Source organism: Asterias rubens, chromosome 14 (assembly GCF_902459465.1).
Source record: "Asterias rubens chromosome 14, eAstRub1.3, whole genome shotgun sequence".
Classification (NCBI taxonomy): Eukaryota; Metazoa; Echinodermata; class Asteroidea; order Forcipulatida; family Asteriidae; genus Asterias; species Asterias rubens.
The window spans coordinates 2,684,930-2,809,578 of NC_047075.1; the positions used below are offsets into that span (position 1 = coordinate 2,684,930).

The 124,649-nt window shown below is 39.4% G+C and overlaps 4 protein-coding genes, 1 long non-coding RNA gene and 1 other non-coding gene across 14 annotated transcripts; 4 read left to right on the top strand and 2 right to left on the bottom strand.

The window, feature by feature from the left end:
- Positions 1–3,968: 3,968 nt before the first annotated feature.
- On the bottom strand, positions 3,969–6,552 carry LOC117299337 (60S ribosomal protein L12-like). The gene is made up of 5 exons (XM_033782857.1): positions 6,391–6,552; positions 5,867–5,940; positions 5,343–5,523; positions 4,746–4,945; positions 3,969–4,153 (listed from the first exon to the last, which is right to left on the bottom strand). Exons 1-5 carry the CDS (start codon positions 6,425–6,427, stop codon positions 4,148–4,150), a joined length of 498 nt encoding a protein of 165 aa, XP_033638748.1. The 5' UTR covers positions 6,428–6,552; the 3' UTR covers positions 3,969–4,147.
- Positions 6,553–6,654: 102 nt separating this feature from the next.
- LOC117299336 (NSFL1 cofactor p47-like) lies at positions 6,655–15,627 on the top strand. The gene is made up of 9 exons (XM_033782856.1): positions 6,655–6,835; positions 7,684–7,985; positions 8,451–8,531; positions 9,026–9,188; positions 9,953–10,062; positions 12,039–12,176; positions 12,470–12,595; positions 13,074–13,133; positions 14,193–15,627. Exons 1-9 carry the CDS (start codon positions 6,722–6,724, stop codon positions 14,323–14,325), a joined length of 1,227 nt encoding a protein of 408 aa, XP_033638747.1. The 5' UTR covers positions 6,655–6,721; the 3' UTR covers positions 14,326–15,627.
- A 724-nt stretch (positions 15,628–16,351) lies between these two features.
- Positions 16,352–29,105, bottom strand: LOC117299476 (ankyrin repeat, PH and SEC7 domain containing protein secG-like). Its single transcript, XM_033783018.1, has 10 exons — positions 28,850–29,105; positions 22,893–24,102; positions 22,440–22,612; positions 21,832–22,033; positions 20,619–20,783; positions 20,077–20,258; positions 19,422–19,494; positions 18,869–19,033; positions 18,018–18,159; positions 16,352–17,390 (listed from the first exon to the last, which is right to left on the bottom strand). The coding sequence occupies exons 2-10, from the start codon at positions 23,236–23,238 to the stop codon at positions 17,279–17,281; spliced, it is 1,560 nt and encodes a 519-aa protein (XP_033638909.1). The 5' UTR covers positions 23,239–24,102; positions 28,850–29,105; the 3' UTR covers positions 16,352–17,278.
- Positions 29,106–36,957: 7,852 nt separating this feature from the next.
- On the top strand, positions 36,958–79,950 carry LOC117299097. 3 transcript variants are annotated; one of them, XR_004520037.1, is made up of 5 exons: positions 36,958–37,036; positions 56,311–56,417; positions 74,417–74,612; positions 76,002–76,041; positions 79,863–79,950. It is a non-coding gene; the product is annotated as an uncharacterized LOC117299097 (long non-coding RNA). The 3 variants fall into 3 exon arrangements; XR_004520039.1 differs by lacking the exon at positions 36,958–37,036 and adding an exon at positions 43,375–43,412; XR_004520038.1 differs by lacking the exons at positions 36,958–37,036; positions 56,311–56,417; positions 74,417–74,612 and adding an exon at positions 74,940–75,026.
- A 1,501-nt stretch (positions 79,951–81,451) lies between these two features.
- LOC117299096 (catenin delta-2-like) lies at positions 81,452–115,781 on the top strand. Of its 7 annotated transcripts, XM_033782529.1 has the most exons (26): positions 81,452–81,534; positions 82,168–82,253; positions 85,091–85,167; positions 86,510–86,942; positions 88,340–88,432; positions 90,644–90,787; positions 91,890–91,982; positions 93,559–93,697; positions 94,579–94,768; positions 95,228–95,275; positions 95,669–95,823; positions 97,118–97,235; positions 98,169–98,310; positions 99,001–99,015; positions 103,310–103,400; positions 104,840–105,026; positions 105,793–105,943; positions 106,131–106,272; positions 106,617–106,710; positions 107,665–107,854; positions 108,252–108,398; positions 110,070–110,165; positions 111,238–111,336; positions 112,492–112,602; positions 114,297–114,427; positions 115,463–115,781. In XM_033782529.1, exons 2-26 carry the CDS (start codon positions 82,190–82,192, stop codon positions 115,577–115,579), a joined length of 3,267 nt encoding a protein of 1,088 aa, XP_033638420.1. In that variant the 5' UTR covers positions 81,452–81,534; positions 82,168–82,189; the 3' UTR covers positions 115,580–115,781. The 7 variants fall into 7 exon arrangements, with proteins under 7 accessions (XP_033638420.1, XP_033638425.1, XP_033638421.1 ...); XM_033782534.1 differs by lacking the exons at positions 99,001–99,015; positions 111,238–111,336 and adding an exon at positions 101,304–101,330; XM_033782530.1 differs by lacking the exon at positions 99,001–99,015.
- Trnaf-aaa lies at positions 89,117–89,189 on the top strand. Its single transcript has one exon. It is a non-coding gene; the product is annotated as a tRNA-Phe (tRNA).
- Positions 115,782–124,649: the final 8,868 nt, after the last annotated feature.

Here is a 124,649-nt window from a genome sequence, read left to right on the forward strand (position 1 = left end):
GGTCATAATGGGTTAATGCGGCTGGCTGCCAAAGGGGTCCTTGCATGCCTGCTTCTCGAACTTGTTGTAGCTGCGTCCTTCGCAATTCAGCTCTTAGCTGCGAGTATTAGGATGATTAGCAAATCAGTTGTTTTTTGTAAGAGTTCACTTCAAATAACACTTTGGTAAGAGAGACTGGAAGTGTCTTTGATTGTGGGTTTAAAACCTAGTCATGGTCTCGTGCCACTCACTAAACTTTTTCTCAAACAATCTCTCTCAATAACAAACATTGGTTTGACGTCTAGAATTGCACAAATCAAGAAATTGTCATTTAGTAACTAGGCGACACTTCTTATTCTAGTCATTGTTAAAGGCAGTGGACACTATTGGTAATTACTCAAAATAATTATTAGCATAAAATCTTACTTGGTAACGAGTAATGGGGAGGGGTTGATAGCATAAAACATTGTTAAAAACGGCTCCCTCTGAAGTAATGTAGTTTTTTTAAAGAAATAAGTTTCCGCGAATTTGATTTCGAGACCTCGGATTTAGAATTTGAGGTCTCGAAATCAAGCATCTGAAAGCACACAACTTCGTGTGACAAGGTGGTTTTTCTTTCATTATTATCTCGCAACTTCGACGACCAATTGAGCTAATTTCCACGAATTTTCACAGGTTTTGTTATTTTTATGCATAAGTTGATATACACCAAGTGAGATTGACTCCTTTGACAATTACCAATAGTGTCCAGTGTATTTAAATCCTTAGTAGGATTTGAACCCACAACCTTGTGAAAGCAAGTCCTACAGTCTGTAATTTAATTCTATAGTCGTCTTATAGAAATATACTTGTTTTTATATATGTTTAAAGTTTTGAAATATTTTGAATATTTCTTTTTGTCTTCCAATTTTTTGAGTCCGTTCAGTAAACATTTTGTCCCGATTGTTTAAATTTTTATATTCATCACTTTCTTTGGTTCCATTTTCGAATGGATTTCACCATTGTATTTGATATTACATGTATATGGTTTAATCATATCATGTTTTATTCCTGAGATATATTTGCATATTTAATCCGATTAAATAGTTGTTCGAAATCGTGCAGGGTTCGTTTGAGAAAAATCGAGTTGAAAAATCTTATCATTATCGGCAATTATTGGAAATAAAATTGTTTAAAATCGTTGCAATTGGCATGTCATTTGTAATGTCTTCTACTGTCTACCATTGAAGATCGGCCACTGATTATGCAAGCCTGTCAACTATAAAGTCAAGCCGATCCTACTATAGGACCTTTCGATAGCACATGAGTAACTATGCAAACCTCATGCAATGTAATATCATGATGATTGTCAACCCTCCTACTATATGACCATTCATGATATCATGATGTGAACGCATGTAAGCAGTTGTCATCCCTCCTACTCTATGACCATGCAAGCCTGCATTGTGATACCATGATGTGAAAGCATTGTCAACCCTCCTACTGTATGATCATTCAATAGCACATTCAAGCCTGCAATCATGATAACATGATGTGAAAGCATGTAAGCAGTTGTCAACCCTCCTACTATATGATCATTCAATAGTACATTCAAGCCTGCAATCATGATATCATGATGTGAAAGCATGTAAGCAGTTGTCAACCCTCCTACTATATGATCATTCAATAGTACATTCAAGCCTGCAATCATGATATCATGATGTGAAAGCATGTAAGCAGTTGTCAACCCTTCTACTATATGATCATTCAATAGTACATTCAAGCCTGCAATCATGATATCATGATGTGAAAGCATGTAAGCAGTTGTCAACCCTCCTACTATATGACCATTCAATAGTACATTCAAGCCTGCAATCATGATATCATGATGTGAAAGCATGTAAGCAGTTGTCAACCCTCCTACTATATGACCATTCAATAGTACATTCAAGCCTGCAATCATGATATCATGATGTGAAAGCATGTAAGCAGTTGTCAACCCTCCTACTATATGACCATTCAATAGTACATTCAAGCCTGCAATCATGATATCATGATGTGAAAGCATGTAAGCAGTTGTTAACCCTCCTATATAGCCCTCCTACTATATGACCATTCAATAGTACATTCAAGCCTGCAATCATGATATCATGATGTGAAAGCATGTAAGCAGTTGTCAACCCTCCTACTATATGACCATTCAATAGTACATTCAAGCCTGCAATCATGATATCATGATGTGAAAGCATGTAAGCAGTTGTCAACCCTCCTATATAGCCCTCCTACTATATGATCATTCAATAGTACATTCAAGCCTGCAATCATGATATCATGATGTGAAAGCATGTAAGCAGTTGTCAACCCTCCTACTATATGACCATTCAATTGTACATGATTAACTATGCAAGCCTGCAATGCGATATCATGATGTGAAAGCATGTAAGCAGTCGTCAACCCTCCTATCTGTGTGACAATTCAATATCATCCACTGTGGTTTTGACTGATAATTATCTTTGCCAGCCTTCAATATGGTACCATGAAGTACACAGTCAACCCCCCCTACTTTGTGACCAATCAATTTCATCTTATGTGGATTTGAACCAATATATTATCTGCCAGAAATATGGTACCATGAAGTACAAGTCACCCTCCTACTGTGTGACCATTCAATTTAATTTTATGTGGTTTTGACTGGTATTTGTCTATGCCAGCCTTCAATATGGTACCGTAAAGTACAGTCAACCCCCTACTGTGTGACCGATCAATATCATCTTATGAAGTTTTGACTGATATCTATGCCAGCCTTCAATATGGTACCATGAAGTACACAATCAACCCTCCTACTGTGTGACCAATCAATATCATCTTCTGAAGTTTTGACTGATATTATTATTATCTATGCCAGCCTTCAATATGGTACCATGAAGTACACAGTGAACCCTCCTACTGTGTGACCAATCAATATCACCTTATGAAGTTTTGCCTGATATATTATCTATGCCAGCCTTCAATGTGGTACCATGAAGTACACAGTCAACCCTCCTATTGTGTGACCAATCAATATCATCTTCTGAAGTTTTGACTGATATTATTATCTATGCCAGCCTTCAATATGGTACCATGAAGTACACAGTGAACCCTCCTACTGTGTGACCAATCAATATCACCTTATGAAGTTTTGACCGATATATTATCTATGCCAGCCTTCAATATGGTACCATGAAGTACACAGTCAGTCCTCCTATTGTGACCATTCTATTTCATCCACTGTGGTTTTGACTGGTATATTGGGTGCATTCGATTAGCTTCCCTGGGTCGACCCGGTCTGCATTTTACCAATAGTTAACACCCCCCCCCCCCAAATCACTCTGTAAGTTTAGACACTATTGGTAATTTTTACTCAAAATAATTACTAGCATAAAACTTTACCTGGTAATGCGAGGTTGATGGTATAAAACATTGTGAGAAACGGCTCCCTCTATAAAGTGACGTAATTTTTGCACAAATTTGATTTCAAGGCCTCAAATTTAGAATTTGAGGTCTCGAAATCAAGCATCTGAAAGCACACAGCTTCGTGTGACAAGGGTGTTTTTTTTTCATTATCTTGCAACTTTGGCGACTAATTGAGCTCAAGTTTTCACAGGTTTGTTATTTTATGCATATGTTGATATACACCAAGTGAGAAGACTGGTCTTTGACAATTACCAATAGTGTCCAGTGTATTTAATAATGAACTTAAACACAATCACTCAAAATGATTCGACTTTTTATCCTTGTTTTTAGTTATTACATGTATTTGGTCACAAGTGTGAAGTTCTCCTCCCTGTAACTTCGTTGATGCCCCTTCCACCCCGCTTTGATTTTTGAACTCGCATTTTTCATACATTTTTGTTGAGTGCTTATTGTTTTCAAGTTGATCTTTAAAAAAGGATGTCATAAAAGTTATTTACCAGACGATCCTACTGTCATCCTTAATTTTACAACATTACAAATTGGACACAAAAACACACTTTCTGTTCTCTTTTTTTTGTATTGTATGTTATTTTATTCTTCACATTTTTGTTTCAATACATGTTCGTCTAGCCTGGTTTAACCCTTGTTATGATCCAATCCAATGAGATCTAGTTGTTAGGTCGTTGTGTCAGGGCTAGGCCCAAGCTACCAATCCAGTACTGTTGTTGCAAACAAGTTATTCCTGCAAGCAGAAGGGAGAACAGAGAGAGAGGAGAAGCAAGTTATTTTTTGCTCAACAAAGAAATTTGCAAAGTAAAAGTTGTTGGCTTGAGACGAGGTCGTGGCAATTGTATCCTTGAGGAAGATACTCGACCATGATTGCTTCATTCTTTGTACAGAACATTTAGCCGCGTAAAAGAACCCAAAACACTAATCAAGAGTAGGGGTTTACCCCGGTGTTTCTGGTTCACATCAAGCACCCTTCTTTTACAGGTTTCCTCGGGCTTGCAAGCAACAGTGATTACGTCCACTTGCGAGGCATCCTTGGTTTTGTTACCAGAAAGTCATGTCACAAAAAGTTACAGTTCAAAGTTAGATTCAAAACCTCTTTGGATTAATTAGGTGAGGTGTAAATCTCTTTCGTGTAGCTTTGGTTCTGAAAAGACCCTGTGGTTGACAACTGAACGTTTTGATCAGTATGCTCTGATCATCTTCAGACGAATATAAAGCTTTACAAATGGTGTTACCACAAACCTCACCAAATTATACTCCCACCATGCAAAGTTTCAAATCCTACTTTTTGGATGAAGATGTTCTTTTAGTTGAACTCTTACCTCTGGCACTTCGATCTCTTCAGCATTGATCTTGTCGATGACGTCATGGGGGTGCATGCTGTCAACGGTGCAGCCAACGGACTGGGCTGTGCCTAGGATTTCCTTGACTGTGCCCACGAACTCACGGGCCATGGAGCGCTCCCTCATGATGCGAGCGATCTTCAAGATCTCGTCGAAGGAGATGTTGCCGTCATGTTTGACTACAAGGGGGGAAAATAACAGCAGTGGTGAGGATGGATATTTTTAACGACGTGTAGGGAAGAGTCAGCAGAATGTTGGTCAAATCATGGTGATTTTCCACAATCTGGAGTAGGAGTGTGACTGCATGTAATAAATGGACCAGTGACCGGGGGCAATAGTATTTGAGCACCATGAGTGTTTCTGCAGAGTATGGGTTCGACTCCCGGTCGTGATACTTGTGTCATGAAGCAAGACACTTTACCATTATACAGTGTTGGTCCTGTGTGTTTATGTCTCATTTTGGTTCTGATCTTATAATAAATTCTTTGCTCCATTTAAGTTTTAAACTACAAGCCCTGCCTGCAGTCTGGAATGAATTTTTTGTTGATGATTTGGGATGGTCGGGGCAATACTTACTGTTCTTGACCTTCTTGCGGTCACGTGGCGGCTCCTTCAAGGCCTTGATGACCAGAGAGGAGGCGGAGGGCACCACGGATACCTTAGCCTGACGGTTCTGGATCGTCAGCTGAACGGTGATCTTCAGACCCTTCCAGTCCTGCGTGGCCTTGGCGATGTCATCACCGACTTTCTTCGGGGACTGTACAAAGGAGGAAAAATATGAACTCCTGATTTTCAGATTTTTGAGAGGGCAAGACTATTTTCATTTTGCAAAGGGTACAATTCCACTTGAGAATCTTGATCTGGATGTCTTTGGGAACATTTTGAAGGGGCACCAAGGTCAAGACCAGGGCAACAGAGTTCATGCTTCTGTATAATACAAGGCCTGGACAACCATGCGTCAAGAGGGTTGGCGTCCATTTGGAATGCTGCAGCCAGTGATGTGGTTAGTAGTACTTGATGTGGACGTCACCTTGCTAATCGTGGATTGATTCAACATTTAGAGTGAAAACTGAAAATACCGGCAAGGGGAATTCACTTACCAGGCCGAGAGGACCGACTTTGGGGGCAAGGGACGATGTGGCTCCTACCTCACCTCCGACAGCTCTGAGGCACACTGAAGATATAAAAACAATAAGTATGATTTCATATTTTGCATATTTTTGTGCCCATGTCAACCATCGGGCAGATGCGAGTTTTGAGTTATCGCAGTTAAACTTTTTTAATAAAGAACGAGCCACCATTTAATGTTAAAGTTAACCCAAGCTTAATAATTTTTCCATATTTTACTTTTTAGCTTTTTTCAATTTTGTAAGTTTTCCTTTTCCTTTTTAAACTTTTGTTAAAATGAGTGGAAAAGTGGTGGTGCCATACGGAAAGTTATCGGACTTGATTTTTAATTAATTTTACTAATTAATCAATAAAACAATGCCATTTTTCTTCCATACACACACAGTGAGTTTTGTAACTATATTACGCAATGTGTTAATGATGCGTGTGAAATTAAGTATGGGGCACAAAATTGGTCAGCGGATCATTTAATTTTTGACATAAAATAACAACGTACCGACTTTAATTTCATTGGGATCGAACTTGGGAGGCATCTTGCTTGATGTTTAGCTTCTGAAAAAGAAGAAAATTTACAGTGAAAGTGTCGGATGAGCCCGATTCTGGACACGACCGAAAAGTTGCACTCGCACCGCAAAAATGATGGAGTAAAGAGACTGAAAATAGCGCCCTCAATCGGTGACATTTTTATATTTAAACTCGTCCCCAGGGTCTTAACTGTGTTAACTTCAATAAAGCGGGGTCGAGGAATTATGTAGTATTTGAGGAAGAAGTTGTTACTCGTCAGAAAATATTTTAACAACACGAATCTCGTCCAAAAGTGAAACTTCATGATGGCGGACGAAGCACAGAAAGCGACTTCTATCGCCGATTTTGCCGGTGTGACTGGAGTAGACGCTGCAAGAGCTAAGTTTTACCTCGAATCATCCGGATGGCAACTCCAGGTAGGATTTCTCATTTGAGTTATTCGGTATACGTGCGGCAATTTCGGGCCGTAACTATTACTATTATTATTCAATGTCAGTCAGTGGAGGCCGGCTATACAGTGTATAGTGTATGGTACGTATGTACAAAACTAAAAAGTGATATTGCAAATTTCAATGAATAAGGACTTCTTTCCGACATCATGTTGGGAATCCCCATGTTGACACTACAGCTAGTCACTGCTGTCCACTGAGCGCCTGGGAGAGTGAGTGACAGGCATCTGTTTTGTCACTCATTTTTATTTTACGAAAAAGTGGTAGGCCTACTCATTATTATTGAGTTAATTCGAATTAGAAACCTTTTTTTTGTCACAACAAATAAAAAAAGTAATGTGACTGGGGACTGTAGAGTGTAGTTCAGTGTAGTGTCAGGATACAGAAATGTTTTCCTTTTATTTCATCCCATATTTTATAAACATTAGAAAATTATATTAATGAAATACTAACAAATAGGCCCTAAATGAGTATACTATAGGATAGGGCCTAACTAACTATAAATGTTTTTTAATGGATTATTTGTTTGTTGTGGTGTCTGTTTATATAATAATGTAAATCTGTATTTTAATTCAGTCTCAGGACTGCGACAAGCAGATGTTTTTACAATAAACCAGTAATAATAATTTGTACTTTTGTGTAGACTAGAGTCTTAGTTAGACTTTTAGAGATATTAATAATATGTTCTTCTCTGATTTGTATCTCCTGAGGATTGAAAAACAAAAACCTCCACTGCAATACAAAATTATGCATGCACTTGTTTTTGAATGAATTTTGTTTCAACCCCAAATCGCTGGTTTGTTTTTCCCTTCCAGGTTGCATTGGGCAGTTTCTACGACAATGACAGCGGGGACGACGTCACCTTCCAAGACGCCTCAGACGAGCCGCGGCCAGCCGATAGAGGGCCACAAGAGGTCGTCGACCTCTCAGGCGAAGACGCAGTGGAGGGGTTGGGGAGAATTGAGGGTAGAGGAGTCGGAAGTCGAAAGCCAAAGACGTCAAGTTCGTCGTCTGCAAGGCTCCACACAATAAATGATTTTGGGAAGGAGGCGGAGGCGGAGAGTGACAGTGGGGAGGAGGGGGAGACGTTCTATGCTGGGGGCTCAGACCATGGAAGGTACATTGTAACCTATGATTTGATCTCCGACTCGACCTCTGACCTCTGACACAATTTGTATCAACTTTTTACTTTTATGCTGAGCTAGGTTATTATTTGGATTTATTTGTAGTTACTGTACAGCGCTTTGTAACTTTTGTAAAAGGCGCTCTATAAATGTTATTTATTGTTATTATTTATTGTTTAATAATTGGGGCATATCCCAAAATCTTGTTCAACTGTTAACTTTACAACTAGAAATTGTGTGTGTCAATCACCCATTTGGTCACTGTAATGTCTTGCCTGCCACCCTCACCCATTTGGTCACTGTAATGTCTTGCCTGCCACAAAGGCCCTGGAATGTAAAGTGTCTCTCTGTAAAGAAAGGTTACAAGGTTGATACTGTTTGAAGTCTTTTTGTCATGAATAATTTAATGTTGATTAAGCTTGAATTAATCTTCTTCTTTTTGTCTTCTTTTTTTTCAGTGGGCAGCAAGTTGTCGGACCACGAAGGAAGAAAGCTAATACAAACAGCATCGTCAATAACATCTTCAAGAGTGCAAGAGAGTGAGTTTGATTATGGTTAGGCAGGTGCCAGATCGGTGAGGGTTACATGTAAACGAAGCACAGTAGGTGCTTGCCTGGAAAGTCCAGAATGAAAGAAAAGTCAACCAAACGACTATCAATGACAAAATAAGGAAAGTCTGTCCAGTTGTTCCGGGTCTTAAAAAACGTCCATCTAAAAAAACGTCAAAAATAACCCACAGCAACTGCTTTGGTGCCCTTTGCAAAATTCTTATACAAATTTAAATTGTCCTCATATTACTAGAGGAAAATTGCTGTGCCCCGTCAAGAAGGAAATTCAAGGTACAGAAGTGGTCAAATAGGATCTGACCCATGATAAAACACAAAATGCAAAAAATGTGTAAAAGAAAATCATAAAGGCATGTGGATTGCGCCAAAGAGTCCATTATTCTCAAATTTTTTTTAGAAGAGCAATCTTTTTCCTCTGACGCAACTACAAATTAATCATTTTGCTGGCATGATTGTTCTTTCCCTAGGCATGGAGCAGAGGAAGTTGGCGCAGCCGGCCCGTCGAGAACGGACGGTCAGACCTCCAACTTCATCTTCAAAGGAGCAGGGTACCGACTAGGGGACAGTGAGACGGGCCCCATTAGGCCAGTCCCGGGAACCGAGGGAACTCTGCCCGAGAAAGAAGAAGAGGTGAGATGGGGTCAAAGGTCAGGGGGGAGGTGGAGATTTATTCAATAAGCAAGAATCACTACTCAGATTTCTGAGGGTTGGTGTGTGTTTTCGCAAAAAGTCCGGTAGTAAATTTCACTAGTTGCCCAGGGGTCGATTTCACAAAGAGTTTGGGCTAGTCCTAACTTACGACTAATTCTAGGAGATATTAAAAACTTAAGGCAAGTCCTAAGTTTGGACTAGTTACTTGAGATAAGACTAGTCTTAATTCTTTGTGAAATCCACCCCCGGCCTACTATGAACCAACCTTTAGGGGGAACGCCTACCTTTGTTTTCTGGAACCATTCGATTGTTTTAATCCTCTTAAAGCCATTGGACTTTTCCGGTTAACAGTATTGTTCAAAGGCCCACACTTCATGTATCACAACTTATATATGAAAAAAGAAAACTGTCAAAATTTAGGCTCAATTGGTCATCGAAGTCGGGAGAAAATAACGGGAAAACCCACCCTTGTTTCCGCATGTTTCGCTGTGTCATGACATGCGTTTACTATAATCCGTAATTCTCGATTTCGAGAATTGATAATTGTTTTAAGTTTTCTCAAAAAGTAAAGCATTTCGTGGAACAATATTTCAAGGGAAGTCTTTCACCATCACCTTCTGTAAACCCTGTAAGTTATTTGTAAATCTGTGAACTTTTTTTTGTTTCTGTTCCGAAAGTGTCCAATGTCTTTAAGTATACGATCCCTTTAAATTTTAATAATTGTCTTCTCTGTTCACACACAGAGCCATGTCGTCCTCAAGTTATGGAAGAATGGATTCAGTGTTGACGGCAATGAGCTGAGAGACTACAAGGACCCACAGAATGCTGCCTTCCTTAATTCAATCTCAAAGGGGTAAGTGACTGTTTCATGCGCTCAATTATTAAAACATGCAATAGTTATGAACATTGATGTTATAGTGGTTTTCCTCAGATTAACTCTGTTACTTTTACAAAATGCAGATTGAAAATCTTTTACTTCTTATTTTGATTATTCTTTGATTTTATATTTTGTTTTCTTGACAATTTTGTTTTTTGCTTTTATAACTGTGCCTGTTTAATATATGTTTAATTGTATCAACTAAATGTGTATCGCATCCTAATACTTCAATTGTATTGTAACAACATCTTCTTTCAAAACTGTCCTCAAAACCCACCTCTTTGCAGTTAAACAATGACCTCATCTCTCTACAAACTGTTTCTGTTCCTTTCTTTTGAACTGTTTATTTTGTATCTTGAGCGAGCGCCATGAGCGCCTTTTTGTGGCGGATACCGGCGCTATATAAGACTCCATTATTATATTATTATTATTGTTCAAAATTACTTCTTTTTTTTAGCCTAAAACATATTTAAGTTAAAATTTGCTGGATTTGTTGAATATTGTATAAATTTAAGAAGAAACTATGATCCACATATTGACTGGCAATGAGGTAACTAGTATACGTCTATTCCCACGAGGGACTTTGAGTGACCAGAAGAGTGACCTATTTCCTGAGGCCGAAGGCCGAGGGAAATAGGCCCCTCTTTTGGTCACTCACAGGCCCGAGGGGAAATAGACGTACACTAGTTATCGAATTATGCCAGTCAATAAGTGTTTTATAACACAGCTTGGCCAATTTTACATGTCAAATAAGAACAGAAAAAGGAGTTTTGTAGTTGTTGTTCACGGTTCAAGTCAAGAGAGGGCGCTGTTACTGCGGGCACTATTTGCAAAGACTAGTGCCCGCTCAGGTACTATTCCCGCAAAACACGCGCGCGCGCGTTCACTAGCCTATATTAGTTCATCCCATGTGACCGTGTTTCAGCCAAACAGAATACAGAACAAGCAAGAGGTGTGTTATAAAAATAAATAGTAAACTTGCGAGTACAACCATGTGTAAATCTCTTTTGAGTGAGTGTTGGCTCAAAGAGATTTACTCAAGTTTACTATTTATTTATAGTTTCTTCTTATTTCTCTACACCATGCAAAGCTGCAAACAACACTTTGTATATATTTGTTGAATATTGGATATATTTGTCGAATATTGTATTATTTGTTGAATATTGTGGAATTTAGGCACTAAAGAATAACGTTACTGCTAATTTGAGTTGTTGTTTTATTCATAAAATTTTGAAATACCCTGATTACCCTTGGGGAAGGTTTCTACAATGTTTTAAATTTTACAATTAGCATTTACATTACATACATTTAAAATGTTCTTCCCTCAAAGAGGACTCAGCAAACTCCCACAACCCACAAGGGAATATAAACATCAAGCTGGGACCAGCCAATCTCTCTCATTGGTTGAACATCTCTGATTACAAATTGCACAAATCCAGAAAGTGTGATTCATGTTACAATAGTTTAGTTAAGAATGGTTAAACTTGTACAAATCGAGAAATTGTGCTCATATCTAGTTATTTAACCTCTTCTTATCATCATTAGTAAATAATTGAGTTTAGTTAACATTTGGTTGAACATCTATGATTACAAATTGTACAAATTACGAAATTTTGCTTTAAGTTACTAATTTCAGGCATACACAATGCCTAGAAGTGTGGGTACTTATTATTAGTAGGCCTAAGCAATTAAGCTTGGTTAACATTTGTTGAACATCTATGATTATGAATTGCACAAATGAAAAAATTGTATTTCATTTTACTAATATTAAACACACACAATGTCTAGTTATTTTCATTCTTCCTCTAATCATTAGTAAGTAGTTAAGTTTAAATTGTAAACATTTCTTGAGGTCAGGTCAACCTTGAGCTCAAGGACACAATGTCTAGTTATTGTTATTACTCTTCTCATCGGAAGCCACTAAGTTTGATTTGAACTCATTTTTCTCAAAGGGAGATTCCGATGGAGCTTGTCAGACAATCAAAAGGAGGTCAGGTTAACCTTGACCTCGAGGACAAGCGAGAAGAAGAATTCGTCAGGCCAAAGGTCAAGGTCAAGGCATTTAGCGGCGAGGGCAACATGCTCGGCAGGTACGTTATTAATAAACACGCTTGACCTCTCGGGAGAAGACACGTTTGGTAATTGTCAAAGACCAGTATTCACTCTTGGTGTATCCCAACATATGCATAAAATAACAACTCTTCGAAAATTTTGACTGAATTTGATATCGAACAGTTTGCCAGGGAATGTAGAAGCTTTTCATCATTTCAGAAGTAATTTTTGAGGGAAAAACACCTTATTTACCACAAAGAAATAATCAATTTTGCACAAGAAAACTAACAATGTTGTTTTTGCCTTTTATTTTCTTTTGTTTTTCCTTTAGCCCAGTACCCAACATTGTTTCCACCCCATCTTCAGCTGTTAATGAGTCCTCGGCCCAGCAGGCTCTTAGCGTTGACGCGTCACAACCTGTCACTAGTATCCAAATCAGACTTGCCGACGGAAAAAGGTACGTAAAGCCCGCCCTCTATCGTGCATTTCCATGTTTTGGTTCCATTTCAACGATCTAGACAGAGATCTAGACGATCTAGAGAAGTTTGAATCAAAGCCTCAATATCGTGCATGAATCTTTATTCAGATTCATATGGGTTTTTGTTGTTAAAAATTATCGAACTAGACCACTGAGCTAACCCCAGTGGCCAGAGTGAGGGTTCGAATGTGGGTTCGAATCCCTCCCGAGAAATATGACAACTACCATGCTTGAATTGTTCTCAGGTTCAAATGTTTTTCGGGTGTAGAATTATCCAAACCAAACTTTGAAGAGAATCCTTTCTCAGAAATAGTGTATACTATCAACAGCTGCGGTGCTACTTAAGTTTATATGATCATTACTTTGTGGATTATTTACCAATAAATATGACCCCACCTAACTGGATTGCAAAGTCCAAACATTGAGTTGATGTCCGTTCCATTTTGTCACATTACAGGTTGGTGAGCAAGTTCAACCACACTCACACGGTAGCTGATGTCAGACGCTACATCATAATGTATCCTTAATGTTTAGCAGTTTAATAATAATAATAATACTTAGTTCTTATATGCGTCTTACTGTTAGTTACAATAACAGTATCAATGCGCTTTACATTAGTTTCCTGGTCATTGTGCCAATAGACTGTGCAAGTCTCGCGCTCACCGGAGCGAGAAAACACCACAAACGAAGAACTTATTTTTCATGAAATCAAATCTTTGCTTTAAATTATTCTTTATGCCGAATCTGAACAACACCAAAAATCATTACAGCTTGTTTAAATTGGTTTTAGCTTTTAAAATAAATATACAGTTAATAGGGTTTTAGTTTATGTATAGACAAAAGTAAAGCTCTGGGACTAGGATGTTTATTTGATCCTAAATTTTTTGAAACCCCCGTTGTGAATCTACGCCTGAATTTGAAACTACTAAAAGCTGGTTTCTACGCGGACGCACGATGTTCGCGAGGGCATTAGATTAATGCGTGACGCAGTTTAAAGAGGAAACTGACGCCTAAGGGACCAATGGCTTTAAACCTATGTAATGGGTGCACAAATTCTGCCTTATTGGCATTTGCAATTTATTTTAAAAAGTTTTAGCAGTTCAGCCTGGTTCATACTTCCTGCGAATGCGAATGCGATAGGAATGTTGACGTCACAAATTCGCAACGAAATTCGCACTGAGTTGAGTTGTGCTCAACTCTCTTGCGAATATCGCAGCGAAAGAGGAGTTGTGACGTCAAGTTCGCATTCGCAGGAAGTATGAACAGGGCTTTAGAGTGTTGAACCAGTCTTCACTGTGTGTTAATGACCAACCTGAGACAAGCACTTGCCTTTCACTACTGTTGCCCTGGTTGGATACCCCGCTAAAGCCATATAAGAGTAGAGTGGTCTGTTGGTTCTCTCCGTTGCCACGAGGACTTTTCTTCAAGCCCTCCGAACTGATATCCTGCTTATTTCTGCCTAGCAATATTTTTCTGCTTAAAAGCAGAGAGCTCTTTCTTAAATTGCCCCCAGGTCTCTGGTATGCTCAGTCTCTCTTTTGGGTCTCCGACCTTTTCCTTAACCTACCTCCCTCAGCGCTCACGCTCAGTTCGCCAACCAAGCATTCGCTCTACTGACCACGTTTCCCAACAAAGAACTCACGGATGACTCACAGACACTCGCTGATGCCAAGTTACTCAACGCCGTCATCGTACAACGACTCAAATGAACACAATTTGAAGAGTCAACTGGGTAAACATTTCTTAAAATTTTCTTCAATTCCCCATATTATTTTAACCTGTTTTCCTGAAGATGGTTAAATATACATGTAGAACTTTGCTAAGCAGAGAAAGGTCTTGCTTAGCAGAAACAGGTTACCAGCCAAATAACATGTTATGATTATTTATTGTGCCTGGTATCCTGCCAGGTTACTCAACACCGTCAGCGTACAAGGACTCTAGTGAATAAAATCGAAAGTACGGCCGGGTGAAAATTTCTTAAGTTGTTACTCTTCCTCTTTTTTTTCAGCTGTTGAGCGCAACCCATTTTCCTGAATTTTGTCAAAATACAACTCTGCTTAGCAGAGAAAAGTTTTACTTAGCAGAAACAGGTTACTGGCCAAATAACCTGTTATGACTGTTAATTGTTGTATTATACCGGTGCCCTGCTTACTTATACTCAGCAAGATAACTCGTTGAAGACATTTATCTGCCTAAACAGCTTTATGAACTTTCTGACTGGCCGCAGTACATAAACACTATTACTGCAAAAGGCCTCAAATTTTATTTATTTCTCTTGTGTATTGGTCAGAAATGAAAGTGTTCTGATGAACACATTTAAAAATCTTTCACGCTGATTTTTGAAAGCATTTCCCCTGTTCTGTTGAATGTAATATTGTTAATGTGAATATCTCCTCTATTGTTAAAGACAGTGGACACTATTGGTTATTGTCAAAGACCAGTCTTCTCACTTGTTGTATCTCAACATATGCATAAAATAACAAACCTGTGAAAAATTGTTTGTTTGTTTGGTTATTTTTTTCAATCAAAACCCACAAACATTGCTTACAAAACACACAGGTGTTTATTTACGAGCGCGAACAACAATTTTTAAAGAGGACAAGGAGCAGTTCCAAAGAGCTGGCCCAATTTTCATAGCTCTGCTTACCGCCCAATTTTGCACAAGCTGTGTAAGCGTAGAATGCCGAGTAACATGGAGTACACACGCCAACAAACCAAATATCCCTGCTAACCGGTAAAATACGCTTGACGTAAGCGCATAATTCCCTGCTTCCACAAAGACCGATTCTTTGCTTACGGTAAGCAGAGCCATGAAATTGGGCTCAGATTTGAAAGATTTTGAGACATTTGAAAGCAGTGTGCCCTTTAAAAATGTTACCCCAAATGTTCATTCAATAGAGGTTTCGGAGGCAGTATCTTGTTACATAATACATGTAAAACTATGGACACAAAGTGTCCAATTTGTTTTAATTAAGAGAAAATTATAATAAAATTGTCTTTGAAAAAATTAACATAACTGCAGTCGGTGTTTCCATTGTTGTTTTTATATTTTTATAATATTTCTTTTATTTCATACAAAAAGTTGCACACACTTTATAAAATATTAATTTAAATCTTTCTTTTTGAAAACATTTATACAGTGTAACTAAATCCATATGTGTAGGTTATATTTTTAACAATGTCTGGTAAAATAAGTTTGTGGTCGCAAGTTACCGTTAAAGCCATTGGACCCTTTCGGTAAACAGTGTTGTCCAAGGCCCACACTTTGTGTACCACAACTTCTATATCAAATAACAAACCTGTGAAAATTTAGGCTCAATCGGTCAACGGAGTCGGGAGAAAACAACGGAAAAACCCACCCTTGTTTCCGCGCGTTTCGCCGTGTCATGACATGTGTTTAAAATAAATCCGTAATTCTCGTTAACGAGAATTTATATTGTTTTGCTGTTTTCTCAAAAAGTAAAGCATTTCATGGAATAATGTTTCAGGAGAAGTCTTTCACCATTGCCTTCTGTAAACCCTGTAAGTTATTTGTAAATCTGTGAACTTTTATTTTTTGTTCTGAACCGAAAGGGTCCAATGGCTTTAAAGGTATGGTCATAGATTAGTAACTCCTTGCCTGGTGCATGTTTCCCTCCATCCTAAAATCTAGACTGTTTTAAGAGGAATATCAATTCCTACCTTCAGCTCCTTTGAGTTAGTTTCATCTTTAATATTTTATTATTGTAACCCCTTACCAAGAGTGGCTTTAAGCCTCGTTTGGGGCAAACTTGCATAATTATAACAAAAAATAAAAACTCCAAAACCTAATTACCATAACACCTTTGGAGAAGCACTGCAGCCTAGTCCTAGGAGTTGTTAAAAACTTAAGGTTAGTCCTAAGTTTCAGGACGAGTAACTCCAGATATGACTAGTCTTAACTCTTTGTGAAATCCACCGCAGAGTTTGCTAATCTGGAGGTAGCTACACAAAAGCTTGTCCCAAACAATGTGACATTATTATAGCAACTGTCTCTAGTCTGAGGTATTCAAACTTAAGCTGGTAACTTGTAACTAAGCAAGTTTTTACACCAACCATTCTTCAAATCTGACTCACAAATGGCTTTATTACAGTTCTTAAAACTCAACTTTCAAATATTTCTACATCTCAAAAGTGTTTATGATACAAAAGGCACACATCTTCCTTCTCTAAACCAAGGAGGTTCAGGGGGCTTCATCCTCTAATAACAATAATGACGTCTTCTATAGCGCCGGTATCCACAAAAAGTGCTCATGGCGCTTGCTCCAATAAAAATATTCCCCCTTGGTTGTTCTCCAGCAGTGCAAAGAACAAGAACAAATTCCAATGTCTAGTGAGTGTTACTGAAATGTCTTTGAAAAAGATGGGTCGTCAGGGTTGATTTGAAGGTTTCTATTGTCTGGACGGCTCTGATAGAATGTGGTAGACCGTTCCACACCTTCACTGCAGCTACTTGGAAAGAGCGGGATCCCCATGAATTATTTCCAGCATGTTCAACAAGACCAAGACCTCCGCCTACAGCCAATTTGTCGATCTTGTTCTATATCCATTGAAGTTCAGTGTTGTCATGGTTGTGAATTAGTCCCAATTCTCAAAACTTGAACATGTACTGATTAAATTCTATCCTTGAAGCAGTATGTTCATTCAATTTGTCTCTTGTCCAAAATATCTAACAGCTAAGTCTCTCTTTGGCAGTAACTCTTGACCTACGACCTTTGGCTTTGTTTCTTTGGGTTTCTGCACTTCTTGAGCTTTTCTGTAGGAATGAGAAACATAACTTTAAATGTAAGATAATCATATTACTGAAAATTTAGAGTAGAGTACATTATCAAGGACAAGATACTTTAACTATAAAGTACAAGGATACAGCTGGAAAAAAAACCAGGAAACAACTTTCAGCAAATCCTTCACTAAAAAGAGAAGTTTCCGAGGTTTTGCTTAAATTTGACAAAAGAAACAAATGTTTTAACATGAGGTTGACCCCACTGTTTCTGGTTAACGTTGCAAGCATCCTTGTTTGCAGGTTTCCTCAGGCTTGCGAGCTACAGTTATGACACTGATTAAGTTCACTTGTGAGGCATCCTTGGTCTCACACTTACAAATATTGGGTGCGTGCGATAAGCCTCCCTGGGTCGACCCCGCAGTGCTCACTCGGGTGAGCCCCTGACAAGAGCTAATCGAACGATCACACTCGCACTCTCGTGGTGACGTTATGCACCTCAGGTCATCCCCAAGTGATCCACTCCACAAGCAGGGCACTGGGGGCTGACCCGGGTGAGCCCCGTCAAAGCTATCCGGGTCGACCCAGGAAGCTAAATGAACGCACCCATTGATAATCCTTAGAACTTATAAAATATGTGAGTATAGGACTTTTATAACTTACGGTTTTCTTGGTAGAGGTGAATTAAAGATCCCTCCCTTCTTGTTGTTCATTGCTTTCTGGACTTGAGACGGTTGGTGCATTCTCTCCCACTCGACCAGCTCATAGTTATTGGCGCAATGGATGCATTTCACTTCATTGTTTCCTATATGCAAATTAAGAACAGGTCACAACCGGTTACATCTGGTCTAAACTTGATTAAAGCAGCTGTTTGCAACAATATCATGGACCAGTTAGAACCGCTTGAGCCAACTCTTGTTGCAGCATGCAGCTACTGGAAACATAATGTGGTTTTGAGACTAGCTAGTTATAGATCCGGTTAAAACATGAATGTCAGGAACAGGTTACAACCGGTTTCATCTAGTCTTAACTTGACTATAGCAGCCGATTGCAACATTTAATGAAATTGGTGGACTAGTTTATAACCGGTTTAAGCCCAGTTAACTCGCAGAAGCAGCAGCTACTCGTATGTGATTTTGAGACCAGTTGGATCAGTTATATTTGGACACTGCAGCAAATTAGATATTGTTAACTTTATACAACCAGTTCCACTCAACATTTTAAACTTGGCTAGGAGCAGTTGATCCAGTTGGATCCAGTTGGATCCAGTTACAACTTGACACTGCTGCAACTTGGAATCTTTTTAAATTAACAAGTTTCATTAATCATTTTAAACCGTATTAGGACCAGTTGGGTTCAGTTGGCCAGTCCCAGCAATCGTGCTATATAACGAGAGTCGACTGTATCGTGATAAGTTCGATTTCTGAGAGTCCTTGGCTTCATAACTGGAATTAATCAATGACAAAAATGAAAAAAGTTTACTTCTAAAACAATTCTTTAAAAAAAATCCTTACCTGCTTTGCTCATCCGCTGTGGGTGGCCGGAGCGTCTAGCACAGGCCATAGGAGTCTCCTCTCTGTCATTGACTACATCAAGCCGACCGTTGTGCTGGAGGCAGCAGTTGAAGCATTCAGCATGGCCACCAGTAGCAGCTAGGTGAGCTGGTGTGTTGCCATGATCTATAGGGGGAACAATCCGTGTAGAAATGAAATCTTTTGAAATCTTAAAGTCTAGAATCAACAAGAGCAGTCTTTTTATGTGAACCACTCATTAAAAGCAGACCCTAGATTGCCTATTTATGACACACTTGTACTTTAATGATTTTGGATACTGGATATCATATCCAAAAATTCAGTTCGAAATTATGATTCTTTTATCTTTCGTTCCATCACCAACCGAAAACCCCGTCGTCGTTTTTACAAGATGTTGGTTTTTCTTATAAAGCTTAATGTCTAGTTTGTACTATCAATATTACACAATCTTTTCCTGTATCACTACTCATGCAAACTGACATGATATTTGACAAATATGGAAATAAATATGCTATGAAAATCAATTAGTCCTTACTGTCTGTAGCCATGGCATCCACTCCTTTCTCCAATAACCAATGCAGGCAGGTCATCGCTCCAAAATATGCCGCCTGGAAAAAAGAAATGTCAAGACAAAAAGTCACTATTAGTGGCTTCTTTAAAATTGCACTCAAATCCATCACCCAGTGACGCTCATGGTGCCATTTGTTTCATTCCCAAACTTTGTCTTGTGGCAAGTTAACTTTTTCTTCTGGTTAGTTAACTTGTTTTTTTGAGGGGAAGTTAACTTTGTCTTGTACAATACCTTTTACTTGATGTTGAAGTTAGCTTTGCTTGAAAGCAAGTTAATTTTGTTTACTGGTAAGGCATCTTTGTCTCAAGCTAAGTAAACTTGTCTCGTGGTAAGTTAACTTTGTCTTGTAACTTTACTTTGTCTTGTGGAAAGTTCACTGTGTTCTTTGGGAAGCTAACTTAGTCTCATGATACATTAACTTTATCTTGCGTGGCTGGTTCACTATGTTTTTTGGGGGAAGTTAACTTTGTAAAATAACTTAGTTAACTTTGTCTTATGGTTAGTTAATTTTTATCTAGTGGTAAGTTAACTTTGTCTCATGCTAACTAACTGCATTCAAACACAATCCTGTCTTTAAGACTCTGTACTTGATCGCTTGTAAACATTCCATCAAACGTACCATGTGAGCAGGCGTCTTTCCCGATCCATCCTTGGTCATCAGCTCTGTGCCATTCTTGACAAGGAATCTAAGGCAGTCTAAGTGGTCTTTCTTAGCAGCGAAGTGAGCGGGAATACACCCAGCTTGATCAGTGGCCAAGATGTCACAGTTCCCTTGGACAAAAAGGATCAGGCTCTCCAGGCCTGGGAAATAACCAGAAAATGTTGAAACAAATAAGGGAATCAATGTGTGGTAAAGAGGTTTTCAACTAGTGGTTTAAACCCAACGAGGCCTGGGGTGGGTTTCACAAAGAGTTAGGACTAGTCTTATCTCGAGTTGCTAATTTTGGCACATTTGATTTGTGACTCTGTCTCCTTCTCACTCGTGTGGCCAAGTCCAGCAACATGTCATCATTGCAAATGTGGTATCATTTTAAAGAAGAACACTTCAGCTTTGCATTGATATTTATCTAAGTACAAAGAGAGTCATAAATATACAAATATACTTGATAGAAAAAAATTTTCCTAACTTCTTGTGAGCAGTTTATTAATATATGACGGTACCTCCATGGATTGCACCCATATGGGCGGGTCTCCTTCTTTGGTGGTCAGACGTCTCAATGTCGACGCCCTTACTCAGGAGGTAGCTGAGTATCTTTGGGTGGTTCCTCTGGGCGGCCAGGTGGGCGGGGCTTCGTCCATTCTTATCCTCCAGCGACGTATCAGCTCCTACAATTGAAGTGTTTTTATGTCAATACTTTGCAAAAACCACAAGGGACACCGAGTTGGTAAAGATTTTAAACAACTTTTGCTTAGAAACATTGACTAGAGCAGGACTTGATTATGTGACCCATGGATTAAAGACATTGGACACTATTGGTAATTGTCAAAGACCAGTCTTCTCACTTGGTGTATCTCAACATATGCATCAAATAACAAACCTGTGAAAATTTGAGCTCGATTGGTCATCGGAGTTGTGAGATAACTATGAAGGAAGAGAAAAAAAACCTTGTCACACGAAGTTGTGTGCTTTCAGATGCTTGATTTAGAGACCTCAAATTCTAAACTTGAGGTCTCGAAATCAAGTTCGTGGAAAATAACTTCTTTCTCGAAAACTACGTCACTTCAGAGGGAGCCGTTTCTCACAATATTTTATACTATCAACTTCTCCCCATTACTCGTCACCAGGTAAGGTTTTATGCTTAAATTTTGTTTGAGTAATTACCAATAGTGTCCACTGCCTTTAACAGGCCAGTGCTCTACCAACTGAGCTAAATCTAGCCATTCTATGTTTTGGATCTCCCTTCTTGCCGTTATCCTTGCTCGGTTGCCAGTAAGAAGCCACTCGATCAACTGTTAACTGATTTGTATAGCCAGGGATCACACCCAAGTTTATGATAAAAATTTCTTCCATGGTAAAAACAGTATTACCAACCAAATTTCAATTTGTTGCATATTCCTTGTTCCTTGTGTTCAGCTGTTGTTTGCTCATCCTGAAAATCACGTTGAAAGTTGGTTGGTAATCCTGTTTTTATCAAGGAAGCAATTTCATGCTGAGCAAATTTTTGTGCTTAGCTGGCTCTATGAAATTGGGTCCTGGAATGTGGCAGCATAGAGATCTCAACTGCTAAGTATCAAGTTATGCCAAAGTACAAATCACTATGGCAACATTGACAACTAATCTTAACATGATTCTTATTAGTACTTTATGACATCGAGCCATGACGCTCACTCTAGCTAAAAAATTGAACAAGTTTCAAACAGAAAGTTGTTTTACCTTTTTCCGCTAAAACCTGCAGGCATTCCAACTCTCCCTGGAATGCGGCGATGTGACATGAACTCTGACCTTCGACATCGACCGCATCGATGTCATCTGCAAGGTCAAGGAGTAATGTCAGGACATTGGGGTGACCTCCGACACAGGCCTCATGCAGTAGAGTCCGATTCTTGATGGTGCGAATACTGGTATCTGCACCAGCCTATAATTCAAAGACAACAATTTTTTTCCCATGGGTCAAAAATATAATTAGGCTTAAATGAAATCATCATTAGGTGTTTTGGCAAGTGCTCGGATTGTTTAAGATCAGCAGAGTGGTTGGTTTGAGTAAGTCCTGACCCTTGTGTCTTTATAAGCAATACACTTACAACCATTATTGCTCCTTCTTGAAACAGGATAACTGTTCTTATCATCAAGTACGTGCTAATCCTCCAATCAGATTTGCAGAATGGAGTGGCTTTTTATAGACCAACTTGTCGGATCTGCCCTGAAGTCTTGAAATGGTATTATACCCCGTGTTTGAGCTTCGCTACAATTGTTGTTAAGAGAAAGGGTGCACTTGGGGTGCCAAAACACACCAAGCTTAAAAGTGTTCATCATTACAATACCTGTAGAAGTTGTCTTGCAACATCAACCTGCCCATACTGGCATGCCCTGAGGAGGGCAGTTCGGTAGTCTCCAGTCCGACCGAAATTAGGATCAGCTGAGCTCTCTCTGAGAACCCTACGTACAGCGGAGGAATCCCCCTTCTCTGCTGCTTCCATCAACTCATGGGTAGAATCTAAAAAAATGAAGAAAACAAAAATAGAGTACAATTGTTAAAGACAGATCATTTTTATGATTTTGGGTTGAAAACAAGTTTTGACTAGAGTGGAACTCTATATCAAGGACCTCCTGATTAACGTGCCAGCGCTCTACCAACTGAGGTATCTACATGTAGCCCTATGTTGGCGGTCTCCCTATTTTGTCAACATCTTTGCTCGGGGTAACAAATAATTTGACTTCACCCTCGCTAAAACTCTGCAAAAAAATCAAACATGAAATGGCGTCCAATTATATACCTGTAACTGACACACAGACTGCCATACTCATAGTGCTTGACGTTCCCCTACCAGCGGGGGAGACTCTCCTCTCGCCTATTGTTGGCATCCTCCCCCTGTTTCTGTTCTTTGTCCTGCCATCAACGAGACCTTCTTCGTCAGTTCCCTCCGTCAAAAATGCTCCAGCTTGCCCTCCGCTGCGGTTAGCACGATTCCTCAATGCCGCGATGCGACTATCGTCAGAGTCGTCAGCGTTCTGGTGGAAGTACGAGATCTTCTCGCCGAGTGTCATTGTTCTTTCTCGCAGGACGATGTTCGGATGTGGCCGGCTTTGCCGAAGATTGTTATGAAGTTCTTTTCTTGCCATTGTATAACTCTCTGGGACGGCAAGAAGAATCTTCAAGAGTCTACTTTATCCGTCCAGTTGATTCACGCCACAAAAATATTGATAATCAAGGACAATCGACTTCAACATTTCATAGCCATTCAGATGCATCTATGTCAACTTTAAAAGTTCCTGAGTCCACCAGGCATTTCTCTTATAGTCTCCACCAGTTCGAACTTCGCACCTGCCTCTAACTTACATGGAGTATAATTAGTGAGGTGTGCAGTAGCCTCATGTGTATTTCTCTTTTGAGTAGTATTGCTTCTGAACAGAACTGGTGGTTGACAACTCAACGTTTCGATCAGATTGTCTTCAGGAGAATGAATTACCAGCTCGAGTATAATATAACTCTTTCAGCAAATTGCCACAAATCCACACCAAGGTACCAAGTAAACAGGTGCAGACTTCTCTGCCATTAAACCACACAGTTTATAAGTCGTCACCTCAAACAAAGAAAACCTCAGACTAAAAACTGAGACAATGTTAATTCTCACAAGCCTTGAACTTCCCTCTTGAAGGGGCACAGCAATTTTCCTCTGGTATGGGGCACTCTATTCCTCTTAGAGGAAAATATAAACTTGTATTGGAAATTTGCAAAAGGGCACTACAGCAAAAGCACCACGGCAAGCGCTGTAGGTGCCGTGGGATATTACCAGACCTGCTCTCAACTGATGATAAAGAACAGACTCTGAAAAGACTTCTTCAAACATTGATGATGAGCTCCTGTCAGTGAAGTTGTCCAAACTGGTTTCCGTTTTGGCAGGTAAAAACACCTGGATTTCTCACATCAGAGGGAAGAGATTTGACGCCAGCTCTGTGATTAATTCGCGGAAGTTTTAAAATGAACTATAGGAGATAAGAGCAAATGCAATAAAGATATTTTTTCTGTGATTGATCAGTATCAATGGGTCGTTTCATGACTGTATTGTGAAAGGCAGAAATCCTTGAGGGTTTGGCACTCCAATAATTTTGATAAAGAACTGCGAACAATAGATCAACATTTAGCTTGCAGCCTGTGGAAGAAACACCCTGTGATGCACCTGGCTGAATTTTCAAAACAAAATTTAGACTCCTTTTAGAGCGCTATTATGTATGGCTTAGTGTCCTATCCTAAGGACAAGACAACTATGGTAGAGTGTCTTGCTCAAGGACACAAGTGCCACGACCACGGAATCAAGCCCACACTCTGCTGATTAAGAATTACCAGCAATAATAGTTACTTCTTACAACAACAAAACGTTTATACCTCAACAATTTGTTAAACTTAAAGTTCAAAAGTTGAAGAAAAAAAGTTGATGATGAGGCATTCCAAAACAAAACTACACCATGGTCCTGCAAAAACACAACATTTGTGTTGGTCAGCTCAGCATCAACTTCCTCAAGACAGAAGAGAGCTGAGTGGCAGAGTTAACCGTAAACTTTCCTACCAGAAAGCTTGTTGAAAAATTTTTACCAAGAAAGTCTAAACATCATTCAACAATGAAGGAAAGGAATGCTGCGCATCAAGCAGAACGCTTCAAGGTTTCCTTTTACAAATACTTGTACTTCTCTCTGGAAATACAATCCAGCAGGCAACCCATGTATGGCTGGCAATTGTCTAGACATCAACATCCTTCGATTGCGGAGCAGGTGTCTACAAGTTTCTCCGAGGCATCAAAAAAATAAAAAACATGACACCCACAGCAAGTGCCTTGGTGCCCTGTGCTATTGCTGTAGTGCCCTCTGCAAAGTTCAAATACAAATGTAAATTTCCTCATATATGAGCGCCCATTTTTTCTCTTCAAACATGAACTGAAAAGGAGTCTATCAACTATGAACGGCAGTGCCTCTCACAAAGTAAGTTTTTATGGTCATTAACTTTTGGAGTGCTTGCCAATCTCTGACCCTACCGTGTAAGTTTACAGCCGATGTAAATATTTATTTTAAAAGTTCAAGAGGGCATGGAAGCAAAGACCAGTGGCATACAAATAATTTTCTAAAGGTCAAACATGTACCTAACACTCAAACACTGAGCAACAAGTATCCTATAAACTGGCATGATTTAAAAGCAAGAATAAAACCCAAAACTCAAAACTAAGGACATTTTGAAGCCACCACAATTTGGACACAGAGAAAAAACCTGTAAAGCTAAGTGCATTAACAGAAGTAGAAATAGTTCTCTCTATCTCAAAGACAAAATGTTGGCTACAACTATAAACATTCCATTAAATATGCCCTAATAGCTGATTTTTCTCTCCTGTATAAACCAACAAAACATCTAAATTATTGTTGCGGTACCTGGTGCCAAAAACATAGTATTCAAACCGCCTCTAGCTACCAGGCAATCTCGGTAGTCTAGTTGGTAAGACACTGCTCTAGCATTGCAAGGGTCGTGGGTTCGAATCCCACTCAAGTTTTTCACAGGACTCAGGGAAGTACCGAGTATAGTGCTAACATACATCAGTGTATGGGTAAAAAAACAAAATTAATGTTCCAACAAAACATGTTGATGGTCGAGCCTAAGACAAGGTAACAAATAAATTCCTGTCACAAAATCACTTTATCCATAGAAATCCATTAAACAAATTCTCCACATACTTGCCAAGAATTGTAAGTTCCTAGACGAGTTAACAAATAATTTGCTTCTTTCACAAAAATTACTTCTGATAATACATCAATCCAAATAAATCCAAAGAAAAATTATCCACAAAGCCATCCAAAAACTGTATATTCTGTTATTACAGAAGCTTCTTGCATTTCAAACTCCTTCACAAAATCACTTCTAATACCCATCCATCCAAATAAATCTAAAGACAATTTCTCCAGAATTCCCTTAGAGAAATGTGAAATTCCAATAACTGAGGCTGTACTTGCATTTCAAACAAAATCAATTCTGATATCCAATTCATCTAAAGAAGTCCAAAGAAAACTTGTCCAAACAGCCATCTATGAATTGTAAATTCTGTAAATAAACTAAGTAACTTGCATTTTAAACTATTTCCACAAAATAATTTCTGATCCAAAGAAACCACAGAAAACTTCTACACACAGCTACAGTCCAACAAATGTAATATTCCGTTACTGAAGCTACTTGTATTTCAAACTCCTTTCACAAAATCATTTCTTAAAATTTTCCCATCCATCTAAAGAAATCAAAGAAAACTTCTCCACAAGAGCTTTCAAAGAAATGTAAAATTCTGTTAACTGAAGCTACTTGCATTTCAAACTCCCTTTCACAAAATCACTTCTGACACATATAAATCCATCCAATCTGTCTAAAGAAAAACAAAGAAAATTTCTCCACTCCGTCAAAGAATCATACATTCCGTTAACTGAAACTACTTGCATCTCATACTCCTTTCAACAAATCATTTCTGATCCAAAGAAAACTTCTCCACACAGCTGTCCAAAAAATGTAAACTTCCGTTACTGAAGCTACTTGCATTTCAAACTCCTTTCAACAAAACACTCCTGATATCCTATCAGTCCAAAGAAACCCACAGAAAATTTCTCCACACAGCCGTCCAAGAACTGTTAATTCCGTTAACTGAATCTACTTTCATTTTAGCAGTCAGGCTTTTTACTCCCATAGAAACAGTGACGTTAACAGGTACATGTAGATCACAGAAGCTTTAAATGTACTACTATGTTTTCTTGTTCTTTTGTGTCTTGAATAAGCAGCAGTTTATAACAGGATTTGTGAGCCTGTGTCAATCTTTATCTCATCACCCACCAATCTCCGCTAATCTGTTTTTAACATACCTGCCCAATATTTGCAAAAGGTCTAAGACCAAACATGTATTTGGATTATAGCTGTACTTATAATCATGCAGTAATACAAGTCATCAAATTGTGCAAAGGTGAAGTCAAACATGGAACTTCGAAACTATAACTCTAGAAGAGTGTTGAGTCACTCTTTCAGCAGATTGGGTTCATCTTTTCCTAAGTAATTCTCCCAAAGTGTACTCAAGATATTTTTCTTATAGATTCAGATTGCATAGGATGTTACTTCTGGGGTCCTTCAAGGTTCAGTGCTTGGTCCTTTTAATGATCTCTCATCCAACATGGTTGTTGAAAACAAGGAATTTGCTGTGAAATTGGCTGTGAATACTACTTTGGCTTATTAACTTCACTGTCACAGAGTGAGTTATTTTGGTCTCAACTTTTCAATTGTGCGACTAGTCTGCTCTAGTCATCGTCAGGAGACGGTCAGAGCTAATGGAGCCCTATCTAGAAAAACACCATTATAACAAACAAGTTTGCTCTTTGTAATAGAGGGTTTTAAATCCCCACTTAGCGCGCCGCCCTGTAAGAAACTTATCCACCAGCAGTGTATAATTGCTTCCGAAGTCGGTAATTGCCTTCCACCGCTCACTAATCTTCTCCCAACAATGGCGACAGATACTCTAACAACAACAGAATGCTTTAGGAGAACTGGTTAAAACAAATCCTAGGCTTAGATGATTATTTTAGGAGCAGGTTGTTTGTAAGTACAGTGTATAGCTGATCCAAGTTATTTCACAGATTGCACATTTTATTTTAGTTTTTAAAAGATGCTAGGTCAATTGTTTTGCCGAATTGGACCTCACAATTAAGTTCTAAGTTAAAAGTTTGTTTATATAACATGTATTTAAGGCCAAGTACAAAAGAAATTCCAGCAAAATACTGCATTTTTTTTAGTCGGAGTACATCAAATAATAAACCTAAAACCAACCACGATCTTCGCTCAAAAACAAATGCTCTTCAGTTTGAACAAAGAGTAAAAGAACACGGCCAGTCGAAATAGAAACTTCTCCAAGAGTCTTTCGGCGTAGCTGTATTTCTCAAATTGAAACGACTGTTGACTTATTTTCTCAACTCAAGAGCCACTCAGTCCAACATTATGTCCTCTGAAAATGCTTTGTACTTCTTGAGGATGTATTCCAAGAAGCAAGGAAAAGCTTCCCCTCTTTGGCTGATCTGATTGGAAGTTTGTACAGGTGCCAGGTGGATCTTGACTTTTAAATAGACTTTCCTCAAGGCGTTACAATTCTATCCTACTTTATTATTGCATTGGGACATTTAGACTGCCAGTGTAAGCAGACAACACATGAGGCTTGAGTAGAATTAAAGGCTATCTGTTGATTCCATTTTCCTTCTTGTGGTGGTCTTGATGGATTTGTTACTATGGTGATAATACTATCCTCCAATCAGGCTTCAGTAAAAATACAATCATCCAATGAGTGCTTGAGAACTTGCTGCTTAAGTTACACTGCAGAGGCAAAGTTGATCAATTAGGTCACAGCCTAGTGCAAGGTTTGCCCTTAACTTTGGGCCCAAATCATCTCTCAATTCACTTGTTCATCAATAGCTTTTTCACTAGTCCATATTCCATGTGAATTGCGGATACTTTTCAACTCTGAACTTGCCAGCCAAACCACTTGCAGAGTCCACTGTTATGGGAGATGTTACAAAAAACTCAGCCATTGACAAAAACCTGTAAACTTGTAACATAGTCCAGCAGAAGAAAGAAAAATATTCGTCGGTTTGAAGTTATTCCAAATCCATTTTTCAGAAGAAGGTAAAAAGTGAACTTTGTTGAGAAATAAAAAAAAAAAACACTGGTTATTCTCACAGCTTCAGAACACAGTTCTCCTTGATGTTATTCGTCGGTTTAAAGTTGTTCCAAATCCATAGTCCGGAAGTAGGTAAAAAATAACTTTGTCGAGAAAAAATATACTGATTCTTCTCACAACTAACAGTCCTCCTTCATGGTGTATGTAACTAACCTATGGGAAAAAAAGTCAACTGCATTCCAGACACATAGGAACAGACTCTCAGTAAAAATCACTGCTGTAATAGACTTGTTCCAGTCCGCTCGCCAAAGTCGGTAAAACTACAAAACATGCTTTATAAATAAAAGCGTGTTTACTCTTGTTGTGTACACATGTTTCTAAGCATTATTGTACGAGGTACAATGTACCTGTCATGTGAATTACAAGGGTCGGGTTGCATTCATTAAGGTTACCATTCAAAAAAGCATCTACTCGTGTTTATTCGAGGGTAACAAATTCTAACAAGCGGGGAGAGACAGGCGGAAGTTTACCTCCGTTGACAAGTCAAACCCCTAAAAGTGACGGATTACAACCCACAATAACCCATGAAGGGTCGCATGACTGGGCCTTTAAGAGAAGTGTATCCTGGCAACCAAACATCCTAGTCAAGTTGGCTAGACTTGTCCAAGTCTCACTTTAGGTCTAGGGTGTGAGGAGTCTGTCTCCTGAATAGATCAGAACATTACCAATGCCAGCAGGCATAGGCCTACGTAAATGTAATATGTAACTTTTTAGTTCTCTGTAGGCGGGTCAGACGTATCCACATACTTGACTGTGGTTTGGGCACTGGCCTGGTTACTAGTCTTTTTTCTTTATGTTTTTTTCTTTATCTTTTTCTTCCATTCTGTGCCCTTTTAACATATGTGTCATTTGTATGTAAAGGGCTGCATTATAAATATTAAATATCATCATTAAATTAGTATAAAGGCCCGGTCCCACTGCAGCGATAACAAGAACGATAACGATAACTACGCAGAGAGAACGCATTCAATTGGTTGAAAGAGCGTGTGCGTTTTCTGCGCGGAGCAATTCGACCAAAATGCGTTCTCTTTGCGTCGTGGTCGTTATCGTTTTGGTTATCCCTGCAGTGGGACCGGGCCTTTACTTCGATTTTGTCGTAACATTCTGTCACTTTGGTTTTAAACTGAAAGACATGCATACAGTACTTCCCTTCAATAATACAAACCTGCATCTTCTCAGACTTCCAGGTCCCCCCCCCCCCTTTCTACACATACACTGCCATAGGTTTGACCATGGAGGTAGAAATTTCTACCTCCATGGTTTGACAAATTCTGAAAAAGTTTTCCTTGATAGCATTTTGCTGGGCGTGGGAAAGTACTGAGTATACAGTGTTTCACACACATCAGTGTAATATCACTGAGAAACCAAATTAATAATGCTGTTGTAAAAGAACATATTTTAAAGATTCTCCTACTTGGTTTTATTGTTTGTTTTTGTGTACTTTGCTTTTGTATTCCATTGAGTGGTTTTTTTTTTATGGCTTAGAAGGTTGTAAAAGAGTTTGCCTTGGGCAAAAGAGGTTTACATTGTGAACACAAAACAAATTGGCATTCCCTCTTCCTCACCAAAGCCATTCTCGGTGAAGTGTTACAACACTTGTTTTGATGGTGCAAAGGGTTAGGCTACAAAAGAGTTTGTTACTTAGGCCACAGACATTAAAAAACATGTTTCCTTCAATGCAATGCAGAGTTAGCTAGTTATAGCTCTGTCTGGTTCAAACATTCCCTTTTTTGCATCCCATGTGGGGAGACATCCATTGTCCCTGTTCTGTAGATCTTCCCATAGACTTTGTACATTATAACATTCCTTGTGGAGCACCCAGGGGTCAATTTCACAAAGAGTTAGGACTCACCTTATCTAAGTTAGGACGAGCTAACTTAGGATTAATCTTAAGGTCTGCATGCTACAGTGCAGGGTTGGGACTCGTCCTAAGTCCTAAGATTAGTCTTAAGTTCGGAAGAGTTTTGTGAAATCAACGGCAGGTCTTTAGAATTTCCCTATGGAGTTTGTTTTACTTTCCCTTTTTGTTTTGTCTTTGGTCTCCATATAAGCATGCCATATAAGGTAGTGAATATGAAATCATCAGGGTGCAATGTGGCCACAAATTATTTAAAATGTGTTTTGTGTGAGTACTTCTTCATACAATAACGGTCCATTGAAAGGCATCAGGGATAGTGTGGAAAACGAGTACAGTGTGTGTAGTTTAATTTATGTCTGATAACAACTGATGAAGTTCATACTAAATAAAAATTGTGTGTGAAATATTTCCCTCTTTATTCAAGAAAACTGTAGGCCCTATCCGAAACCCTAAAAGAATGCTTTCTCGACGCCCCCCCCCCCCCACCCCCCGATGTTTAAGTTGTCTTAAAAACTTTCAACATGTGCAAACAAAAGTTTGTCTTTGGAAATTCATTTGCTGTCCTACATGTAGCTCTTCTATTGCTGTGTTTGAATGGCCGACTCAAAACAAAGAACAATTACATAGTAAGCTTGGGCGATATCACGATATTATCAAATATCGCGATACTAACTTGGAAACGATTTCGATGTCGGATCGATTTGGTTTTTATTGAAATATCGATATATCGAGATATATCGAGATATATCGCGATATCGATTAAATATCGCAATATCTGGATGTATTTTCTAGCTGAGACATCATGCACCCCATAGATTTGGAGTAAAACCAGAAGAATAGGTCATTAAAACACCTCTCTTATGCTGTGACTGTCTCTTCTACAACTTTCACTGGGAGTTTGAAGACTGATGATGTCAAAGTAACAATTATATCGAATATCGCGATATATTGTCGGCGATATATCGTGAATAAAATAAACCAATATCGCCCAAGCTTATTACATAGTAACTCAAACAAGCAGATGTGTTCTCAATCTCAAACCTATCTATTTTGGAAATCATAGCTTTCAGTCTTGGGTTGTCTTAGTGTAAAACAAGCTTTTTTTATGCCTTGTGAGTGTTGTCCAAGTGACAGACAAGTCACACCAGAAATTTTCAATAATTGTGGTCAAGAGAGGGCGCTGCACAAGAAAAAGTTCTGCTCTGGGTACTATTCTTCCCACAAAATCAGTGAGGGCAGTTTTGATGGGAACAATTTGACAAAGAAAGTATTGTGTGACAATGGTGTGACACAGTAACTTAAAGGCAGTGGACACTATTGGTAAATGTCAAAGACTAGCCTTCACAGTTCGTGTATCTCAACATATGCAAAAAATAACAAACCTGTGAAAATTTGACCTCAATCGGTCATCGAACTTGCGAGATAATAATGAAAGAAAAAAACACCCTTGTCACACGAAGTTGTGTGCGTTTAGATGGTTGATTTCGAGCCCTCAAGTGCTAAACCTGAGGTCTCGAAATCAAATTCGTGGAAAATTACTTCTTTCTCGAAAACTATGGCGCTTCGAGGGAGCCGTTTCTCACAATGTTTTATACCATCAACCTCTCCCCATTACTCGTCACCAAGAAAGGTTTTATGCTAATAATTATTTTGAGTAAAAATTACCAATAGTGCCCACTTCCTTTAAAGACTCTGAACACCTTTGGTAATTGAGTCATTCCATCATGCCATCCGGGGTCAGTCTCACGGATTTTCGTTAAATTTGCTGAGTAATAGTTTGGTCCTATGTGAAAACTCTGAAACTCGAGTTTGAGCGTTCTGGGTCATGTGGTTTTTGAGTTACAGGTTGCTGAACTTTTGGCTCAGGTCAGCTCCGGCTTGCAGGCTATGGAGATTAGCTTTGCTTCATTGCTTTCGTTGGGGGGGGGGGGGGTCCATACTCGACAAGCGTTGCTCCCTCCAACTCCATCACCTTGCGCTCTGTTTTGTTTTTTTCTTTGTTTTCCGTAATTTATATATTTTGCCTTTTCTTGTAAATGTTGAATTATAGTATTACATACATGTAATAATTATTCCATTTGCTTGTAAGGCATAATTCTTTATTCACTCCTAATTGTTTTGTTTATTTGTTTGGATTTGGAAATAAAGTGAATTGAATTGAATTGAATTGAATTGAGATTTCCACGACATCACGCGTTGAAGATAGCACACCAATATTACAATAACTAGAAGTTATTGTTTGTTTATTCCAACTTTTAAAAATTTTATGTCCATCCTTACAAATACAAATTTTTGAACATGTTAAAGACGCTGGACACTATTGGTTATTGTCAAAGCCTAGCCTTCACAGTTGGTGTATCTCAACATATGCATAAAATAACAAACCTGTGAAAATTTGAGCTCAATTAGGCGTCAAAGTTGCGAGATAATAATGAAAGAAAAAACACCCTTGTCACACGAAGTTGTGTGCTTTCAGATGCTTGATTTCAAAGCCTCAATTCTAAATCTGAGGTTTTGAAATCAAATTCGTAGAAAACTACGATACTTCAGAGGGAGCCGTTTCTCACAATGTTTTTTACTACTCCCTATTAGTCTTGTTACCAAGCAAGCAAGGTTTTGTGCTAATAATTATTTTTAGTAATTACCAATACAAAAATTAATACAAATAGTGTCCAACGCTTTAAATAGGAGTTCAAAGGTCAAATTTGTAATGTTTAACCAAAACAATTGTTCCCTACGGCGTAGCCTACAGTTATTTTAAACAAAATGGACAGTAAAAATACCCAATAACAACATTTTATGTCCATTTTTACTATTCTTTATTTTAAAAAAAAGAGAATAAATTAATGTGATAAACTAAAAAAATTACCTTTTTACAGTCATTTGGGGTGAGGCTAGAGATTTGGAAATTATTTTCTTTTAATTAAGAAAAAAACTATTTAGTATTTTAGTTAACAAACATGCTATCCACTTCCAGGCTTCTTACAAAAATTGATAATGTAAATACTTCGAGTGATGAAGTATAAAAATGCGTATTTATTTGAGATCATTACTAGTTGTAGTTGCGTTGTGTTTCTTTTTAACTTGACATGCCTGCTCAAGCTGCGATCTCATATAAATTTCAACAATCATCGTTTTAAAAGTTAAGGAGATGATGTGTGTATCCTACCGCTTATACCAGCCTTAGATCGGACAATTTTAACCTCTGTTATCTCATATAAAACGATGGAAATTAAAAATGAACTTACTTTTTACATGGTCCATTTTCAACTTTGTTTACCTTTGCGCCATTTTGTTGCTAGCAATGGTGTAACGACAAGCGAGGGCGGCATTCATCAACTTGCGTTGGTCGGTTGACCGAATTTTCGCCTGGCCGCCGGCCGGCGTCAGATATGCAATAGACCGATCCATTAAGCTCCGCCCCATTGCGTATTGACCAATCACAACGCAACGAAGGTCCGACACTAAGGTCCGACATGCGTGCGCGTATGCTTGGCGCGCGCGGAGAACCCCACGTGTTCTTGCTCCCACGTGCGTTGTGGGCGGAGCCTACTGGATCGGTCTATTGTGTCAGCCATGCAATACACTGTCCGTTCCGGACACTTACGCGTAACAGACCAATCATAAAGCAGCAGTTGTCCACACGTAAGAGGGCGGTATTTAACACAACCAGTTCTAATTTGGTTATTAACTTACGTGCAACGGACCAATCATAAAGCTTGGTTATTAACTTACGCGTAACAGACCAATCATAAAGCAGCAGTTGTCCACACGTAAGAGGGCGGTATTTAACACAACCGTTAAAATACCACCGTTAAACCAGCATAGCGCCCTCATTGTTTTGTGTTGGTGAAATAATTAAAAACACAGTCCACATGTCATGCATGTCAACACGAAGACCACTAAGCAAGCAAATCAGCTCAACTTCAGTTCTGGAACTTTGAATTTGTTCATAATTTCTTCACTTTTTGGGCAGAACTTTCGCCAGTTCTGTGGGTACAAACTACCATCTCTTCACGAGGGAATCCCAAACTAGAATTGATCGCAAGGAAGGTAAGCAAACACTGTCACTGCGCTGCGCTCATTCGGCAGGCAGATATCCAATATTATGGCAATAATACCTTGATTGAAAGTCGAAGGTTTATCTTTTATCGCGATTCAGAACCGCAATGCATTGTGGGTAGGCTGAGGGGTCAAAACATAGAGTTATATATATAAGAATTAGAGGGCCCACTGGAGTGCATTTTGTTGGCGACCCCAACCAAAAACATTGGTCATCGGTTGAGCATTTTGCGTGTTCGTTGAGCGCTGTGACGATGCGGTTCAGACCATACCAACCGATAACCGATTAAGACTCGGTTGGACCAATTCTACCTCTATGGTTGGACTCCTTCAAAGGTGATTCCCTGGCTGCCGCTTCCCAGGTTGTACGGTGTCTTAACTTGGGTGTGATCCTTGGCTGCACTGCAGTAAACGGTTGTACCCCCCCCCCCCAACAAAGATATGGACAAAATAGGGAAACTGCCAGCATAGGCCTAGATAGCTCTGTTGGCAGAGTGCGGACACGTTAACCTGAAGGTCGTTGGTTCGTTTCCCACTTTTTCTTTGTACAAAAATATAAGGAAATTTAGTTGTGACCCGAAGTATGACATGTTGGTTTGTTACTGTGAAACAACCAAAGAAACAATGAGTTTGTAAAACTAAAAGTGAAAAGCTTAGTGGCTGGTTTTGTGCTTACTGTGCAATTTCTATTTCATAGCGCTGCTAATCATAGGCACACGCAAAGGCATGCTATCCTTCCGGTGCTTACCACACAAAAACAAATGATGTCACAATGCAAATCCACGTAATATGGCCGCCCAATTTTTCTGCTAACCTGTGAAATACACTAACGCTTAAGCAAATGTTTCTGCAACAGTAAGCACGCAAATTTGCTTACCGTTAAGCAGCGCTATGAAATTTGGGCCCTTGTCTCAAATGACATCAGTAATTTATTACTTGTTATTTCTTTTACCTGCAATAATTAGTTCATACCTTGCAAAATGTCATGTAAATGTTTTTATAACCTCTAAAGGAATTTTTCGCACAAATCTAATTTAAAATGGTCAATGCTGGAAAGGTTTGTCAATCTTATTCTAAATAAATAAAAAGTTTGTTAAATTAACCTGTTTTCAGTGTTTAAATTTTTTTTGAAGGAAGTTCATTCTGCTTAATGATCCTATGTCAGATTTTTGGCCCCAAACATTAAAAAAAATTGTTTGAGTGAATGGTATTTCAAAGAGTATCACCCGCTCTAACAAAAAAAAGTTAAACTTTTACTTTTAATGGTCAGGAACCATGACAAAAAATTAAAACGTTTCTTATAAAACACAAGAATTGGTCACGTGATATATTTTCGGGATCCCGACAAAAACTAATTTTGAGCACTTTATTTCACTGCTACTAATAATTGGCGGACTTTTTGGAGCAATGGCTCAAAGAGAGAGAGAGACAGAGCCTAGTCGGAGATTTTTGGGTCTGGGAACCAGACTAGGAGATTCTTAGGTGGATGTTTCAAAAGAGGGCGTTATCAGAAAAAGTTTGTACACAGTTCTAGTTTGCCATTGGGATGGGGGGACAGAGTCTTCTGCTCCTGTCATACATTGTGGCGGTTGAAAGTTTGAAAGTTTGTTTTTAACTATAAGTAAACACTTCTGAACATTATAAAATTGTTCTGAAACTATTGTTTACTGAGAGATACAGAAGTTTTTTGAAAATCCAGTGCCAACCCAAACTGTTGCAGTTCACTAACATACTGAAAACAAGATAGATGTAGGCTTCAATCCCGACCATAACATCTCGTTGAACAACAATGAACCTAAACACTTCCTGATAAAATTTTGAGACCTACAGCGTGATTAAATTCGCGGCGGACGTACGCCTACTGAGATTTCAAAATAGTGTGAAATCCAGAGATAGGCATACCGCAAAACAGTTTTTAAACTCCTAAGTTCAAGCAAGGAAAATAGCAGTAATGGATGTCTGTGGCACAATTGCCAAATAGAGTCTGTCCCAGCCTCGCTTTGTTTGAATTGTCTAGCCTGTTCACTCTACCTCGAAACCAAAGACAGACAGTGGCCGAACGACGACTAATCGACTCTTGCGGTAAGTGCAACAGCGCCCTCTTGTGAATTCCAGAGGGGAGCCGTTACAGTATGGAATAGCCAGGCGGGGTCGATTGATTGACACAAACAAACGCTTTTCAAATGCATGAAATAGACACTTGGCCGTCCGTTGGACTATTCGGACGGAGTTGACTTATTTTGGACTGGATTTTTACTATTTTCTGGTAAGTGTCTTTTAACAACTACACTTGTACCTGATATGTGGTGATTTTTCCTTTGAGAATTATCCGAGAATGGTGTTATAAGAGGTTTCTGGGTCGACTAAAACATGAGGTTTCAACGCCAGACGAAATGACTGGGAACTGGTTTTTCGCTGCATACACACACGCGTAACATGTGTGCTACGTGCAGGGGGATGGTGTACACAAAATGTATTCAATTCATCATGTTTATGAACCGAAAGAAACCACGAAACCGATATTTTTATTCAAGGAATTTTTAGGTATTGCCACCGTTTTTCCCCTTCAAACAACTTCCCTCTTAGTGTCAACATGTCACTAACATTTTTTATTTCCTTTTTGTTGATGAATCTATTCAAATTGATAATCGGTTTTTGATCAACAAAATTGAGAAGGTTTTCAAAGTCGACCTGTTTGAATCTGTTACAGTGTTAGTGTGTGTGCTGGTGCTCGAAGTCGGGGTTGTGCGGTCACACACACCACCGTGATTTTTGTTTTACATGGTGAAAAAATGTTGACTGGTACGTTTCTAAATTAAACCTTGTTGACAATCTATTGACTTGTTATGCTTATGTATTTGACAAGGTTTAAAATTTAGGATAGGTTTGACTTTCTTTGAAAAAGTCAAAATACTAGTTTGGTTTAGTTGTTTTTATCATCACTTGTTGTGTGGTCACAGAGAAGTTGTTTTAAAAAAAAATTTAACTTTAACAAACTGGTGAAAAATGTGGTAGTTTCTAAATTAATCATTTTTGATAATTATTTGTAATCCTATTGTATTTTACAAGTTTTTTTTATTACATGATAGACTTGACTTTCTTTGGAAAGTCAAAATACTTGTTTAGGTACTTGTTTTACCCCTTGTTTGTATATAACATAATTGACTTGTTTGTTTTGTGGTCACATATAGAAGTTATTAAACAAGACATTTACAACCTGTTGAAAAATTAATTATTGTTGATAATTATTTGTAATCCTCTGTATTTCACAAGGTTTATATTATCTTTAAAAAATATAGTTGCGATAACGTTACCCTCCTCCCGACGGCCGCACGGGAGGAGGGTTACGTTATCGCAACTAAAAAAAAATACATGATAGGCTTAACTTTCTTTAAAAAGTAAAAATAGTGTGGTATTTTTTATCACATTTGACTATGGAATGCATCAGTTTCAGTCAGTCTTTGTGGTTTTGTACCAGAGTACAATCTATTATAGTGTGACTCAACGCATATTTGAATGGTGATTGATTAGTGACTGAGGTACGTCATAGTGAAAGGTCAGTCAGGTGTAAAATCTCTCCTATGGCAAGGTTTAGTAAAGAGAGACCCAAGGTCAAATTTAGTTTTGTGATCCACTAATTTTCCAATGGAGTCTAGTATGATCGGGAAAACAATATAATTTCTTGAAGAAATGTCTGTATCCTGCGACTTCTTTCAACATTTTTTACAAAAGGATTTTCTCAATCAACAGGAAAGAAAAAACTGGTGCGCAGGATATAGACATTTTTTCCAAACTTTTAATCTAGGGTTAAAAATTGTGTAAATTGCCAATGACAATGTCAGAAAATACATATTCAAACAACCTTTAGGCCTTTATGCTTCGTTTTTTTAAAAGGGCAAGGGCACCAAGGCATTTTCTCCTTGGTAAACGGTACCCTACATGTATGAGGAATTTGCAAATTTCTACTGGAGCATTTTAAAGGCACCAAGGCAATGACCAGGGGGCACGGAGGCAATCGCCTCCGTTGCCTCTGTGAAGTATCACGCCTGAACTTTATAGAAATCAACAGCTCCCCAGTGCTCTTTTACCAAGCAAGTTGTTATGGTCATTAACTTTGGAGTCATACCAAAGGTACATGTATACTTTTCCTTTCCAATGGGCTGTCATGGAATGTCTATGGCATACACTACATGCACACGAAGCCATGTTTCATCACCATCAACTAGGACAAGTCGATCATCAATTTTGGGTATAATGACGTTGTTGTAATTGCATAGCGCATGCTTTTTGACAACCTTATTACGCGTTATGAGTTATGATTTTAATGAAATACTCTTCCATCGGGTTTCAGAGATGTGTGGATGAATGATGAGAAACTAGGGCCCAATTTCATGCTTCTGCTAAGCACAACAAAATTATGCTCACCAGACAAAGGTTCTCAGCCAAAATAGAATGCCACTCTATGACTGGTACCCTGCTCATTTCAGCTAAGCAGAAAATAGTTGAGCAATACTTACTACGACTCTCGACTCTTTGTGATTTTAGGCCTAGACATGTAGGTTTTAAATTTCAAGAGCATGGCACAATTTCCATCTGTGCTGTAATAGTAATACTAACGGTAGTATTTAAAAAGGCTGCTTACCAAAATGGACTTGTAAAACAAGCCAACGGACAAGTCAAATGACAGTTAACTGTTCCTGCTTGCCAGTCACTTAAAACGAAAAGGCAAACCCAGTATTGCCATAGTCTATTGCCTTGTTTGATGATAGACGGCTCAAAGGAAGTTGTTGGGGCAATTCAGGAAATGAGAAACTCATCCAAGAGAAATCCTTCGGAAGGAGTCTGTAATTGAGATACATACAGTAGCAATTGCTTAAAGGAACACGTTGCCTTGGATCGGACGAGTTGGTCTATAAAAAAGCGTTTGAAACCGTTTGTTATGAAATGTATATATGGTTGGAAAGATGTTTTAAAAGTAGAATATAATAATCCACACAAGTATCACTCAAAATTGCACGGTTTTCATTTTACGTCGCGAATTAACACGGTCGGCCATTTATGGGAGTCAACTTTTTGACTCCCTTAAATGGCCGACCGTGTTAGTCGACGAGGTAAAACGAAAACCACGCAATTTTGAGGCATATTTGTGTAGATCATTGTATTCTACTTTTACAACATCTTGCTAACCATATCAATTTTATAGCAAACGGTTACAAACGCTTTTCAAAGACCAACTCGACCGGTCCAACGCAACGTGTTCCTCTAAAGGAAAGGTTTACTTTTGGTAATTACTCCACAAGTTAATGACCATGACCGGTGTTTCGCCAGTCAAGTGGGTCACTGTAATTAAAGGCAGTGGACACTATTGGTAATTACTCAAAAATAATTATTAGCATAAAACCTTACTTGGTGTTGAGTAATGGGGAGAGGTTGATAGTATAAAACATTGTGAGAAACGGCTACCTCTGAAGTGACATAGTTTTCGAGAAAGAAGTAATTTTCCACAAGTTTGATTTCGAGACCTCAGATTTAGAATTTGAGGTCTCGAAATCAAGCATCTGAAAGCGCACAACTTCGTGTGACAAGGGTAATTTTCTTTCATTATTATCTTGCAACTTCGAAACTTTGTTCTGCGCCGTGACGTGTAGGCTAAGTAAAGCTCCTTTACTCTACTTGAACTTTGACTTGGTCAGACGAAATTCCTTCTCGTCCAAACCAGCTTTTTAATTTTTTTTTTATAGAAGCCCCTACTGCGCCAGTAAATGGAAGACCCAGGTAAGAATTTATTCAAAAGCTGGTTAATAATTGCACAACACGTGTGCTGCAATCAATATGTATTAATAATTAACCGTTATGAAATATCATATCTGCACACAGATAAGGTTTAGACTCTCAGAGGGATAGTTCTATTATTTTTCATTTTTAGCACCGGAGAGAGAAAGTACAGCTAGGGGTCATGCTATTTATTGCTTTATGTGTGGTTTATTTGTTATAATTTGTCAGTTTGTTTTTATTACAATCAAAACTAATTGTGTTGCTCAAAGGCTTGTTAATGCTTGTAATACATTTTAAGGCAGATGTGTTTAAAAGTATTTAAAGCAGAGAAATCATTTGATACAATGATTTTTTATGATTAAAATACATTAAAGCCTAATTTAGTTTTCAAACAGTTTGCCTACTCTAAAAAAAAAACTCATTTAGCGGATACTTTATGATAGGGCTCAATCAGATCAAGCTGGGCTTATACAAGAAAATTGTGGCCAGATTCGTAACAAATTTAGTCATAAAAAAATATGAAATATAAAAAAATATATTTACAGTTCAAGTTCGCAAAAACCCTAAAGATAAAACTGTTGTTTTACAAAATAAAGATTGCCCCAGATTGCACAGACTTTTAGAAAGTAGGGTTTTAGAAACCAAGATAAACACCAGGTAAAAAAAACATTCCAAGGACCTCATTTCAATTCAGTGTGCTGCGGCCAACCTTTCAAAACTTGGGTCCTGAATATCCCCCAGCTCTGAAAAATCCTTTTGAGAACCCTGTGTTACAATAGTACGTAGTTAGTGCATCTATTCTTCCTACGATCATCTGAAAATTAAAAATGTCAACAAATTTAAAGTAACGTTAATTTAACACTTTGTGAAAATAAATCAGCAATTAATTGACTTGTTGTAAGGCTTAACACACTGCACTCTGTTGTTAAACTGATTTTCATACTTACCGTACAATTTTCAGGTTTGCTGTGCATTAAAATCTTGGTCAAAGCTTCACTTACTATTGGGTCAAGTCATTTGTAAGAAAATGTGCTCACACTGTGCATGATATACATGTAGCAGATGGATCGCTGCAGGACCGCACTTCCATAAACGTCTTGTTCGGAGGCTATGCTGTTTAAGTGCGACTGAGGGAATAGCGCTGGTGTGTCAATCTCCTCTGGGATTGGCTGACCCAAATTAGAAATCCCAGCAGTAAAATTTCTTACTAACCAATGAATGACCTTTATTGTATACTGATTTACAGAGATGAAGTTTACACTGGAAAGAGGCTAGAGGCCAGTAAAGTTAGTGACAGGCTTTTAAACTTGGATCGGTCGAGTTGGTCTTTGAAAAGCGTGCTGTAACCGTTTGTTTGAAAATACATATGGGTAGAAAGATGTTGTAAAAGTAGAATACTACTGATCAACACAAATATGCCTCGAAATGGCATGGTTTTCTTTTTACCTCATCGACTAACACGTTCGGCCATTTATGGGAGTCAAATTTTTGACTCCCATAAATGGCCAACCGTGTTAGTTCGCGACGTAACAGGAAAAACGTGCAGTTTTGAGTGATATTTGTGTTGATCATTATATTCTACTTTTAAAACATCTTTCTACCCATATGTAGGGCTTGTACGTAGGTCATAGTGTCACGACCAGGGATGTGAACCCAAAATCTCCTGATCAGAAATACCAGAGTTTGAATTCGGTAACCGCTCAGCCACGACACTTCATACGTGTAACTAACTAAAACTGAATTTCTAGTTCTCTGTTTTTTTTCTTTGTTTGTTCGGTGGGTGGATTTTTATCCCATGTATGACAGAATGATAAAGTTTCCTTAAAACAACAATGTGAGTTATTCCGTATTGTATTCTCTTGTAAAGTAATATTGCCTGTGGGGGAGAGCTAGACCTTGGGTGTAGGGTGACAATGAAGGGGTCCGGAACCAGACTCGTTCATGAGTAAAATGGCTGCCTTGTTGTTTTTGTTGACATTCTTTGCCGCTGAGTTTTCAATGGGTGCGTAATTGACCATTAGTCTGTGTGTGTGGAATTTCTAGAGAACAACTGTGAATGTGTACATTGTATTCACTTGTGTTTCTCAGGTCACCTATAGTACTTCATAGTACAAGCATCAGAAAGGCCCATGGTACAAGTGTATTCTCGGACCATTGGACCATACATGTATAATGAAATTTGCATGTTGGCCTTGAAAGTCTATGTGTCCTGTTTGTACTGTGTTGGCAATTGCGAATTGTAAAGCTCACATTCGTGCAAACAACAGACTTGTTGTTACAATTTCTTACAAAATACAAACATGTATCATGTAGTGTTCATTTGCTTTGTCGAAGCAATATGCTATGGTACATCAATTGTTGAATCACAGTGTACAACAATGCAACCATTTGTGGATTTTTATTACCTGACTTAAGGAAAGTACTGAGTATACATTGGAATGCTTATAAAGGCACATTTGAAGGTCATTAAGTGGATTGTTTTTTGTCAGCATAATGCTGATAGTATGACTTTATGGAGGTGGAGTAGAACGAACAGTTTCACGCTATGTGAGTTAATGTATATTTGGTTTGAGGTAACACCATGTGTGAATCTACTTGCCAGGTAGAGTTGTTCTTAGAGAACTGTCTTGCTTTATTCTACTGCCGTGGAGTAGATAATCAGAGGTTCGGGAGACTTCTCAGTTCTGAAAAGAACTGTCCTGCTTTTTAACTATTACCAGGGCGAATGGTATAGAACATAGACTGGACTACTACTTTAGTTTTTTTTTTTATATGTAGGATCGTAGTTAACTGTACTGCCGCGGAGTCAGTTCTGAATTGGTCTCAACGATTCGACTAGCTTGCTCTAGTCATCGTCAGGAGACTATGTGAGTTACTTTACAAAAAGCTATAGCACGAGGCCTGATGTGCAATTAAAGGAACACGTTGCCTTGGATCGGACGAGTTGGTCTATAAAAAGCGTTTGAAACCATTTGTTATGAAATGCATATGGTTAGAAAGATATTTTAAAAGTAGAATATAATGATCCACACAAGTATCACTCAAAATTTTCTTTTTACGCCGCGAACTATCACGGTCGGGCATTTATGGGAGTCAAAATTTTGACTCCCATAAATGGCCGACCGTGTTAGTCGACGAGGTAAAAAGAAAACTACGCAATTTCGAGGCATATTTGTGTGGATCATTGTATTCTACTTTTACAACATCTTTCTAACCATATGCATTTTATAACAAACGGTTACAAAACGCTTTTCAAAGACCAACTCGTCCGATCCAAGGCAACGTGTTCCTTTAATACTGATTTTGGACTACATAGTTTGATTTATGCATGCATGTACTTTGGGAAATTTATGCGGAAAGGGCAAACAAACCATTCGTTGAATATTGCAATGTCCTTGTTTTGGGGTATAGTTTTGGGGGCATCAAATTATAACACTAAAATTGAATTTATACCTACTGCCATATTATTTGTTGTCTGCAGTATTGTAATCAAAAACACATAATTTTGTCATGGCTTAAACATTCACTTAATTTTTCCCAGAGCGGTCTGTGTATTTTTACAACACTGTTCACACTTCATGGTCTCTTACGTTGGCAGCCTGCCTTGATGTACACACCCAGTGTGATAGGCCTACCTGTGTATAAATGTATGCACTGTCACATTCACTGTCAGAGAATGACTAATTACAAAGCTATTTATTGATGATCGATCGCACAGTAGTTTCTGTTTGACAGAAAGTCGGCGTATGTGGGATGACAAATGCATGTGGTTTTCTGAGGGGATTTTTGTGTAAAATTGTTTTCAAGTTCGTGACAGTTGTTAATGAAATTGTTATCAAGTTCTTGACAGTTGTTAATGAAATTGTTATCAAGTTCTTGACAGTTGTTAATGTGAACATTTACGTGGTGTTACTTTCAATCTCAGGCCTGTATGCTTCGTTTTTGAAAGGGCAAGGGCACCAAGGCGTTTTCTCTTTGGCAAAAGGCACCCTATGAGGAAATTGTAAATTTCTACTGGAGCATTTCAAGGGCACCAAGGCAATGGCAAGGGGCAACGGAGGCAATCGCCTCCGTTGCCTCCGTGAAGTATCAGGCCTGCTTGAATCTCATTGATTCCCACCAATCTTGTGCACATTGGGCCTGGAATTTCATCTTTGACAGGGCAAGGCCATTTTAATTGAATTGCAAACCCTGGCACTTATAATTGGAAAGTCTTTGGGAAGTTGTTGATGGAGCACAAGGCCAAGACCAAGCTGTTTTAAAGCACAACAAGTAGCTTGGAATTGGAACTTAACAAAAGTAAGCTTACCAGCATAAGGTTACCAGCAAAACTACCACCATGTACATGATGTACGATTTGTGACTGGTATTCAGCTCCTTTCTGCTTAGCAGAAAATTGTTAAGTTATAAATGTTTTCTTTTTGAAAACGGGTCAAGGGCAATAGAGGCAATCTGTGCTAATCAAAACCCCTGGCTGACGCTTCTTTAAAAAATATTTAATTAAATTTTGTGAACTTGTTATGTTTAAGAGAAATGCACCAGAGTTTTTGTGTGGCTGTCATCACAGTGTACCTGTCTACTGGGCAACAAGGAAAATACTAGGCATTGGAGGCAGTCTATGTAATCGCAGGCCTTGCTTACTGCTTTAAATTCGAATAACAAAAAAAGTAATTAAATTTTTGAGCTTGTTATGTTTAAGAGAAACACACCATAGTTTTTGTGTGGCCGTCATCAGAGTGGGTACAATGTAACTGTCTGTTGTTTGTTGTGGTTAGGGGCTGCATGTTGTAGTGACTGGTGGTTTTAATTATTTTATGGATGCCAGATTAATACCTTATGAAAACAGATTGAGTGGGAGTGGTCCTTAGTTAAGTTATTAGGGGAATGGAAATATCGTTGGGACATCTGGCTGACATAAGTATCAGGAGTGTCTTAAGTACTTCATTGTATACTGAACCATGCAGTGACATTAGTCATTACATCGTCAAATTTCAGAGCTTCTTTTTAAAAGCACCAAAAGCAGCTAAGCATAATTCAGCATTATGCTTACCAGATACGGTTTCCAGCATTATGCTTACCAGATACGGTTTCCAGCCAAACTAGTACACCACTTTTGGCCAATTTCATAGCGGTTTGCAAGTTTTTGTGCAAGCAGAAAATTTTCTGGAAAGCATTGCGTATTTTAACGTTTTTAGCAAGAAAATAACTAAGGCAACCAGCTTGCGTGTTCACTGTGGTTACGTCATTCATTTTCATACAGAAAGCACTGGTGGAAGGTTAGCATGCCTTTTCCTTTTACGTTGTACGCACTATGTAGCAGTATGGAATGGAAATAACCCAGTAAGCACAAAATGGGCCTATGTCACAGCATGACTGAAAAAACTGAAATATAATTTTACATGTACATGTAGTAGCAAATTTGTCAAGCAATATTTTCCGTTTCGGACAAATGCGTAGGCCCACATTCCCACATGTATTTTTTTTAACAGAAATTGTCAAACTACCAGCCCGAGTCCCTGACAATCTCCATTGCAATTGCATTCCACATAGTCAGAAAACAAAATAGTAGGCCTAAACCCAACTGATAACGATCTAAGTGGATCAATTTACTCCGTGACAAAATTGAAATATTACCGCAGCTTAAAAATAGCCTAATTATGAAATCCGTTTGTTTACTTTCCATTTTATAATAATAATAAAAAGAAATAGTGAAACAGTCCCAGCAGAGAGACAGACGACAGCTATTAGTTCCAGTTCATTTGTGGATTTTCTGCCATTCATAGACGGAACCCTACGCAACGTTTTAGTGCTAGTTGTGAGGAGTCCATTGTCGACCCTTCAAAGCCTATTGTCGGTCCTGCAAATTCCATTGTCTGGGTGTCCGTTATCAACATGTTTGTGTGAACTGACGAACCCCTAGGCTATTTACATTCTACACAAACCTAAGATAAAAAAATTGGAGTTGGAGACAAAATGTAGTCATGACTTTGGTGTGCAGCTTTCGTTTTGTGTGTGATCAGGGCCCAATTTTAATAAAGCTTGTAAGCACAAAAACTTGCTTAGCACCAAAAACGTTTGTTTAGCAAAAATATTGTGTGATCTGACAAACCTCTACTACTACTAATTACACAAATTGGATGCGGAGATAAAAAAAAGTTGGAACTGAAGACAAAAATGTAGTATTGACTTTGCTGTGCAGCTTTCATGTATTGTGTGACTACATGTAGGCCTAAAAAATAATGAATGTTTTAAAACTTGTGGAGACACTATTTAAGTCGCAACTGCTCTACACTAAATAGAGAGAATTTTTAAAATGTGAATCCACATCTTTTTCTGTAATTTTAAAAAGATTTGAAGGGCATGGATTTTATGGGCCCAGGCCTGATACTTCACGGAGGCAACGGAGGCGATTGCCTCCGTGTCCCCTGGTCATTGCCTTGGTGCCCTTGAAATGCTCCAGTACAAATTTGCAATTTCATCATAGGGTGCCCTTTACCAAGAAGAAAATGCCTTGGTGCCCTTGCCTCCATGTCCCCTAGTCATTGCCTTGGTGCCCTTGAAATGCTCCAGTACAAATTTGCAATTTCATCATAGGGTGCCCTTTACCAAGAAGAAAATGCCTTGGTGCTCTTGCCTCCGTGTCCCCTAGTCATTGCCTTGGTGCCCTTGAAATGCTCCAGTTTCCAGTAGAATTTTACAATTTCCTCCTTTGGGTGCCCTTTACCATGTTTACCAAGGAGAAAATGCCTTGGTGCCCTTGAAATGCTCCAGTTTCCAGTAGAATTTTACAATTTCCTCCTTTGGGTGCCCTTTACCATGTTTACCAAGGAGAAAATGCCTTGGTGCCCTTGAAATGCTCAAGTTTCCAGTAGAATTTTACAATTTCCTCCTTTGGGTGTCCTTTACCATGTTTACCAAGGAGAAAATGCCTTGGTGCCCTTGAAATGCTCAAGTTTCCAGTAGAATTTTACAATTTCCTCCTTTGGGTGTCCTTTACCATGTTTACCAAGGAGAAAATGCCTTGGTGACCTTGAAATGCTCCAGTTTCCAGTAGAATTTTACAATTTCCTCCTTTGGGTGTCCTTTACCATGTTTACCAAGGAGAAAATGCCTTGGTGCCCTTGAAATGCTCAAGTTTCCAGTAGAATTTTACAATTTCCTCCTTTGGGTGCCCTTTACCATGTTTACCAAGGAGAAAATGCCTTGGTGCCCTTGAAATGCTCCAGTTTCCAGTAGAATTTTACAATTATCTCCTTTGGGTGCCCTTTACCATGTTTACCAAGGAGAAAATGCCTTGGTGCCCTTGAAATGCTCCAGTTTCCAGTAGAATTTTACAATTTCCTCATAGGGTGCCCAATACCATGTTTACCAAGGAGAAAATGCCTTGGTGCCCTTGCCCTTTCACAAACAAAGCATACAGGCATGTATGTACAACACATGGCCATAGACTCGGGTGTAAATTTGCATAATTTTCCTTTCTCTGGCACTGTCTGGGGGTCCCGCCATGCAGAAGCTAAATCGACTCCTGGGGATCTGCGGTACATGTAATGTGTAGGCGGACTGATTGGTAGATGATTCACACAAACTATTTGTGGTCCCACTGATGCATCACTCACTCCACACCCATTTCTAAATATTGATGCTGGTTGCAGTTCATTGTTTACCTGTATCAATCATTTATTTGTTGCTTCATCTTTTATCATCGAGATAAATTTATACCGTTCGCAGCGTTAAAAATTTTGTCAGTGATAAGTCGTGTGAGTAGGCCAACGGTTTGAAGTTATCAGTTGGTTAAATGCTTACAACATCCAGTAGGAGTTAGTTATTTATTTTTTTACATGTAGCCCCCCGGCAAGGCCTTTTTGGGTTGTGGCAGGAATACCATCAGCTCGATACTTCATGGAGAGTCGTTGCCCCAGATGCATTTACGCGATCGAAAAAATAAATAAATGGCAGTCGTCCAGGACCTGTCTAAGAAAGTCAAAGCCATAAAAATATCTTGAAAATGAGGACGAACAACACGTTGTTACCATGTAAGAATAGTGGCCTATGTTTCTGTTAATGTTTTGTCTATGCTGCAGTTTAAAATCTGTTAACATTCGTAGCACTGGCCCAAAATCCGGACATGTTTTTTGATGGATGGCCCAAAATTCTGACAAGTTTTCCGCATTTTTCCTCGCGACCCGCTCTCATGCCTGTGTAATAAACTTCATCAGAACTTGTGCCAAATTTTCATATCCCAAAATAGAAGATATGGCTTATGGTTTGAAAGTTACAGTATCTAGAAACTTCACAAATCAAATCAATAATTAAACAAACAAATGGATATTTTGATTTTACTCTCTTCAATTCAAGTGAGTCCCTACCATTAAAAAAACAAAATACAGCTTGCAAACTTCAGTAACTTAGTCCATTTTTGTCATTCCTACATGTACTTGCGCACATATTTCATACCCCGTGTTTATTTGACTCCAAAGCAAAACCCATGCTGCATATATTTGTCCTACAACATTTAATGAGGCTCCCAACCCACGATTACAGCAGCTAGGATTGATCCCTCAGCCCCCCCCCCCCTTCTCCGTGACAGACGTTGAAAACTCATAAAACATACCAAGTGCTGCCGGACCCAGATCAGGGGCAAATTTCTGTAAACAGAAAAATCCACATTTCAACAGATGATTCTGGTGTATGATGGATCGACTTTATCCCAAGCTGGGTTGGTGTTGTCCATTTATTATCATTTTTTTAGTGGGGCCCATGGGAAGGGAAAATTCCAGCTTGAAAATTGCCCAAGTTCGTCTGCAATCGTTTGGGTGCATTTTCCTGCAAGTTTTGGTGAAACTAGATTGTTGTATCGAGCCAGAACTTATATTGTGACTGATTCCGTCAAGCAATTTTGCATCTAATGTAAGGCCTGTACAATGTATGGGTATATACCTTTATCATGCTGTCACCATCTTGGTCATGTACTCTGTTTCCACCAATAACAGTAACGAATGCAAACATTCATTGCGCATGGCACCAGACTATTATTTTGCAGGCCTGTATGCTCCGTTTTTGAAGGGGCAAGGGCACCAAGGCATTTTCTCTTTGGCAAAGGGCACCCTATGAGGAAATTGTAAATGTTTACTGGAGCATTTCAAGGGCACCAAGGCAATGGCAAGGGGCAACGTAGGCAATCGCCTCCGTTGCCTCCGTGAAGTATCAGGCCTGATTTTGTCCAGCCTCAGTTTGGTTACAATGAGTTGGAATGGAGTAAAATCAAGATGGCCACACTGTGATAAAGGTCTATAGTCTGCAACTTCAGATTGTACTCATTAGAACTTCATTAGAAGTTCTAAGCCAGAATAACTTTGTATGCATCCGAAATCCAGCAGTACATGTAACACTGTAGTAGTCTGGTAGTAGGCCATCTTTTGTTCACAAAAAGATTGACCTTGTACATTGTACATTCCAAGGACTTTCTGGCAGGCAAGTATGACACCGAAATTTGTTATTTTCTGTCATCAATACACAAAGTTCTAAAAATAATAGCTGATCAAGTTTTGAGATACTGTGCATTCTTTTATCATATCAAAAGTTGATAAAAATCAGACAGTGCAATCTCCATCAAATATCAGCTCAAATAATGTCTTCTTCCATGAGACATGGTTTAAATTGTGCCTGCAGAAAGCGGCTCTTTTGTATACATGTGATGTCACAGGTTACATAAGTGCCATTCACACGACATCAATTTAACTGGGGTCCCTTGCTTCACTTTAGTGTGGTTGTAAAATACAGCAATGTTTGACAAACTTAAATGCAAGGGAACTTGTGTACAGTAGAATTGTTGTTTTCCTTTCACACGATCCTACTTTTTGTAAATAACGATACAACCATGCTCCAAATTAGCAAGGGACGTAGGTTACTAGGGACCCTTGCTAAATTTCCTTCGTGTGAAAGGGGCTATAGTCTACAATGGACAATGTGAATCTGATTTCTAAATTAGTCGAGTGTTTACATGTCTCGGATCACGCCGAGAAAATTCCACAAATATCTCCGAGCCCTGTGTTCAAACTTCAGATTAAGAAATCGTTCACAGATGTACAGTATTATTATCAACAAATGAAATCGCAGAAAAGGAAAAAAGGGGGTAATTATCAAATGTGATCACAGTTAATAAGGCAACCTTGCCAGATAGCACATTCCTGGAATATTTTCCGGAGAGTTCAGCCGGGGCCAGACAAAACTTTGATTCCAAGATTCATGCGTCATTCACCATGTTACAAAAACACAGGTCTGGGACCAGAGATATGACAGTACAAACAGTGTGGCGTTGATAGGGTATAGTCTATGGTCCTTTCTCTGTGTTGGGACAATGTATGTGTGGGTAAGGGTATAGTCTGTGGTCCTTTCTCTGTGTTGGGACAATGTATGTGTGGGTATGGCAGTATGGACCAGGTTGCCTCAATAGCAGACCTATACTGGCCCCAGACTGCTTGCTATTTTTCCGTTTAGGCCACAAAACAAAATGTTTTGTTTCCTGTTACCCGACTGACCCTAACTTTATGCCGCAATCATAATCTTTTCATAAAATAAATAAATAAGTTTTTAAAAAAAGATGTTAACAAAACCCCCTAAGACTTTCCGACCAACAAATATATTTTAAAATGTCATGTAAAGCCTGGTATGTACATACATGTATAGGGGGCAAATAAGTACTTCCTGCGAATGTGAATGCGATACAAGTTTTGACGTTCACAAATTCGCAATGAATAACTCGCAACAGTTTAAATGTGCTTAACTCCTGTGAACATTCGCTGCGAAAACAGCCCTGTGACGTCAAAACTCGCTTCACATTCGCAGGACGTATGAACCAGGCTTTTCCCGGAAACAAAACCTTTTTTTCTTTTGGCCTTATGAGAGTACCTTCAACACTGGCTGGGTTTGAATGGGGCCCCATTGTTGTATGTTTACAACGGGAAATCAGTCTTGAACTGCCACAAAATACAGTATTTATGTCAATACTGGATCGTGCGTGCGGGATCGGCTGAGATTGAGCTAGGGTTTTCATGTGTTATGGGATAGAGGTCAACCTTTTATATAGAAAGTTTAGTCAATCTGACCCTGAATGACTAAGTAGGTCTTTACAAGGTTTGTTTGTGATACCACAATGCATTCGAGCTGCGATTTGAATGAATTATGTCTAAACTGTGTAGGCCTACACATACAACCTACATTACAAACTGTATTTTGTTAGGAACTATGTATTGTAATAATAATAATAATAATAATAACAACATTTGGTTCTTATTTAGCACTTTATCTCACCTCCAGTAGCATCAAAGAGCTGACTATATCAGCCTGTTTGCTTCATTTTGAAAGGGCAGGGGCACCAAGGCATTTTCTCCTTAGTAAAGGCCCCCCTCCTATGAGGAAATGGTAAATTTCTACTGATAGCATTTCAAGGGCATGAAGGCAATGACCAGGGGGCACGGTGGCAATTGCCTTCATTGCCTCTGTTAAGTGTCAGGCCTGCGATATGTTTTTTTGTCAACAGAATTTTATAAAAGCAGAGGTTTTTGATCATGAGACCCATTTTTGTAGCGCTTTCTCTTAGATGGTTTCTAAAGTGCTTCGGCACACTTGGCAGCCACTGACAGAAACACTGGGGCAAACAGGGGTACAATGTACGTCCACTCGCGCAAACGACTCGCAACTGTTTGCGCTAACGTTTTTGATCTTTTGACTGATTGGTGCGTATACGCGATGTCAATATGGCGGCGCCCTGAAATGAAGATGGCGCGCACCGTTCGTAGTTTGTTTTTGCTGCAATAGTCCTCTTTTTGACATCATTACATCAACTAATTAACTTTCTTATTCTAAATCTGCATTATCATCCACCGAAAATAATAATAATAATAATAAACTACATTTGTATAGCGCATAATATGAATAAACATCTCTAAGCGCTTTACAATACAACAAACAACAAATACAATGTAATAATGTTTCTGACAAAGAAATAATACCGTATGCTTGTCCGCCATTTTAAAAAACCACTCGCCAACACCTCAGGAGTATGTATGCCTATTGTTGCCAACGTTGGCCAACGGTGGAGGCGAACAACTTGTTCCACTTGAAATTGTTGGAGAACATGCGCAACTGTTGGCAACGTTTGTGCGAGTGGAAAGCATCCCTGGCCCCTCTTCTCTTCGTGATGTTACTGGGTTCTTTTACACGATTACATGACACAGACCATTGACTTTGTAATGTCCAATTCGAAGGTTGTTACAAGTAAGTGTCTTGTTCAAGTGCCATGACTGGGGCTCGAACCCACACTCTGCTGATCAGAATGCCTAGAGCTCTTCAACCGCTCATCCAAGACAAGCCGGTAGAAGAAACTTTTAAGATCAAACAGAAATTTATCTGAGAAATAATTCATGCATGAATTTTTTCTCTGATTTCTAACTATCATCATCATTAGACCGTGTAAATTTTGTGTAAATCTGTGATCTTCACTATTTTTGTTTCTTACCAATTCTGTAACGTTCCTTTAAACAAGTAGTCTAGACACTTTCATATATGCGACTTTTATTGGAGCTTTATTTATAATCTTGCCTAAAAGTCAAACATGCGGACAGATTTGACATCCTTGTGAAAATAGCGCAACAGTTTACTTCAGGGCCATTTTCTCAGCAAGTAGACACTATTCAGCTGAAACCTTCACATGTGACTTTTATTGTGTCTTTTTATTTTACTTAAAGTCTTGTCTGTAAATCAATATGTTGATAACTGTGTATTAAGAACAGATTCGACAGTGAAAAAAAAAGTGACCTTTTTTTTGCTGTTTTCTCAGAAAATAGACACTGTGTTCAACTGAAACTTTCACATGTGACTTTTATTGTGTATCTTTCTGTTTAACTTGCCTGTGAACCATTTTGTTGATAAAACTCAATCAATGACCTTACAAAGGGTCGTTGACTTCTTGATGTTGGTTTTGTAAATTAATTCGTTGTCCCTCTGGTCAGGTTGGTGTGACTATTTTAGAGTGCCCCTGGGTTTTTTTGCAGAAAGGAAAATACTCTTCACAGCTTCGCGAACCCTCAAAGAATAATATTCGGTTTGATCAAGCGCTATGTGAGCAATTTTTGTAGCATTTAAATCGGGACAGAGTAGAGGGGAGAGGTACATGGTTAAAATTGTTTGTTTAACATTTTGGGGGTAATATTTGTGTGCACTGTTTGTCAGAGTTTATCTACACTGTATGCGACACTAAGTGATCGTTGCCAAATTTCATGGCTCTGCTTACTGCCGAATTCTGCGCTTATGATCACCATTCTCTGCTTACGTGCAAGCTAAATTTGCCTACATGTAGTAAAGTGGAGTACATACGCGCACGACCCGAAATTCCCTGCCAACCCGTGAAACACACTTGACGCATACACAGAATTCCCTACTTTCGCAAGCGGCAACTCTTTGCTTACACTACTGTAAGCATGTATGGGCAGTCGGGTTGGTGTAGTGAGTTCTTTCCTCCCCTTCCACCTCTGGGGACCCCCCCCCCGGTTCGAATCCTACCGGAGGCACTTTGTGGATTGGGTTTTCAATCCCTACCTGACAGCATGGGGTTTTCCCTGATAATAATTCTATGAGGTTTTCCTCCCACATCTCAAACCTAAACTTCCTTCTTTGGTTTCTTGGCTAGTAGTAGTAGTACAGTGAATTTAAGTTCTACTCCAAATGGCTTCACAACCAGAATACATGAAATGAAATGGTTCACTGGGTACCTGTACTTTCAATGTTATCCAACATGTAAAAAAAAGCTTTGTTCCAAAGGTTTCTTGTCCTCAAAAGATCATTTAATGGCTGTGTTTATGTTGTACAAGTGCTGGCACAAATTTGCATACATTTACGTACATAAAAGGGCAAAATGCAGTTAATTGCCCAACATTTAGCATTTATAGCTACTTAAATTGTACCCTCATTTTTGTACAATTTACAACTGGCGGAAATGCAAATACGTCATGCGAATTTAATCCTCTTGGTTTTAAGTGTACAAACATGCAAAAGACACACAGTCAGGCCTGGTATTTCATCTTGAAGGCCGTTTTCATATTGCAAAGGGCACTTACACTGCACATTAGAAAATCTTATAAAGTCAATTGGAAACTTTTGAAGGGGCACCAAGGCAAAGACTACCAATCCCGACCAAAATGCTTGGGCCTCCCCCTGTCTACTTCCCCTTCTTTTGAAAACTTTTTTTTTCTTTTGGACACTCTTTTGAAAATGTTGACATCCTGTTTTATCTGTCATTCAGTTCACATTTATGTATGAATTGTAAGTCAACAATTTGGACACACAGTTTTTAAATTCCCAGCAAATTTGGACACCGTTTTACCAAATCATGGCTTAAACCTTGATATACAGATCCTTCATGGAACAGAATATTTAGTTTTAGTTTTATATAGCAAAATCATATTGTGTCAGCCCTGCTGTTATTAGTTTAATGTAAACTCAGACCTTGTTTTATGACTGTAGGTGATTATTTGATTTCATTGTTGCATGCAATAACATTGTTTGTAGTACATGTAGCAATCAATATGTGTATGAGGATAGTTTATAGTTATTATACAAAATTATTAAAATATCTAGTTCACAGTAATGTTTTTCTTTGTAATACAACACACTATTTGTTATACAAAATGTACACTGGGAAGTGAGTGAAGCTGTTTTGGTTTTGATTTTGGCCAAGCAAAATAAAAATTGTGTTTGTGTTAAAGGCCTGATGTGTCACTGCAGGAAGACTAGGAATACACAATTAGAGAAACGTTACTGACGGATTCAAAATTGGGGCATAAAAACTGATCTTTTTACATGACCAAAAACTTTGAAGTGAAATGTTTCTCAAAATGTTTTATACTATTGAAAGCTGCTGTATAGACCATGTGAACTTTGTTTACAATGAGTATGACCGTGTACATTCTTTCAGTATTCTGGCAGGCAAAATATTACACTGGTTCTATGGGAAAGTTGACGTTTTGTGTCATAATTTCCACACAAAACCAATAGTTGTGAAAGTAAAAGCTGGACAAGTTTTGAGATGTGCCCCCCCCCCCCTTTCATCATATCAAAAGTTGAAAAGAATTAGACAGGAATCTCCATAAAATATAACATTTTTTGTTTTTTCCCCGTTGAGCTGTGTACAAATCGTGCCTGTAGGATGTCCAGGGATTGCCCTTAACTTTTTTTCAGCAGGACCAGTTGGCTTGATTTTTGACTGGTCCGCCAGGTTTTTGACTGGTCCGTCTATTATATTTTTTATTCAAGCCTGAAAATAGTTTTAAAATAGTCATAGTTCTGTAGTACCGCTGCCGATATTTTTGACTGGTCAGCCGGACCAGTTGGCAGGGTGTTTCAGCTGGTCCGCCGCGATTTCTACTGGCATTTGGCCAGCGGACCACTGTTAAGGTCGAACGCTAATGTCCAGGCTCTTTGGTTCTTTTGTAAACATGTGATGTCACAGGTCACATCGTCTATAGGCTCTAACCAAAAGTTTTGAATGCAATTTTAAGAAGTTGATTAACACCAAATGTATACCATCCCTTTAATTAAGAGTGTTTTAATTATACATGTATTGATTTTGTGTATTGTACATTTAATGAAAAAATAACAACTGCATGTTTTGTTACTTAATGTACACATATTCTGATACAGTCACCACTACTTCCTTTTTACCTTCTCTTGAATAAACATCATCTACTCTCTCTCTCTCTTCCCACACAGACTCTGCTTACTGCCTAATGTGGATATACTAAACCCCCTGTGTTGAGACGCTTGCATTATCCGGTGACGTCACCTTGCCACACTCGGTAGGACAGAGTTATTGAAGGGTAAGTCACTGGCCCCCTGCCAGCCGGGCCGAGATTGTTTTCAGGGCCCATGTCATGAATGAAATTGTGGTCGGGGCACCAGCTGTGTCTGGTTTTGAAAAGTTTTGTTCCCTTTCGTTTTGTGCTTGTGTTGGAGTTTCATTAGAGAGCTAAAGATGTAAGAATGTGGTTTATGGGTGGCTGTGGTTTTTGGGGCTGTGGTGCTTAAGTAAACCAATTTTGGTAAACCCGTAATAATAATAATAATGAAGGTGGCTTCTTATAAAGCGCTGAAAACCGTCCCATCAGTCGGTGATGCTCATAATGCTGCTCAATTGCATCTATTGGAAGTGTCGTGGCCGAGCGGTTAAGAGCACCAAATTCAAACTCTGGTGTTTCTGATCAGCAGAGTGTGGGTTCGAATCCCCAGCCGTGACACTTGTGTCCTTAAGCAAGACACTTTACCATTGCTTCGTCCTTCGGATAGGACGTAAAGCCGTTGGTCCTATGTGTTGTGTAATGCATGTAAAAGAACCCAGTGCACTTATCGAAAAGAGAAGGGGTTCGCCCCGGTGTTCCTGGTTGTGGCTGCTTCATGTGCCGTAGCACCTTGTAAACCCTTATAAGTGCTACATAATTGGGTCTCAGAATCCATCACTGCAATAACCTTTCTGAAAGTTTGTGTACACACAGCGCCTTGCGTACCTTGTTTGGTAGATATGTGCGCTATATAAGACTTTGATATTATTATTATTTGAAAACTCAAAGATTCTAAGGAGTTTAGATGGTTTATCTAAATTTGTACATCTTGTCAGTTTCTTGTTCATACATGTAGCAGGTCTGATATTTCACGTATCAGAGGCAATGAAGACATTTGCTTCCAGGCCCCCCCCCCCCCTTGGACCCCTTGAAATGCTCCAGTAGAAATTTACAATTTCCTCATAGGGTGCCCTTTACTAAGGAGAAAATGCCTTGGTGCCCTTGAAATGCTCCAGTACAAATTTGCAATTTCATCATAGGGTGCCCTTTACCAAGATGAAAATGCCTTGGTGCCCTTGCCCTTTCAAAAACGAAGCATACAGCCCTGCCTGTGTATGGAGCTACATGTACTGGACAGACAGTAATCTTGACACTATTGAGCACAATGAAAATGCCTTGGTGCCCTTGCCCTTACGAAAACAAAGCATACAGGCCTGTTGTACACAGTAGGCTAGGCAATGAGAGCTTTCAATTTGTGGTTGAATTCTTAAGCTTGCATGCATTACTGCACCCATTAGCTCCATCCAAGGGTTGGCTGACGACCTTGTTTGATTAATGCAGACTTGAACACAGTTGCTGGTAGTAATGGAAGCTTTGGTACACTATACAATACTGTATGACTTTGATGGCTGATGTCATTGGGACATAAACCTTGTCCTTAACATAAGTGCAAGTTACAGGACAGCATTAGACCTTTGCTGTCATGATCTGGGCCCAATTTCATAGCGCTGCTTAGCGGCCGTTTTTTTGCTTACTGTGCGATTTCTATTTCATAGCGCTGCTAACCGTAAGCACACGAAAAGGCATGCTAACCTTCCGGTGCTTACCGCACAAAAATAAATGCGGCACAATGCAAATCCACGGTAAACACGCAATATGGCCGCCCAATTTTTCTGCTAACCTGTGAAATACGCTAAGGCTTAAGCAAGTATTTCTGCTATAGTAAGCACGCAAATTTGCTTACCGTTAAGCAGCGCTATGAAATTGGGCCCAGATGTGATGTTCATTGATGACACTAAAGTTTATCTCCATGCCTCATCTGATAAGAGAAATATGTGGAGGGGGGGGGGAATGATACATGCATCAAAATGGTGGTCATCTGTCATAACAACAGTACACTATGCATTGTTGAATGTTTGTACTAAGAAGTTGATAAGGAAAGTGCATCAACACATTGTTATCAAGCATTATTATCTAGGGAAGTTGGGGGTGCAAGGCAGGGCGTGGGAGGGGGGTTGAAAAGCTGGCTAGGGTCCAATTTCATAAAATAAGCACAACAAAATTATGCTTACCAGAATATGGTTTCTAGCAAAACTACCTTGTCAGTTGCATGAACACACATGTAATGTACAATTTGTGACTGGGCACAATATTGGACCATTTTCAAGCAGTCCATAAAAGCAATGACCTTCAAATCTTTGATTTACAGAAAAAGTTGTGGGTTTGCGGAGGAGTGCTTAGCCGTGGTGCCCTGTTTTTTTTTTTTTTTTGCTGGGGTCCTCATACATGATGTAGAGCGCCCCTTACCAGGAGGAAAATTGCTGTGACTGTACCCCTTCAAGAACAAAGTTCAATGCCTGTTACACCGCTATGGATGGCAGGCCTTGAATTTCGTTCATGAAGGGGCCCTCTGGTGGTAAGGGGCACTCTATAGGAAAATGTGAATTTGTGAAGGAACTTTACAAATGGCACCAAAGCAAAACCACAGGGCACCCACAGAAATTGCTGTGGGTTATTTCGAGGCATGGGATAGAGTTTTGTTTTGTTAGCTGTAAAAGTCAGTCACGCTCAAATGGTAACGCAAGGCTTGTAATACATTCCGCTTTTAAAAATAACCCTGTTCGATCAGCGATGAAACTCTCACAGCATGCGACTTTATCAGACACATGTTTCCATCGAATCATTGTCCACTCTTTCTATTAAACGCTGCTATTAAAGGCAGTGGACACTACTGGTAATTACTCGAAATAATTGTTAGCATGAAAACTGACTTGGTCACAAGTAATGGAGAGCATTTGATTTAAAAACAAAATTGTGAAAAGTGGCTCCCTCTGAAAGAACATAGTTTTTGAGAAACAGGGTAACTTCTCACTCAAATATTACAAGACTTCCGGCCTAAAGCATTTTTATTGAGGCATCTGATATTAACTAACTAATTATTGATTAATCTGAAAGCGCACACAATTTATGCGACAAGGGTGTTTTTTCTTTCATTATTATCTTGCAACTTTTCCCAAATTGGACCCAAATTTTCACAGATTTATTACTTTATGCATCTTATTCAGGCCTGATACTTCACGGAGGCAACGAAGCATTGCCACGGTGCCCCCTGGTTATTACCTTGGTGCTCTTAAATTCTTTCAGTAGAAATGTACAATGTCATTCCTCATGAGGTGCTCTTTACCAAGGAGAAAATGCCTTGATGCCCTTGCCCTTTGAACGACGAAGCATCGTGCCTCCCTCTACAGTGTGTTGGGATACACCAAGAACACTGGTCTTTGACAATTACCCAAAGGTGTACAGTGCCTTTAAGAGGGTGGCAAGCATTCTTGATGCCCCCCTGTAGTGGCGATGAGTATCATTGTCTCTCTGAGATCTAGAATAAGCTTGTTGTCTGGTTAGCCTGGCCTGTCGGCGCCCTCGCAGGGATGTGTTTGTCTGGGATGAGGCGCTGATCAGAGGGAACGTTGAGTGAGATGATCAGGGTAGTTATTGAAGGGATGATCTCTCTGGAGGGATGGTCTATTCCAGTCATGCTGGGATGTGTACATAGCTGGTTTGACTGTTGAGTTGCAGTAATACTGTTTTCAAACTCATTGAGAGTTTAGCACTCATTCAGAAGTGGAAGTTGAGTTTGAGTAATGAGTAAGTTCAGGGAAACTCACTCAGTCAGGAGGGATGACATAAATATTTGAGGCATGCGTAGATCGATGTGTTTGAGTAATGCTGTTTTCATTATTGTCCTTTTCAGAAGAAGTTGAGTTTGAATAATGAGTTTCACTATTTTAGGGAAACTCACTCAGTCTAGAGAAACGATTGAGTCACTGTCAACATTTAAGACGAACTCAAGTGAATGGAAAGCCACAAGGTTTCCCAAGATGTTTAAATACGGGGAAGACTATTAAGGATTTGTTTTCATTTGTATGAATGTTGGATTTTTTTTAAACTATCCTGAACCTGTTGAACGAAAACTGGTTGCGTCTTGGCTATTTAAAAGTGCTCATCTTCAAGTTAAAGTCAATTAATTTGTTGAGTAGAGCTTGCTACTAACAATGATTCATTACTATAGATGTGTGTCACTGTGTGTAAGTTCCAGGGTATTGTGGTAGGGTTGAGATATTTTCTTCAAAGTTCCATTGGAAAATCTTAAAAGTCTGTGGAAACTGTTCTGATAGTAATAGGTATTCAAATTTAAGCGGTAAACTTGTAATCAAGCAAGTCATTGTACCATGCTTTAAAGGCAGTGGACACTATTGGTAATTACTCAAAATATTTATTAGCATAAAACTTTTCTTGGTAACGAGTGATGGGGAGAGGTTGATAGTATAAAACATTGTGAGAAACGGCTCCCTCTGAAGTGCCATAGTTTTCGAGAAAGCAGTAATTTTCCACGAATTTGATTTCGAGACCTCGGGTTTAGAACTTGAGGTCTCGAAATCAACCATCTAAACGCACACAACTTCGTGTGACAAGTGTTTTTTTTTCTTCTTTCATTATTTTCTCGCAAGTTCGATGACCGATTGAGCTCAAATTTTCACAGGTTTGTTATTTTATGCATATTGAGATACACCAACTGTAAAGGCTAGTCTTAGACAATTACCAATAGTGTCCACTGCCTTTAAATTCAAATCTAACTTGCAATATGGATTATTGCCTCATGTGTGACATGGCCTTTACATTTGAGGAATGTTCACATTCACATCTCATCCCCATAGTCCGATTAATCAATCCACCTGTCTCTATTCACTGCTTCTAAATTGATTAGGGGAGAGAAATTACAACTCATCATCATCCCTGGGAATGAGTGTGCTAGTGTAATGGGATTGAGTATGCTATAAAAAGCTTGACCTCATTCCCAAGGCCAGACCAGCAGGGGGTTCCCCCTGGAGGAGTCTGGGAAATTCCAGTTCATCATCTGTTGGAGCTTGCACCTTAAGGGGCTAGAGAGTCCGATTTCTCCCATTGACCAGTCGGCTATCTACTAGGGTTTTGTATTGTTTTGTTTTGCTAATGGATGATCTTGCCAATAAGGTAACTTGGCACACTCCTACAAGGGGGTGAAACACCAAGCTGGCAACAGCCTATCTCTCTCCAAACATTGACTGAAAGTGGAGTTGGTCGCTTCAGAGTGTGGGAACATTTTGAGCTGCTGTACTCATTTTTGTGGGCCTGCAGCATTCTCATTTAACATTTTGCCGGCTGGCAAAATGGCAGTTAAAACACGAGACGACTGGTCACCATTCTCTCCAAGTGGTCTGAATAAAATAGTTTAGTGTTGTAAAAATCAGCCCTGTTTGTAAAAAGGCCTAAAAAAGTGTAAAATCTTGCGGAACTATGTAGTGAAACAACAAGCTACATGTAACTATTCCTACTGGCTAGTCACTGAAAAAGCCGGTATTACATTGAACGTGTAGTCTTGACATTTTCAGAGCCAACACTTCTCCCACATGCTTACATACCCCCGAATTTACTACAGTAGTTTTTCATGTAGTTCCACACCATGCAAAGCTTAACACATCACTTGGCAATTGTGAAATCTAAAACTGTGTATCTGAGGAACACAGCATTTTGACTGAACTCTTAACAATTTGTATTGTAATTTTTGAAAAAGCAGGTACTGTCTTGACATTTTCAGAGCCAACACTCCTCCCAAAAGATATTTACACATAATTCTACCCACAAGTTCACTAGTTTTTCTATTGCTTTTATTTTCCACTCCATGCAAAGCTTCAAACATCACTTAGCATTTATAGTAATTTAGCTTTGAATCTGAGAAACACAACATTTGCACTACACTCTTAATAGAAATCTTACTCGACCCTTACAAACTAAACTTGAAAGTGTCTGTGTTAAGGCACAGCATACAAATGTCTTATAATCTTGTTCACCGACTCTGTGGGAAATCTTGCCTCCTGAGCTCCGAATGTCAAAATATGATTGTGAGGTCATGGCCTCTCGGCTTCATGTATGGAAACAAAATAGAAACGACACGCTGTGATTGGACTGTGTGGGTAATGTAGTTTGAAAGGCCTTGACCCCTGGACTTGTTATGTTGTGAATGGAACTTGCAATGGAGGAGTGTTTAAAAATGTTGATATTTTTGTCAAATTTGTTTTGACCCGCCCGCCTATCCCAAATTTTGGTTTTTTAATACTTATTGACTATTTAGTATCCGGTCTGATACTTCATTGAGACATCCAGGCCTGATACTTCTTGGAGGCGATTGCCTCCGTTGCCCCTTGCCATTGCCCTGGTGCCCTTGAAATGCTCCAGTAGAAATTTACAATTTCCTCATTGGGTGACCTTTGCCAAAGAGAAAATGCCTTGGTGCCCTTGCCCTTTCAAGCATTACAAGCCTCCTTCACTTTGTCAACGAAGAATACAATAAAGTCAGGTTGGTGCAGTGGTGTCTTGCCTCGCCTTCCACCTCTTGGGACCCCGGTTCGAATCCTACCGGCGGGGCACCATGTGGATTGGGTTTTTCAGTCCCTACTTGACTTCGTGGGTTTCCCTGGAACAATTCTCTGGGGTTTTCCTCCTACTTCTAAAACTGAAATGTCTTCATTGTCTTCTCACCTTGTCTATATATGCTAAAATGGCTTTGACAAGTGGTATCGTACATGTAGATGTAGATGTTTCTTGAAAACTAGAGGATTGGAATGACTGTACTCTTAGAAAAAACCCTGATGTTTTACCCCTTTAAAATGACAACGTTCTGGTGTTATGTATCCAGAGCGTGTCAGTGGGTCACCTAGGGGTGTCAAGCCCTCTAAGTAGAGGGACCCTCCTTGGCTTAATTTTAGACAATGTTGAGGTCAAAGGTCGAAGCATTGGAAACCTCTCAGGGGTCTGATAATTTGTTTGAGTTGGTGTAAAGCAATGTGTCTGCTGGTACCTAGTAGTTGTTGAGTTCAGAGTGTGGGAACGTTTTGGCTGCCTTGGGCTTGCAGTGTTTGTCCCTCATTTGTTGGTCTTGGTCTACTAGCTGTTGGCCAACAGCTAGTTAGGGTTGGTCTACTCTGTTGGTCAAAAGCTAGTTAGGCCGAGTAAAAAAAGAAACTTGTTTAGTGTCCCCGCCTGCTTCCTTTTTAGAGGCCGCCTCTTTATTTATTTATTTTTTATGCACATTTAATTTTTTTCTTTATGTTTTCTTGTGTTTTATGTCTTGCCCAAAATGTTTCACTTATGTACTGTATGTTTGAGTAGTAGAAAAACAATGGATGTTTAACATTCTAAAAAGAATGTCGGCCATCTTGAAATCAAAAATAAAAAGCCCCTCCTCCTTCCTTTTTTGAGAAACCCGGACGCTAAACATGTTTCTTTTATTACTCGGCCTTAAATAACACCCAAGGACATTCAGAATGCTCATCAATCTGTACTACTGCTGGCTTGTTCAGTGTTGAAAAGCATCCCTATGGACTCCTGACAAAGCTGGCAGACTTGTGAAATGACATTCTAACTAGTCCTGCTGGCTAATCACTTGAACAAGTTAAGGGCAAACCTTGGTTGGATGGATAACTCAACTGGAAAGGGTGGATGGTAGAGTTTTGAAACTATACATATTAAGTGACAAGTAGTCAAGTCTACTCTGAAGTTGTTTGGAGTGTTGGAACCTTTATGGGTTGTCAGATTCTAGGCCATACACAAGCGAGGGTTTTCCCCAGAATATTTGTCAAAACTGTGGGGCATTCGTGTTCATGGTTGTTCACTAGTTTCTCCTGACCCTCAACCTACCAAATTTGTACAGGTTTGTTATTTCATGTATCCGCATCGCCCGTAACAACAAACGTCTTGCACTAAGACTAACCGGTTATAAACAGAGTCCAGCTGGTCATCATCAACCGTTTAAACACCCCCACATGACGCGCTCTCCACCAATAGGAATAGCGAAACTGTCTGAGGTATTTATGAATTAAGTTTTATGTCACACTACATCATGACTGCAATCTGCATAAAGTACCTTCAAGGTTCTGGTTTGTTTATTCCATGCCAATCCCTCTAAATATTCATTCACAAGGAGATTATCCCACTGTGCCAGACAGGTAGACCACATCCTCCAGAACATCCACTTGCCACTTGTGAATCTGCTGGATTAAGCCAACCCAAGTATAATCCTTTTCACCTTGTGGATGATCTGCACTTACAAGAACGGCCATCAGTCCCTCTGTGTGGATTGTCTTCAGTTTGAGGTCACTGTGGTTATTGATTGGGATTAGTGATGGGATCAATTTACTGTGATTGTCTGACCATTGAGGAAGTCCTTTCTGGGTGTTCTGACCTTCTGGGTCAGTGCATCTACCTCCGTGGTCAGTGGAAGGAGTTTTTGGTAGGCAACGATAACAATCAGGGGTCAACTTTGAGGGTCATGTCACTCTAGACAATCTACAGACAACCAGTTCTTGGCAATCTCCTAGACGAAAATACATTCACATTTGAATGTTCACATTGGGGTTTTAAGACATTATTTAAAAAACTACGTGTGCTATGCATGGAGGTAGAAATAACATTAACATGTGTTATTAAAGGCAGTGGACACTATTGGTAATTGTCAAAGACTAGCCTTCACAGTTGGTGTTACTTAACATATATGCAAGAAATAACTAACCTGTGAAAATTTGAGCTAAATCGGTCATCGAAGTTGCAAGATAATAATGAAAGAAAAAACATTCTTGTCACACGTAGTTGTGTGCGTTTAGATGGTTGATTTCGAGACCTCAAGTTCTAAATCTGAGGTCTCGAAATCAAATTCATGGAAAATAACTTCTTTCTCGAAAACTATGGCACTTCAAAGGGAGCCGTTTCCCACCATGTTTTACACTATCAACAGCTCTCCATTGCTTGCTACCAAGTAAGTTTCTATGCTGACAATTATTTTGAGTAATAACCAATAGTGTCCAGTGCCTTTAACACAACCACACTGTTCAAAACACCTCTCCCCAATACTCGTAATCAAGGAAGGTTTTATGATAATAATTATTTTGAGTAATTTCCAATAGTGTCCACTGGCTTTAAGTGCTCCTGTAGCATGCACTGCAGTTGGTTGGGGAATAATTCAAGCAAATCTACAGTTGCAAAGTAATTCTTAAAAGCATACCACAATTTTGCAGTACACATTCCAGAGTGTGTACCATTTACATTCCACAACCTGACAAAGTTATTCTTAGAAATCACTTATAGATTAATTATAAAAAGCCAAATCCACAATTGCTCTGTAATTCTTCGAAATGTACTATCACAATTTTGTAGTACACATTGCAGTTCTATGTAAAAGCTACGCTTTGTGCGTACATGTTTGTACATCGTGAACATTCCATAACCTTGACTCAACAGGTATACAAAACTGTCTGCAATAATCATGTTTGATTTATGGGCGCCAGACTATAATGAGGACATTCTTTTGACATGGCCCTTAACCTTTGACCTGCTATTGGAGAGAGAGTTTCGCTTGATGCAATTGTTAGGGTAATGTGTGTAAATCAATCTACAGTTGTGTGGAATGGCCGTGAATTTCATTAGGGGCCTAAGTATTTACTTTTAAAAAGGGTTCACCCGCCAGGATTTTTTAAAATCTGGACCCACATTTTTTAATGTTTGGTCTAAGGATGCTCAATTGAAATGCGGTCTTTGGTATGTTTTCTACTGCAGTCTGGAGCATTCTATTTAATTTTGTGTTTTTCTCATTGATGATTTTTGTGGGGAAAAAGGATTCAGGGTTTGCCCCGTAATGTTTTCAGTGGTATTCCGCCTTCATGTAGGCCACCTATTCACTGGTAATCATGTTTGTAAGCTTGGGCGATATCGATTTATTTTATTCACGATATATCGCCAACAATATATCGTGATATTCGATATAATCGCGATTAATGAAATTTGACATCATCAGTCTTCAAACTCCAAGTGAAAGTTGTAGAAGAGACAGTCATAGCTTAAGAGAGGTGTTCTAATGACCTATTCTTCTGCTTTTACTCCAAACCTATGGGGTGCAAGATGTCTCAGCTAGCAAATACATCGCGATATTTAATCGATATTGCGATATATCGCGATATATCGCGATATATTGATATTTCGATTAAAACCAAATCCATCTGATATCGAAATCGTTTCCAAATTAATATCTCGATATTCGATAATATCGTGATATCGCCCAAGCTTACATGTTTGACGATTTTCATTCAACACTGTAATTTTGTATGATACTTCAATTTGAAACCAGTGCGATCAGTGGTTTAAAATATAACTTTTGGAAGCAATGAACTAGCCACCTGGACCACTTGGACATAAATGGGGAGACATACCATGTAAATGATGCTAATAAGCTCATAAAATAGGCATGCTGGGAATTTGCTCAGAAAGTCCACAGCAGATTCTGCAAAGTTCCCAAGACATGTTTGGCCAAATAAAAAAAAAAAACAGTTTTGGGGGGCTATTTACTATTTGTTATTTTTCGATTTTAAAAATATGAGCTTTTCCCGAATCTAACGTGATGCTTTAGAACACTTGTAACTGTCTGTTTCGTAAAACAATGACAGTGAATGCCTACCGGCAAATCTTTTTAGTGTTATCCGACCCTGCTATCATGGCTGTTTCTACCTCCATCGTGTCCATGCTGTTACTAAGTGTTAGTGTTTGTGTTAACACAGGTCCTCACGCAACTAATGGGTATAAAATAAGTTTGCGGTTGATTCATACTGACGAATTGGTGGCCTGTTTGATTTGAAATACTAAGCAGCCATCTTGAAAAAAATAGTAAATAGTAAATAATAAGGCCCTCATCCTCCTCTTTTTTGAAAAAATCCGGACGATCAACTGGTATTTTTTTATTTATTTTTTTGGCCTTATGTCGGAGAATGCTAGAGAGGAGAATGTACAGAGTAGGCCCTATATTGGATAGAGCCAACTCTGTACATGTTCTTACGTTTGTAAATACTTTTATACAGTGCGTCATTCAACATTGGATATTGGTTTACAATTGTATCCCAAAATACAGTTGCAGCGCCAGGAGATTTTAATTTGATCCTCATCCATTTCCCATTCATTCTCAAATCCAGGTCGTCAAAGGCTATTCCAATCCCCCCTCAGACCAGGATAAAAACCCCAACACAATCAAGAATCTTTTGACAATCCTTCAAGCCCTTTTGGCGTGTCCTTCACAAAGACCCATGCCCAACAAAACACACTGGGAATAAAGAGACTGAATTACCCCTGACTGTGTGGTGTGAATGTGAACACGGTAAGACAGGGTTATAAACGTTTCCTTTAAAACGCTTGTAACAAGGAAATTTATGCTTTCAATACCTAGTGTGGATTAAGCTTGGGCGATATCACGATATTATCGAATATCGCGATATTAATTTGGACACGAGTTCGATATCGGATGGATTTGGTTTTAATCGAAATATCGATATATCGCGATATATCGATATATCGATTAAATATCGCGATGTATTTGCTAGCTGAGACATCTTGCACCCCATAGGTTTGGAGTAAAACCAGAAGAATGGGTCATTAGAACACCTCTCTTATGCTAGGACTGTCTCTTCTACAACTTTCACTTGGAGTTTTAAGACTGATGATGTCAAATTTCATTAATCGCGATTATTTCGAATATCGCAATATATTGTCGGCGATATATCGTGAATAAAATAAATAATAATCAGGCCAGATCAGGGTTCTCCAAGTTTTGTTTTTTTTTTAATTTGAAGGGAATTCTGTCGCCCAAGTTGTTGGATTCAAGTCTTCAGAATTTTCCACTTAGTGCTTATCTTATTGGTTTTTAAAAGCTCGCCCATGCAATCTGGAGCATTCTTTATCTGTTAATATTTGTTTATAATAGTAAAAAAGAGCATCGACCGAAATTTGCCGCTTCCATGGAAATCCATGAGCTGATGGGTGATCAATGAAAAAATCCCATCTACATTTGTATAGGGATACAAATGTAGATGGGATTTTGATATGTTTGTACAATGTATGTCGATACACCAAGTGAGAATACAGTGCCTCAAAGCCGAAAGCACCCAATCCGAAGGCATCATGTTCCCCTTTAAATAAGAGCCCTGAGCATCTTGGGGGGGGGGCTCAATAGGAACAAAGAGGACTTCACATCTCGACCTTCTTATTCCAGACAGACCTGCAACTCCTGGTTTCTTATTGAGCAGACCAAACTGATAACACAATTTCGAGTGCATTAAGCTCTATCCCCCGTCGCTGTGATGGATGCGGTTGCTATGGCGATAGGTGATTCAGACAGTGAGATTGCTCTTTCTCGCCCTCCCCTCGTTGCATAGCATCTGATTTTAAGATTGTCGTGATTGTAATGTGCCCTATAATCTTTTTTATTTTGAGAGCCTTGTTAAAATTTATACTGAAGCATGTGTTTTAAAATGAGGTTTTCTTAGATTTTGCTTTTTTCCCTCTTCTCCCTCAAATTTATGTAGACGATGTCTATTTTAAATTGATCTGATTTTCCAAGGACCTTGATTTTCTGATTTTAAGATTGTCGTGATTGTAATGTGCCCTATAATCTATTGTATTTTGAGAGCCTTGTACACATTTATACTGAAGCTTGTTTAATGAGGTTGTCTAAGATTGGTCTTCTTGTACGTCTATAATTTGTTCTTGCAGACTTTTAAATGTCTATTTCTAAATTGATCCAATTTTCCAAGGACCTTGATTTTCCGGTTTCATGTAAACAAAATAAATGCAGGTCGAAAGTTTCTGCATCGATGACATTTGAGACTGTCTAAATTCGTTTGATGTTTTTTTTTTTGCTTTTGAATTTGATCTTCTGAAAGAGTACATGGGTAGCCAACACGCAAAAATTTTTAAATTTATGTTTTTAAATTGATTGAGAACTCCCAAGGGCCTTACTTTCCACTTGGCAGGGAATGTTTCGGTTTGCTTATTTTTCGTCTGAAAGCTTACTGATTATGAAGTTCATACTACAACAATTTTTTTTCCTCTGTGGAATATTTCACTCCGATAATTCTACCATGTACATAGGTATGAAAACTAAAATAAAAAACACGTAACAGCTGATTTTAGTTGTAACAACCACAATTTAAGACAATGTGTTTACATGCACAATGTGTTTACTATGTTTATAAGAACACCGAACTCAAACTCTGGTGCTTCTGTTCAGCAGAGTGTGGGTTCGAATCCCGGTCGTGACACTTGTGTCCCTGAGCAAGACACTTAACTATAATTGCTTCTCTCCACCCAGGGGTAAATGGGTACCTGCGAGGGCAGAGATGGTTCTTGTGATTGACTTAGCCGAGTAGCGCATATTAATGTTGCACAAGGCTGTATACTCCCCACCAGGGAGCTGAGATGGTTTAAGGAGTGATTTAAGGCCCAGTGACCAGGGGTAATAATGTGAAGCGATTTTTGAGACGCCCTCCGGGTGTGAAAAGCGCCATATAAAAACGGGTTATTATTATTATTATTTCATTTTATCACAGCATGCAAAAGAAAGATCTCATTTTCCTTTGTGCCGGTAACTCCTCGAGCCGGGCTACGTCATCTCTCCTGACTCGCTCAATAGATGAAGCCCAATTTCCCACAGGTACATGTAAGTTGTTTCATGTACATGTATAATTACATACACGTACGGTTAACCACACAAAACAAGTGAACAATTTGGACTCCAAGTTTTCAAATTTCCAGCTAATTTGGACATCCTTGTACCAAATCTTGCCTACAACCTTTCTGCTTTTGCTTTCATATTCTCTCCACGTAGTTGACCCTAGATCATTTTTTAGGGCTTTCCATTTGGAGTAAATGCATACTATGCATGGAACTGTAGGGTTCTCAGCGATATTTTTAGACGTTGGAGTGGCTGTTAAACGCCTCCGGCATTGAATGGCATCATGTGTCGTTAATAAGTGGAAATAGTCAACTCGTAGTATGCAGGTTGCTTTTACAGGTGGGACAGGTCGGTTTTCTCACTCGGTAAACCACATGTACACGTATGCAGGACTTATTTGCACAAATTTTGGGTTGGGGTAGAAATAAATCTTCATAATGCCCAATAGATTATGTTCATTTTAAAGGCAAAGTCAAGTTGGTGTTTTGAACCATGTGGTTGTGTTAAAGGCACTGGACACTATTGGTTATTACTCAAAATAATTGTCAGCATAGGAACTTACTTGGTAACAAGCAATGGAGAGCTGTTGATAGTGTAAAACATGGTGAGAAACGGCTCCCTCTGAAGTAACGTAGTTTTTTTAGGAAGAAGTTATTTTCCACTGAAATATTTGAATTTGATTTTGAGACCTCAGAATTAGATTTTGAGGTCTTGAAGTCAAGCATCTGAAAGCACACAACTTTAAGTGACAAGGGTGTTTTTCCTTGTAGTTATCTCGCAACTTTGATGACAAATTGAGCTCAAATTTTCACAGGTTTGTTATTTTATGCATGTTGAGATGTATACACCAAGTGAGAAGACTGGTCTTTGACAAAATTACCAATAGGTGTCCAGTGTGTTCATGCCTACGATGAACTAATGTAACAGGATGAATATTTGCTAATAGGAATTTACACAATCTTGGAAACAATAGAACTTTATCCATGCTGCCACCATCTTGGTCATATTCCCTGTTTCCAATAACAGTAATGAATGCCAGCATTCATTGCGCATGGCACCAGACTATATTATTTTGTCCAGCCTCAGTTTGGTTACAATGAGTTGGAATGGAGTAAAATCAAGATGGCAACACCATGATAAAGGTCTATTGGGTGTTCACCCACACATGATGTGACTTATTTATCAGCCGGAATTTGAGGTTATCGGTGTGCAATTTGCTGGTATCAGTCAATTTCACAGCAAATCATAGTTTTAGCCAGAGGGGCTGTTTTTAATTTGGACACCCTGTTTCATCTGTCATTTACATGTAAATTTATTGTAAGAGAACAATTTGGACACCCAGTTTTAAAATTTCCAGCAAATTTGGACACCCTTTTACCTAATCCTGGCTAAAACCTTGCAGCAAATGTTGCGCTCACTATTCACAGAATCCTGTGCCTTACGGCGCGACGCAGTTAACGTAAAACTGCGTGGTAATGAAACCCGCGAGACCATGCCTGGTTTAAGTAAGGGAGTTACCCACACTCAACCTCGTTGATTAATTCAGTGTGAGTCAGTGCTCCACATTGAAGTACTTATGGGGAGTGAGTGAATATTGTGACGTGACTGATGGTGCAGTGTAGTGTGTTATTGATCCTAATGAGTCAGATAGCTGGGTGGGTCAATCCCTCCCCCACCATATTGATCCAGCGTAGAGTGCAACAGACATCTAATGTAGGGCATCTTTATTGACATCGCAAATGCATCGCAAACGCATCGCATTGTGTGCTTACTAACATGAACAATTTTATACACAATGGTGTGTATAAAATTGTACATGTTAGTATGCATACAAAGTTACTAAGCATAACAAAATTATGCTTACCAGAATATACAGCTGGATGGGTCCCCCCCCCCCACCATATTGATCCAGCGTAGAGTGCAACAGCCATCTAATGTAATGTAGGGTACACTAGCTTTATTGACATCGCAAATGCAGCGCAAATGCATCGCATTGTGTGCTTACTAACATGAACAAATTTTATACACAATGTTGTGTATAAAATTGTACATGTTAGTTATGCATACAAAGCTACTAAGCACAACAAAATTATGCTTACCAGAATAGACAGCAGGATGGGTCCTTAAGGCCGGTTTGTAGTCGGTCGCGCGATGGTCGTGCGACGGAAATCTTGTGCGCAATCCTAAGACTGAGGCCTCAAAACCGTGTCTTTTTATGATCGCGTGTCAAGATTTCCGACGCCCGACCATCGCGCGACCGACTATAAGTCGGCCTTTACCCCTCCCTCTTATAGACCTTATGCATATGACGTCATTTCAGTAGGGCGCCCTCACCTAGAGGTCAAAAGGAGGTTGTTCATTGGCCAATACTGTGTGCCGCTCGCGTACATGTACAAATCTGTGCATCTCGATTGTTTCGTCACCGTTTTTCCTCTAAGATGGCGGCTGGATGACAACAATGCATAAGGTCTATTGATCCAGCCATTATCTAGGGCATAATTGGCATACTGGCTTATTGACATTTTGTATTGTGTATACATGTACATGTACGTATGCTGTGCAAAATACATCATGCAGAACAACAGAAAGGAGGCAAGAAGGGAATGAGCAGGCTCCAGTTTTATAGAGCTACTTTAAAGCCATTGGACCCTTTCGGTACAGAAAAAAAAATAAAAGTTCACAGATTTACAAATAATTTACAGGGTTTACAGAAGGTAATGGTGAAAGACTTCTCTTGAAATATTAGTCCATTTAATGCTTTACTTTTTGAGAAAACGGTAAAACAATATAAATTCTCGTTAACGAGAATTACGGATTTGTTATAAACACATGTCATGACACGTCGAAACGCGCGAAAACAGGAGTGGGTTTTCCCGTTATTTTCTCCCGACTCCGATGTCCGATTAAGCCTAAATTTCCACAGGATTGTTATTTTATATGTAAGTTGTGATACACGAAGTGTGGGACTTGGACAATACTGTTTACCGAAAGTGTATAATGGCTTTAAGGAGAAAGTAGGCATATTGCATGAATATTTACTGCTTAGCAAAAATATTATCAGGATACCCGTCAAAGATTGATCTGACATTAAGGCTGGTAATGTAATGTACATGTAGGCCCTAACCTTTTCTTGTCCGCATATTTTTGTTGTGACTACTTTTTGAATCTGATAAGGGCTTCAGGCACGAAGCCTTTCTTAGGCATCTGCGATCCCCGGAGCTGTTTTCCCTTGGCTTTGGCTCATGAAAAGAGCGCTCAGGATCACCTCGGGTGTCCTAGTTTTAACCAGAATATCAGTGTAGCACTCGAAGCAGTCAATATAGCCTACTTTTTGATACAGGACAGTCAGCAGAGTACCCCTTTAACTGTTGATTGACCTCATTTGGAACATGCATTACATATTCACAACTATTGGACATGTGTCAGCAGGGTGCCCCTTTAACCTCATTTGGAACATGCGTTAGTTATTCACAACTGTCTGGACACAGTAAGCAGAGTAACCCTTGATTGACCTCATTGTGAACATGCATTACATATTCACAACTATTGGACATGTGTCAGCAGGGTGCCCCTTTAACCTCATTTGGAACATGCATTAGTTATTCACAACTGTCTGGACACAGTAAGCAGAGTGCCCCTTTAACCCTTGATTGACCTCATTGTGAACATATCGATATCCACAACTGTTGGACAGTCAGCTGAGTGCCCCTGTAACTCTTAACTGACCTCATTTGGAACACGCATTAGTTATCCACAACTGTCTGGACACGGTAAGCAGAGAGCCCCTTTAACCTCTAATTGACCCCACTAGGGACACACTATAGTTATCCAATCCAATGTGCAGTCTGTTTCCATTTGGTTAGGAAATAACACACTGATCATATTTCCCCAAGATTACTGTACACCTTTATTTATCATTGGTGTCTTGTGGGGATACTTTTAAACTATTTCAAAAATGCATACAGTTTTCTGGGTAAGGGAGCGTGCATACCTAATGTGCATTGTATGTATGTAATGTATCATACTGATGGACCACTCAATACCATCACAGGCCTGTGTGCTTCGTTTTTGCCAAGGCATCAAGGCATTTTCTCCTTGGTAAAGGGCAGGCATGTATGCTTCATTTTTGAAATGGCCAGGGCATCAAGGCATTTTCTCCTTGGTAAAGGGCAGGCATGTATGCTTCATTTTTGAAATGGCCAGGGCACCAAGGCATTATTTTCTCCTTTGTACAGGGCACCCTATGAGGAAATTGTAAACTTGTACTGGAGCATTTCAAGCGCACCAAGGCAATGGTCGGGGGCATGGAGGCAATCGCCTTCAATGCCTCCCTGAAATGAAATGAAATAAGATTTGATTTATTTGTACCTTCTGGATGCTGTCAAAATTCAGTTAAGGTTCCCTTTAAAAATCAACCCCATCTAATCTTTTTTTTCTCTCTTTCTGCTTTATTTTTCAGAACCTCGCTTTTAAGAAGACTGGGATGGTTTAGCGACTGATTTTGTTTTCGCTACAAAGATTTCCACCTGGTTAGAATGCCTGATAGGAACAATGGCCAAGAACAAGCTCTGAGGAGTGCCATCACCAAGGCCCAAGAAGACCTGATTGCAGAGCCCGATACACCCTCGTACATCCTCAAGACAGTCAGACAACAGGTAACAGTTTGAACCTCGGCCGGGCAACTTGCTCCTTAAATGGGTACCTGAGGGGTAGGGTACATTTACATGAGGGGGGGATAAATGAGGGTGGGTAGGAAGAATGGCCAAGAACAAGCTCTGGGGAGTGCCATCGCCAAGGCCCAAGAAGACATGATCGCAGAGCCCGATACACCCTCCTACATCCTCAAGACAGTCAGACAACAGGTAACAGTTTGAACCTCGGCCAGGCAACTTGCTCCTTAAATGGGTACCTCAGGGGTAGGGTACAATTACATGAGGGTGGGATAAATGAGGGTGGGTAGGAAGAATGGCCAAGAACAAGCTCTGAGGAGTGCCATCACCAAGGCCCAAGAAGACCTGATTGCAGAGCCTGATACACCCTCGTACATCCTCAAGACAGTCAGACAACAGGTAACAGTTTGAACCTCGGCCGGGCAACTTGCTCCTTAAATGGGTACCTGAGGGGTAGGGTACATTTACATGAGGGTGGGATAAATGAGGGTGGGTAGGAAGAATGGCCAAGAACAAGCTCTGAGGAGTGCCATCACCAAGGCCCAAGAAGACATGATCGCAGAGCCCGATACACCCTCGCACATACGTACTCGAGACCGTCAGACAACGAAGCCCAATTTCATAGCGCTGCTTAATGGTGAGCAAATTTGCGTGCTTACTGTAGCAGAAAAATTTGCTTAAGCCTTAGCCTATTTCACAGGTTAGCAGAAAAATTGGGCGGCCATATTGCATGTTTACCGTGGATTTGCATTGTGACGTCATTTATTTTCGTGGGGTAACATCGGAAGGTTAGCATGCCTTTTTGTGTGCTTACGGTTAGCAGCGCTATGAAATAAGAATTGCACAGTAAGCACAAAATCGGCCGCTAAGCAGCGCTATGAAATTGGGCCCAGGTAAAAGGTTAAAACCTGGGGCTTGGGTACCTACGGGTTGGGGATTCTGAGGGGTGGGGTAAATGATGGTGGGGTACAGTAGGATCAATGGCCAGGAACAAGCTCTGAGGAGTGCCATCACCAAGGCCCAAGAAGACCTGCCTGATCGCAGAATCACCACAGACTTACTCGGAGTGGGGGGGGGGGTATTGTAGCTCCCTGGCCTGTATGCTTCGTTTCTCTGTGGCAAAGGGCACCCTACGAGGAAATTGTAAATTTCTACTGGAGAATTTCAAGGGCACCAAGGCAATGGCAAGGGGCAACGGAGGCGATTGCCTCCGTTGCCTCCGTGAAGTATCAGGCCTGAGCTCCACTAGGTAAAGTTCCAAATCCATGTTCTTTGGGTTACCCCAAAACTAATAGATTTTGTGTACATTTTTTAGAACAAGTTTTTCTATGTATCTTTATAGTGCACCGGGCTTCTCATTTCTTATTTCCTCAGGATTTTTAAGCTTGACATTTCTTCAGTTTTGTTTTAAGTGGTAAGTTAAACCAAACTTCACTTTTGTTTTGTCGGCTGAATGTCAAGCTTATAACGATGTACTGATGTAGTTTAACACAATTTTAACAACTGCCTTGGTTTACTTAACCCACGCCTACATGAAATGCAATGCAACCTCCCAGTTAACTCTTGGTGAACATGTGTATGTAGAAGTTGGAACTAATCACTTGTGCCTGGGCCACTGTGGCTCTTTTGATGTGATTTCATGGGTCACGTTGTCTATTGACCCATTTCACCTGACGTCATCATCAGAAAAATCTTGAATGCACCATAGTGGTGGGCAATTTCACTGTGCGTTTTCATATATAACTCTATGCATTGAGTATGCTGTGCGTTATGCAGTGAAGTGCGCGTTTTAGGCGACGCGGCGTTAATACACATAAACCTAACTGCCCACCAACATGGCGAGCGTGGTATCAGTCGCCGCGTGTGACACGCGTGCAAGGGGTCAATAGATCGCTGCTTCATACATCAATCTCATTGGTCTTTGGGGGACTTCGGTTTTTCTTTTTCTCATTTCTGTGGTGTTAAGATGTGGCGCTAACTTTTATAAGCTCATTTAAATTTGCTGTATAATTGAGTCAATGCTTAGTTTTGTTGTTGGTGATTTGTTTTTTGTTTTACCAATCTTTTACCCCACACTTTGGCGTACACTCATAATGTAGAGTATGTGTGCATAAAATGCTAGGAGTTGCTGCCTCCTGACCTGGCCTCATTGAGTGTTGTTCTTTAAGGAGCTGTTTATATATTCCATCAAGATTAAGACTATGTACCTTTAAATTTGACCCTGAGTGTAGACTTGTGAAGAAGGAGTCGATTGTTGCGTGTATTTCCACATGAGCTGTGGTGTACCACAATATTGTGTCTCAAAATAAAAAGAAAGACAACCTGAGAGCGAAAGAGAGAGCAAAAGATATCCTGCAGGTTTTATGTCGGAGGTTACATCTGTGAGTTATTGAAAGTTACCACGGTAACAACCCCAAGGACAAAATGGATATTTAGAGGCAATGACCACATAGCAGAAATTGAAGACATTGATCTGATTTCAGACTTTGACATTAAATATTTCATCTGGTGAGATAATGCTCGAGGATAACTAGAGGATTGGAATGGAATTACAGTACTCAATTCCAAAAACAAATGATGTACCATCCATTTATGGTGTTTCCAAAACTTTTTTGAAAACTGGAGGATTGGAAATGTTATCTTCAAAGTAACTGATGATGTATCATCCCTTTATGATATGTTTCTTGAAAACTAGAGGATTGGAATGAATGTACTCTTCCAATAACCAATGATGTACCATCCCTTTATGATATGTTTCTTGAAAACTAGAGGATTGGAATGATGTACTCTTCCAATAACCAATGATGTACCATCCCTTTATGATAGTTTCTTGAAAACTAGAGGATTGGAATGAATGTGCTCTTCCAATAACCAATGAAGTACCATCCCTTTATGATATGTTTCTTGAAAACTAGAGGATTGGAATGAATGTACTCTTCCAAAAACCAATGATGTACCATCCCTTTATGATATGTTTCTTGAAAACTAGAGGATTGGAATGAATGTACTCTTCCAAAAACCAATGATGAACCATCCCTTTATGATATGTTTCTTGAAAACTAGAGGATTGGAATGAATGTACTCTTCCAAAAACCAATGATGTACCATCCCTTTATGATATGCTTCTTAAAAACTAGAGGATTGGAATGATGTACTCTCCCAATAACCAATGATGTACCATCCCTTTATGATATGTTTCTTGACAACTAGAGGATTGGAATGAATGTGCTCTTCCAATAACCAATCATTTACCATCCCTTTACAGTACTGCACACACATGTGTGTCTTGAAAACCAGATGACAATAAAATGTTCAATATTCCATCCCTTTTTGTTACTACTCTCTGAAATAAAAAATAGATATGGTTGGAATGAACTCTTCCCAAAATGTACCGTCTCTTTACTCGAGGATGAAGGACAATCCGCTATTAATGGTTCATGGATTCACTTGACATCCTGTTCTGATTGAACGCATCCCAGGGTAGCCTGGTATCAATTTGCGCCCCCCCCCCCCCCCCCCAGAGCATCTTGCCTTCTGACAGTGTAACCAGTGGTGCGTGGCCGTGATCTAGTCCGATAGTAATACCAGCTTGTCCGGCAATTAGGAAGGATCCGTCCACCAAGAAATTGTTTTTCATTAGTTAAAGGAGGATTTAGAAATGATCGAGCATGTGTGAAGCCAGGCTGTAAGGACAAATTTACGAAGCAATCAATATAATAGGTGATTAAAACAGCTAGTTGCTATTCAGTCAGGCTTGGATCAAGGTGTGAGATAGAGAGAAGGGGTGTCTATTTTTTTTATATATATTTTTTTCTTCCTTTCTGCCAAATGAGGCTTAAAGCCACTCTTGGTATAAGGGGCTACAAGAAGACAATAAGATGAAAATAACACAAGGGAGCTGAAATAAATATGTATGTAGGAATGAATGTTTGCATGATGGAAAGACAATAACCATTTCTTTTGAGTGATTGATTGTTCTGCGAAGAAACTGATGGACCCAAACCTGTGTAGTTGTCTATCTCTTGTGATGCACAGAGTCTGTAAACCTCCTTAATTGTAACATCTGGGAGGTTTCGGGGTCGAGAGCAAAAGGGACCTTGGGCCTGAGAGCCTTTTTCAGTACGTGGAATCTCATTATACATGTACATTGTACATACTGTAAAATTAACAATTTACCCCCACCCCTTCTTTTTGCTGTAGCACATGCATGCTGTCTAACTTAAGTGTTGCTAATTTTCCATGCTTGGTTTCCCTTTTACTCTTGTTTATTTCATGAATCTTTTTGCTGTAAATTTGCTTCTCCGTTAACAGCTTCCTATATTTTCATTTCCCCTTCTGGTTTCTTGTTGACCTTAATTTCTCCCTTTTCACTTCAGTTCATGTGCGTGTGGTCTTTTGCTGACCTGTTTTGCTGACCTGTGTCGTTCTCACTCTAGTTGCTCTGAAAAGGCTATAGGGCCTATAAGAAATCCCTCAGAAACCGATAAAGCTGCTACAAACGGTTTTCACTAAAATGGCCAATTGCGGCCGGCAGGCAGCCATATGATTTGACCTGTTTTCAATCAACCAAATAGGTCAGAAATAGTGACAACTTACTGGAATGGACACTGTCCAATGTTATACAGAATACTATTCATGGGGATCGTGAGTAAGCTTGGGCGATATCGATTTATTTTATTCACGATATATCGCCGACAATATATCGCGATATTCGATATAATCGCAATTAATGAAATTTGACATCATCAGTCTTCAAACTCCAAGTGAAAGTTGTAGAAGAGACAGTCATAGCTTAAGAGAGGTGTTCTAATGACCTATTCTTCTGGTTTTACTCCAAACCTATGGGGTGCAAGATGTATCAGCTAGCAAATACATCGCGGTATTTAATCGATATTGCGATATATCGCGATTATCGCGATCATCGCAATACATCGCGATATATCGATATTTCGATTAAAACCAAATCAATCCGATATCGAAATCGTTTCCAAATTAATATCGCGATATTCGATAATATCGTGATATCGCCCAAGCTTAATCGTGAGACATTGTTTGAATATTGTGCTACCAAAGTCCTCCTGTAGTATGTACTGCATTTGGTTGCCTGTAAAAGTTGCCTCATGTAACAAGGATTTTGACGTGAGTAGAGTTTATGTAATTTAATTAAGGATGACTATACTGGTTAAAGAGAAATTAACTATTTGTTTGATGATTGATTTGTTGATAATTTTGCAGGAAGAGAAATTTGAGAAGTTGACCCGTGAGTTGGATCAGGAGAATCGTAACGTCATCAATCAGTTTGAGAGAAGTCAACAGGAATCGGAGACTGGAACCTTCGCCAGCATCAGGTACCTGTAGGTCCTAGGGCCAATTTCAAAGCGCTGCTTAACAGAGCACAGGTTTTTGTGCAAACTAAAGCTGAAAGTGTCTGTGTACGTTTGGTTCTTTGAACCCTTCGAATGGCTTCTGACTGGCTCATGAAACAGCAGGCCTGATACTTCACGGAGGCAACGGAGGCGATTGCCTCCGTTGCCCCCTTGCCATTGCCTTGGTGCCCTTGAAATGCTCCAGTAGAAATTTACAATTTCCTCATAGGGTGCCCTTTGCCAAAGAGAAAATGCCTTGGTGCCCTTGCCCTTTCAAAAACGAAGCATACAGGCCTGAAACAGTCTCCAAAACAGCACTCAATTAATAGTATGGAATTTATGTGGGGGACACAAAAACCTCTTCTCTGCACCTTTTAAAACTACAGGTAACCGATGATTAAAAATAACAATGGCACACCAACAAAACAAACAAAACAAGATTATGATTTTTGTTCTCAATGAGCAGTTTCATTTCTGTCACTTTTCCCATAGATACAACGGCTAACTTAAGTTTTTAATCTACAAAAAAGAAAGAATAAGTAGAAGTTATTTCTGTCATCAGTAAAACATTTAGTCTTTGTTTTGCTTTGTTTCATCAATAACAGAACAGTTTCATTTCTCCCACTGTCCATCGGTGAAACTTTTAAAAATATGTGTGTAATTTTGAAGTGAGTTTGTTAGACTCTTGAAAGTAAAAGCTACAGACAACAGATCAAATTTCTCGGTCATGAATAAAAACTAGGCGTTATTTTTTTACCCTGGAAAAACATTTCAACAGCTTCTGAAGTAAAACTGGCGTCAGGGTTTTGCTTTGTGCTGAATTAGCTTGATTGTGACATTGAAAGAGAGTTAATAAGTGGTAATTGTGTTTTCTTAGACTGATAGCCTATTTCTGCTAAGCAGGTTTTGTCTGTGCTTAGCAAGCTTTTGTTTCAACAGGCTTTATGAAATTGGGACCTTGGGCCGTTTTCACCAAGCAATAAAATTCATCACAAGACAAATTCTCAGTAAATACCTTAGTGATTTGTATTGTGACAGCACATTGTACATAGCGACTATGATCGATTTGCAGTTAAGATCAATCTTAGGCCTTGTCCAAGTTGGCGGCTACAGCTACGGCTCTGGCTGTTGCTAAGGGTATTGCTAAGGACGTCCTATACCTCAACGCATAACTACGCAAAAATCTAGAGATAGCCATAACTGTAGCCGCTAATTCGGACACGGCCCAAGCTCTTTGTAAAATTGGCCCCTGGTTGGTGTCTAAATGGAAACGTCCATATTATTTAGAAGGAGTTTTAGAAGTGTTGGGTGGATTAGTTCCCAAGTCTATTATTTAATATAAATGGACATTTCAACATTGGATCTTTTCATTTACGCTGTTGTGTTCATGCAACCTAATTTGGTAATATTTTTGCTATTTACAGTGAAACTGACGACTCGTTTTCGTTCCGTCGTTCAGCAGTGAATGAGTCGGTTCTAGAAAGCGAAAGCAGTGTTAGCAGCAAGGCATACAACAGCTCTCACCTGATTGATTCTGCGCTGTAAGTTTGACCTCTCAGCGAAGCAGAAGGGGCATACATGTACACTCACTCACACGAGATCCAGGAATTTTGAATCTCAACCTCTGATTTCAAGATCTTGTGTCGCATTTAAGCCAGTGCTGATCCAGTTCTGATCCCACGTTTGGTCACAGTAGTCGGACAAAAACACATGCATAAACCCTGCCATTCCTAGCCAAACCTGAAGAGACCACATTGAATTGTGGTGTCTGATTCACCTTTGCGGTTACACTTTTGTCTGGAATCCACTTTGCCTGATCTAATCCACCAGAAATATCAGAACAAATAATTATGAGTATTAGCCTGAACAGTCTGTTAACGGCTTACAGTACATAAATGTATGTGTAAATGTATGTCAGGCTTTGTACCAGATTAAAATAGTTCCTACTTTTTTCAAAGGACCAAACATCGTGCCTGTTTTTATGAAAATAAAATGAAAAGCTAATTAGTCCTGGTGGCTAGTCACTAAAAAAAAAAATTCAGCAAACCCTGCAAATGTCCGCTAATTGATTGATTGATTGATTGATTGATTGATTGATTGATTGATTGATTGATTTATTGTTCACACCCCTTCTTCATCTGTCGTTGACATCCTTTCCCGTTTCTCTCTTTCAGAGACGCATTACGCGCCCACAACATGGATGCGAGTGACACCATGCAGTACTCTGGGTACGGCGCTGTCCCCGACAGAAGCTACCACGGTAAGTAGGGAATTGAACCAGTTGTCGATTTCATGAAACTCTTCCTAACTTAAGACTAATCTTAGGACTTATGGCGAGTCCCAACCCTGCACTTTTACATGCAGACCTTAAGATTAATCCTAACGCGAGATGAGCGAGTCCTAACTCTTTGTGAAATCGACGGCAGTGTCACAGTGGTGAGAGTCAAGCCCTTTACACACTAGCCGCCCAGATTTTAATTCAATTCAGTGAGAACCAACACACAACTCTACTCAAACTAGGACATATGACTCTAGCCAGTGGAGCCGGTAATCAAACCAGGGTCACATTGGTGAGAGGGAAGCGCTCTAAGACCAAGCCACCCAGAGAGAACCAACGCACACATGGCCCTAGCCAGTGTAGCTGGGAATCAAGCCAGGGCCACAGTGGTGAGAGGCAAGCACATTACGCACAAGTCGCCCAGAGAGAACCAACGAACGACTCTACTCACATATGGCACAAGCTGGGAATCAAGCCAGGGCCACAGTGGTGAGAGGCAAGCACAAGTCGCCCAGAGAGAACCAACGAATGACTCTACTCACATATGGCACAAGCTGGGAATCAAGCCAGGGCCACAGTGGTGAGAGGCAAGCACTTTTGAATTGAATTGAATTGAATGGTTTATTCGTCAAGTATATAAAAATACATGAAATTTACAATCCTATTGTACAGCAACATATAAAATATTAAAATGTAAAATTGCACAAGAATTACCACAATACTACATAAACAATAACCTTAATGTAAGTTAAAAAAATGAACGTTTATAAAAAAACAAACAAACAAACAAACAAACAAACAAACAAACAAACAAACAAACAGTTAAACGCTAAAGCATGATTGGGTAGTGGACCCCTCCCCAAATTAAAAGAGGCCAAATTGCACAGGAGATGCCAGAAAATCAAATAAAACAATAATAAACAATTAAGACAGTACATAGGGCTGGATGCATTGCAGTTATCTAATAAAATCACAGTTAAAATTATGGATAGCAATAGGTAAAAATGAGTTCTTGAACCTGTTAGTCTTAAGGCTTAGTTGACGGATCCTACCAGATTTGTTGTGAACAATCAGTGGGTAAAGGGGATGTGTGTTGTCAGACAAAATACAGTGGAACTTACTCATAAGTCTATTCTTAACTAATTCCTGAAGACCGTCATTATCTGAACCAATAATCCTACTGGCTTGTTTGGTAATGCGAACTAGTTTTTGCCTATTAAAAACTGAAAGTGAATTAAACCAAGTGATTGCACAAAAAGTCAACAAGGATAAAATAGTATTCTGATAAAATAGATTAAGAATCCGGGTGTTAACATTAAAATACTTCAGCTTCCTGACAAGTACAACCGTTGATTAGCCTTCTTATAGATTTTCGTGGTGTTGGAGTTCCAGTTCAGCTGATCATCAATTACAGTTCCCAGATACTTGTACTCCTTTACCACTTCAACAGACATGTCATTAATTTTAACAGGTTGTACAGGTTGAATGTTTTTTTTTAAGTTAAAAACCATTTCTTTTGTTTTATTTACGTTAAGAACTAAGTTATTTCTTTCACACCAATCAACAAACTGATTAACTCCTATCCTATACTCTGATTCATCATTGCCAGAAATTAATCCAGTCAAGGCTGTGTCATCTGCATATTTAATCACAATACAAGAACTACTTTGGACATTAAAGTCACTTGTGAACAATGAAAACAAAAGAGGTGATAACACACACCCCTGTGGAACTCCAGTGCTTAAGTGTGCGACATCAGAGCTAACACCTGAAAATCTGACCTTTTGTGGTCGCTGCAGTAAAAAATCATTAATCCAGAGGGCAAGATGTGGGTTAACTTTCAAATGCAGTAATTTATACAAAAGAGACTGTGGCCTTATTGTGTTAAAGGCAGAGGAAAAGTCAATAAATAATGTACGTACATAGCTTTTACAATTGTCAATGTGCCCGTAAATGTTATGCAATAATGTCATAATTGCATCATCCACACCACGATGCGCACGATAAGCAAACTGAAAAGGGTCCGCTGCATTTCTTGTTTCGTTGAGCAGAATACCTTTGATGACCCGTTCAAAGCATTTCATCACAATAGGTGTGAGGGCAACCGGTCTATAGTCATTGAGAACAGCTGGCTTCAGTATCTTGGGAATTACGCACAAGTCGCCCAGAGAGAACCAACGAATGACTCTACTCACATATGGCACAAGCTGGGAATCAAGCCAGGGCCACAGTGGTGAGAGGCAAGCACTTTACGCACAAGTCGCCCAGAGAGAACCAACGAATGACTCTACTCACATATGGCACAAGCTGGGAATCAAGCCAGGGTCACAGTGGTGAGAGGCAAGCACTTTACGCACAAGTTGCCCAGAGAGAACCAACGAATGACTCTACTCACATTTGGCACAAGCTGGGAATCAAGCCAGGGCCACAGTGGTGAGAGGCAAGCACTTTACGCACAAGTCGCCCAGAGAGAACCAACAAACGACTCTACTCACATATGGCACAAGCTGGGAATCAAGCCAGGGCCACAGTGGTGAGAGGCAAGCACTTTACGCACAAGTCGCCCAGAGAGAACCAACGAATGACTCTACTCACATATGGCACAAGCTGGGAATCAAGCCAGGGCCACAGTGGTGAGAGGCAAGCACTTTACGCACAAGCCACCCAGACAAAACCAATACACAACTCCACTCACATAAAAGCCTTAGCTGGGAATTGAGCCAGGTTCACATTGGTGATAGATAAGTGCTTTAGGCACTACCCATCCAATGCCACCCAATAATTCAAATAATACATGATTATTATCTCTTTTGTTTCAGAATATGGTAGTCCTGCGGTTAATGGACACACAGATGCATCCCCTGGCCCTAAACAGCAAGTGAAGAAAACAACACAGGTAGGCATTGCATTGGTATAAAGAGGGTAGGCAATAAATGGTGGACAAAAACATGGCAATACCAAAATGCGCCCTCTCCTGGTGCGCTCCCTTATTCTTTTGTCATTGCCTGAGTGTGATGCGTCTCACCAAACACAGCAGAGTGTGGGTTCGAATCCCCAGCCCTGATCATTGTGTCCTTAAGCAAGGCACTTTGCTTCGTCCTTCGGATGGGACGTACAGCCGTTGGTCCCATGCGTTGTGTAATCGCGTGTAAAACAACCCATTGGTTCGCCCCGGTGTTCCTGGCTGGATTGGCAGCATATTGCGCCACAGCACCTTGTAAACCATTAGCAATGTTAAGGATTAGGTCTTATATCTCAAACTTCGTCCCACTCCTCACAGTAATAATACCTGCCGCTTTGTATCCTTTGGCAAAAGGCGCATTTGAAATACGGTTATTATGATTATTATTATTATTATTATTATTATTATTATTATTATTATTATTATTATTATTATTATAAAAAATTTAAAAAGAACTTTAAAGTGCCATCTCAGCATCGCTAAGGTACGCACTGTATTGGTAAAAAAAAGAGTATTGTCCAGAAAAGCACTATATAAAAATTTGTTATTATTGATGCCGTTTAAACAAAATGTTCAGAGTCTACCTTATTATAGTGGATGTTCTATCATGATGGCATGATAGCATCATGGGAATTTTATAAGCAATGCAGTGTCGCTTGACGGCCCTTTTAGTTTTAGTCCAATGGGCTACATGTAATTAGTCGATTGAGACATCAACCACACACGATTGGTTGTACTTTGCAAACTGCTTAAACTCAATGACTGGGCGAGCTTTTTGAATAAATTGACGAATGTAATGGAGTTGCCTTTTCACGCGTGGCTAAGATATGTAATGCGATTTTTCATGTGGAGTTAAATAGTGCGGAACTACTACAGAGAGCTTCATGAATAATGAACCAGTAACTGACGACTGTAATTAGATCAAATGGATTAAATACTATATGGGATGATGGATGAAGCTGGTTTTTAATATTAATGTTTTTATTTGCTGGGATGGGAAATTTCAGACTTTTATCTGACTTCAGACTTTTTCTAATGTCTGCTTGGTGCAAAGAAAATGACAGCTATTTTCTTCAATTGTTATAAAGAAATCTTACTTTCTGAATTTAATGATACTGTTCCCAAAAACTCCTTAAAATCTTTTAACTCCAGGGGTTTCTCAAGGTGGATATGTCGTCATTTCAGTGTACAGGTCTCCTAAAATAGATCCTTGGTTCAGATCTTATCTTTTTGTTTGCAATGACTCTCACCCCTGAAAATACTTCTTTCATGGCAGGTAACAATTACCAAGCACACGGTACAAACCCGCATCGTCCACTCCCCGGATGGGCGCGACTCCCCGGCCGTCGCCCACTCCCCCGCCCCCTACGACAACCGGGACTACTCCCGTCCCTCCAACTACCCTGCTCACCCGGCTAACAACTACGGCAACGAGTCCCCATACCCAGATGATCAGTACGATGCCTCCGACCCTTCCAGGCAGTACGAAAGGACGCCCTCTGTTGACGGCAGTGAGAGACAGGGCTACCGCGGCGATCCGGTGCGGGATCCGTACGATCGCTCGTACAACGACACACCGAGCGATATGTACGCGCCATCGATTGAAGGAAGCGAACGGTATGGGACGGCGCCGAGGTCGGAGAATCCGTACAGCTCCCCGAGACCGCAGTATGGGGATAGGTATGACGACCGTCCAGTCGATCCCAGAGGTGAGTTTATTGGTGACGGGTCTCGTCAGCTTTCTTAAAGACTAAAAACAGCTGCTTTAACATCCTGTTGTGGCTTTCTTGTCAAAAGGCTTAGAAAAAGCTCAAAACATCCACATGAACAAAAAGGTTAACTACACGTACAAACAAAAGTTTTTTTTTCGCTCAGTAAATAAGTTAGTAAAAATTCATCTTGATGTGATGATTACGGTGTTAACAATACAAAAAGGTAATACACGATTTGCTAAACAAACCCTGCTTTTTACCCGTGTGTGTGTGTGTGTGTCCACCATGGTCCTTTCTTTGGCGGGAAAAATAATTTCATTCTCCTGGTGTTTTTTTTTTCGGCTAACAGAATTTCCAGCGAGCTTAGCCGGTTGACTTTTTTAAGTGACTGGCCAGCAGGACCAGGTAGTTTGTCAATTCATTAGTCCCTCAGCTTGTTCACAAGTCCATATTTCAAATGAGATAGGGAAGCTTTTCAACACCGAACTAGCCAGCCAAACCACTTGGATGAAATGTGGGGCAGTCCTCATGTGTTGTAACGGACAGTTTGTTAAGGGAGAATACTGCCTTTTAAAGGCAGTGGACACTATTGGTAATTACTCAAAATAATTTTTAGCATAATACCTTTCTTGGTGACGAGTAATGGAGAGAGGTTAATGGTATAAAACATTGTGAGAAACAGCTCCCTCTGAAGTATTGTAGTTTTCGAGAAAGGAGTAATTTTCCACGAATTTGATTTCGAGACCTCAGATTTAGAATTTGAGGTCTCGAAATCAAGCATCTGAAAGCACTCGACTTCGTGTGACAAGGGTGTTTTGTTCTTTCAGACCGATTTAGCTCAAATTTTCTCAGGTTTGTTATTTTATGCATATGTTGAGATACACCAACTGTGAAGGCTAGCCGTTGACAATTACCAATAGTGTCCAGTGTCTTTAAAACCATTCAACTGCACTGGGGGTCGATTTCACAAAGATAGTCTTAACTTATGACTAGTCCTAGGAGTTATTAAAAATGTAAGGCTAGTCCTAAGTTAGTATGAGTAACTCGTCCTAATTGGAGATAAGACTAGTCCTAACTCTTTGTGAAATCCACCTGTGGTTTTGTATGATGGTGGCACAGCAGAACACCTCATAGGTTCGGGGCGTTTAACCAGGATAACTTCAAAAGCAAGACTTGTTACCCCCTACAAATCCATCCTTTGCCTCGCCTCCCGCAGATAATAGTGGAGCACTATTACATGTGCATATGAAGGGGAATGCTGCCTTCTAAAACCATCCAACACAACTGTTTGTGTACACTGAACAGGGTTTACACGTTTAACTACTGTAGGAAAACTTCAGAAAACAAGACTTTTACCCCCCTACAAATCCGTCCTTTTCCCCACCTTCCCGCAGATAATTACAATTACAGCGACCAATACGACCGTTACCCTCAGTCCGGGCAACCAAAGGAGGATTGGAACCCACCACCACCAGCGAATGACTACAGTGAGATTTTGTTTTCCCCCCCCCTTTTTTTTCTTTTTAACTTTCTCACCCGATTTTGCACCACAGCCTGAAACCATTTGACAAACTAACCATGCTTTGATTATGTATTGCATTTTTGTCTGATCTCTGTGTTGTTTCTTCTAATCTAACATTCTATGCATCCTTGGCCTGACCAGGGTCACAGCTTAGCCCTATATCACGCTGTCTCCATCTTGGTCATGTTCCCTGTTTCCATAACACAAATGAATACTAACATTCGTTTGGTAAACATGGCACCAGACTATTATTTCGTCCAGCCTCAGTTTGGTTACAATGAGTTGGTATGGAGTAAAATCAAGATGGCCACACCGTGATACTGGTTTATAATAGATGTTAAATTTGCATGAGGATAAAGAATATTCATTTTGGTTTTTAACCATGTACGCCGATGTGTGTTAGCACTGTATACTCAGTACTTACCCGAGTTTGCAGTTACCGCTGCTAAAACTAAGATTCTAACCGCTTCTAGCCACCGGGCAATCTCGGTGGTCTAGTTGGTATGACACTGCTCTAGAATTGCAAAGGTCGTGGGTTTGAATACCACCCGAGTAATATGCCTGTCATTTTTTTCACAGAACTCGGGTAAGTAATGAGTATACAGTGCTTACACACATCGGCGTATATGGGAAAAAACCAAAACGGGCAATCTCGGTGGTCTAGTTGGTATGACACTGCTCTAAAATTGCAAAGGTCGTGGGTTCGAAACCCACCCGGGTAATATGCCTGTGATATTTGTTATACTTTTGTTACTGTTCCTCTGTGTGATTTTCCTTTGACTGTTTAATTTCTGAGTTTTAAAATATAAAAAAAAAAAAAAAAACATTGCTCGAGCACAAAGCCAAAGCCCAGGTCCCACCAAGCCCGGAAAAAAATGCACTGATTCATAAGCAGAAAAACAGTGTTTAATAGGGTGCGTTCGTTTAGCTTCCCTGGGTCGACCCTGGTCTGCCCCGGTACGTTCGAATAGCTTTGATGGGGCTCACCCGGGTCAGCCCCCCAGTGCCCTGCTTGTGGAGTGGGTCACTTTGGGGTGACCTGAGAAGCATGCCGTCACCACGTGTGGGCGAGTGTGACCGTTCGTTTAGCTCTTGTCATGGGCTCACCTGAGTGAGGACCAAGGGAAGCTAAACGAACGCACCCAGTGTTATCCAATTGCTTTTAAAATATCTTTTCTAGAAGCAGTCTTGACGTACTGATTGCTTTTTAACATTTTCAGGACCTCATACGTAATCATTTTGTAATGACGCCAATTAGCATGACCGACGAATCACTTGGGTTACCATTTTGTATTTTCACAAAATGCTGTTTCAAGATTTTGTACAAATTCTTGATACTCATTGCTTTAACATGTTTAGCAAGTCTCAGGAACCAATATTTAACTCCGTTTTGTAAGTTACACTAATAAGCATGTTCGATAAATAACTAGACTTGCCATTTTGCATTTCCGAAAATTTGCGATTCAAGATTTGGTGTACGAATTCTTTACATACTCATTGCTTTTAACATTTTCAGGACCTAACATATAATTGAACTATAATAAAACCAATTAACATGATCAATGGATCACTCGATTTACCGTTTTGAATTTTCACAAAGTTGCGATTCAAGATTTTGCTTACAAATTCTTGACATACTCATTGCTTTTAACATTTCCAGAGAATTTCAGGACCTTGCACGTAATCTTTTTAGTGATGATCCATGATTGACTCGATTTACCATTTTGTATTTTCACCTTACAATCTCTCCCAATGAACCAATCACAGATTACTTGTCAAAGTTGTTCAGAACTGACCAGCACTAAGCGACCAATCACACGGCTCCTTTTATAGCCTACCAACTAACCAATCACAGATTATTTTTCATAGCTGTTCACAACTGACCAGCTCTAAGCGACCAATCACACGACTCCTTTTATAGCCTAGTAATAAGTCAATCACAGATTACTTGTCACAGCTGTTCACAACTGACCAGCTCTAACCGACCAATCCCGAAGCTTCTTTTATAGCATATAAACCCAAGTTATTTCCCCCACGAATTTGAATACTAACTGACCAATCCTCTACCCTCTCTTATAACCTACTAACCAATTACAATGCACCACAGATGCCAATTCTAAACTGACCAATCCCGCAGCCTCTCTCATGTTACTAAGAGTAGTTTTATTTGTCGCAGACCCGGCGTTTAATGACAGCTACCGCCCCGATGACATCACACGGGAAGCAGCCAATGACCAGATGGCTCCAATAGCATCGATGGATCGCACTGGCAGCCAAGACACAGTGGAATATGATAAATACGACAAGCCGTTTGATAAAGGTAAGATTCCACCCAAACCCACCCCCAACCACCAACCCCACCCCCTGAACCAACCCCCTGACCCCACCACTGATTGGCTTTGCAGAAAGCATTGCAAACAAATCTGAAAAATTCTTTGAAGTTGAGTTTGAAGCTTGCATAAACAGAAATTGGTTGATTAACAATAATATTGTAAAAAGTTGTGAGAGTGTAAGTTTAAAGGCAGTGGACACTATTGGTAATTGCTCAAAATAATTATTAGCATTAAACCTTACTTGGTAATGAGTAATGGGGAGAGGTTGATAGTATAAAACATTGTGAGAAACGGCTCCCTCTGAAGTGGAGTAGTTTTTGAGAAAGAAGTAATTTTCGACGAATTTGATTTAGATAACTCAGATTTAGAAATTGAGGTCTCGAAATCAAGCATCTGAAAGCACACAGCTTCGTGTGACAAGGTTTTTTTGTCTTTCACTATTATCTTGCAACTTCGATGACCGACTGAGCTCAAATTTTCACTGGTTTGTTATTTTATGCATATGTTGAGATACAGCAAGTAAGAAGACTGGTCTTTGACAATTACCAATATTGTCCAGTGTTTTTAACAGTGTGGTTTTAATAACAAGGGTGAAGTTTTAGCATTGTAGGTATGTTCTTCGGCCTTTGAGGAGGAATATTTTAGACAGTTGCGCTTTCCCACTCAGGTTTCCTTTCTTCAAGTTGTCAAATTGTAATAATAAATATATAAATTAAACCGGCACCTTATTGTAGATTTATTATAAGTCCTAACTTGGGACTACATGTAGTCCTTGGAGTTAAGGCTAGTCCTAAAACTTGAGGCTAGTCCTGAGTAAGGACAGGTTACTCGTCCTAACTCGAGATTATACTAGTCCTTACTCTTTGTGAAATCCACCCCTGGTAAAGCAAACTTAAATTAAAAGTAAGTTAAAAACCAAGAACAAATCAACAAAAGTTTGAAAAAGCAATGCACTGATGCCTCTTTAGCTGTTCACAGTCAGTTATCTTGGGACATGTGCCAAACCTGTCCAGTGTGAACACAGCCATCTCGTTCCTCGCTAGCTATACCTCCTCAGTCTGACCGCCTCTACCCTATACACACTTCTAGGCTCCTACAGGTACCCTTACCGTCCGACACACCAGGTCCACCGAAGACATGACTCGATCCCCAGAAAATCGTCCATGGGTAGTAGTGGCAAAGGTACACTCGGCTGATTGCGTTTGCATGCTCTCAAATCGTACTGCATGTTTGTATGATGTCTCACCCATCTAGGAAATCTAGGACTACTTTAGGTGACCAGGCATTTTTATACCCCTCTCCAAACCTTTGGAACAGTCTCCCATCTTGCATTAGACAGTGTACTTCAATTGATGTATTTAAATCTAAGTTAAAAACCCATTTGTTTACTCAACCCATTTCATTCATTCTTGCTCTGTTTTTGTATATTTTATTTTTATTTTTTTTCTCTGCACTTTTTGTATTCCTTGTTATGCGCAGTAGAGTATATTTAAATATAGGTCATTGCGCAAAATAAATGTCTGTATTATTCTTATGTGTGGCATTGGTCTACCTCAGGGAGGGCGCTGTTAGGCTAGGCGTTGTGACCTTGTGGTGCATGGAGTCCACTCCTATCTGTATATTTTATAACTAATTATTTTTGCTCTCCGTAAATACAATATTTCTTTTGTTGATTAACTTGCATGAAGTGATGTCATGAATCCAGTTAACATATTTAACTTTTGACCTATGACCTCATGTGCTTAACCTCTGACCTACCCACATTGTAGAGTTCCTTCACAATACTGCTAGTATGGAGTCATTTGCGACTTGGAACTTTCAAATGACCATAGGCCTATTTGTTTTCATGACACACAGTTAGGTAAGGTTTGCTGTAGCACCACCATTTGTGTCAATCTCTTTTGAGTGTTGTTGGTTCTGAGACGAACCGGTGGTTGACAATGGGAGACTTTCTGGGACGATAGAGGGCAGCAGACTTACCGGGTAAATCCATTGTTCTCAGAATTATGCGCATGTTCAGAACTACGTAAACAATGGAAATTTACCCGGTATGTCTGCTGCCACCTAGCGTTGGAAAGTCTCCTATTCAATGTTGCGATCAGTATGCTCTGATCGTCTTCAGAAAAAAAAAAAGCATACTGATCGAAACGTTCAGTTGTCAACCGCCGGTTCTATTCGGAACCATCATTACTCCACAGAGATATGCACATGGTTCTGCCAGAAACCTCACCGATGTAATTCTACTCCAACCAAGCAAAGTTTCAAATCCTACTGACACACAAATCGACTGGTTGTTTGATTTATAATTACATGCCTCTAGCCAATGACCACAAAACTCATTGGACTCTAACCTTTCAATAACTGTCTGCTGACGTTAACAAAATGACCTCTGACCTGAGATTCTCATCAGCGATTCAATTTTAAACAAAACCAAACTTAACCACTTGACTAGTGCTAACACTTCTCGTGTTACCAAGGCTCATAATTTCAGGCAAAGATGATCATACACTTATGAACTGTAAATTCAATTTGAAACAAAACCAAACTTAACCACTTGACTAGTGATAACAATTCTACTGTTACAAGGCTCATAATTTCAGGCTAAAAGGTCATACCCTTATGAACTGTGACCTTTGGTTCTTGCAACTCTCACCAATCAAGCCACATTAGTTAAATAAATTTTGACCTAATTTCATACACACACTCATTGGATTTACTGACCTTTGTCATGTTTGTGATGACCTTTGACCTGATATAGGTGACCCCCAGTGGAGAACCCCTGACCTTCAGGAGATCATTGACTACCTGAGTCATCCAAACCCTGCCATCGTAGCCAATGCTGCAGGGTACCTTCAACATCTGACGTTTGAGGACGACCCCATCAAGAATAAGACAAGGTGAGTGAAACCTTCCTCCAGCCCCCTCAGAAAAAAAGCGGGCGTCATGGCTGAGCGGTTTTAAAGCACCAGACTGAAGCTCTGGTGTTTCTGATCAGCTAAGTGTTCGAGTCCCGGTCTTGACACTTGTATCCTTAAAGGAACGTTACAGAATTGGTAAGAAACAAAAATCGTGAAGATCACAGATTTACATAAAACTTACACGGTCTAAAGATGATGATAGTTGAAAACATCCCTTGCAATATTTCTGTCTGAAATGTCATAATTTGATGAGAAATAAATAATCTAACTTTGCGTTTGGAGTTTATCGCTCAGTGAGCGTTTTATTCATTTTTATTTTGGCATCGATGCAATGCAAGATTTGTAATCGGTTTTTCACTATTTTCTCGTGACCCAGATGGCCGATCGATCTCAAACTTCTACAGGTTTGTCAGTTTATGTATATGGTGGATTACATAAAGTGCTTACACTGCTAGCAACTGTTTTGTTAGCAACAACCAATTCTGTAATGTTCCTTTAAGCAACACACTTAAACATCCTCGATGCATCCTTGAGATGAGACGTAAAGTCAAAGGTCCTGTGTGTTGTGTTCATATTAAAGAACTCACTGAACTTATCGTAGAGAGAAGTGGCTCACAAGGATTAGGTCTCATACCAGCATACATGCACTTCAAAACGTAGATCCACAACATCTTGCAGAAAAAAAATACTAGACGCCCATCAGGTGCAGTAAACTGTTAGTGGCCGGTAGGTTCATGAATTAGTTAACATTCATGATCTGGAAATGACAAACACGATTCTTTATTCTGAAAACCGTTTTCTGATTTTTTTATTCCCATCTTGACCTTCTCGCTCCTGCTCCTCTTCACCCCGTCGCCCAGGAGTCTAAACGGCATCCCCGTCCTGGTAGAGCTACTGGGTAACCCCACCCCTGATGTCCACAAGTGTGCCTGCGGTGCCCTGAGGAATATCTCCTTTGGCAAGCCCAACGAGGAGAACAAAGTCGCCATCAAGAACGCTGGGGGAATCCCCGCCCTGATCAGGCTCCTGCGGACGACCAGAGATCCTGTGGTGAGTTTCAAAATACATTTCTGTTTTACCCCTCAGTAATTTCTTGTTGGCGTGTTGTGGCTGAGTGATCAAGTTCAACAGACCCAGGCTCTCCCGTCGATTTCACCAAACTCTTCCCAGTCTTAGGATTAATCTTAGGACTTGGGACGAGTCCCAGCCTTGTAACAGTAACTATAAGAATAATCCTAAGTTATATAGGATTTGAAGCATTGCATGGTGAGATATCAATATATATTTGGTTTGCGGTAACACCATGTGTGTATCTACTTGCCAGGTAGAGTCTGTTCTTATACAAACGCTTGCTTTATTCTACTACCGCGGAGTAGATGTTCGGGGGGTTCAGGAGACTTCTCAGTGTCAGTTCTGAAAAGAACTTTCCTAAGTTAGTCTGTATTATTGTTATTGTATTTCATGTCTGAAATATGAATTGAGGATTTTTTTTCTCTTTTTTTTCCACAGACCAAAGAACTAGTCACAGGAACCTTATGGAATCTTTCGTCATCCGAGGTGAGCCGCTTAAAATAAAATTAAAAGCTATTAAAGAAAAAACCAAGGTTGATTTGCTATGTCTTTCACTAACATTCTTTGACCAGGGCCCAATTTCATAGCGCTGCTAAGCACACAAATTTGCTTAGCATGAAATTTCTTCCTTGATGAAAACAGGATTACCAACCGAATTTCCACGTGATTTTCAGGTTAAGCAAACAACAGCTGAATACCAGTAACAAGCAGTGTGCAACAAATGGAAATTCGGTTGGTAATCTTCTTTTTATCAAAGAATAAATTTCTTGCTAAGCAAATTTGTCTGCTTAGCAGCTCTATGAAATTGGGCCCTGATGACAGTAGAGATTTTCTTTTGGGAAGAAATTCTTAAATTTTCTTAAATTATTTTACAAACAGCCTCTGAAGAAGCCCATTATAGATGACGGCTTGTCGGTCTTTGTCAATGATGTCATCATACCGGACTCTGGTTGGACGCCAGAGAATCCTGATAACAAGCTACCGACGGACTACGCCTGGACACCAGTGTACAGGAACACTACCGGCTGCTTAAGGTAAGAAACTAGTGGTTAGAGTGCCGAAGGCACTAGAAACTAACCTCTACAGCAGTTCAGAACTTTTCGTGTGCTCTCGGAACATTCCGGCACGGTTCGCGACAATCCCCCACGCAGCAGGTTTGGGGGGTTGTTACATAAGAGTGGACTAACCACTGGGACCTGGTTGTTTATATTTTCAGGTTTAAAAGATGCAAGCACTGCTTCAGACCTCTTTATTCAAGTACATTTGTAGCAGCAGGTTTGGGGAGTTGTTACATAAGAGTGGACTAACCACTGGGACCTGGTTGTTTATATTTTCATGTCTAAAAGATGCAAGCATATGCAAAATGACGTCATAAGGTCATTCTCGCTCGGGTATTCTCTGATGGGCCGAACCCCTGTGGAGTTAAGTATTTAGTGCCTTCCTTAGAGTGCAGGACTTGCAATCACAAGGTTGTGGGTTTGAATCCTACCGAGCTAATCGCTGATCTTACAATGTCTAGAAATAAGTACTGTATACCGCCCATATCTCATTGGGCCCTGACCCCCAATCAATGTTGGATCGTATTGCGTTGTCTGCGCTCAGCTGGGGTTAACATCATTGAGCGGGGGGGGGGGGGGGGGGGGGGGGGGTGGGTGAGGGTATGTTTATTGTTGCGTGCTAAAGCATTTTGGCTGGGATTGTAGTTAATAAGTCACAATTACGTGATTTGTGAAAATTCATAATCAAAGATGTTAAACCATCTTTGTTTGAGAGAGATTGCCAACTTGGTGTTAATATCCCCTAGGCTGATTAGTGAAAAAGTTGTAAGGCAGTGGACACTATTGGTAATTACTCAGAATAATTATTAGCATAAAACCTTACTTGGTAACGAGTAATGGGGAGAGGTTGATGGTACAAAAAAATTGTGAGAAACGGCTCCCTCCGAAGTGCCATAGTTTTCGAGAAAGAAGTAATTGTCCACGTATTTGATTTCAAGACCTCAGATTTAGAACTTGAGGTCTCGAAATCAACCATCTAAACGCACACAACTTCGTGTGACAAGGGTGTTTTTTTCTTTCATTATTATCTCGCAAGTTCGATAAGCGATTGAGCTCAAATTTTCACAGGTTTGTTATTTTATGCATATGCTGAGATACACCAACTGTGAAGGCTAGTCTTTGACAATTACCAGTAGTGTCCACTGCCTTTAACAAATTTTATGAATTCAAGCTTGGTTGGTCATTTGATTACTCGTTCAGACTGTTTCAAACTATGACTATACATGAGCTTTGTGAATTATTTTATTCCCTTTCTAATTTTCGTTTACAGAAATGTAAGCTCCAATGGCCCAGACGCCCGTAAGAAGATGAGGGACTGCATAGGATTAGTGGATGCCTTGATACATGTGGTCAAGTCTGCAATCGACACCAATAACATGGACAATAAGGTAAGGTCACTGCAGTGGAACATTAACCTTTAACCCCTCACTCTTGGTTAATAAAAAAAATAATAATAAAAAAATCAAAGTTTTATACAGCGCATGTATCTACCAAACAAGGTAGTCAAGACGCTGACTATATAAAAACGTTCAGATAGGTTATTGCAGTCATGAATTCTGAGATGAGACCATAGAGCTCTATATATTGACTAGAGAGCTAACACTCCGTTATACACGCACTAAGGTTTTGAAGCCATGTGGGCGCATCCATGTTTATGTACAAACCAATACTAAAGCTTGAATTTTTGTACGGCAATTGTACGGCTATTTGCATGATAGTGCGTTTGTTCTTTTCTATGTGCCACCGAAGCAAAAAAAATGCAGTAAATGTGAACGCACAATCTGCTGATCAGCGCACAAACTGCGAGCGTCATGTGCGTCATGATTAAAAGGCGCGTTTACTTTTTTTAGTACGGCAATCAAGTCCAAGTTACGGTTTTCGTAGCGCGGACGTACGAGTGGACAGTTGCGTATGTAAGCGCACACGCCGAATGTAAAATAATCGCGGCAATGTGTGTTCTCGTAAAATTCCGAATTCACGCAACACATCAAACATGTCTGCGCCCAGGGTGGCTTCAAAACGCAGATCAAGTTAGCGCTCTAGTCAATATATGTAGCTCTGTGGATGAGACCCAATTATGTAGCACCGTATATGGGTTTACAAGGTGCTACGGCGCATTAAGCAGCAAAAGCCAGGAACACGGGGGCGAACCCCTTCTCTTTTCGATAAGTGCACTGGGTTCTTTTACATGCGTTACACAACACATGAGACCAACGGCTTTACGTCACATCCGAAGGACGAAGCAATGGTTGAGTGTCTTGCTTAAGGACACAAGTGTCATGTCATTTACCAAAATCGGTTCTGATTTTTTTCCAAACCAGGTGGTTGAGAATGCGATGTGTATTATACGCAATCTCTCCTTCAAGATCTCCAATGAGGCCAACCATCCAGACGCCGTACCCGCTGCGCCCCTCCGCTCTGCCCCTTCCAAATATGGCCCTGCATCAACGGCACAGAAGAAACGTAAGTGCAGCTTAATGGAACACGTTGCCTTGGATCGGTCCAGTTGGTCTTTGAAAAGCGTTCTGTAACCGTTTGTTGTAAAATGTATATGGTTAGAAAGATATTGTAAAAGTAGAATACAATTATCTACACAAATATGCCTCAAAATTGCGTGGTTTCCTTTTTACCCTGTCGACTAACACGGTCGGCCATTTATGAGAGTCAAAATTTTGACTCCCATAAATGGCCGACCGTGATAGTTCGCGACGTAAAAGGAAAACCGTGCAAATTCGATTGATACTTGTGTGGATCATTATATTCTACTTCTAAAACATCTTTCTAACCAGATGCATTTCATAACAAATTGTTTCAAACGCTTTTAATAGACCAACTCGTCCGATCCAAGGCAACGTGTTCCTGCAGCTTTAAGAGTTAGGGTATATTTTGTATGACTCAAAAATCAATAGTCCACAGATAACAAGGTTTAAAGATAATGATGCTAGAAAGCTTCGCTTAAAGTATTACTTGCTGAGATGCTGTATTTTTTTTTGAAATTAGTAAAGCGTATTCACCAAAATATTTTTCAGTTCAGTGAGACAAAAATTATTATAGCATGCACAGATTTACGCGACTCTCCTATAAACATTGCTGTGTGGTTTTTCACTTTTTTGTATAATTTTTTTTTCTTCAAAAACATGTCGACTAATGCAGCTGAAACTTCTACAGGTAAATTATAGTACAAACATCCTTATTCACTGTGGGTAGGGATGCATGTTTTGGCCAACAACTTGATCTACAAAAGATTGCTTCTGTCAAACCCCTTGAGTGGCTTGGAATTGTTTCCATTTTAAAGTTTTGTTTTAGTCAGTATAATACTTGAGGTGTTTGGTTTTGTTCCTTCTGGTTATGGGGTTTTCATTATACAATTGTTGCACGCTGTGACGGGGTCCATGGCATTTTGTACACTTGAGGGGGAAAATGGTACCCGAGGCGAAGCTGAAGTGTACAAAACCCATGGACCCCAGTCACAGCGTGCAACAATTGTTTTGTTATACCTTTGTATAATTGTTATTCCTCTTCTCGAAGTTCTGTTGTCATCTTCAAACGTTATTACAACGGACTATTCATTGTTTGATAAGCAGACGAACAAGAAACAATTCCCTCGAACCCGCAGCTGTTTTGTACACAGCGCTGGAAATCGACCAACGCCGGGAACGATCAAGGTGATGCACACCGGTGTACATCACTTTTTATGTTACCCGGCCCGTCGAGCCATGTAACATGCGTATGTGTTGCACAGCACGTGATTGGTTCTCGACCAATCAAACTTCACAATTTGTACAGAGGTATAACAATGATCTTTGTTTGCCATTGCCCTATCTATTTATGTAAGTGATTTGGGGTTGAACAAAAAAAGTGACTAGAGCGGGATTTGAACCAATGACCTCTGAACTAACGAGCCGGCACTCTACCCACTGAGCTATCTACAATCCCGGCCATATCTCGTTGGACCCCCCTGCCCCCTTTCAATGTTGGTTCCAATTGCTGATTGTGTTCTGAGTTGTGTTCTGAGTTACAGTCAACATTGAGCGGGGGGCGGGGGACAAATGTTTTGAATGTGAATGGGAAGTGCACAGGGAATCGTTGTATACAACGTTAGGAAAGGGTGGCCCAAGCATTTTGGCCGGGATTGTAGCACCATGTTGGCAGTCTCCCTATTTTGTCAATATCTTTGCAAGTGTTTCCACAAAGTGTTGCCCACATCTGTTTGAATTTAGAAGGTGTCTCTGTGTTCAATTAAATTTTTTATAAATTCAGTTTATCAATTCTATCCAATTCAGCTGAATTAAGTTCACTGCACTCATACCACCTTGCCTCACTATAGGCAACTTCTAGTCGAATTCATGGCTTTGCCGACACTAAGCAAATAATCGGCGCTTATGAAAGGAGAGAATTCCACGCTTACGTCATCAAGTGATTTTCAAGAGTTAGCAGGGAATTTTTTGCCTGTGCACTTTATGTACTTCACGCTACTAGGCATTCCTCACTTTCACAGTTAGCGCATAAATTTCTGTTCGCCCTGTAAGCCAGGAATGATGATCGCTAGTGCAGAATTCAACAGCAGAGCAAGCCATGAAATCGGGCCAATGTTGTTCAGTGGCAAATTGCTAGTTGCACCATCAATACAGTATAAAGTGTTGCTGCCCCTGGAACTGTCTTCAAGTTATTATTTTTTTTTAACAAACTGCATTGCATGCCTTGTTAATATAATTTTATTTTGGTTGAGACAAACTGTAGTTTTCTCTTACAACAAATAAATTAACTTGCTGCATGAAAACCTAGCCCACTGCAGCATTAAGAAAGTTTCCGAAATAGCAAGTAACCTTGACTGATTCGGAGTCCATAAACAGGACATTTGAAACAGAGCCTTATTTTAATATAACACATTATGCACAGAGTGTCTGGTGATTTCGGTCACTAATACTTTGAGTCCATAAATGGGCATTGGAAAGGGTGTTTACATCATGCATACGCCTCTCTTAATATTTATGCATGAGCACGTCACACTTCTAACCCCAAAACGAGGCTATAGGCGCAGCCACTGCAAGTGGTGGCGGACAGGCGCCTATGGCCTCATTTTGGGTATTAAAGAGTTGTGACGTCATGCATGAGTACTATTAAGAGACGCGTATAGACTGCCTGGCGAGTTCCATTGATTAATTAAAAATCCTTAATTGGGTTTTATAACCCTAGTCTTAACTTCCATTTTGAGTGAGCCAGCATCCATGGGGGAGGTTTGTTTTTGAATCCAGTAACTTAGCAGTGAATGGACCCATTGCATAGATACTGCAGTCGGTGTTGATGATTGCAATGGGTCCATACTTGAGCAATTTTTTATTTTGGTAGAAGGTGTTGTGAAGCTCATGGAGTGAATTTTGTTTGTTTGTTTGTTCCCCCCCCCCCCCCTCCCCCAACCCACCATCATGGTTTCCCTGCGTGTTCATAAATCACAGCTAAAGGTCCCACGGGTTGTTTTGGAGGTAAGAGAGCACATCACGTCAAACACTTCTGTCTCTCTCTCTCTCTTTTTCCACCACATTCATGCTTTTCTGAGGTTCGAAACTCGTAACTTACCCATGCGAACCCATGAGAACGATTCGCTTAGCTCTTCTGGTCCACAAGTTATTCATAATTTATTCTAATGTATTCATTTATGCAGCAGCTTTTTAACCAATCACAATTCATCATCATTGCTATTACCTCATTGCCATTGCATCATATAATAATATACATGGTTTTGGTTAACAGAGAAACATTTACTAGAGTGGAACTTGAAGTAAAGACCTCGAGTTTAGAGAACATAAATTTAGGTCAGCCCTTGTATCGAACTGTTTGGTACTGTTTAGATGAGCAGCTGATTTCCTGGGCTCAATGGACCGTTCCGGCTTTCCACTAAGCTCCCCCCACCGCGCACGTGAGCAAGACTTGATACGAGCACTCCCAATGAAATTCTGCACGATTCTGCCGCGCGTGCCAAATATATGCGCACGCATGACCGAGTTTGTCCGACCACATTCATTGCTGTGATTGGTCAAATGTGTGAACGCGCACAGTTTGATTGACAGGCTGGATCGGTCCATTTCGTAAAGCCTGTAAGCCCAAAAACTTGCTAAGCGCAGCCAAAAGTTCATAAAGTTTACCTTGTGATGACTGGTGCCCCCAAAATCTTTCGCGTAGCATATAAATGAGCTTAGCAGTATTTTCTGCTTAACGGCCTTATGACATCCGCCCCTGGTCTTTTGTTGTCTTCCTGCTGAATTATTGACATTGTTGTCAAACTATGATTCCGGTTTTAAAGCCATTTTGTTCTAAATGTTTTTTCTTTCTTTCTGGAAATGGGTTCTTTTTATTTTGGTCTGCGTTATCAAGGGTCAGCCAGCTGTCATTTAATATTAATATAATTATTATCATGTGCATTAAAAACAGCTTCATTAAAGCATCCTTAAGTAGTGTTTATCCTGGAGTTTTCAAGAAACTTGTCGTTTAAGTACAGGAGTAAGTAATTGAGTACATTCATTCCAATCCTCTAGTATTCAAGAGACTCGCAAAGGGATGGTACATCATTGGTGTTTAAAAAAAGTACATATATTCCAATCCTCTAGTTTCAATTACCATATCATAAAACGATGGTACATCATTGGTTTTGGGAAGAGTACATACATGTACGTTCCGATATTCTAGCTTTCAAGAAACCTATATCATAGAGCAATGGTACATCATCGGTGTTCAATCCACATTTTATTTAATAGGTTATAATAAAACTAACATAAATAATTTTAAAAAGGCTAACAAATAAGGCAAGTGAAACTAAAAAAAATGACACAAATTGTTTATTAGTGATACTTTCGTACACGGCATATATAAGCTTTTAAAATTGCTATAATAATGATAAATTGCTGCAAACCATACCTTGAAACATGGAGCTAATTTTGTTGTTAATGATAACTGCTCATGATTGTGCAAAAAAATAGTTTGATGGCCTGATGTTTCGACCCGAGCAAAGTCTTTCTCAAAGGCTAGCAGAGTTTTTCAAGGAGACTAAAACATTTGCATTTATACCATAGGGCCTTAAGTTTGCACTAGCTTATTCTATTTGCTCAAAAATGTATATGACATCATTGATCAGCATAAGAGTTAATATACTGGAACATTTTGCAGTTTTTTAAGTTTTTTTTTTTAAATTGTTCTAAAAAAAGTTCTGAACATGCACATATTTATCCATTTATTTATTCATGTAAAATGTCTCCACTAAAGCTGATGATAATTCTCTTGCAAGTCATAAATAACTCATTAATCTTCTTCAATACTTACATGTACTTGTAACATTGACAGCTATTAGCATAAAGAATTATCCATGATCTTTTATTATATGTTATTTTGCATACAAGTCTTTGGTGGAATTTGAATCACATTTTTAAAGTTATTCATGTATTCATGAGTATTTGCTAATTATTCATAGCCGATGACACCTCTGGATGCTTCGGAGGGAACAAGAAGAAGAAAATGGAAGGTACGACCACACCGGGAAGGCCAGCAACGTCAACGTTACCGTAAGTTAATGTGATTAAACGTTCTTCACATTTATGTTAACCCTGTCCTTAATATCAGAGGCAACTTTAGTCGACTGCAGAAATGTTTGCAGCTGTGATGCACGCTACACACAGACTCGATATTCTTCCTACTTTAATCTGATTTTCAATTTATTTGTTTCATCTTTATTTTTGACAGCAGAAGAATACTATTTTTAAATAATCTGAATAACCTTTTGATGTATCAAAAGTTGGTCAGCCGTATTCATATGGGATTTGAGGCATAGCATGGTGAGGTATTAATGTATATTCAGTTTGCGCTAAAACAATATCTACTTTAAAACAATATCTGCTCTAGTCTCCTGACGACTAGAGCAAGCTAGTCGAAACGTTGAGACCAATTTCAGAACTGACTCCACGGCAGTACAGTTAATTACGATCCTATAAGCTAAAGTAGTAGTCCAGTCTAATTTCTATACCATCCGCCCTGGTAATAGTTGAAAAGCAGGACAGTTCTTTTCAGAACTGAGAAGTCTCCCGAACCTCCGATTATCTACTCCACGGCAGTAGAATAAAGCAAGACAGTTCCCTAAGAACAACTCTACCTGGCAAGTAGATACGCACATGGTGTTACTGCAAACCAAATATACATTGATACCTCACCATGCAATGCCTCAAATCCTATATAATATCTACTTTGCTGTGCCGATTATGCTCTTGAGAACTTTCTTGCTATTTATTCTACGGACACCGAGTAGATTTCAAAATTGGGGGGGGGGGGGGGGGGGGGACTTCTTAGTTCTAAAAGTACTCGTTCACAATCCCCATTAATTATTAGCTACTACATTTGTACCTGGGTGGAAGGTTGGAAATCGGCCGGGACTACTACTTTCACTTAGTGGATTTAGGGACTTTTGTTTGTAACTTCACTGCCGGGGAGTGAGTTCTTAAAGGAACACGTTGCCTTGGATCGGTCGAGTTGGTCTTTGAAAAGCGCTTGTAACCGTTTGTTATAAAATGCATATATGGAGAAAGATGTTGTAAAAGTAGAATACAATGATCCACACAAACATGCCTCGAAATTGCACGGTTGTCCTTTTACCTGGTCGACTAAAACGGTCGGCCATTTATGGGAGTCAATTTTTTTACTCCCATAAATGGCCGACCGTGTTAGTTCGCACAATAAAGGGAAAACCACGCAATTTCGAGGCAAATTTGTGTGGATCATTGTATTCTACTTTTAAAAAATCTTTCCAACCATATGTATTTTATACAAAACAAACGGTTACAAACGCTTTTTGTAGACCAACTCGTCCGATCCAAGGCAACGTGTTCCTTTAAGTGGACATTGTGGATTATTGTTTGAAATGACATTTTTGGTTCAAATCCCACTGTTGTCTATTGTTTGTTCAACCTCAAAAATCAATAAGCATTATTCTCTGATTTTCTTCATCAACCAGGAGGGGTGCAACCTGGGATCCTAACATGGCCATCCCGGATCGCAAGTACCCCCCTAAGGGTGTAGAGCTTCTCTTTGCCCACGAGATGGTCCGACCCTACCTGACGCTCCTCTCGGAGTGCTCCAACCACGTCACGCTTGAAGCCACCACTGGTACCCTGCAGAATATGGCATCTGGAGAGTGGGTGGTGAGTACCAGGCATTATTCTTGTTTTTACGACGCTTTAATTTTCTTCCCCCAAGAAGTGATAAAATGAAAGTTGAAATGCGTTCGGTGCAACTTTGAACGTGGCTGGAAACTGATCACTTTAGGGGATGCAATTTCTCTTTTTAAGTAGTCAAGTTAAAGACCACAATGGATCCGTTTTATTTTAAAAAACCCAACTACATCTAAAAGAAATAACAATAATAATAATAACAAATAAAATAAATTAAAATTGCAGAGTGGGGCTTTCAAAACCAAAGATAAATGTATGAAAGCAGGCTTCGTACCCGCAAGCTTTCGCTCTCGCATGTTTTCACGATTTGCGCTCAAAGTTCTTTTTTTTTTTCAACAGCCTATCTCATCCCTAATACAACTGAGCTAGCCATATGTTAGTGGTATTCCTAGGTTTGTCAATATCTTTGTTCAGGGGTTGCTTGAAAATCTCAAGATCTTTTACTAGAACGTGATTTGAGCTGCGGGATTTGCATTTTTACCTGTGAAAGTAATAAATAAAATTAATGTAATGAAATAGGCCTGGGATAAATAATAATAGTAATAAAGACATTTATAATGCGCAAAAACTGATGGAGAATGAGGAGAGAAGCGATGTATTTAGGCGAGCTGAAAGGTGAAGAGAAGGACTTTGTATGCAAGTCACTGTTCAACTGGTACCTAGTGAAAGCTTCTAAGGACGGTTGACAATAATTGTTTCTAAATGCCATTTTTCTGTGTTGGTTTGTTGTCCACAGTGGGCGCTATACATCCGAGCCCAGGTACGGAAGGAGAAGGGTCTGCCGGTCCTGGTGGAACTCCTAAGGATGGAGAACGACAAGATTGTCTCGGCCGTAGCCAGGGCTCTACGCAACCTCTCACTGGACTCCAGAAATAAAGAACTCATCGGTAAGATCAAGGGCTCCAGTGAACCTGACTCAAGTTCTGGGTCAAATTTTCTGGTTGCTTTTTGTTTAAGAGGAAAATAGTGAGTTAAAGTAAGGTAACATTTGGGATGGGGCGAGGGGCATACACTCCGTCCCCATATTGGTCTTACCAAACTAACACCCTGACTCGTCTCCATTTGATCTTGCAGGGAAGTACGCCATGCGGGACCTGGTGTTCAGGTTGCCTAGCGGCTCGGTTGCGGCAGACAACAAGCAGCTGTCAACAGACAGCCTGACTGCGGTGCTGAGTGCCCTACAGGAGCTCATCAACAAGAACGCAGAGAACTCAAAGTAAGTCGAAGGTCAAGGGGTGTTATTTCGAAAAAGGGGTTCAATAAAGATCACGGAGTGAAATATACAGATGCCAATCTTTTAGATTTTTTTTTTTTGACACCTGGGGTTCAGTTTAATAGAACTGCTGAAGGGCGAAGTGTACCTTTTGTTTTTTTAAACGTTCAGTTGTTTTAATCACATTAAATGTACATGTATACAATAAAATTAACCTAGAGGGCATTTGGATTTACACTTGAGCAGAAATTAGCAGATATACCACAAACAAAAAAGAAAACTATTCTCTTATTATATTCCGCTTTCGTCTTCTTAACTTATAAAACTTTATTTCATGAACTTCTCAGATCTCTCCGGGATGCCAGTGGAATCGAGAAGTTGGTGTCGATCACTAAATCTCGCAACAAGTACTCTCAAACAATCGTCAAGTGTGCCTATCAGGTAAGTTTTTTATTTCTTTGTTTTTTTTGTTATGGCAACTGGTCCTGTTCTGTTTTGATTTTGTAATTATTTAGAATAATTTATTGAGCTTATAATGCGCTCACTCCAGGACCAGCCTGTTCGAGAGAGCATAACATAATCACAGTTCTTGTGATACACCTGTTTGTCTAACTGTATGCAGTTGAGGGTGATAGTTTAAAGATGCTGTGTCAGATTTTTGGCCGATTTGACCCAAATTTTGATGGGCGTCGAGAAAGTTACAAGTGTTCATTTGAACCATTGCTCGAAAAGTCCCCCAATTATTAGTAGCAGTGAAATAAAGTGCTCAAAATTAGTTTTTGTCAGGATCCCGACAATATATCACGGGACCAATTCTTATGTGTTTTATAAGAAACGTTTTAAATTTTTTTCATGGTTCCTGACCATTAAAAGTCAAAGTTAAGCTTTTTTTCGTTCCTGACCATTAAAAGTCAAAGTTAAACTTTTTTTCGTTAGAGCGGGTGATACTCTTTGAAATAACATTCACTCAAAAAAATCTATTTGTTAATGTTTTGGGCCAAAATTCTGACATAGCATCGTTAAAAACATGGTTCAGTATTGCTATTCCTCCAATCGTCATGGAACCCTGAGCATTTTTGAATATTCATGTGTGTAAATCCCTCCAATCAACATTTAGCCCACAGTTTTTATGAATATTCATTTTTTTTAATCCCTCCACTCACCATGTAGCCCTGAGTTTTTATGAAAATTCATGCATTTGAATCCCTTCAATCGTATTGTAGCCCTAAGTTTTAATGAATATTCATGTGTTTAAATCCCTCCAATCAGTGCATAGCCCTGAATGTTTATGAATATTCATGTATTTGAATCCCTCCAATCATCGAAACATGTAGCCCTGAGCTTGAATGCATATTTCTGATCATTCATGAACATTCTCGTTTTGAATCCTTCCAGGTTCTGAACACCATGTGGGGTTTCAAGGACCTACGTGCCCTGTACAAGCAGGACGGCTGGGACGAGCAGCACTTCAACCCGGGCATCTGGACAACCACAAAGTCACCCAGTAAGAGCAACACCTTGCCGCCGGGGGGCAGGACGACAAGCCCCGCCCCAGTTAGGTCAGCATCGACGCCTGCTGCACCAGGTAAGGGAATAAGAGGTTCTAAGCTATTGAGGGTGACAAAGCACCATATACGATAACTGAGTTTTTTTCCAGGGTCCAAATGTCATGCCATATACTTCTCAAAATCTAACTGGCAAATGGCTTACTCTCTGTCTATCATTAAGTTGTCAAGTATTGTAAGTTTTTCCCGACAAAAAAAGAAAATGTACCCCCGAACGAAGTAATTGACAAAATAGGGACACCGCCAACATAGGGCTAGATAGCTCAGTTGGTAGAGCGCCGGCACGTTAATCCGGAGGTCGTTTGTTTGAATTCCACTCCAGTCAATTCTTTGTTCATCCCCCCCCCCCCCCCCCCCCCCGCCCCCAAAAATGTTTCAACTTGATTAATTATCTTTGTTTGATGAACCACTAAACAGGCCAACGGATCGATTACCAAGCCTCCACGCTGCCCGTCAAGTCCGGCCCTCCTAAGGACGAGGGAGCCCCACCCGGGTACAACTCGTACGATAGACGTCAGAACGACACCCTAGGGAGGCCGGACCCGTACTCCTACAGGGACCCAGGTAAGCTATACATCAACTACTCCTAAAAGTAGATTTGCACAACAAAACTTTGCTTACCAGAATAAGCAGGCATGCAATTTTTCAGAGGATCAGCTGATTTCCTTCTTTTTTTTTTTCTTTTTTTTTTTTTTATATTATAACTGTGCCCTTGGAAACTGAAAAAAACTGTACAAAAGTTCAATTGTGATCGGCCATTTTCCTTTTTTTTAAATTTTTTATTAGAAAGTTGCATGTAGCCAAACTACCATGCAACATACTCTAAGTACAGTTTGTGACTGGTAACCTGCTGCATTTCTGCTTAGCAGACAATTAAGTAGGATTTGAAACTTTGCATGGTGGTGAGATACGATATGGAAAGGTTTGCGGTAACACCATATAATAATGACTATCTCCCAATGAGTTAGGGTGGTTCTGAAAAGAACTCACTGATTGGATCAGTATGCTCCGATCGTCAATTATTAAGCATTATTTTCTGCTTGAGCATAGAGCTGTTACAAACAGCAAAATATTGCTTGACATCTTTGTGCTCAGCCAAAATTAGCAAGATACCAGCCATGAATTGAATATGTGACACTGTATTTTGGCTGGTAATTTTATTCATTCTGATAAGCGTTATTCTGATAAGTGCGGATACTGGTCTTGGACAGTTATGTTGTCCAAGTCCTTTGAAAAAAAACTTTTTTTAGACAAAGGAGTGTCTACCCTCTAGAGTTTAAGAAGGGTAGATAGTTGAGTGGCTAGGTCCATCTTGCATGGCGGCTGATTTGCAACGCTTGATTAGATTTTGATTTCCTACTTTTTGTTTCTTTTTCTTTCTGTTAATTGCATCTTAGTCAAAATAATTATTAGCATTAAACCTTACTTGGTAGCGAGTAATGGGGAGAGGTTGGTGTGAGAATTGGCTCCCTCTGAAATGACGTAGTTTTCGAGAAAGAAGTAATTTTCCACAAATTTGATTTTGAGACCTCAAGTTTAGAATTTGAGGTCACGAAATCAAGCATCTGAATGCGCACAACTTTGTGTGACAAGGGTGTTTTTTTCTTTCGTTATATTCTTAAAACTTTGACCACTAATTGAGTTCAAATTTTCACAGGTTTGTTATTTTATGCATACAGTATGTTGAGATACACCAAGTGAAAAGACTGGTCTTTGACAATTACCAATAGTGTCCAGTGTCTTTAAGAGTAAGCAAATTTGTGCTAACTGTAGCAGAAAAATTTGCTGAAGCATAAAGCGTACTTCATACATTTACATTTGTAGTTACCAAGAAAATTATTAAACCAGAATGTGCATTCACCATGGATATTGCAAGCAAAGAAAAAACTTGCTTAGCAGAGACAGGTTACCAACCAAAATTACTATTGAGTTTGAATAGCTCACTAGTTGTACACCAGATATCATGTGCTTGCTGAATAGCATACAATGAGAACTTGAAGCACTTTGGCTGGTAACCTTTATTGCTAAGCAGATTCGTTGGGCTTAACAGCTTTACAAATCAAATCTTTTTAGTTCCTCCCATAGAAAGTTAGTTCCTTTCTGGTCTCAATAAAATCAAATTGTAACCTCTCCCATTATCTTTGCACTCTTTTATGAGAAAATAAAAAGAAGGTTAACTTATTTTTCTTTCTAACCACTAACGATTTCTTAACAAATGGCTACTTGCATGTTTAGAGCCCCAGGCTGCCGCTAGACCAGATGAACAGCATGAGGAAAGATACGTTGGCCAACCGTACGCTAGAGAATCTATGTCGGCCTATAGTGACGAAGGTAGCTTATTAACTTCAGTTTAAAAAATGGCGCCCTGCAGTCAAAAAATAGTATTTAATGTTCTGACCCCTCAATGTATTTTCCTAATGCTAACCCTAACCCTAAACCAAACCCAAGTCCCAAACCCGACCCGAACCCTAAAGCAGAACCCCTATTAAAGCCAAGCCTAACCACAAACCCAACCTAAAACCCAAGGCCAACCCTAAGCCCACCGCTAACACAACCCAAAACCCAAAACCTTACCCTAGCCCAACCCTAAACCCAATCGTAACCCAACCCAAAACCCAACCCTTATACCCAACCCTAAACCCTACCCTAACCCAACCCCAAACCTAACCTCAAATCCAACCCTAATTCCAACCCTCAACACATTTCTCAGCTTACTGAGGGTTTGTGTCTCTTTTGTGAACGCGTTGACCACTGATGCGGTTGGTACCCGCTGTCTCTTTGCTAAACTTGGATTGATTTGACGTTCTAGTGAAAATACTCGACAGTGTTTTTGCTATTTCTTAAGCAAGTAGACACTGTATTCAGCTCTTTAAAGTACTGGACACTATTGGTAATTGTCAAAGACTAGTGTATCTCAACGTGCATAAAATAACAAACATGTGAAAATTTGAGCTCGATTAGTCAGCGGAGTTTTGAGATATTAATGAAAGAAAAAAACACCCTCGTCACACGAAGTTGTGTGCATTCAGATGCTTGATTTCGAGACCTCAAATTCTAAACTTGAGGTCTCAAAATCAAATTCGTGGAAAATTACTTGTTTCTCGAAAACTACGTTACTTCAGAGGGAGCCGTTTCTCACAATGTTATACTATCAACCTCTCCCCATTACTCGTCACCAAGTTAGGTTTTATGCTGATAATTATTTTGAGTAATTACCAATAGTGTCCACGGCCTTTAATAGCCTGTAAAATATTAACCAAACTCTTTATTGTCGTGCATGCACATTTAATTTGCCTGTGCCCTTTTGTTTTGCATCTAACCATTAGTTGTTGTGTTTGTTTTCTATTTTAACATCCTATTATTTTGTGTGTATGCGTTACGCGCTTTTGGCATGCCTGTGTAGATCTGAAAGGTACTGCCATGGTTACTAACGATGACATGCTGGCGCCGTTAACCGAGCATCCCGGCAACCGTGAATCTGTTTCGCAGTACAGCGAGGAAGGTACTTATGGTTCCAGCAAAAATACCAAATCCCCTAACCCCCAAGTCCATAAACTCGCCCTTTTGGGGTATACAGTTCTACCCAGATTTCTATGATGGCTGTGTATAGGGATTAATTCATAATAGTGTGGTCTACTTCACTCTACTTACCTGTAGAGCGAATACTACAATTGCATTGTTCCCTATGCCGGCAGGCAAAAAGCTAAGAGTTTTACACACAATAGCGTCCTCAAGAGTCCTTTCCCCGACGCCCTGGGAACACAATACACTCCACACTGCCTGCTGTTATGTAGTGTTCTGAAGGGTAGAGTAACTTGGTCTTTTTTACAACATATATTATGGATTTCACCATAAGATGTGTGTTGGTCTAGCGCCTTTGACCCACAAAACCTTTTTTAGTGGTTAAAAAGGGATCACTCTTCAGCCAATGCCCCGGTCTACAAGTAGCATTTACTCTAAATAACCCTTCACAGCAACCAATCTCCACGTCCAGACTTTCCTAAAAGTAATATTAAACAAATCACGAAATAATCGTACTCAATAATCAACACAATTGGGTGGCATGGTTGGCGTGTGCGTAAAGCGCTCGCCTCTCACCAAGGTGACCCCGGTTCGATTCCCGGCCAGGGCCATACATTATGTGAGTTGAGTTGTGCGTTTTTTCTTTGCCACAAGGGATTTCCAGACCATCCGGTTTTCCTCCCTCGGGACAAATCAAACACTTTTGATCTTGCTCCGTGGTCATAATGAGTTGATGTGGCTGGCAGCCAGAGGCGCCCTTGAATGCCTGCTTCTCAAACATGTTGTAGCCGCGTCCTTCGCAATTCAGCTCTAAGCTGCGAGTAAGGATGATTAGCCCCCCAAATTACTATAAATTATATAAAGAAATAAATTCTTATTTATGATTCTTTGCTTTCGGTAAGCAGAGCCGTGAAATTGGGCCAAGTCTTTTCCGAAATTGGGCCCATGTTCAATGCTCAACAGCCTGTTTTACCCTTTTCAATTAACAAAATGCTGTGGTGTTCTTTTCATTTTTGTTATTAACTTAATAACCCAAACCATTTTAGAATGTAGTCTTGTTAACCAGCCGCTTTTTCTCTCCTCGTTTTCTCTCTCTGTTGTTTGCATGCATGCTTGCTTTTGCTTGCTCGTGTAGCCTCCTCGTTTGTGCCTGAACGGCAGGACCACATGCCACAAAGTTTTACGTCGCCTCAAAGTTTTACGTCGCCACAGAGTCGAGATTCTGTGTCTGCTTATAGTGAAGAAGGTAGATGCTAGCTTTGTTTGGAGTAATTGCTTTGTTGTGTGATTTTGTCTGCTTGGATTATTATTTGTTAACGTTTTATGCTTTGAAGTGTGTTTGAAAATAATTGTACATTATTGAACATTATTTGGGACTGACGTGTGATAATTTCTGTCAGGCCTGGAATTTCAACTTAAAGGGAAGGTACACCTTTGGTTATTGTCAAAGACCAGTCTTCTCATTTGGTGTATCCCATAATAAGCATAAAATAACAAGCCTGTGAAAATTTGGGCTCAATTGGTCATCGAATTTGCGAGAAAAATTATGAGAGTAAGACACCCTTGTTGGACGAATTTGTGTGCTTTCAGATAAGAATTTTTTATTTTAGCGAGAAATTACCTCTTTCTCAATATTTAAGTTGCTTCAGAGGGAGCCGTTTCTCACAATGTTTTATACTATCGACAGCTCTCCAATGCTCATTACCAAGTCAGTTTTTCAGTTAATATTTGTTTTGAGTAATTACAAACGTGTACCTTCCCTTTAAAAGAGAAAGACCATTTTCATTCTGCAAAGGGCACTTTCGTTGGAAATCTTTAAAGTCTTTGAGAACATTTTGAAGGGGGCGCTGAGGCAAAGACCAGGGCAACAGAAGCCTGTGTAACTCTAGGCCAGTTCTGTGTACTTGAGTGCTTTCTAGCCTTTTGTCAAGGCCTTCGTGGCATTGCTGAGTAGCCACAAAGCGACTTGAACCAGAGGCTACATGTGCGAGTGGTGAAGCCACAGGGGCTTTTTCCAACTTGTTCAACTTGGGGCGACAGACATTAACCTATTATGCAGTGCGATTGGTTTAACTGTTCTGCACTTCTCTTATTTGTGTACAAATTACCAATATTTTGGGTTTGATTTGTTATGAATAATTTAACAACAATAAATTGCAAAATCAAGCTGGAAAAGGCATCTGCCTTTCGCGACACTTTGGGGCTACACAGCTTTGTCTGATAATAAGAATAACTTGTGGCTACTTATATGGCGCACATGTCCGTCACTCAGTGACGCTCCTGGCGCTGTAACATACAGTATTTCCTGCCAGATGTAGGACAATGTTTTTGAATTATGAGACCTAATCCTTAGATAGCACCATGTGAGGTGCTTTGGCGCTAATTGCTGCCGATCAAAGCAACAATCCATAGGTGTACATGTACAAATGTGTACCTTCTCTTTAAAGCCATTGGACCCTTTCGGTACAGAAAAGTAAAATAAAAGTTCACAGATTTACAAATAATTTACAGGGTTTACAGAAGGTAATGGGTGAAAGACTTCTCTTGAAATATTAGTCCATGAAATGCTTTACTTTTTGAGAAAACAGTAAAACAATATAAATTCTTGTTAGCGAGAATTACGGATTTATTTTAAACACATGTCATGACACGGCGAAACGCGCGGAAACAAGAGTGGGTTTTCCCCGTTATTTTCTCCCGACTCCGATGACCGATTGAGCCTAAATTTTCACAGGTTTGTTGTTTTATATATAAGTTGTGATACACGAAGTGTGGGGCTTGGACAATACTGTTTACAGAAAGTGTATAATGGCTTTAAGTAATCATTGGTTAGCTCGGTAGGACCTGAACCCGAAACTGTGTGATTGCAAGTCATGCAGTCTTACCACTGGACCATAGCGACCAACATTATATGTATATTTATCTTCCTCTAATTTGTAGCTCCGTCTGAGAGGTCGCGTGACGACATACCGATGAGGGAGCTCAACTATGCATCTCTGGATCACGGCAATGCGAATGACTCCGCTGGGCGTAGAGGTCCCCCAGTGGGAGGGGTGGCAGTGTTCGGAAGAGTAAGTATGTTTCAAAGATTTGTGTAGGGCTGGAGGCTGTGCCTAATGCAGGAGGAATTATGCATTTCAGAAAAAAAGTTAAAGTAGTGAAAATTGAAATATCGTGTAATTTGAAACATTGAGTTGAAACATTTGAGTCTCTGAAAAATTTGAGTCATTGAAAGATGGAGTTGTTTTAAAAAGTGAGTTGAAATGTTTGAGTCATAATACAAGAATAAGATTGTGTTTTTTTTTTAAACATTGAGATATTAATGTTTGAGCCAATGAAAGATTGCGTTTCAAAAAAAAATGAGTTGTTTGAAACATAGAGTTTGAGTCATTGAAAGTTTGAGTTTTTAGAAACATTGACTTAGTGGAGTTATTGGAAGATTAAGTTTTTTGAAACCTCAATTTAAAACAGCCTGACTAGTTGGACAGAACTTTTGACTGGTCCATGGGTGTTTTTACTGGAATTTGACCAGCAGACCACTATTAAGGGAGAACAATACTTAAACTTTGTATTTGTTTACATCTTCATTTCCAATGGTTGTGTTGTCTGTGTTGTATATTAAGTAATTCTTATGATTGTAACTAATTCTTCATCCACATTCCATTAATAATAATAATTAACCGTTCTTATATAGCTCATAACACATAGAAATCAAACATGTCCCTAAGCGCTCTTGAGAAAAACACAACAGAAAAAAAAGACAAGATGTACTGGGTAACAAACAAAATGGATGAATTAAATGTTAAATAATAAGTGTGTCTTTAAAGCAATCTTAAACTTAACAATGGAGTCAATGTTTTTTAGATGTTTTTATATGTTCCATTTGACTGTACAAAGGATTATTTCATTTCACTGCAGTTAGGCAAAAGAGAGGCATAATTCATAGTTTTATTCAAATATAGGACTGTAGATAGAAGCCAGTAAAAGTATGTAGTGATTAAACTTTAACAACTTAAAAACTTATGTATATAAGTTCTGTAGTGGTTGAACTTAATACTTTTAATAACTTAATAATGTTTGCTCCCCCATCTTCTTCACATTTCCAGCAGGGATCTCAGCCACAGAGGGATAACGTCGTCTACGCCCAAGTCAACAAAGACCGCACCAAGACTGACTCCGTACTCCTCGACTCTGGTGGCCCGGCCGGCGATTCTTGGGTCTGAGACAGAAAGCTGACGCCAAGAATAGCAATAATGAAATATTTTGTACTATTTTTTCTTCTTTTTTTTACTTCTTCGTTTTGGGGGTCTTTCATGCCTGGAATTTAACCTTTCAAAGGGCAAGGCGATTGTCATTTTGCAAAGGGCACTTCTATTGGAAAGTCTTAAAGTCAATGGGGAACTTTTGAAGGGGCACCAAGGCCAAGACCAGGGGCAACGGAGGCCGTGCCCCCCGTTGCCTGCGTGTAATTCCAAGCCTGGTGTTTATTTCTTTAAAGATTAGGTTTTGTTGATTAACTTGACGTTTGTATAGTTGAGGGATCGTTGGTTATCCCTTTTGGGGGGTTTACTTTTTGTTTTCACTGAAACGCAAACATTATTGTCAGTTGAAGTTTTTTTGGATTACCCGCTTAGAAGCTTTTTTGTTTTTCGTTTCACTGCTCAAAACTCATTCATGTTTTTTAAAATTGTTAATAGATTTTTGACAGATTTTGTTTTCAATAGATAGTGTAACTTGCCCAGCTTTCAAGTTTGAAGTCCCAGTCCCAGGCATACAGAATGCAGAGACCATTGATCTGCAGAATAAAATGATTCATGCTAGCGTACAGAATGTAAAGAGGCAGTTGTGTGTGGAATGCAGATTGCATTTAAAGGTACTGGATGAAGCCCAAATGGGCATTGGGCAATCTGTACAGTAAAAAAAACCTAGGCCGACCAGCATATAGAATGCAGTGAACCGTTTAAGCATTAAGGCCCGGTCCCACTGCAGCGATAACAAGAACGATAACGATCACGACACAAAGAGAACGTGTTCTATTGGTTGAGTTGCTCCACGCAGAATACGCACACGCTCATTCAACCACGAGAATGCGTTCTCTTGGCATTGTTATTGTTATCGTTCTCGTTATCGCTGCAGTGGGACCGGGCCTTTAGAATGTCAGAAGTGTAAAATAAGCCAGGGAGATTAAGCCAGGGCAGGCATACAGAATGCAGTGAATCTCTTGGCATATAGAATGAAGCAATCATTGAGCAAATTTGTACCGAATGCAGAACTGACATACAGAATGCAGTACAAGGCTCTTGGCTTGCATAACAGATTGCTACTGGATTCTTACCAGCATTCTTAATGTACTCAAACTCCATGACTGGTGTACGGAATAATGCAATATGCCTCGGGAAGGCATACAGAAACTGGTCAACAGAATACGTTGAGCACCAGGTCTGTCTACAGAATGATTTTTGCTTTGAACTAACACACTTGTACAGACATAAGAACTAGACTTGCAAACTAATTGCTATAGGTTTCTTACCAGCATTCTTAATGTACTCAAACTCTACGGCTTGTGTACAGCATATTACAAAACAGAGCTACCCAATTCAGCAGAAAGTTCCCTGCAAATTAAAAAAATCTTTCAATGCTCTGATGAACAACTTTGAAAAGTCTCCCTGTTCATGGTAACTCTGTTGTCTTATATTTTGCATGTATCTCCCTGATTTGATACCAACTTTGCTGCACTAAATGTCTATTCCAATGTGTGTCAAAATACAACCACAAAACAAAAGTACATGCTTTAACTGCAGGAATGCGAACAACAAATCAGTTTATAAAAAATGGTCTCAGTTTCAATTTTGTTTTCTTAAAAAGTTTTTCAAAAATAGTGGATCATTAGTTTTTCAAACATAGTGGAGTATGGAACTTGGTCATATCCGAGTGTGTGTGGCTCCATTGCATGAACTGCATGTACAGAACAAAAACAAAACAACAACAAAATACATGGGTTTGAAAGTGATCAAAAGAAATGATTAAATTGATTGTTCTTTTGATACAAAGTCAAATTTTATGTTCATAAATCATATTTTGAAAAAGTTAAATTCCCTCGTAATTTGGGGGTGTTTTTTTGTACTTTTTGGTGAGCGACAAAAAGGAATATAAAAAAAAAAAAAAAATGAAATTGCAGTTTTAGCTTTAAAAAGAGTTTTTCGCTTTGAACGTCAAAGTGAACTCAAAATATATAAACTTTTTTACTAACATCTGATGATAACCCAAGTATAATTTTTTTTGTAAATTTGACTGTAGCTTTTTTCACCGTAAAAAAAACGAAGAAAAGTGTGATTGCAAGCAACCAAAGAATTGCAAAGATTTTGTGTGACTGTAACTAGAGCTGCCCCCCCCCCCTAAGAAAACCCATAAATAAGTACAAAATTTGAATATTTTTTTTTAAAGCTTGTAGATTTTTAATAAGACAGTACTTTTACCAGCGAAAGTTTTCAAGTGAGTTTGATATAGGGAAGCGCATTGATGTACAGCTAAGCATTGTGGGTAGTCTTATTATTTGACCTTTGACCGTTGCTACCGTGTATATTTGGCATATTTGTTTGTTTTTTTATAATTGCAAACAATTTAGTACTGTTCAATCGTAATTAAGTATAAAACGTTATTGATGCAAAATCTGGCGACTTTTTTGTCCCCAGGCGAAATGATTAAAGGTGGAATTTAAAAACAAATATATCGTTTTAAGATTGAAGAAGATTGTCTCTGTTTCTTGATAATTAAAGATTGTAAAAATGATATTTAAATAACAATTAAAATAATAGGATAAATGTTACTGCACAGTTTAAACAAATTTTAGTTGATTTTTCTTTGTGTTTATGTAGGTTATATTATGTTATTTTGTCTAGAGGTAGGTGACTAGAAACTTCAGGATGTTCTTGGCCGGAAATCCATGTGTGTGTTGTGCATTTACATAACACTAGAACGCAGTGCGTAAAAGAGAATATGCACCAGAGCAATGCACATAATTCCACTTGTCTTCAAGTACGCGCTAATCCTCCAATCAGATTTGCAGAATGGAGTGGTGATAAAAACCTATATTGCACGGCTAATATCACTACCTGCGTCTTGTGTGTTCTATGTCGCGCGCCAAGTTTGCTTGAAGATAAATACAATATCACACGCGTGCTTGTGGAAATACGGAAAATACAGCGCGTCTGCATCCCATGGACGCAGAAGCGCTATATTTTTCCGTATTCCACTCGCGCTTGTGTGATAACTTATAGTATCTGTGTTTTGTACTGCGTTTTCTGTGAAAATGGTGATGTATTGCACGGTGTGTTCATTGAGAAAAAATTACATGGTGCTATGTGAAGGAATGGGTCTCAGACTTTAGAAACGTAGCTCCACAATACCTTGCAGGAAATACTGAATGTTAAAGCGCCTTGATTGTTACTGAGTGTCGGATATGAGCTCTATTTAAGAAGCCACTTTTATTATTAAAAGGGTGTATGTAACTTTTGTAGGGCAAAAAACACAATGTCCACAGACTTACACTAAACTTACACAGTTTGAAGATAATGATAGTAGAAAGCTTCCCTGAAAATAGTACATGCTGAGGTGCTGTAGTTTTTGGGAAATGAGTAACACAATGTCATGAAAACAATTTTCGTCTCATGAGACAAAAATTATTGTAAGCATTTTCAAATGTATTTTCATGACATTGTTTTACTCATTTCTCAAAAACTACCGCACCTCAGTAAGTAATATTTGAAGGGAAGCTTTCCACTATCATTATCTTCAAACCCTGTAAGTTTAATGTAAATCTATGGACATTTTGAAAAAGTACCCAAATCCTTTTTAAAGGACTGGCACTGCGTTTAACACATGCGTGGATTTCCGGCCTTCCACTGCAAGGCATTTCGAGAGTGCTCGGTTGCAGTGAGAGTTAACGGATATTGTTTTCGCATCAGTTGACTCCTGCGAAAACAGCCATGTGACATTAAATTTGTATCGCATTTGCAGGAAATATGAATTAGGCTTTACACAGCCCACAGTACACGGCAAAGTTTGACCTCAAATTAGTGTAACCACACTGCTAAAAATAGTATCATTGAAACAAGAAAATGTCTCATATCAGGAAACTTTTCTTATGTTACTCCCAGAAATCTTTTTCTGGGGAGTGACACAAGAAATTTGTCTTTGAAACAAGATTATTTTTTTTTCCTCATTTAATGAAGACCCTTTTTAGCAGTGCAATTGTTATCATGGGTGATGAAGTGAGGTTTAGAAAAAAAGCAGAGTCCCTCATGTGGGATATACATGTAGAAGTTTGCACCAATCGCAGGCGTGTATGCTTAGTTTTTGAAAGGGCAAGGTCACCAAGGCATTTTCTCCTTGGTTCTACTGAAGCATTTCAAGGGCACCAAGGCAATGATATTGGCAGGGGGTGTGTAGGAGGCAATCGCCTTCATTGCCTTCGTGAAGTATCGGGCCTGCAATGGGGGCAGCATCAATACATTTGAGATTCATGAGTAGCTGACAGCATTTCTTGAATTTTGTTTTCATCTCAATTATTTAATTTGTTTTGTAGGTTAAAGTATTCAGCTTAAGTTGTTACTTTCTTCTCTAAATCTTGTGACAGAAACACCACAAATGCCTTGTAAATATTAAGAAAAAACCAAATGGTTTTCGTTCTCTTAAAGATGAGTTTGTCACGTGACTGTTGTTAAAAAAAAAAAAATGTGACCACAGACATGTAGCTAAACGCATTGTGTTTGAAATATTTTGAGGCCATGTTTAGATAATTTTGATAAAGGAGCTTGAAACCAAATTTTGCCATTAATTGGTATGTACCACCTAGAGATTTGTCGGGAGCTTAACTAGAAGGGGGGGGGGACCCAGGCCCACTACCCATTTATCTTTATGTTATGTAACACAACATACAACATTCAGGGGGGGGGCTTCATCCTCTAGACCAAGAGGAAAAAACCAGGATTTCTTTTTTTGCAATTAAAGATTTAAGTTATTTCAACTCACAGCACTATTAACAAAGTTTTGCACTAAATTTCTCTTTAAGTGGAGTTTCTATTTTAACAGATAATAAATTTGCATCGGGGATCAAGAATATTGAATGCGTTTACACCGGTGTGTTTTAAGCACTGTATACTCAGTACTTTTCTTTGGTCCCATGAAGACGTAAGTTAATAAAATATGGGCATATTACTGTGGTGGGATTTTATGGAATAAGTATTTTTATTGAATAAAATGTGTTCACTACAGGAAAGCTCCTTAAAAGAAAAAGGCCAGAATAACACATCCTTTTTATCTTTACCAACTCACACCTGTTATCTCCATTTAACTACTTATCCAAACAGTGTATCCTAATATTGTAATTGTATCAAGGCAAACTAGTGGCGCTTCTAACTGTCTAAGGCAGATTACTGCTCATCTACAATACGATCAAAGACAAACAGAAATGACATTGTAAACACACTCACTCACTCATTTAAAAGGATGTATAGTTTTGGTGTCCAAACTCAGAAATTGTATAAAAAGAGCTTTCCCGTAATGTTATTGAGAAAGTTCATAATCAAATTATTAACTTTTGTCGTTCCTTAAAATACCATGGGTTTGTAATTTCAACATGGCCTTGGAATATTTTTTTTAAATAGTTTTTAAAATAAGTTTTTTTTGCCGTTTCCAGACCGTTCTTCCAGTGACCTCTGCACAGATTTAATGACATAATTAATATTAAGGTCACCTGTAGAAAACCATGTAAATGTATGCGCATATTTAAGTAATGCATCAGGTTGATTTAAATATATGAATATTCATGTTACTTTAGACATTATGGATATTTGTATTTTGTCGGGCTGTGGACATTTGCATAATTAAAAATAAAGTTTTGCCATGCAGTTGTATAGCTTGTCAGTGGTCTGTTTGTATATTTTTGAAGTCATTTTTAAGGGGGGAGGGGGTGTCTCAACCTTGATCCCATTTGATATTCGATCTCGACCATTTTTCTTTCTTTCCCAGAATGCCACGCTCGATCGTATCCCCTGGAAGTGTCACTTTGAAATATCCAAATGTGTTGGATAATTTTTAATTCAATTCATCTAGTGTTTGATCCATTCTGGGCAAGAGACCACACAGAGCTCTCCATCAAAAGACACATCAAGTCATAGAGTAACTGGCCCCTTTTGTTCTTTTTTGATCTTGTGGTCTAATTTTATGCAGTTAAGGGTGACCACGTAAACATTTGATTCAATTTAAAGGCAGTGGACACTATTGGTAATTGTCAAAGACCAGTCTTCTCACTTGGTGTAACTCAACATGTATGCATAATATAACTCCTGTGAAAATTTGAGCTAAATTGATCGTCGAAGTTGCGAGATAATAATGAAAGAAAAAACACCCTTATCACACAAAGTTGTGTGCTTTCCGATGCTTGATTTTGAGACCTTAAATTCTAAATCAGAGGTCTCGAAAATTACTTCTTTCTTGAAAACTACTACACTTCAGAGGGAGCCGTTTCTCACAATGTTTTATGCCATCAACCTCTCCCCGTTACTTGTGACAAAGGTTTTATGGTAATAATTATTTTGAGTAAAAACCAATAGTGTCCACTGCCTTTAAGCATGGAGGTAGGATTATTCAAAATTATCTGCGTTTTGACCTGCTGGGGGACACAACTGCGTATGCAAATGTGTCTGGGCGGACACACTTGCATTATGCAGCAGTGCAGGGCGGACACGATTGCATATGCAAAACCGTCCGGCAGACATTATTGCATGCAACAGTGGCGCACCTGTACACGGAACTGGGTGTGTACTAATCCGAACTGTACAGACAATGCATTCAACTTACAAAATGGCCGCACAAACACACGCTGTGGGATCAGTTTTGTCAACTTAGAAAATGGCCGCCTGCGCGCAGCCCAGTGCGCCCTCTAGTTCTTATATATAACTCTATGCATAAGTATGAGACCCAAAAGTTTGAAACCGAGCAGTGACCTGTCACACACATGAAGTTTATACCAAAATCGACCATCAAGAAAATTGTCTCCAACTCAAATACTATACACAAAAATCAAGGTAGCTTTTTGAAAAACCACAAGAATTCCACTTGCTGAATTTAATGACTGCATTCAGAATAAGTCCCAAACAAGCACTGCTTCCATCAAATGGCCCACTCCAGTACTACATTAAAAAATATGTAAATAAAATAAAATCAATTAAATATAAAAATCTACTCACAATTGTAGTTAATTACTTTTTAGCCACCCATGGAATTATCTTGTAATGTCAGTGATGGTTTATATATAAAAGATTATATCATAAATTTTGTAAAACTATACCTGATTGTCCATGTGCCATTAAAAACAATATTTTCACAGTGGAATTGCACAATAATTCATAGTGCTTCGCTAAAAGCATGTATGCTACAATATAAACCGACAAGATTTTTAAAAGTTAATAAGTATGGTATTTTGGTTGACAGTATTTCATAACTGGTTCTTGTAAGTCCATGTACATGGTTCATGTATTTTCCCACTTAAGTCTTTTGGTCTTTCCACACTAAACACTTGTGGGTCTTTCCAAACTAAAGCATTTGGGTCTTCCAAACTTATTTAAAGGGACACGCTGCCTTAGATCGGGCGAGTTGGAGTATGAAAAGTGTTTGAAACTGTTTATTATGAAATCGATATGGTTAGAAAGATGTTTTAAAAGTAGAAATGATCCACACAAGCATCACTCAAAATTGGGTGGTTTTTCTTTTACTTTGCAAACTAAAATCGATCGACCATTTTCCACAAACACTGACAGGGAAGTCGTATTACTTCCTTCCTAGATAGACATCAACAATTTTTCTTAAAAACCATTTCCTTGTTCATAATTTATACCCTTGTCATTCGTTTATTTATTTCAAAAACAACATCCACAGTGCAAGCGCCAGTAATGGGTAGCCAATTGATAGCCACTTTTGCATGTTTGTGTGGAACATTATAATTTCTACTTTTAAAACATCTTTCCAACCATGCATTTCATAACAAACAGTTTCAAATATATTATTTTAATATCTCCTCGGGCTAAAAGTCCTAATTTTTTATGAAATCGACCCAATTAAACCTTTAAATTCCAAAGGGATCAAAAGATTGTATTGTATTGTGGAGTGTTCCCGACTGATACTTCACAGAAGCAACGAAGGCGATTGCCTCCATGCCTCCTGGTCATTGCCTTGGCATGCCCTTGAAATGCTCCAGTACAAATTTACAATTTCATCATAGGGTGCCCTTTACCAAGAAGAAAATGCCTTGGTGCCCTTGCCCTTTCAAAAACGAAGCATACAGGCCTGGTGTACTGTTATCAAATTGTGGGTTTCACTTCCTGGCTTGAGGGGTCATGACCCCTGTGACCTTCTGCCCACTTAAGACTATAATTGCTTTGTCCTTTGACTGGGAAACAAAGCCCTACGTGAAGATACACATAGGATGGCCCGGGATGGGTTGTGTGCAGTATGCAACATGTCCCTTTAAGTTTTTAATATCTCCTAGGACTAGTCCTAATTTTTGTGTGAAATTGGCCCGTTTAAACCTTTAAATTCCAAAGGGATCTAAAACATTGCATTGTATTGTGGAACGTGTTCCCAGACTCGAACCTTGAGGAATGTTATCAAATTGTGGGTTTCACTTCCTGGCTTGAGGGGTCATGGCACCTGTGACCTTCTGCCAACTTTAGGCTGTAATAGTTGCTTTGTCCTTTGACTAGGAAACTATTGCATTTCAACCAAACATATTTTAATGGAAGTTTTCTCTGTAAAGTTGAGTGCACATCTTTGAACTGTTATATTTTCAATCTTAATTCAAATTGTTAACCTTCACATCAATATGTGTCAGCACTGTATACTCAGTAACTTCCCGAGTTATGTGAACAAATCACAGGCATACATACTACTCGGGTGGGATTCAAACCCACAAACTTTTCAATTCTAGAGCAGATGTCTTAAAACAAAAATAAAACAAATTAATATCCTTTATCCCTTTATGCTGGTTTAACTACAAGGCAGACACACCTGCTGCACACCAAAAGTTTTTTTTCAAACTTCCGACGCCACAGCCTTCATTTATGTTTACAAGTGTTAAATAAAATAAAAAAATCACACATAAAACTTTATAATTAGGCCTATGTTGCCATTCAATAAATATTTCCTGAGAAATTCTGACAAAACGACTGGCCTGTTAAAGGCAGTGGACACTATTGGTAATTACTCAAAATAATTATTAGCATAAAACCTTACTTG

Excerpts from the sequence above, each read along its gene's own strand:
- LOC117299096 (XM_033782529.1), top strand. The coding sequence starts at position 82,190 with ATGGATGCGAGTGACACCATGCAGTACTCTGGGTACGGCGCTGTCCCC. Across the intron at positions 95,276-95,668 it reads GGAATCTTTCGTCATCCGAG|CCTCTGAAGAAGCCCATTAT; the intron begins GTGAGCCGCTTA and ends TTTTACAAACAG. Across the intron at positions 107,855-108,251 it reads ATCGACGCCTGCTGCACCAG|GCCAACGGATCGATTACCAA; the intron begins GTAAGGGAATAA and ends ACCACTAAACAG.
- LOC117299337 (XM_033782857.1), bottom strand. The coding sequence starts at position 6,427 with ATGCCTCCCAAGTTCGATCCCAATGAAATTAAAGTCG. Across the intron at positions 5,524-5,866 it reads AAGTCGGTCCTCTCGGCCTG|TCCCCGAAGAAAGTCGGTGA; the intron begins GTAAGTGAATTC and ends TCCTTTGTACAG. Across the intron at positions 4,946-5,342 it reads CCGCAAGAAGGTCAAGAACA|TCAAACATGACGGCAACATC; the intron begins GTAAGTATTGCC and ends CCCCCCTTGTAG.
- LOC117299476 (XM_033783018.1), bottom strand. The coding sequence starts at position 23,238 with ATGGCAAGAAAAGAACTTCATAACAATCTTCGGCAAAGCCGGCCACAT. Across the intron at positions 22,034-22,439 it reads TTGCAAGACAACTTCTACAG|GCTGGTGCAGATACCAGTAT; the intron begins GTATTGTAATGA and ends TTTGAATTATAG. Across the intron at positions 20,784-21,831 it reads GCAGGTTTTAGCGGAAAAAG|GAGCTGATACGTCGCTGGAG; the intron begins GTAAAACAACTT and ends CTTCAATTGTAG.
- LOC117299336 (XM_033782856.1), top strand. The coding sequence starts at position 6,722 with ATGATGGCGGACGAAGCACAGAAAGCGACTTCTATCGCCGATTTTGCC. Across the intron at positions 10,063-12,038 it reads CTTAATTCAATCTCAAAGGG|GGAGATTCCGATGGAGCTTG; the intron begins GTAAGTGACTGT and ends TTTTTCTCAAAG. Across the intron at positions 12,596-13,073 it reads AGACTTGCCGACGGAAAAAG|GTTGGTGAGCAAGTTCAACC; the intron begins GTACGTAAAGCC and ends GTCACATTACAG.